This window comes from Symphalangus syndactylus, chromosome 4 (assembly GCF_028878055.3).
Source record: "Symphalangus syndactylus isolate Jambi chromosome 4, NHGRI_mSymSyn1-v2.1_pri, whole genome shotgun sequence".
Lineage (NCBI taxonomy): Eukaryota > Metazoa > Chordata > Mammalia > Primates > Hylobatidae > Symphalangus > Symphalangus syndactylus.
Window position 1 is genome coordinate 93,962,049 of NC_072426.2, and position 135,504 is coordinate 94,097,552.

General features: G+C 47.2%; 2 protein-coding genes and 2 pseudogenes across 4 annotated transcripts; 2 read left to right on the forward strand and 2 right to left on the reverse strand.

Moving 5' to 3' along the window:
* The first annotated feature begins 31,148 nt into the window (after window positions 1-31,148).
* Window positions 31,149-31,624, forward strand: LOC129480302 (large ribosomal subunit protein eL22-like; annotated as a pseudogene).
* A 6,269-nt stretch (window positions 31,625-37,893) lies between these two features.
* On the forward strand, window positions 37,894-48,591 carry PLAC9 (placenta associated 9). Of its 2 annotated transcripts, XM_055274035.2 has the most exons (4): window positions 37,894-38,172; window positions 45,866-45,963; window positions 47,779-47,902; window positions 48,458-48,591. In XM_055274035.2, the coding sequence occupies exons 1-4, from the start codon at window positions 38,109-38,111 to the stop codon at window positions 48,466-48,468; spliced, it is 297 nt and encodes a 98-aa protein (XP_055130010.1). In that variant the 5' UTR covers window positions 37,894-38,108; the 3' UTR covers window positions 48,469-48,591. The 2 variants fall into 2 exon arrangements, with proteins under 2 accessions (XP_055130010.1, XP_055130011.1); XM_055274036.2 differs by lacking the exon at window positions 47,779-47,902.
* A 10,120-nt stretch (window positions 48,592-58,711) lies between these two features.
* ANXA11 (annexin A11) lies at window positions 58,712-108,024 on the reverse strand. Of its 2 annotated transcripts, XM_055275568.2 has the most exons (15): window positions 107,774-108,024; window positions 76,664-76,726; window positions 74,656-74,771; window positions 72,817-73,209; window positions 71,085-71,172; window positions 70,750-70,844; window positions 69,961-70,074; window positions 67,608-67,698; window positions 67,097-67,176; window positions 66,912-66,968; window positions 65,511-65,604; window positions 62,689-62,784; window positions 61,538-61,596; window positions 61,215-61,337; window positions 58,712-59,497 (listed from the first exon to the last, which is right to left on the reverse strand). In XM_055275568.2, exons 2-15 carry the CDS (start codon window positions 76,716-76,718, stop codon window positions 59,438-59,440), a joined length of 1,521 nt encoding a protein of 506 aa, XP_055131543.1. In that variant the 5' UTR covers window positions 76,719-76,726; window positions 107,774-108,024; the 3' UTR covers window positions 58,712-59,437. The 2 variants fall into 2 exon arrangements, with proteins under 2 accessions (XP_055131543.1, XP_063494241.1); XM_063638171.1 differs by lacking the exon at window positions 107,774-108,024 and having other exon boundaries at window positions 76,664-76,727.
* Window positions 108,025-119,140: 11,116 nt separating this feature from the next.
* On the reverse strand, window positions 119,141-119,588 carry LOC129480304 (small ribosomal subunit protein eS12-like; annotated as a pseudogene).
* Window positions 119,589-135,504: the final 15,916 nt, after the last annotated feature.

The window sequence follows — 135,504 nt, forward strand, 5'->3', positions numbered from 1 at the left end:
TTTTGTCATTGCTTCTGTTTATGTGATGGATTACATTTATTGATTTGTGTATGTTGAACCAGCCTTGCATCCCAGGTATGAAGCCGACTTGATCATGGTGGATAAGCTTTTTGATGTGCTGCTGGATTCGGTTTGCCAGTATTTTACTGAGGATTTTCACATTGATGTTCATCAGGAATATTGGCCTGAAATTTTCTTTTTTTGTTGTGTCTCTGCCAGGTTTTGGTATCAGGATGATGCTGTCCTCATAAAATGAGTTAGGGAGGATTCCTTCTTTTTCTATTGTTTGGAATAATTTCAGAAGGAATGGTATCAGCTCCTCTTTGTACCTCTGGTAGAATTCAGCTGTAAATCCGTCTGGTCCTGGACTTTTTTTGGTTGGTAGGCTATTAATTACCGCCTCCATTTCAGAACTTGCTATTGGTTTATTCAGGGATTTGACTTCCTGGTTTAGACTTGGGAGGGTGTATGTGTCCAGGAATTTATCCGTTTCTTCTAGATTTTCTAGTTTATTTGTGTAGAGGTGTTTATAGTATTCTCTGATGGTAGTTCGTATTTCTGTGGGATCAGAGGTGATATCCCCTATATCATTTTTTATTGCATCTATTTGATTTTTCTCTGTTTTCTTCTTTATTGGTCTGGCTAGCGGTCTATCAACAAAAGCCAAAATTGACAAATGGGATCTAATTAAACTAAAGAGCTTCTGCACAGCAAAAGAAACTATCATCAGAGTGAACAGGCAACCTACAGAATGTGAAAAAATTTTTGCAATCTATCCATCGGACAAAGGGCTAATATCTAGAATCTACAAAGAAATTAAACAAATTTGCAAGAAAAAAAACAACTCCATCAAAAAGTGGGCAAAGAATATGAACAGACACTTCTCAAAAGAAGACATTTATGCAGCCAACAGACATATGAAAAAATGCTCATCATCACTGGTCATTAGAGAAATGCAAATCAAAACCACAATGAGATACCATCTCACACCAGTTAGAATGGAGATCATTAAAAAGTCAGGAAACAGATGCTGGAGAGGATGTGGAGAAATAGGAACACTTTTACACTGTTGGTGGGAGTGTAAATTAGTTCAACCATTGTGGAAGACAGTGTGGCGATTCCTGAAGGATCTAGAACTAGAAGTACCATTTGACCCAGCAATCCCATTACTAGGCACATACCCAAAGGATTATAAATCATTCTGCTATAAAGACACATACACATGTATGTTTACTGCAGCACTATTCACAATAGCAAAGACCTGGAACCAAACCAAATGTCCATCAATAATAGACTGGATAAAGAAAATATGGTACATATACACCATGGAATACTATGCAGCCATAAAAACGATGAGTTCATATCTTTGCAGGGACATGGATGAAACTGGAAACCATCATTCTCAGCAAACTATCACAAGAACAGAAAACCAAACACCACGTGTTCTCACTCATAAGTGGGAGCTGAGCAATAAGAACACATGGACATAGGGAGGGGAACATCACACACCAGGGCCTTTCGGGGGGTGGGGGGCTAAGGGAGGGATAACATTAGGAGAAATACCTAATGTAGGTGACGGGTTGATGGGTGCAGCAAACCGCCATGGCACATGTATACCTATGTAACAAAACTGCACATTCTGCACATGTATCCCAGAACTTAAAGTATAATAATAATAATAATAAAAGAATTGAAATGCCACCCAAAACCTGTTAGAACTTATAGACAAATTCAATAAGGTTGCAAGATACAAAGTCAAAATACAAAAATCAGTAGCATTTTCATACACCAACAACAAGCTATCCGCAAAAAGAAAGAAAGAAAGCAATCCCATTTACAGTAGTTAAAAAGAAGTTAAATACCTAAGAGTACATTTAACCAAGGAAGTGAAAGGTCTCTACACTGAAAACTACAAAACATTGACAAAAGGAACTGAAGACACAAATAAATGGAAAGACATGCCATGTTCATGTATTGAAAGATTTAATATTGTTTAAATATCCATACCACCCAAAGCAATCTACAGATTCAATGCCATCCCCATCATAATTCCAACAATATTTTTTCTCAGAAATTAAAAAAAAAAATCCTAAAATTTGTATGGCACTTTGGGAGGCCGAGGCAGGTGGATCACTTGAGGTCAGAAGTTCGAGACCAACCTGGCCAACATGGTGAAACCCCATCTCTACTAAAAATACAAAAATCAGCCAGGTATGGTAGCGCCCGCTTGTAATCCCAGCTACTTGGGAGGCTGAGGCAGGAGAATCGCTTGAACCCAAGAGGTGGAGGAGGAGAAAGAGAGAAGAAAGGAAAGATAGAAGAAAGAAAAAGAGAGAGAAAGAAAGAAAGGAAGGAAGGAAGGGAGGGAGGGAGGGAGGGAAAAAGAAAGAGAAAGAAAGAGTGAAAGAAGGGAGGGAAGGAAAGAAGGAGAAAGAAAAGGAAGGAAGGAAGAAGGGGGGAAGGGGGGAGGGGGGAGGGAGGAAGGGAGAGAGGAAGGAAGGGAGGGACGGAGGGAGGGAGAAAGGGAAACTTTGTAAACTGTAACTTGTAAAGCACCAGTAGTTTTCCTGGAAAGTGTGGGATTGTGCACGATGCAGCCTGTGCTCCTCAAACTTCACCACACGGATGAATCACACGGGATCTTGTGAAAAGGGGAGTTCTGATTAAGTGTGGAGCCAGTAGGAGATTCTGCATGCTAGCAGGCTCCCTGGTGATGTTAATGCTGCTGACCCGTAGACCACTTTGAGTAGCAAAATAGAGGAAATTTAAAACTAGAAATCACATGGTTCAGCCTTGATTTCTAAGTCTTAGTGTTGATTTCTATATGTACCAACACTGTCAATAAGAAAAACTGCTAGGCACTGTTCCTGTGAGCTTAGTAGTTAATGCAAACAGTGTTGGAGTCATAACACAATCTGGCAAAGAGCGTTGTTCCAGGGCTGAAAATGCTGATGGAATTGGCCAACTGACCTATCTGCATATTCCTCCCTCTTGGAGAATAAAAATTAGGGATTGGGTCTTTTGAAAGTAAAAAGAACTCAGTACGTTTCAAATATTTATTTTGTTCTAGACACAGATATAAAATATCCAAAATCCACGACTGCTTTGAGGTAACCATTATCCCCACTTCATAGTTGAAGATACTACAAAATACTATAGATGAAGATACTGGCCAGGCGCCGTGACCCACACCTGTAATCTCAGCACTTCAGGAAGGTGAGGCAGGAGGATCGCTTGAGCCCAGGAGTTCAAGAAAAGCCTGAGGCAACATGGCCAGACCCAGTCTCCACAAAAAATTAGCCAGGTGTGGCGGCGCATGCCTGTGGTGCCCGCTACTGGGGAGGCTGCAGTCGGGAGATCACCTAAGCCCAGGGAGGTCGAGGCTTCAGTGAGCCGTGATCATGCCACTACTCTCCAGCCTGGGCCACAGAGTGAGATCCTGTCTCAAAAATGCGAAAAAGAAAAAGTAACACCCCACCTCATTCATTCATTCTAAATAAATACATAAATAAGATACTATATGGCAGCCGGGCGCTGTGGCTCACGCCTGTAATCCCAGCACTTTGGGAGGCCGAGGTGGGCGGATCACAAGATCAGGAGATCGAGACCATCCTGGCTAACACGGTGAAACCCTGTCTCTACTAAAAATACAAAAAAAATTAGCCGGGCGTGGTAGCAGGCGCCTATAGTCCCAGCTACTCGGGAGGCTGAGGCAGAATGGCTTGAACCTGGGAGGCGGAACTTGCAGTGAGCAGAGATTGTGCCACTGCACTCCAGCCTGGGCAACAGAGCAAGACTCGGTCTCAAAAAAAAAAAAATTACTATACGGCAGAGAATCCCTGCCAAGATCCTCAAAATCAACCCTAAACAAATAGTGGAAGGACAAGAGAGAGACACATGAATTCCTAACACTAAGTGGAGAAATTAGGGAATAACTCACTACCCGCCTCCGGGACTGAAGACTACTGACATTGGTGTGGGGGTGGGGATGGCTAATGGCTGTAGCCTGGGTATCGTGAAGAACTGGTTGGGCAGCCTTTACATTCTGCTCTTGTTCCCTCAATCTGCCTTGAGAGAGACAGTCATCAGCCTGACTCCTTCAGCATGACAGTTAACATAGTGCCCGGAGCAGTGTCCACCCATATCAGCAACACAAACTCCGCAAGGGCATGGGAGAGAGTTCACAAAATAGACGCAGACAGCCCTCAGGTAGTTCCTCCACGGTGCTTCCAACCAAATGGCCAGGATTGTGGATTATCTTACTTTCTCCTAAGGGTTTAAAAGTGAAAACTCCAGCCAAAGGAGCGACTAGTGGATTGGTGGTCCCTGGATTCTCAATCCTTACATCGTTGGGACCAACATAGGTGAAGCTGTCCTTGGCCCCTCCCAGTACGTATGATCAGACGTTTCCCAAGGGAAAACGAGCCCACAGCCAAATAACTGGACAGCTGGGGAGGACAAGTCTCCACAAGCAACATGTATCATCTGATCACACATGTTGAAGCAGAAGGACCCAAAATCTAAAAATGCTCCTTAAATAGGAGGTAAGAGAAAATGTTAGTAATATGCAGCAAGAACAAGTCATGCCCCCCAAAAAAACGAAGTGAAAATATTAAGTAGGAAAAATAAAATAGTTAAAGAATTTGATAAATGGAAATAGCACAAATGAAATAGCATGGATATAGTTGAAGAAATAATATGTGAACACACGATTGTGGCAGTCTCACAATAAGACTAAAACATGAAATAGAAAAGAAAAGCTTGGAAATGTGGATGATAAACATAAAAGTACAAACACCTGAGCAATAGTTCCAGCTGGAGTAAGAAATAAAAATAATGTGGAGGAAATACTTGAACAAATAATGGAGATACATTTCCAAAAAATGACCTTATTTGAAAGGACTTATAAAGAGCCAACAAGAGATAAGGAAAAATCAATTCCTAGGTACAACTATAAAATTTTAAAATAGTAAGTAAAAAATAATAATAAGTAAAAATAATGAGGAGACCGGGCACAGTGGCTTATGCCTCTAATACCAACACTCTGGGAGGCCAAGGCAGGAGGATCACTTGAGGCCAGGAGTTCAAGACAAGCCTGAACAACATTTTGAGACACTATCTCTACAAAAAAAAGTAAGGCCAGAAGCGATGCCTCATGCCTGTAATCTCAGCACTTTGGGAGGCAGGTGGATCACGAGGTCAGAAGATCGAGACCATCCTGGCCAAATGGTGAAACTTCATCTCTACTAAAAATACAAAAAATTAGCCAGGCATGGTGGCATACATCTGTGGTCCCAGCTACTCGGGAGGCTGAGGCAGGAGAATCGCTTGATCCTGGGAGGCGGAGGTTGCAGTGAGCCAAGATCGCGCCACTGCACTCCAGCCTGGGCGACAGAGCAAGACTCCATCTAAAAAAAAAAAAAAAAAAAAAAATTAGCTAGTCATGGTGGCATTTGCCTGTAGTCCTACCTACTTGGGAGGCTGAGAGGCTGAGGCAAGAGGATCACTTTAGCCCAGGAGATCAAGGCTGCAGTGAGCTGTGATCAACGCACCACTGCACTCCAGCCTGGGCCACAGAGTGAGACCCTCTCTCAATAATAATAGTAATAAAGACAAGGAGTAAGTTCTAAAAGCTTCCAGAGAGAGGGCAGATTACCTCCAAAGGAATGACAATGAGATAGACATCAAATAGCTACATGAGATGCTGGGAGACAGTGTGGTATAATGGTTAACTGTAACTACATAGTAGTTATAAAGTATTAGGAGACAGTAATTTTGAGGGTAGAATTTTATTTTATTTTTTATTTTTTTGAGACAGAGTCTCACTCTGTCGCCCAGGCTGGAGTGCAGTGGCAAAATCCTGGCTCACTGCAACCTTCACCTCCCGGGTTCAAGTGATTCTCCTTCCTCAGCCTCCTGAATAGCTGGGATTATAGGCACCTGCCACCATTCCCAGCTAATTTTTGTATTTTTAGTAGAGACAGGGTTTTACCATATTGGCCAGGCTGGTCTAAAACTCCCAACCTCAGGTGAGCCACCCACCTTGGCCTCCCAAAGTGCTGGGATTACAGGCGTGGTCTTGAAGGTAGAATTTTATATTCAGCCAAATTATCATACAAATGGGAGAGTGATGGGAAGAATCACCTGCATTCAAGGGCTCATGAGCACTTGCCACACACAGATCCACATTAAAAACACTTTCAGAAGAAGATCTCAAAAAATGAAAGGAAAAAAAACTCAGGTAATGCTGCAGGAGGCAAAGGGGAAGAAGAGAGAGTCATCAAAGAAAAATAAAAAGAGAGATAATAATGTTTTCAAAACAACCCTGGTTTAAAACTATATTTGTTCCATATAACCTCCATAGTGGCACATGTATGTGTGTATGTGTGTGTGTGGTGGGATCGGTGGGGGGGGTATAAATTAACTGGGCAGGAGAGCAACGCTGAACTAGTTGCATTTTTTGTTTGTTTGTTTTTTGTTTTTTGTTTTTCTTTGAGACAGAGTCTTGTTCTATCACCCAGGCTGGGGTGCGGTGGCATGATCTCAGCTCACCACAGCCTCCGCCTCCCGGGTTCCAGCAATTCTCCTACCTCAGCCTCCTGGGTAACTGGGATTACAGGCACATATTACCACTCCCGGCTAATTTTTGTATTTTTAGTAGAGATGGGGTTTCACCACGTTGGCCAGGCTTGTCTTGAACTCCTGACCTCAAGCAATCTGCCTGCCTCGGCCTCCCAAACTGCTGGGATTATAGGTGTGAGCGACCACGCCTGGCCTGTACTGGCTGCATTATTAAGGGCAATATAGATGCTAATAAATGTAAGAAAGCAACTGGAATAAATAAGCATGAAATGAGGAATTCAATGCAACTACCATAAGAATAAAAATAGAATCTATGTATAATTGTTTCTATTTGGAAAAAATTATTTTTCCTTTACTTCTTGACAATTTTCCAACAAGAGCTAAGTTGCCCACATTCCATGCTGCTCTCTTGGAGCGGGGAGAAATCTGTCTTCAAGAGAGCATGAGAGCCAACTGGATCTGCATGGTGTGTGAACAAGACGGGTTACAATAGAAAAAGAAAGTCCAGGCTGGCCACTTAGCGGAGCTCATCTTGGATGCCTCCAAAAATCTCTAAATGTTGCTCAACTTAGCTAGAATTGCATTAAACAACACAGGATAAGAGATGAAATCATGTTTGAGCTCCACTCGTAATCAGAATGCTGGAAGGGATGGCAGAAATCTCCTCTCCCAACTCCTGCCATGGAGGGAACTAGGGCATAGGAAGGAAGGCAACCACCAATGACACCCAGCTAGCTAATTTGGTGACAGACCTAGGTCCCTGACACCTCGATATTTCACCAAGCTGCCTGTCAGCAGTGTTGGGTGAAACATCCAAAGTAATGTTCTCAACAGCATGCCTCACCTCCCAAATATTTTACAAATATTATCCAAGAATGATGTATTAAGAGTGAGAGTAGTTTCTATGATTGTTAACTGCCTTAAACCTCCACATCCTGTTCATGTTACTGGCATCTGCCTTTGATACTGTATCCATAGCAATGTGCAAATATTGTAAACACTGCTGACCCAGGGATTTTCTTGCCATTGGCTGAAGGTGCAGCACTAATATGTTGCACATGTACACAGAATGGCAGTAGTTACAGCATTTATGAAGCTTTAACATCTGCACAGCCAGAGAGATTGCTGGCTTATGTTCTGCGTATCAGAGTATTTCCTAGGAAACTGAAAATAAATACATTATGAAATTTCAATTTTCAATGTGTCACTAGTGTTGTTCTGGCGTCCTGTCATGCCTGCTGCAAAACACACTTTGACCAGGAAGGGATGCCTTATGAAATCTCATTTTATCCTTTCAATCTGCAGGAGTCCCACAGAATTCCTTCTGTGTTAATAACAGGAAGATCAAAGATGAATTAAAAACTCACTTTGTGCTGGGTGTTATGCTAAGAGCCTTGCTTGCATTCTTTCATTTAATTATCACTTTAAACCCTAGGAAGTAGGTGCTGCTAACCCATTTTTCCCAGTTAGAAAACAGGGGCCGGCCAGGTGCGGTGGCTCACACCTGTAATCCCAACACTTAGGGAGGCCGAGGCAGATGGATCACCTGAGGTCAGGAGTTCAAGACTGTCTCTACTAAAAATACAAAAATTAGCCGGGCATCATGGCACACGCCTGCAGCCCCAGCTACTCCAGAGGCTGAGGCAGAAAAATCGCTTGAACCTGGGAGGTGGAGGTTGTAGTGAGCCAAGATCACTCCGCTGCACTCCAGCCTGGGTGACAGAGTAAGACTCCGTCTCAAAAAAAAAAAAAAAAAAAGAAAAGAAAAGAAAACTGGGGCCAAATGAATTAAGTACCTTGTTTACTGTCAGAACTAGTGAGTGTAAAAACAAAAACAAAACCTAGTGAGTGGTAGGAACCAGGCATCAAACCTAGATTTCAAGGCCTGCATTTGTATCATGTGTTCACAGCCTAACTATTGTAAATTGCAGAGGTGACTGTAGCATAAAATCGCTCCCCAGTATTAATACATTCACAGTGAAATAGGTTTTCCTGTTGCTATGGTTTGAATGTGTTCCCGAAAATTCATGTGTTGGGAACTTTGTTCCCAATGCATCAGTGTTGAGAAGTGGGCCATCGGGCGGTGATAGGGTCCTTCATGAATGGATTCATTCATTCATGGATTCATGGATTAATGGACTAATGGACTAATAAGGGAATGTGTTAGTTACCACAAAAGCGAGTCTGTTATAAAAGCCAATTTTTTTGCCCCCATTGAAGTACAGACAAAAATTTAAAAAAAGAAAGAAAGAAAAAAGAAAAGCCTGTTTGGCCATCTCTCCTGAGCCTCCTTGCCATGTGATGCCCTGTATTGCCTTGGGACTCTACAGAGGCCCCACCGTCAAGAAGGCCCTCACTAGATGTGACCCTTCAACCTTGGACTTCCCAGACTCCAGAACTGTAAAATATATATATATATATATTTTTATTTATAAAGTACCCAGTCTCAGGTATTCAGTCATAGCAACAGAAAACAGACACCTGTGAAAGACACATTAAAAATGGACTCTACCATTTCATTCCTTATGTGGAAATTATTACATTTCTACCTCATGATTCTCCTCCTTTCTCATCATAAGGAGTTAATTTAAGAGGAAGAGAAGGCTGGGTGTGGTGGCTCATGCCTGTAATCTCAGCACTTTGGAAGCCCAAAGAGAGTGGATTACCTGAGGTCAGGAATTCGAAACCAGCCTGGCCAACATGGTGAAACCCCATCTCTATTAAAAATACAAAAATTAGCTGGGCATGGTGGCAAGTGCCTGTAATCCCAGCTACTCAGGAGGTGGCAAGTGCCTGTAATCCCAGCTACTTGAACCCGGGAGGTGGACGTTGCAGTGAGCCAAGATTGCACCACTACACTCCAGCCTGGGTGACTGAGCAAGACTATGTCTCAAAAATAAAACAAAATAAAATAAAAGGAGGAGAAGGGGGCAGCTCAAGGGTATAGGGCTGAGTGGGGAGGGTTGATGTGGCCACCAGGCATCAATCCAAGTTCATGTTAGTGGCCCTGAGGGCTTCTGGGGGAGGTGTGGCCAGGCCCCTCCCCCGAGCAGGTATGCATGCCATTCTCCCATGGTCACTATGGGAGAAATGGCCCCAAAAAGATCAGCTAAAACTGCCCACAGGGTACCACTTCTAGTATCAAGTTATGTACAAACTAAATGGCACAGATCGGTAAATGGGTACTGGCCTTCTGGGGCTGTGAACCAGAGACCAGGCATCTTCAAGCAGGTGAGATTAGAGGGGGCTGGGTAACCCAAGAAGTGTGCCCAGGTATAGGGCAGAGCTGAATCACCCCTATAATATTGCAGGGGTAGGGGCAGGATTGTATTGCAGAATGTAGCTGGATGAACTTGGCCTTCATTATTTAGAAGTTCTGAATAGAGGGTCTTTTCCTGGGGTCCACAGGTGAGTCAGTACACTTTTTTTTTTTTAATTTGAGATGGAGTCTCACTCTCTCACCCAGGCTGGAGTGCAGAGGCATGATCTTGGCTCACTGCAACCTCCGCCTCCTGGGTTCAAGCTATTTTCCTGCTCAGCCTCCCAAGTAGCTGGGATTGCAGGCACCCACCTGTTGGGAGAAAAGCTGAGTGTTGGGAGAGAAGCTGAGGCAGGGCTTGGAACATGTTCAGGGTCCAGGGTAAAACCCCTCGTCACCTTTGGAATGTGTCCAGAGTTGCTGGCTCCTTGCTTCTAGCACTCTCATTATCTCAAGTAGCCATATGTTTCAAAGAAAATGCTAAACCGTCACAGCTGTGGCTCATTTGCTTGATACACTGCTTCCTTTGAACCCCTACATCCTCACCACCTGTTTCTTTGTTTAATCACCAATAAATAGTGTGGGCTCCCAGAGCTCAGGGCCTTCACAGCCTCCATACTAGCATTGGCCCCCTAGTCCCACTTTCTCTCTTGTCTTTTCTCATTCCTTTGACTCCACTGGACTTCATAGCCCCCACAGCGTGGTGTTGGGTCTGATCGCCCCAACATTCCTGGTGCCCAACATGGGGCGACGAAGACCCTGGTGAAGGAATGATAGAGTGTGTAAAAGTGGAGGACCCATCATCAGAGGACACCCGAGGATGACTGAAAGAAGCTTGGCGGGAAAGCTGAGCACTTGGAAGAACCAGGGTAACAATGGGTCAAAGTGAAAGCAAACATCCTGCTTCTTTGAATTTCTTAAGGCATTTTTTATGAAAAGGGGGAATGAAAGTTAGTACTCAGAATTTGTTACCACTCTTTAGCACAGAAAAGCAGTTTTGCCCATGGTTTCTGGAACAAGGGACTATGGAGGTGGATGTAGGAGAGAACTGGAAGAGATTTTAAAAAGGCATATAAAGATGGAGCAGAAATTCCAATTTCCGTTTGGTCAATGTGGGCGCTAATAAAGGCAGCTCTTGAGCCATTTCAAACAGATGATGAGGCAGATTCAGATGAAGAGGAGGAGGACGAGTGTAAAAAACTAACTTCAGATTCTGAGTGTGAGGAACAGCTACCGGAGGAGATTAAAGAAAAGAAAGGAAAACTTAGAAACGTATGTTTTACTAGCCTGTCGGCTCCACCTGCTGAATTAAGTGAATGGGCCACCTCCTCTCTCTCTCCCCTTAATGGGAGAGAAAATGAATTAGCTGAAAAACTTACTGCTCCTGTAGTTGCAACATTAAAACCTGGAGCAACTGGTGGTGCTATACAAAATTCTATTCAAAAAGCTAGAGCTGAGGGAGACCTTGAAGCATGGCAATTTCCAGTTACCATAACCAGCAAGGAGGACAGAATATAGCTAATTGGGCCACTTTTCCTTTTAAGTTATTAAAGGAATTTAAGCAAGCCATCAGTCAATACGGACCAAACTCTCCTTTTGTGCAGACTTTGTTGAAAAATGTGGCTCTTGATAATAGGTTATTACCATATGATTGGGATACTTTAACAAAATCTGTTCTCATTCTGTCTCAATATTTACAGTTTAAAACCTGGTGGCTGATGAAGCTCAAACTCAGGCAAGGGAAAAACAAACAAGCGCAGCCACCTGTGCCTGTTTCCTTTGAACAGTTAATGGGAGTTGGCCCTAATTGGGGTCGATTAGAGAATAAAACAGTAATGGAGGATGTTGCCATTGTTCAGCTGCGCTCTGTGTGCTAACGGGCATGGGAAAGGATAAATGTTACAGGGGAAAAATATTCTTCTCCCAGTTCTGTCTGACAAGGACCTAAAGAACCATATATTGATTTTATTGCTCGGCTCCAAGAGGCCGCGTATAAAGCCATAACTGATAAAACAGCTGAGGATGTTGTAATACAGCTTCTTGCCTACAATAATGCTAATGCTGAGTGTGAAACTGCTATTAGACCCCTGAGAGGGAAGCCTCATTTAGCTGAATATATTAAGGCTGGCAATGGCATTGGAGGTAACTTACATAAGGCTACTCTTTTAGCTCAGGCTATATCTGGATTAAAAGTAGGAAAGAGTATGCCCCATTTCTCAGGCTCTTGCTTTAATTGTGGGCAATTTGGACACACAAAAAAGGAATGTAGAAAAGGAAATGCTATCTAATAATGGAAAAGCCTCAAAAGGTTCAAATTCGAAGAGATAATTTTAAAACCTTAAGTGATTTCCAGAAATTCAGCTCAACAACACCTGACAGGACAAAAGGAAAATAAAAAGGCTAGACAAGATATATGGTGGAGGGATACACATATAAAGAGCTGGGAAAAAGGAAAGATAATTATATGGGGAAGAGGATTTGCTTATGTCTCTCCAGGTGACAATCAGGTGCCTGTGTGGCTGCTCACCAAAAATCTGAAGATGTATCATGAACCACAGCATCTAGTGGATCCACTTGTACAGTGCAAATTGAAGTTTTAAGGATTGCTTTTTTGCTATATTGTTGCACAAGAAGGATAAGCCTCAATTGGCTTTCTCTGTGCCTTCTGTTAATCAGAAAAAGCCTGTTTCTCCTTATCAGTGGTAAGTTTTAGCCCACAGAAATTAACCAAAGAGGCAGAAGCTGGGTTACAAATGCTTCAGCAATAAAAAAACAGAAAAGACCTTTGCTTCTGTTTCAATAGATTTACTAACGTGGGGGTGAGGATATGCTTGTGTTTTTGCAGGAGATGAACAAACTTTGTGGGTGCCCTCAAGATGTGTACGAGCATGGAACAGGAGACTGGAGGGACCCATGGATCCCAACCATGGACCGGGTTCCCCCAGTACGAGCCATGAGACAGTTGAATCTGAATGCAAAGATGGAATGAGGACCGACCAGAGTCACGCTGACATCAACCCCTATAACATGGGGACAGATCAAGAAAACCACACAGGAAGCTGAGAAACTGCTGGAGTGCCAGGGTTTTACCTTTTGCTGGGATTCAGAGGTACAATAGATGCTTAACGGACCAATGCTTTCTGACTGAACTCCTCTCTACCCTGAATACGAGACCCTAATAGGTAGGCAGGAATATCATTGCCCCTATTCAGCATGAAGAAGTTACAGAAGACGGGCCTTCATCCTTCTGCGGGCCTTCATCCTTCTGCAACCTTTAGAATTAAGGGTCCTCTTGTAAAAGAGAAAGGGGAAATATGTAAGAAGCATTCAAACCAGAGCAACTCCATTTTGAATAAGGACTAAGAAAAATGAAGCTGGATCACCAACTGGCAATTAAGGGCTGCACAGCCTGCAATTGCCTTGATCAATTAATTTAAAAACAAAAAGAGGACCTTTTGGATTCAAAGCTGTGTTATGTTACTCTTAAACGCCATCTGGAGGGCAGAGATGAAAATCTCACATTCAATATGGTAAAACTAAAAGAGCAGGTTTTTGAAGCCTCTCAAGCTCACTTGAACCTGCTTCCTGGAACTGATATTTTGAACAAGACAGCCGACGAGTTGTCTGCAATTGATCTCTTAAATGGACTAAGGCCATTGGAAGCTCTACACTTGCAGATTATATTCTAATAATTATGTGCTTGTGCTGTCTCCTTTTAGTCTGTAGATGCGGAAGCTGCCACTGGAGAGAAAGCTGCCATCGAGAACAAGCAATGATAGCTATGGTGGTTTTACAAAATAGAAAAGTGGGGCATGTTGGGAGAAAAGCTGAGTGTTGGGAGAGAAGCTGAGGCAGGGCTTGGAACATGTCCAGGGTCCAGGGTAAAACCCCTCATGGCCTTTGGAATGTACCCAGACTTGCTGGCTCCTTGCTTCTAGCACTTCTATTATCTCAAGTAGCCATATGTTTCAAAGAAAATGCTAAACCATTACAGCTGTAGTTCATTCGTTTGATACACCACTTCCTTTTAACCCCCACATCCTCACCACCTGTTTCTTTGTTTGATCACCGATGAATAGCATGGGCTCCCAGAGCTCAGGGCCTTCACAGCCTCCATACTAGCATTGGCCCCCTGGACCCACTTTCTCTCTCAACTTGTTTTTTCTCATTCCTTTGAGTCCACCAGACTTCATAGCCCCCACGGGCTGGTGTTGGGTCCAATCACCCCAACATCCACCACCATGCCTGGCTAATTTTTGTATTTTTAATGCAGATGGGATCTCACCATGTTGGCCAGGCTGGTCTCGAACTCCTCCCAAAGTGCTGGGATTACATGCGTGAGCCACCATGCCCAACCATCAGTAAACCTTTAATATTGTCTGGGATCCAAACAGGCCCAGCAAACAAACAGCCTTGCCAGGAATTGTTCTTCATGGGTAGGGATTTGTGGATGAAGTGCCAAGGCTCTCAAATGGAAAGGAGTAATGACTTACAGAGCAAGATTAGAAGGCAGAAGATGTGGCACTTCACTAGCCATGCAACCTTGGACAAATTATTTCACCTCTTTTTTATTTTGCGACAAAGTCTCTCTCTATCACCCAGGCTGGAGTGCAGTGGCACTATCTCAGCTCACTGCAACCTCTGCCTCCCAAGTCCAAGTGATTCTCATGCTTCAGCCTTTAAGTAGGTGAGATTACAGGCATGCACCACCATGCCCAGCTAACTTTTGTATTTCTAGTAGACATGGCGTTTCACCATGTTGCCCAGGCTGGTCTTGAACTCATGACCACAGGTGACCCACCTGCTTTGGCCTCCCAACGTGCTGGTACTACAGGCATGAGCCACCATGCCTGGCCTCATTTCACCTCTTAAACTTGGGTTTTCTTTTGAGGCAGTTACACTTGATTTATAAGAATCCTCTCAGTTTAAAAATTCCATAAAATTCCAGAAGCACTATCCGGGAGAAGTAGTGAGTCCCCTGGGAGAAGTAGTGAGTTCTCTGTCTCTGGAAGCATTCAAGCAGAGTGAGAATAGTCAGTTGTCTGATACACTGTAGACAAAATTCGTACATTAGGCAGGAGGTTAATATTTGATTTGAATAATTAAGTCAATAATAAAAAATAGTATTGAGTATGTAATATGTGCCCAGCACTGTTCTAAGCATTTACACATGTCTCATTTATTTGATCCTTTCAGTAATTGCAAGGCGGGGTGGATACTATCCCCATTGTACAGAGGATAGTCTGATCAGAGGCAGCACTAACCAGAGATCTCACAACTAGGGAGAGATGGAGATTGGAAATCAGTTTGCTGCGGCCCCTACCAAGTCCTAATCACCACCCAATTCTGTCAGCAGCCTCCGGGCTCTGGGGTGGGCGTGTCTTCCCGCTGGCCTGGGATCTGGGTGCAAGGTGACCTGCCTGCCTCCTACCCGTCTCCCTCTGAGGCGGGGAATTGAGCGTGGAATGCAGACAGCAGGCTTGCCAACAAAGCTGCTTTCCCACAGCCTGCAGCAGAAAGCTGACTTCTGCTTCTTGGGGCTGCAAATGCTCTGAGCCCTTCACCAGCAGCCTTATTTTACAGAAGACGAAACTAACACCCAGAAAATGCAAGCTACCTACCCAAGGTCACAGAACAAACAAGTGGCACAGTTGCCTGGAGTCCTCACTTCCAGGCCAGTGCCTTGATGTTCTGTTTTGTTTTTATCTAAATCACATGACTGCAGTCGCTTGCATATGACAGTCTCTCGGTTTTCTGTTCTGAATATACATATTTCCTTTGTTTTGTTTTGTTTTGTTTTTTCCTTTGAGACAGAGTTTCACTCTTGTTGCCCAGGCTGGAGTGCAATGGTGAGATCTCAGCTCACTGCAACCTCCACCTCCCAAGTTCAAGCAATTCTCCTGCCTCAGCCTCCCGCGTAGCTGGGATTACAGGCGCCTGCCACAATGCCAGGCTAATTTTGTATTACTAGTAGAGACAGGGTTTCTCCATGTTGGTCAGGCTGGTCTCAAACTCCCGACTTCAGGTGATCTGCCTGCCTCAGCCTCCCAAAGTGCTGGGATTACAGGCGTGAGCCACCACGCCTGGCATGAATATACACATTTTCTAATCAAGGCCTGTGTATCAACTACAGCAAACTGGAGATTCACAACAGCGGCAATTATTCAAAACGAAACTCTTTGCCTATTACATTCTAAAAATTCTATTTTTTTCCTTTTTTATTATTATTATACTTTAAGTTTTGGGTTACATGTGCACAACGTGCAGGTTTGTTACATATGTATACATGTGGCCGGGCGCGGTGGCTCACGCTTGTAATCCCAGCACTTTGGGAGGCCGAGGCGGGCGGATCACGAGGTCAGGAGATCGAGACCATCCTGGCTAACATGGTGAAACCCCGTCTCTACTAAAAATACAAAAAAAATTAGCCGGGCGTGGTGGCGGGCGCCTGTAATCCCAGCTACTCGGAGAGGCTGAGGCAGGAGAATGGCGTGAACCCGGGAGGCGGAGCTTGCAGTGAGCCGAGATCGCGCCACTGCACTCCAGCCTGGGCGACAGAGCGAGACTCCGTCTCGAAAAAAAAAAAAAAAAAAAAAAAAAAAAAAAACATATGTATACATGTGCCATGTTGGTGTGCTGCACCCATTCACTCGTCACTTAGCATTAGGTATATCTCCTAATGCTATCCCTAATCTAACCTCACTCCTGCACAACAAGACATTTATTTCTTGTTGGTTCTGAATCCACACTTGTGCTCCTTTGAGGCAAGTTTCCTCACTAACATTGAGCCCCCTAATTACATATTAACCTTTGCCCCAGCTGTCACCCAGCCAGAATTCCCTCCACAGTCCTCTGCTTATCTGGCCTGCTGAGAACTCAGGATCAAACAGCACTGAGAATTCAACAATTATTTCTTTCTGCTTTTTTTTTGTTTTTCTCAAGATCTGCTTTTAGGAGAAGCAATCATTTCAACACTGCATTACAAATGAATTTATACCTCAGTCAGAAACAAGCAACCCCACACCCCACTCCCCACTAAGCTTTTCTTTTTTTTTTGGAGACGGAGTCTCATGCTGTTGCCAAGGCTGGAGTGCAGTGGTGCCATCTTGACTCACTGCAACCTCCGCCTCCCGGGTTCAAGCAATTCTCCCGCCTCAGGCTCCAGAGTAGCTGGGACTATAGGTGCAAGCCACCACGCCAGGCTCTTTTTTTTTTTTTTTTTTTTTTTTGAGACGGAGTCTCGCTCTGTCGCCCAGGCTGGAGTGCAGTGGCGTGATCTCGGCTCACTGCAAGCTCCGCCTCCCAGGTTCACGCCATTCTCCTGCCTCAGCCTCCTGAGTAGCTGGGACAACAGGCGCCCGCCACCACGCCTGGCTAATTTTATGTATTTTTAGTAGAGACGGGGTTTCACTGTGTTAGCCAGGACCGTCTCGATCTCCTGAACTGATGATCCGCCTGCCTCGGCCTCTCAAAGTGCTGAGATTACAGGCGTGAGCCACCGCGCCTGGCCAATTATTGTATTTTTAGTAGAGACAGAGTTTCACCATGTTGGCCAGGCTGGTCTCCAACTCCTGACCTCAAGTGATCCACCCACCTCTGCCTCTCAAAGTGTCAGGATTACATGCGTGAGCCACTGCACCCGGCCTCTTTTTTGTTTTTTATGGGCAATATGTACTTTCAGATCACATGTTGGTTTGGGGATCAACCTCAGAGTAAGATGCACATTCACATTCTGGAGGATGACACAGTTAGGGACAGGCTTTAGAATCCAGTGTGACCTTGGGCAGATCTTTCACCTGTTCTCAATCACATTTGTAAAACATAGGCAAAGACTGTGGCAACCTCACAAACAATGTTTGCTGAAAGGAGAAATAAGGGGTTTTCTGGGCCACTCCGTTCTCATCCTGTCACTCTCATGTCTCACTTCATCCTCAAGTGTAGTGGGAGATTATCATCAACTACTTCCCACCCGCCCACCCCTCATTGGCATCAAGGTCACCTCCACACTGAGGAACTGTGCCCTTTGCCACTCAGCTGGGGCCCAAAGCTCTGTTCTCCACAAAAGTCATAAAGGGACACTAATGGAAATACTGGCAAATCTTACTACATAGAAATATGAAAAGTTCTGTGTTAAAACTATTGTAAGCAAACTGAGAAAGCAATCATGAAACTGGGAGAAATATGTGCAACTCATAGCATGGGCAGAGGTGAACTTCCCCAATACATAAAGAGCTTTGACTATTCAATACAATGAAGCCTACTAACATGAAAAGAATAAAAAGAAGTAAAGGATATAAACATCTAGGTCACAGAAAAGGAAATACAAACGGTTCTGGACATTTTATTTATTTATTTTTTATTTCCTTTTTTTTTTTTTTTTTGAGATGGAGTTTCACTCTTGTTGCCCAAGCTGGAGTGCAATGGTGTGATCTCGGCTCACCACAACCTCCACCTCGCAGGTTCAAGCGATTCTCTTGCCTCAGCCTCCTGAGTAGCTGGGATTACAGGCATGCACCACCACGCTGGGCTAATTTTGTATTTTTAGTAGATACAAGGTTTCTCCATGTTGGTCAGGCTGGTCTCGAACTCCTGAACTCAGGTGATCTGCCCGCCTCGGCCTCCCAAAGTGCTGGGATTACAGGCATGAGCCACTGTGCCTGGCCAGCCACCGAACCTGGCCTTATTTTTTTAATTAAAACAAAAATTGCCAGGCACGATGGCTCACACCTGTAATCCCAGCACTTTGGGAGACCAAGGTGGGCAGATCATGAGGTCAAGAGATCGAGACCATCCTGGCCAACATGGTGAAACCCCGACTCTACTAAAAATACAAAAATTAGCTGGGTGTGGTGGTGTGCACCTGTAGTCCCGGCTACTTGGGAGGCTAAGGCAGGAGGATTGCTTGAACCCAGGAGGTGGAGGTTGCAGTGAGCCGAGATCACAGCCACTGCACTCCAGCTTGGTGACAGTGAGACTCCGTCTTAAAACAACAACAACAACAAAACCTAACGAACAAACAAAAAGCAAAAACAATTTTCCATCATGTTGAGGAACATATTTAAGAGTTTTGTGGCCAGGCCTGTAATCCCAGTACTTTGGGAGGCTGAGGGGGGCGGATCATCTGAGGTCGGGAGTTCGAGACCAGCCTGACCAACATGGAGACACCCCGACTCTACTAAAAATATCAAATTACCCGGGTTGGGTGGCCCATGCCTGTAACCTCAGCTACTTGTACGGCTGAGGCAGGAGGATCGCTTGAACCCAGAAGGCAGAGGTTGCAGTGACCCGAGATCAGGCCATTGCACTCCAGCCTGGGCAACAAGAGCGAAACTCCGACTCAAAAAAAAAAAGAGTTTTATGGGCCGGTCTCGGTGGCTCACTCCTGTAATCCCATCACTTTGGGAGGCTGAGGCTGGTGGATCACCTGAGGTCAGAAGTTTAAGACCAGCCTGGCTAACATGGTGAAACCTCGTCTCTACTAAAAATACAAAAATTAGCTGGGCATGGTGGCAGGCCCCTGTAATCCCAGCTACTCAGGAGGCTGAGGCAGGAGAATCACTTGAACCTGGGAGGTGGAGGTTGCAATGAGCCAAGATCTCGCCATTGCACTCCAGCCTGGGTGACAAGAGCGAAATTCAGTCTCAAAAAAAAAAGAGTTTTATGACATTCTTGTTGGAGCTGTGTGAGGAAAAAGGCATTTTATACACTGAGGATGACAGTGTATATTAAAGTCACTTCTGTAAGGCAATTTGGCATTATCAGTCAAAATCACAAATGCACAAACCCTTTGACTCAGGAATACAGATATATTCTGATTCATGCAAAAAATGTATGGACAAGATTTTTCATTGCAAAATTTCATATCATATAATAGGATTTTCTGCACCTGTAAAAAAAAATGAGAAAGTTCTCTCATATACTGATAGGAAAGATCTCTAAGATGTAAATGGAGACAAATGTGTTTAAGTATGCTAACATACACATATGTATCTTTTTATGTAGTGCATGAATAAAATAACTGGAAATGTACACCATATTATTGTATAATGCAAACATACATTTTTATTCTGCTTGTATATGATTTCCTAAACTTATGCATATTTACTGATAAAATAAGATAGCATTGCTTTTACATAATGTTTAAATATGTAAATTTCAATCTGTGTTTCACAAAATTGAATTATTGCACTAATGAATTTTATTCCAAAAATTATCTTTTGGCTGGGCAAGGTGACTCACACCTGTAATCCCAGCACCGTGGGAGGTTGAGGCTGGTGGATCACCTGAGGACAGGAATTTGAGACCAGCATGACCAATATGGTGAGACCCTGTCTTTACTAAAAACACAAAAATTAGCTGGGCGTGGTGGTGTAGGCCTGTAGTCCCAGCTACTCAGGAGGCTGAGACAGGAGAATCGCTTGAACCCAGGAGGCGGGGATTGCAGTGAGCCGACGATGCACCTCTGCACTCCAGCCTGGGCGACTGAGCGAAACTGCATCTCAAAAAAAAAGAAAAAAGTTATCTTTCATGGTATATCTACTTTAGAATAATTTCAAAGATCTTTAGGTAACTCAAAACCTTGTACTCATTTAATTGATGGATATTTGCTGGGTACATAAATAATTTCTAGGAAAAATGAAAGACTAAAACATGCATTATGAAGCATAATTTAAGTGTATATACTTTTGCTTCATTTTTATTTACTTATTTATTATTGTTGGGTTTTTTTTTTAACACTTGTGGGTTTTGTTTTTTTTTTGTCTTTTTTTTTTCCTTTTTGTGGAGATCAGGGTTTCACTATATTGCCCAGCCAGGTCTCAAACTCCTGGGCTCAAGCTATCCTCCTGCCTCTGCCTCCCTAAGAGTTGGGATTACAGGCGTGAGCCACCACACCTGGCCTTATTTATTTATATATATTTTTTGATACGGAGTTTCACTCTTGGTTGCCCAGGCTGGAGTGCAATGGCATGATATCGGCTCACTGCAACCTCCACCTCCCAGGTTCAAGTGATCCTCCTGCCCCAGCCTCCCAAGTAGCTGGGATTACAAGTGCCCGCCACCACACCTGGCTAATTTTTGTATTTTTAGTAGGGATGGGGTTTCACCATTTTGACCAGGCTGGTCTTGAACTCCTGACCTCAGGTAATCCACTCACCTCAGCCTCCCAAAGTGTTGGGATTACAGGCGTGAGCCACCACACCCGGCCTTCTGTTTTTTAAGGAAAATAAAGAACTGTAGTTTTGTCTTAAAGCAGCAGTTTCGTCTTAAAGTACCCAGATTTGGTTTGGGGCAGAGGGTTTGGGAGTTTTTTGTGGTCGGTTTGTTTGGTGAAACCTCTTTACACACCTCCAACATATTGAGGACACCAAAGAGCTTTCTTTGTGGATTATAGCTATTAGTATTTACTGTTAAACATTTAAACATAACTTTCTAAGAAATATTTTTTCATTCCTCTCAGCACATACCTATAAAACATACTTTTTTTTTTTTTTTTTTTTTGAGATGGAATCTCTCTCTGTCGCGCAGGCTAGAATGCAGTGGCATGATCTTGGCTCACTGAACCCGAGATATCCCAGGTTCAAGTGATTCTTGTGCCTCAGCCTCCTGAGTAGCTGGAACTACAGGCACCTGCCACCACATCCACCTAATTTTTGTATTTTTAGTAGAGACAGGGTTTCACCATGTTGGCCAGGCTGATCCTGAACTCCTGACCTCAGGTAATCCACTCACTTCAGCCTCCCAAAGTGCTGGGATTACAGGTGTGAGCCACCATGCCCAGCTGCTATAAAACATAACTTTTAAGAAAGCTTATTTAATGATTAATTTAAAAATAGCAACAATGAATGAAGTATAAAAATACACCTCAGCAGTATTATGAAATTAGTTCTGACCTCATGGGCCCCTTGAGATTGGTCCTAAAATAAAGGGTGAGTTTACTGCAGAATGCAAAAGAGCATGCTGACATGATTTTTTTTTTTGAGATGGTGTCTAGCTCTCTTGCCCCGGCTGGAGTACAGTGGCAATATCTCGGCTCACTGCAACCTCTGCCTCTTGTGTTCAAGCAATTCTCCTTCCTCAGACCCCTGAGTAGCTGGAAATACAGGCATGCACCACCATGCCTGGCTAATTTTTGTATTTTTAGTAGAGACAGGGTTTTCGTCATGTTGGCCAGGCTGGTCTTGAACTCCTGATCTCAGGTGATCTACCCGCCTTGGCCTCCCAAAGTGCTGGGATTACAGGCATGAGTCACGCGCCTGGCCTGAAGTGAATTTTATTTGCTTTGATTTATAATACCTGAGTCTGGGGGCTGGACGCAGTGGCTCACACCTGTAATCCCAGCACTTTGGGAGGCCAAGTCTGGCGGATCACTTGAGCCCAGGAGTTCCGTGTCCAGCCTAGCCAACATGGGAAAACCTACTGAAAAATACAGAAAGTAGCCAGGTGTGGTGGTGCGTGCCTGTAAGTCCCAAACTATTTGGGAAGCTTAGGTGGGAGGATCACCTAAGCCCAAGAGGCGGAGGTTGCAGTGAACAGAGATCGCACCAGTGCACTCCAGCTTGTGTGACAGAGTGAGGCTCTGTCTCAATTAAGTCTATATTTTTATATATATATATATATATATATATGTAAAATACTTGAGTCTGAAATATGTTAGACACTATGAAATGTGATTAAGATCTTACAGGGCCGGGCGCGGTGACTCATGCCTGTAATCCCAACACTTTAGGAGGCAGAGGCGGGCGGATCACGAGGTCGGGAGATCGAGATCATCCTGGCTAACACGGTGAAACCCCGTCTCTACTAAAAAATACAAAAAATTAGCCAGGCGTGGTGGCAGACGCCTGTAGTCCCAGCTACTCGGGAGGCTGAGACAGGAGAATGGCGTGAACCTGAGAGGCGGAGCTTGCAGTGAGCCGGGATCATGTCACTGCACTCCAACCTGGGCGACAGAACAAGACTCCATCTCAAAAAAACAAAGATCTTATAAAAGTTTGCTTTTGTAACACCATACAGTTTATCATATAATATATAATATTTTATAATATGTAATGCATATAAAACATATCATATGCATTTTAACACATGAAATTTACTAACAATCTTAAAAAATTTTGTTTAATATTCATGGCCTTGTTTCCCTAGTTTACTGTTTGTTGTCTTCACCTATACTATGAAGGGTTATTCTTTTTTTCTATGTAAATGTACCTAGATAGCAAAGATTCAGTGTTTTACCAGAATTATTTTTTGATTTTCATGTTGATTTTATTATGCCCTTGGTTATTTAAAGAAACAAGATTCGTTATTTAGGAGAGAGCTAAAGTTCTTTACAATCATGTTATTTTCTATCTTTATTTTAATTAATTAATTTATTTATTTATTTTATTTTTTCTTTTTTTTTTTTTGGAGACAGAGTTTCACTCTTGTTGCTCAGGCTGGAGTGCAGTGATGTGATCTCTGCTCACTGTAATCTCAGCCTCCTGGATTCAAGCGATTCTCCTGCCTCAGCCTCCCGAGTAACTGGGATTATAGGTGCCTGCCACCATGCCCAGCTAATTATTTGTATTTTCAGTACAGATGGACTTTCACCATGTTGGTCTCAAACTCCTGACCTCAGCTGATCTGTCTGCCTCGGCCTCCCAAAGTGCTGGGATTACAGGAGTGAGCCACTGCACCTGGCCTATTTTTAAATGTTGTATTGTCTCTTACAAATGGTTAGGCAAGTATTACTTCTCAGACACCTATGATCCTACATTAAGTATTCAAATCTCCTGACAATTTTGGATTTTGCATTCCCAAAATTAGTCCTAAATGTGAAATAAAATAAAATAAAAGGAATGATAGCTGAGCTTTCCCAGACATACTATTGAAAATCACAAAAGATTTGTTCCTTCCCCTTATGAAAAGAGAGGCACCAGAAATAAATAGGTGTATTTGATATATTACTATTGGTGAATTACACACGAATAGATGAGATTTTTTTTTATCAAAAGAGAGGGAAAGTGTAGGAAAATTTTCTTTCAATGGGAAATTAAGTATTGTCTATAGCATACCCTTTCACTTTATCTGCTTTTGATTCCATGGGAGCCATTTTGCAGCTTGTAAAATGTAGATAACTGATAGAAATGAAAGCTAATTCTTGGCTCTAGACCTGTACATTTAGTCCTACCAGTAGAGGTTCAATCGATTTCCCTTTCCCACCCTGGAAGAAGCTGGCTGGAGCTCTGTTGGTGAATGTGTTTCAACATTCCTTTGCTCCATATAAATTTAGCTTTTTTGACTTCTCCTTTGAGTCAGTTATAATCTGCCATTGGAGAGTCGTGATTTTATCTTTTTTTTTTTTTTTTTTTGAGACAGGGTCTTGTTCTGTCGCCCAGGCTTGAGTGAAGGGATGCAAGCTTGGCTCACTGAAGCCTTGACCTCCTGGGCTCAAGTGATTCTCCAAACTCAGCCTCCTGAGTAGCTAGAACTACATACATGAGCCACCATGCCTGGCTAATTATTATTATTCTTATTATTATCATTATTATTATTATGATGTAGTGGGGGGTTGCACTATATTGCCCAAGCTGGTCTTGAACTCCTGGCCTTAAGTGATCTTCCCACCTCAGTCTCCCAAAATGCTGCTATTATAGGCATGAGCTGCCACTCCAGGCTGATGATTTTATCTTTTTAATAAATGAATCTTTTAACAATGAGGACAATATAAGTTAGTTCATTACAAATGATGGAAGCCTATTGCATTAGAGTTTTATTCTCCTCCTTAATCCTTGTTGCAAATACCTGGAAGGCAGTAACGGAAAGACCATTAGCTGATATTAACCGTCAACAACTCTGGAATATGGCCCCATCTGCTACCTAGGGCAGCCCCTGGCAAGTTACTTTCCTCCCCTACACTTATGCAGCCTCCTAGCTGGTTGGGGCTATAATCTCTTCCCTCCCTACACCAGCAGGTGGGACTGGATCAAGAGTCCTAGGCCAAAAAGAGAGAGAGAGAGAGAGAGAAATCAAACTTGTGAAAAGAAGGGGGAAGCTGGGTGCGGTGGCTCATGCGTGTAATCCCAGCACTTTGGGAGGCCAAGGCAGGTGGATCGTTTGAGGTTAGGAGTTCGAGACCAGACTGGCCAACATGGTGAAACCCCATCTCTACTAAAAATACAGAAATTAGCCAGGTGTGGTGGCACACGCTTGTGATCCCAACTACTCGGGAGGCTGAAGCAGGAAAATTGCTTGAACCCAGGAGATAGAGCTGCAGTGAGCTGAGACTGTGCCATTGCATTCCAGCCTGGGCAACAGAGTGAGACTCTGTCTCAAAAAAAAAAAAAAAAGAAGGGGGAATAAAAGAAAATTAAACAAGAATCCCAGTCCTGGAAGGAAAATATCAATCCTAGTCTGGAAGGGAAGAGAAGCAGAGCAGGTTTAGAGGTTAATCGTATTCTATTCATTTTATGGTGTCACTGCAGCAGCTGAGTTGAAATAAAGATATAAACTAGGCATACAGCAAGGAGATGAATATTTTAAAAAACTTCTTATTGATGGATCACGTATATACATTTTAAGAATTAAACACACCCATGAAACCAGCACCCAGACCAAATGACAGAACATTACCAGCAGCTCAGAAGCCCCCTCATTTCTCTTGTAGGAAATTGATACTGAGTTCACGGATTAATTTTGCCTGGTTTGTGCTTTATATAAGTTGTATTATACAGCATTTTTTGAGAAAATTTCTTTCATCAATTGTATTTTCATCCATAATCTTGCATGTAGTGGTACGTCATTCATTCTTTAGTCTGATGTCAATGGGAATTTGAGTAGTTTCCAGCTCAGGACTATTATAATAGTGCAGCTATGATCATTCTTGTTTTTTTTTTTCTTTTCCTTCCTTCCTTCCTTGCTTCCTTCCTTCCTTCCTTCCTTCCTTCCTTCCTTCCTTCCTTCCCTCCTCTCTCTCTTTCTCTCTTTCTTTCTTTCTTAATAGGGTCTCACTCTGTTCCCCAGGTTGGAGTGCAGTGATACAATCTCGGCTCACTGCAGTCTCTGACTCCCAGGCTCAAGCCATCTCCTACCTCAGCCTCCTGAGTAGCTGAGACTACAGGCACGCACCACTACACCCAGCTAATTTTGTATTTTTAGTGGAGATGGGGTTTCGCCATATTGCCCAGGCTGGACTCAAGCAATCTGCCTGCCTCAGCCTCCCAAAATGTTGGGATTACAGGCGTGAGCCACCACACCCAGCTTGATCATTTTTTGTCCATATTTTTTGTGAACATTTCTGCTAGGTCTATGCCTAGGAATGGAATTGCCAGGTCATATTTATTTCTATATCTGTCAATCTGTATATTTATTAAATACCAGGAGCTCTAATTTAACACAACAGGGGTTCACTCTGCCCTTCCCTTTTTATTTGTAGTTCTTTCTTTGACAGTGAGAAGCCTACCTTCCACTAAATACAATATATTTACTTAATTGCTTAATACCAGAATACCCATAAAATAGTTTCAGAGTTGGTAACCTATATTCCCTAGCTCTGTCTGCTGAGAGGGCCTAGACGCAGTGACACCCCGGTAACAATGAGGACATCCAACAACCAGATCTTAGTTTCTTAGTTTCTAAATATCATTCCCTCAAAAAAGGAAGCAGAGTTTTTTGGAGAAATGATGAAGTACAGGGCGGGGTCAGTGAAATTATAAAATAATCCTAGAACTTCTTATGTCAGAAAGAAAGTGCTCAAAATACAATAAGGGCATTTCAAATAAACACAGTGGGTGACTTGAAGACTCTCACAGTGGCTGTACCTGGGACAACTGGAGCAATGAAACGAAAGATGTTGGTCGTGAATTATCACTGGTAAATATCCATGAGTCTATACTGAAATAATTGCACAAGTAATTGGGAGACAAGGGACAGCTCTTCCTTACCACTGAATTACAATTACACAGTGGTAATGATTATTGCAGACAAGAATCACCAATGAATGCCAAAATTGCTGGGTGAAAGTATAATAATAAACAAGATATTTGCATAGTCTCCAAGATATCTCCTCATAAGATACTCATTAAGTTCAAAAGGAAAAATAGGATTTTGCAATGGAGAAATCTTTGCCACATCATCTCTCACTTTGAGAAATGGGATGCTGCAATATTTCATGTGCCTCCTGATATAATGCATGCGGAAGGGTATAACCTCACTTCAGTGGTGTTCTCACCAAAAACACATAAACTCATTCTCATTTTGAGAAAGCATTATACAAACTCAAGTTGGAGGACATTCTACAAAATAATTGGCCAGTACTCTTCAAGAGTGTCAAGTTTATGAAAAACAAAAATAACTAGCCTGGACGCTTCAAAGCTGTCAAAATTATGAGAGGAGGAGAAAGACTGAGGAGCTGTTCTGAATGGAAGGATCCTACTGAGACACGGCAACGGAATGCCACTTGCAGTCCTGGATTGCATTCTGGAGCAGAAAAAGGACATCAGTGGGGCTACTGGCAACACCGAATAAGGCCTGTAGATTCACAGACAGTATTGCATTAATGTTCATTTCCTGACTTTGATAATTCTTTAGCTATGTAAGATGTTAATATTTGGGGAGGGTGGTGAAGGTTGTACAATAATTTGCTGTACTCCTTTTGTAAGCTCAAAATTATTTCCAAGGAAAAAGACTTAAAAAGAAAGAGGGAATTGCATGGGACTGTGTCATTCTTCAGCCAAAAACCCTGTTGGCACCTCTGCCTACAGCATGAAGGGTTACTCTTTTGAGAGTGGCATTTGAGGCCCTCTATAATCTGACTGAAACTTCCCCCAGATTTACTGCCCACTCTCCTGTCACTCACCCACCTTTGTTAATCTCCATGGCATGCAGGATGCACTGCTTAGAAAACTCCTACTCATGTTCAAAGACCCCTTCTGAGGCCTTTACTTTACACCTCCTTCAGGAAGCAGAGTTAGCTGCTAGCTCCTCCTTGGTCACCAGTCATCTCTCCTGGAAACCTTGATCCTCCTCCAGGGCCACTGCAGGCCTAGCTGGCATTACTCACAACCCTTTCTGCCCTCAGGAGACTTATAACCTAGAAGTACATACAGTAAAGAAAACACAGTGACAGGCCCAGGAAAGCAGGTTAGAGGCAGGTGAGCAAGAGAATTTGCATTCTGCTGTGACCATAGATGTTATTATTACTCCCTCTTTGTTGATGAGGCTCAGGGAGAGGAGGTGAACCGCCTGAGGCTACACCACCAATAAGGACAAAGGCACGATTTGAACTCAATTCCTCTGCCTCCTTTACCAAGAGATACTAACTCAGAAATGCTCTGAACAGTCAGCCAAGCAATGTCTTCAGACAGTTTATATTTTACTTCAACTCTCACCTCAAGGAGCCAAAATAAGATCATCTCCCTAGAGAGCATTGCAGAGAAAATTCTCAAAGAGCTTGAGGGAAATGCCAACCCATTACCCACCAAGCCTACAGGGAATTCAGGAATCATAGCTTGATGGATTCTCAGGAAATAGTCACGGATTTCACAATGAACTGAATTGACACTTAGCAATGTGAATCTGCTGCAAAAACATCTCAAAACCGAGTAAGTGGATACCAGGCACTATGGGTGGCTGAGTTCTTTTGCTGGACCCTCCATTTAGGCCAGTTTCCTCATCTTCTAAATGTGGATTTATCACTTCAAAAGACACTGGTTGGAAAACTGCTATTGCTAAGCTCTGGGATAATCACAGAACCCATCACATAGGGTAGCAGCCAAGATTAACTGAAAAATAGACTATCTAGCCATGGAATACTACTCAGCCATAAAAAGGAATAAAATAATGGCATTCGCAGCAGCCTGGATGGAGGTGGAGACCATTATTCTAAGTGAAGTAACCCAGGAATGAAACACGAAAAATCATATGTTCTCACTTGTAAGTGGGAGCTAAGCTATGAGGACACAATGCATAAGAATGATCTAATGGACTTGGGGACTGGGGGAAGAGAGTGTGGGAGGGGGTGAGGGATAGAAGACTGCACATTGAATACAGTGTACACTGCTTAGGTGACAGGTGCACCAAAATCTCAGAAATTGCCACTAAATAACTTATCCGTGTTGGCCAGGCGCAGTGGCTCATGCCTGTAATCCCAGCACTTTGGTGGCACGCGGTCTCTGCTCACTGCAAGCTCTGACTCCTGGGTTCATGCCATTCTCCTGCCTCAGCCTCCAGAGTAGCTGGGACTACAGGCGCCTGTCACCACGCCCGGCTAATTTTTTGTATTTTTTCTTTTTAGTAGAGACGGGGTTTCACCGTGTTAGCCAGGATGGTCTCGATCTCCTGACCTCATGATCCACCCGCCTTGGCCTCACAAAGTGCTGGGATTACAGATGTGAGCCACCGCACTCAGCCTACTGTACCTTTTCTATATACATTTAAAAGTAACTGAAAGAGTACATACAATTGGAATGTTTGTAACACAAAGAAATGATAAATGCTTGAGGTGATAGATACCCCATTTACCTTGATGTAATTATTACACATTGTATGCCTGCATCAAAACATCTCATGTGCCCCATAAATATTTATCTACTATGTACCCATAAAAATTAAAAATATTTTAATCAGAAGAAAATAATTCTATAACAAAATTTAAAAAACCAGACTATGTAGTACTTCACACCGGATTGGACATGAATTCAAAATGATGAATGTTGGCTGTTAGGACTATAACTATTGGTATTATAACTGCTAATATTATTATTATTATTATTGAAATGGAGTCTGGCTCTGTACCCAGACTGGAGTGCAGTGGCATGAACTCGGCTCACTGCAACTTCTGCCTCCCACGTTCAAGCGATTCTCCTGCCTCAGTCTTCCTGTAGCTGGGATTACAGGTGCACACCACCACATCCAGCTAATTTTTTTAGAATATTTTTGGTAGAGATGGGGTTTCACCATGTTGACCAGGCTGGTCTCGAACTCCTGACCTGGAGTGATCCACCCACCTCAGCCTCCCAAAGTGCGAGGATTACAAGATGAGCCACCGTGCCCGGCCAATATCATTATTATTATTATTATTATTTTGAGACAGTCTTGCTCTGTCATACAGGCTGGAGTGCAGTGGTGCAATCTCAGCTCACCGCAACCTCCGCTTCCCGGGTTTAAGCAATTCTCGTGCCTCAGCCTCCCAAGTAGCTGGGATTACAGGCATGTGCCACCACACCTGGCTAATTTTTGTACTTTTTTTCTTTCTTTCTTTCTTTCCTTTTTTTTTTTTTTAGTAGAGACAGGGTTTCACCGTGTTGGCCAGGCGAGTCTCAAACTCCTGATTTCAGGTGATCCGCCCACCTTGCCTCCTGAAGTGCTGGAATTATAGGCGTGAGCCACCACGCCGGCCATAACTGTTACTATTAAACCTCTACCCTCATTCGACACTTGGCTTCTCCCTGTACCAAGCAGACCTTCCTGTCTTCCTACATCTTCACCTACCTGGGAGGATTCAGGGCCACATGTAAGAAAGGGGGTATGCTTATTGCAGCACAATTCATAATTCTCAAGGTACAAAACCACCTTAAGTGTCCATTGACCAATGAGTGGATAAAGAAAATGTGGTATATATACACCATGGACTACTACTCAGCCATAAAAAGGAACAAAATAATGTCTTTTTTTTTTTTTTTTTAGATGAAATCTCGCTCTGTCGCCCAGGCTGGAATGCAGTGGCGCGATCTCGGCTCACTGCAAACTCCGCCTCCTCGGTTCACGCCATTCTCCTGCCTCAGCCTCCCGAGTAGCGGGGACTACAGACGCCTGCAACCATGCCCGGCTAATTTTTTTTTGTATTTTTAGTAGAGATGGGGTTTCACCGTGTTAGCCAGGACCGTCTCGATCTCCTGACCTCATGATCCGCCTGCCTCGGCCTCCCAAAGTGCTGGGATTACAGGCATGAGCCACCGCATCCGGCCGAAATAATGTCTTTTGAAGCAACTTGGATGGAGTTGGAGACCATTATTTTAAGTGAAGTAACTCAGGAATGGAAAACCAAATACCATATGTTCTCACTTATTAAGTGAGAGATAAGCTATGAGGACAAAGAGACATACAGAGTGATATAATGGACTCTGGAAACTCAGAAGGGGGAGGAAGGGTGGGGAGTGTGGGATAAAATACTACATATTGGGTGCAATGAACACTACTTGGGTGGTGCATGCACTAAAATCTCAGAATTCACCATTATACAATTCATTCATGTAACCAAATATAACTTGTAACCCCAAAGCTACTGAAATTTTATAAAATTAATAGCAATTTTAAAAGAAGCAGTTCTCTTTCTGCCTCCACTGCTGCCATGGTGCCTGTGAAAAAGCTTGTGGTGAAGAGGGGCATAAAAGAGAAGCAGGTTCTGAAGTTCAGTCTTGAGTGCACCCACCCCGTAGAATATGGAATCACGGATGCTGCCAATTTTGAGCAGTTTCTGCAAGAGAGGATCAAAGTGAACTGAAAAGCTGGGAAACTGGGCGGAGGGGTGGTGACCATCGAAAGGAGCCAGAGAAAGATCACCGTGACATCTGAGGTGACTTTTTCCAAAAGGTATTTGAAATATCACACCCAAAAAATATTTGAAGAAGAATAATCTACGTGATTGGTTTGCATAGCTGCTAACAGCAAAGAGTTATGAATTATGTTACTGCCAAATTAACCAGGACGAGGAAGAGGAGGAAGACGAGGATTAAATTTCATTTAACTGGAATATTTTGTATGAGTTCTTGAATAAAACTTGGGAACAAAAAAAAAAAAAGAAAGAAAGAAAAAGAAACAAAAAAACTTCTTATTTTTTTCTTTTTTTGAGATGGGTCTCACTCTGTCACCCAGGCTGGCATGCAGTGATGTAATCATAGTTTACTGCAGCCTTGACTTCCCGAGCTCCTGCCATCCTTCCACGTCAGCCTCCTGAGTAGCTGGGACTACAAGTGTGTGCCACCACACCCGGCTAATTTTTAAATTTTTTTGCAGAGACAGGGTATGGCTATGTTGTCCAGGCTGGTCTTGAACTCCTGAATTCAAGCCATCCTCCCGCCTCAGTCTCCTAAAGTGCTAGGATTACAGGAGTGAGCCACTACATCCAACTTCAAAAACACAAATCTCAACCCATCGAGTCGCCCCCTCCTTTTCCTTTCCCTTTCCCCAAGAGAGACATCCACATTCACACTTCACTGGCTCACTTTCTCTGGCTATAACTTCTGTGCCTTGGGTGAGTAGCCCCTCTTCATCTGTGCAGAGTGGGCTAGGCTTGCCCAGCGCTCACTGAGCGCTCTCGCGGCGTGGGTCTTCCTGGTACCTCTGGAAATCCTCTCTTGTGCCAAAGGAAGAAGACAAGGAGGCTTTGTACAGCTCAGGCCCTCCCAGCCACTGAGGCTCTTTTAATTGGGCTGTCCTCTCACCCCATCTCTCTCCCCAGAGAGATGACCAGCCCCCTATTTCCTGTTTCCTTTGGCCCTTTGCCTTTGGGTATGGATTGGGAGAGCAAGCCCCTGCCAGATTTCCCACCACTTGTGCCCCGGCCCAGCCAGGCTGGGAAGACCTGAGCACATCCTCTAGCATTGCCTGGGGAGGCAGTACAGGTGCCTGGGAGGCAAATCCCCAAATCCCTAACCAGTCTCTGTGTGCCCTGGGCCACCTTCTAACTTCTCCAAGCCTTACATTCTGTATGCTCCCATGACCCTGGCAGGTACCGTTACAATCCGCGTGGACTGTGAGGCTACCTGCCAGGGTCATGGGAGCATTAAGTGAAAGGGAAACGTCTGCACATTAGGGCACTTCATTCATGCAGGTGGTTATGAGCGTTCTCCCCTAACTGCACAGGGCTTGCCACTCTGCGCCCCCCCATATCCCATTCATCCCTTTCTCACCTCCACTCTTCTCCAGATTCTCTATTTAGTGCCTTTCCTGGGACTTGAGAGTCAAGAGGCCTGATCATGCAGAGGACCATGAATTTTGGAATCAGATCTACCTAGCTTCCAAACTGGGATCTGCCACCCTCTAGCCTTGAATCAGATATATTTAATAGATCTTATTTTTTTAATGGGGATAAAGATGTCTACTTGATAGGTTTACTGATGCAAGGATTAAATAGGATAATGCATATACAGCCTTAGCACAATACCAGGTTCAGAAAATTTAGCAAATAATAGAATAATAATAAATAATAAGAGGTATTATTAGATCCAGCTGGCTACCCACCTTGCTTTGAGGCCTGGCATATGGTTGGCATATTTCTCTAGTTCCTGCCACTAATGCCAGTCTCCCCTATCTTAATTTCACTGGTCACTTTCGAGAACAATAGAAGGAGGAGGTTTGTTAACTGGGTCCACTGGCTCCATACTGTCATTTTGCCCAGGAGTTTCCCTTTACCTGTTTGGGCTGTTTTCTGTTGGTATGCAGAAATAAATTGATTTCCAAACACTTATCTTAATTTTTTTTTTTTTTTTTTGAGGCAAAGTCTCACTCTGTCGCCCAGGCTGGAGTGCCGTGGCGCAATCTCGGCTCACTGAAACCTCCGCCCCCTGGGTTCAAGCAATTCTCCTGCCTGAGCCTCCCTAGTAGCTGGGATTATAGGCATGTGCTACCACGCCTGGCTAATTTTTTTTTTTTTTTTTGAGACGGGGTCTTGCTGTGTTGCCCAGGCTGGAGTGCAGTGGCGCAATCTCAGCTCACTGCAAGCTCCGCCTCCCGGGTTCATGCCATTCTCCTGCCTCAGCCTCTCCGAGTAGCTGGGACTACAGGCGCCCGCCACCACGCCCGGCTAATTTTTTTTTTTTGTATTTTTAGTAGAGACAGGGTTTCACCATGGTCTCGATCTCCTGACCTTGTGATCTGCCCGCCTCGGCCTCCCAAAGTGCTGGGATTACAAGTGTGAGCCACCGCGCTCGGCCACGCCTGGCTAATTTTTGTATTTTTTTTTTTTTTTTTTTTTTTTGAGACAGAGTCTCGCTCTGTTGCCCAGGCTGGAGTGCAGTGGCATGATCTCGGCTCACTAATTTTTAGTGGAGACAAGGTTTCTCCATGTTGGCCAGGCTGGTCTTGAACTCCTGACCTCAAGTGATCCACCTGCCTCTGCCTCCCAAAGTGCTGGGATTACAGGCATGAGCCACCGCGCCCAGCCAAACACTTGTTGATAGTGGCATCTTTTTTTATTTCTTTAATTTTTAATTTAATTTTAAATTTTAAAATTATTTATTTATTTTTTAGAACAGTGTCTCACTCTGTCACCCAGGATGGGGTGCAGTGGTGTGATTATAGCTCACTGCAGCCTCAAACTACTAGGCTTAAGCAATCTTCCTGCTTCAGCCTCCCCAGTAATAGTTGCGTGCCACAACACCCGGCTAATGTGTGGTTTTTCTTTTTAAATTTTTAGTAGTGATGGGATCACGCTGTGTTCCCAAGGTTGGTTTCAAACTCCTGGGCTCAAGTGATCCTCCCACCTTGGCCTCCCAAAGTGCTGGGATTATAGGCATGAGCCACCATGCCTGGCCAATAATGGCATCTTTACCTCATTCCTGATTTAATAAAGAATACATTTCTCCTTTCTCTGGTATGTACATATGAACTATTTAAGATAAAAGTAGTTGGCCGGGCATGGTGGCTCATTCCCATAATCCCAGCACTTTGGGAAGTTGAGGCGGGAGGATCACTTGAGCCCAGGTGTTCGAGACCAGCCTGGGCAACACAGCAAGACCCCTCATCTCTATTTTTATTATTTTTTATTAGAAAAATTATAAATATAAAAATTTAAAAGTAGTTATCTTGTTAAGGAAATGTCCCATTATTTCCTTTATTTTTATCCTAAGTTTGTTGTTATTACTGTTTTTAAGTTAGGGAGGCCTGTTTAATTTCATCAAATACGGTTTCAGTATTTATTGAAATTATATGTCTATTTTGCATTTTTGTTTCCTTGACCGCGACAGACATGATGTAGAGAGATTTTCCCAGAACTCTCCTCAGAAATGAGTAGCTAGCAAACTACTTCATGTTCAAAGTAGTGGTAAAAGGACGGACTAGGCAATAAAGAACATTAAGACATTTAGATACCCATTTAAGGAAAAATTTAAGTTTGATTCCTTCCTTGCAACCACATAAAAATTTTAGATGGATTAGACATTAGACCTTGAGAAAACCTTAAAACTATTTGAAGGAAACATAGAAAAATATCTTTACAGCCTTGATTCGAGGAATCATAAGCAAGTTGTAAACTCTATAAGCCATAAAAGAAAATATTGAGAGATTTGGCTACCTAATATTTAAAACTTCTGAATGATGAAAGACACCACCAAGAAACTTAAATATAATGGAAGGCTGGAAGAAGACATTGCCAACATATATAACAGGCATTGCATTAACAATCAGAGTATATAAAGGAAAGGGAGGAAAATAGAAAAAAGTAATCGAAGAGGCAAATAAAGCTTAACCTCACTCATAATAAGTAGCATGTAAATAACAATAACAACAAGGTAACATTTTCCATCATCAAGCTGTCAAAATTTTAAATAATAAATATCCAGTGTTGGAGAATGTAGGTGACTGCTAGGTTTACACTTCAGGTATCTCCAATCCAGAAGGTTTTTTTGTTTGTTTTTTTGTTTTGTTTTGTTTTGTTTTGTTTTGTTTTGTTTTTGAGACAGAATCTCACTCTGTCACCCAGGCTGGAGTGCAGTGGCGCTATCTCGGCTCACTGCAAGCTCCGCCTCCCGGGTTCACGCCATTCTCCTGCCTCAGCCTCTCCGAGTAGCTGGGACTACAGGCGCCCGCCACCACGCCCGGCTAATTTTTTATTTTTAGTAGAGACGGAGTTTCACCGTGTTAGCCAGGATGGTCTCAATTTCCTGACCTCATGATCCACCCGCCTCGGCCTCCCAAAGTGCTAGGATTACAGGCGTGAGCCACCGTGCTCAGCCCAGAAGTATTTTATGTAAATGGCGCCCCCTGCAGCCCAATTCCTACCTAGACTAACATATACTGGGGTGCACCTTGGAACAGCTGGAAGACCCCTGTCCCTCTTGTGGGCTTAGTGACAATTTGGGGAACAGTTTTTGGCCTATCAGGCAAAATGTGAAAGGCCCTTTGATGCAATGATTCCTCTTCCAGCCTTTCAGAAATACAGGAATATGTACTATGTACATAAAGATATATGCAAAGGAATGTTTATTAAAGCTTATTTTATATTGGAAAGAAAAAGGAAGCAATCTACATGTCTATCAATAGGGCACTGTTTGGATAAATAATGCTGCTTGTATCTGTTCATGGGATATTTTAACTCTTAAAAGGAATGAAGTGGATTTATCTGTACTCACACAGATTGATCTGCAAGATTATTTTATTTTATTTTATTTTATTTTATTTTATTTTAAGATGGAGTCTTGCTCTGTTGTCCAGGCTGGAGTGCAGTGGTGCAATCTTGGCTCACTGCTTCTTCCGCCTCCTGGGTTCTGATTCTCCTGCCTCAGCCTCTTGAGTAGCTGGAACTACAGGCGCCCAACACCACGCCCTGCTATTTTTTTGTATTTTTAGCAGAGACGGAGTTTCACCATGTTGGCCAGGTTGGTCTCAAACTCCTGACCTCAGGTGATCCACCCACCTGGGCCTACCAAAGTGCTGGGATTACAGGCGTGAGCCACTGCACCCAGCCAAGATTTAATGTTATGACTGAGATAAACATGAATGAAAGCAAATCTTCAAAATATCTATGACTTGATCTCATGTATATACGTTTGTGTCTGAATATACATTAGATAGATGGGGAATGCATAGACGTGGAACAGGCAGAGCCTACCAAGTTGAGGGGACTGGACCTGAATCGTTGGACAGAGGGAATTCGTAACAGAAAAGACTTACATGTTTTACTCTGTATACTTAATTACTTTACGCTCTACCACAACAATAATGTATTGTGTGTGTTTTTTTCTTAATCTTAAATTCAAAATATAAGGTAGCCCACTGGCTCTAAGCTACAAGAATCCTTATGGGTTTGGCAGTTCTTTGACAACTTTTTTTCCCACCTGGCTAAACTATCAAGGAATGTCTTACCACCAAGCGTGAGAAATTTTTGGCATTCCTGAAATAAATTCTTCTTCTGAGCCAGCTCATGTGGGCATCATAATCTCCTTGAAGGCTTTTAAAAGATTTAGATCTGAGTCTGTCTCATTCTCGGGCTCAGAACCAGAATTTCTCGGTCTGAGGCTATTATCTTGCTCTGGAGGAGAGAGTGAGAACTGGATCACTGGTTAGCTTGGTGACTGTTTTGGACAATTGCATAGCCACAGCCAGGAACACAGAAGGCAGAGAGGCAGCCTTGATCTGCAAGGGCTCCAGGTAACCCCAACGGGGACCCTTGATGGACAAAGGCATTCTCCCAGGCTTGGTGATGAAAGTGTTCCACTTACAGCCAGACAAGGCACTTAGGGCTCTGCAGCAGAGAAGTTAGAGCCGCAGCTTTTTTGCTTTGTGTTTTCACTAAAACTTAATTTGTTGTTGCACTTGTTGGATGGGCATGTGCCATAGGGGAAGTTTCCACTACTGTGCTCTAAACTTTGGGCTGCTTGTACCATCTTACTTGTCCCCTCATTAATAATGAATTAAATAAAATCTTTAGTATATGCTGATTTCATATCTTTGCGAGAGTTACGATTTTACCTTTATTTTTTTTTTTGAAAAGTACCTTTTTCACATTGCTATCATTCCCTTACCAGAGCAGTGAGTTTCTGGGTCTCCCTCTTAGGGGCAGACACTGTTCCATGTAATTAGAATTAATTTCTTGTTCGTAGGTAGACAGAGAAAAGCTTCCACACTCCCAGGAGACAGGGGTTCAGATCCTGTGCCATGGCTGAGAGTGATGCCGAGGAAGGCACTTCTCTCCGAGTCTTAGTCTGCCCGCCTGTGAAACCGGCTCATAACAAACCCCTGACCCCACGCTCGGTCGCCTTGAACCCAAGACCTCACCTAATCTCCCCCTCGCCCCGCCTTCCCCCAGGAGGTGCGGGGACTCGGGGGCGGCCCCTTCCTCGGGAGGCGCCCAGGTGGCACGTCGGTGCCTCAGCTCCCGGGGTCTCTGGGCTCCGCGCTGCCCACGGGGTGCCGAGGGGCCTCTGGAGGGGGCGGGTTCTCTCGAGCCAGAAAGTCCGGAGCCGCCCAGGAATTTTGGCTCGAACTGAGTGCATTTCCTCTTGGGCTGGCCGGGTGCGATCCGGGAAGGGAGGCTGCGGGCAGACGCGGCGCTGCGCTCGGCCGGGCCGGCACCATGCGGCCCCTGCTCTGCGCGCTGACCGGACTGGCCCTGCTCCGCGCCGCGGGCTCTTTGGCCGGTGAGTGGGGCGCAGGGCGCGGCAGGGTACCTGGATCCGGGGAGACCCGCAGATGGCGAGGAAGGAATGAGCAAGAGAGAGACGGAGAGAGAGCTGGACACAGCAGCGAGATGGAGAGAAAGGCAGATGCAGGGAGGGAGGGATGGAGAGAAAGATTGAGAGGAAACAGACTCAGAAAAAGGCAGAGAAGTAGAGCAACGGAGAGATAAAGGAGATAGGGAAGAATATACAGTGAAAAGGAAAAAAGGAGAGGCTGAGACAGAAAGAGGCTTCCCCTGAACAGATATGAACTAAGATAGAAAGAAAAAGGAGTTTGAGAGACAAAAGAGAAGAAGGAAAGAGAAAGAGTGATTAAAATGGCAACGGGTGGAGGGAGAGAGGATATTGAAGAAAAGAGAAAGATTTGAGAGAGACCAAAAAGGAGAGAGAGGGAAGCTCGATGCCCAGAGTAGAGCTGGCAAGAGAGAAGGAGCCAGGATCTGGAGTGGGAGGTCACAGCTGCTGGATGGGGCAGCCCCGGAGGCCAGCTCCATCTCAGAGGGCCTGTGGAGGCTCAGGCCTGGCTTTATAGGACATTGCATAAGAAGCCACACTGCAAAGGGTGAGTGACCCAGGCTAGCCCAGCACAGCCTTAAGGAACCAGGCAGGCGAGCCCAGGAGAAAGGCCACCGATTCACCTGCCAGGTGGCCTCAGGTAGATCCGCAGTCGGTGAAGAAGTCAGCCTCCCGGTTTCCAGGGAGCTTCTCTGGGGAACTGAGCTGTGTTGGGTGGAGATGGGGGACTGGGTGGAGGTGGAGAGCTGTGCGGAAGGGAGAGGCTATCTGTGTACTCCATTAGCTGGGTTCCTTGCCTTTCACTGTCCCCTTTCTTCCCCTCACCTACCCCTCAGGCGGGCGGATCACGAGGTCAGGAGATCAAGACCAGCCTGGCTAACACGGTGAAACCCTGTCTCTATTAAAAATACAAAAAATTAGCCGGGCGTGGTGGCACATGCCTGTAGTCCCACCTACTCAAGAGGCTGAGGCAGGAGAATCAATTGAACCTGGGAGGCGGAGGTTGCAGTGAGCCGAGATCAAGCCACCGCAATCCAGCCTGGGTGACAGAGCAAGACTCCGTCTCAAAAAAAAAAAAAGAAGAAGAAAAGGAGGAAAGTATCCATGTATTAGTGTAATTTCACACTGATTTCATATATTTTTGTGCATAATCTTTCAGATTTTAGATGATATATCTTAACTTTTGATTATGAAAACTTTTGGATACAAAAAAATACAAAATAATAGTATGTGAAAGAATCATATAATGTACTTATCAACCCTGCTTCAACAAGTATCAGTTCATGGGCAGTTTTATCTCATCTGTAGTCTCCACCCTCTCTCCCCTCCCTGGATTATTTTAAAGGAAATCCAGGCATTGTATATTTTCTTTTTCTTTTTTTTTTTTTTTTGAGACAGGATTTCATTCTGTCACCCATGCTAGAATGCAGTGGCACAATCTCAGCTAACTGCAACCTCCGTCTCCCGGGTTCAACTGATTCTCCTGCCTCAGCCTCCTGAGTAGCTGCGACTACAGGCACACACCACCACAACTGACTAATTTTGGTATTTTTAGTAGAGATAGGGTTTCACCATGTTGGCCAGGCTGGTCTCGAACTCCTGGGCTCAAGTGATCCACTTGTCTTGGCCTCCCAAAGTGCTGGGATTACAGGTGTGAGCCACAACGCCTGGCCTGGCCTCATGTATTTTCATCTATAAATATTTCTTTGTGTACCTCTAAGAGATAAGCACTCTTTTAATAAACATAACTGCAATGCTATGATCATACTCCAAAAACCGTGTGTGATTGAATATCATTAAATATTCAATCACTGTTCAAATGTCCTTGATTGATTCTGTCATATCTTTTTGCAATTCATTTGTTTGATCCAAGTAAGGTTACATACACTGCATTTGGTCAAATGTCTGTTAGATCTCTTTAAATATGTAAGTCTTCTCTCCCCTTTTTTTAACTTAATTTTTTGTTGTTGTTGAAGAAACTTTGTCCTGTAAAGTTTTCCACATTTAGATTTTGCTAATTGCATCCCTTTTATGTCATTTAAATACCTCCACTTCTTATATTTTCTATAAACCAAGAGCTAACCTTTCTTTCTTTCTTTCTTTCTTTCTTTCTTTCTTTCTTTCTTTCTTTCTTTCTTCTTTCTTCTTTCTTCTTTCTTTCTTTATTATTTTTTTTTGAGATGGAGTCTCACTCTGTCTCCCAGGCTGGAGTGCAGTGGCGTAATCTCGGCTCACTGCAAGCTCCGCCTCCCAGGTTCATGCCATTCTCCTGCCTCAGCCTCCCGAGTAGCTGGGACTACAGACGCCTGCAACCATGCCCGGCTAATTTTTTTTTGTATTTTTAGTAGAAATGGGGTTTCACTGTGTTAGCCAGGATGGTCTCGATCTCCTGACCTTGTGATCCACCCGCCTCAGCCTCCCAAAGTGCTGGGTTTACAGGTGTGAGCCACCACGCCCGGCTTTTTTTTTTTTTTTTTTTGAGACAAGAGTCTTGTTTTGTCATCCAGGCTGGAGTGCAGTGGTGCAATCTCGGCTCATCAAAACCTCTGCCTCCCAGGTTCAAGCAATTCTCGTGCCTCAGCCTCCCAAGTAGCTGAGATTACAGGTGTGCACCACCACGCCCAGCTAATTTTTGCATTTTTTAGTAGAGACGGGGGCTGCGGGGGGGTTTCACCATGTTGGCCAGGCTGGTCTCAAACTCCTGACATCAAGTGATCAGCCTGCCTCGGCCTCCCAAAGTGCTGGGATTACAGGCATGAGCCACTGCGCTGGGCTCGAGTCTTGGTTTCTTTTAGCAGCTCTCGGAGAAACCTTTATCCCTGATGGCTTTTTAGACCATGAGCCACCACGCCTGGCCCATACTTTGGAGTTTTTTTATAAAATCACTTGAAGAATAGTTTTCTTCTGCTTTCATAAATAATCAAAACCCATGGATGGTTTTGAATGAATCATACATTTTAATACAAATATTGGATGTGGTAAATTTATTATTCTATTCTATTGAATGTGGTCAAATATAATTAACCCCCAAGTGGCCAGGGTTGCTTTTCAAAGCAGAGTGTGACTTTGACAATTCAGAAGATACAGCAGCACCTTTCAGAGACGCCACTGAGAAAACATTTCTCATCACCCAGCATGCAGAAATCATCTGCATTGTGGCACTTCTTACTGTTTGGGTCCAGATACAAAAGATCTCCCCGTAAGGCCTGTAAGTAGAAGCAGCGGTACTTCCGCCTCAGAGGATGGGACCCAGGGGCCACGTCTCTTTAAATGGGGCAGCCAGCCCAGCCCAGCCCTCCCCTGGGGCTTCCGGGCTCCACAGCAGCGTGTTCTCACCAGCACAGAATGATGCCTCGCCCATGGCCACCATCCAGGGTGCACATCAGGCCCCTAGCAGGAGCCGGGCCAGAGAAAACAACGCAGCATCCAAGGAGGTCCATTTCCCAACTGGCAGGGCCTGGGAGAGCGGGAGGAAAGGAAGGAAGGGAGCCCTGCGGAGCCACAGCCTTGGCTGCTCAGGGTTAATCATCATAATCCCTCAGACTTTTCCACTCCCCTTGTCTGAGCCACCGACAGCCCTGTGGTGCATGTGCGTGTCTACTATTTTCTATTTATTTGTTTATTTATTACAAGACACAGTCTTTCACTGTCACCCTGGCTGCAGTGCAGTGGTGCAATCGTAGCTGACTGTAGTCTCAAACTCCTGGGCTCAAGCGATTCTCCCGCCTCAGCTTCCAAATACCTGAGACTACAAGTATATGCTACCAATCCTGGCTAATTTTTTTTTAAATTTTTATTTATTTATTTATTTACTTATTTTTGTAGAGACAGAGTCTCACTATGTTGCCCAGAGTGACCTCAAACTTCTGGCTTCAAGAGATCCTCCTGCCTCAGCCTCCTAAAGCTCTGGGATTACAGGTGTGAACCACTGAGCCCAGCTCTTCTAGCTAATTCTTGAGGCCTCTCTGCAGCCTCCAAAAGACAGAAGAATTAAGGATGCGCTACGCGGGGGAGTCAGGGCCTCAGGCCTACCCTACTCCATTTTATGGAGGAGGCAGCAGAGGCTCAGGGAGGAGAAGAAACTTTCTCACAATCCCACAATCATTAGTGGCTGAACCAGGCTGAGAACAGGGGTCCCAGCATATTTTCTACCATGATGCGTTCGAGTCAGCACTGTGGTGAGGACGCTGGTGCGGAGGGAGCAGGCAGTACAATGTCAGGCCCTGCTCCAAGCTTGCTCTCTCAGATGCACTCCGTGGAGGCCCCAATGAGCTCATGGACAGTTGCTCCAGGGTGCACAGAAGACAGTTTTGTCCAGATGTGAAGGATTAGTGCTGAGCCATGTTGGGGGCGACCTCAGCCCAGCCTTTTCCCTGGAGGGGTTTTGGAGCCAAGTTAGACCTCATCACAGACACATAGAGAACAGGGTGTTTTAGGCCAGTGGAGAGGAGCAGGCTCTGGTTGTTCCTGCCTTCCAAAGCAGCCAGACTTCCATTTGGCTGGCAGGGTCACGCTGCATCCCCCTGGCCTGAGCCTGGGGGAAGTGTGTGAAGGGAGAATGGCTAGAGTCTGGGAGAGGGCAGGTGAGCCTTGGAAAAGGCTTGGCCAAAGTCCTCTGGACAGAGCCAGCAGGGGGGTATGTGTATCCACAGACTCATGACAACAGGCCCTCCCCTAGGACGGCCACTCTGTGGGTGAGAACAGAGGCCCCCTCAGAGCTTTTCCTCTCCAAGCTGAGCAGCCCAGTTTCAGCTGAGACAATTGAGTTAAAATTTGGAGTCCCAAACTGAGTGCGGTGGTTCACGCCTATAATCCCAGCACTTTGGGAGGCCGAGACAGGCGGATCACTTAAGTCCAGGGGTTTGAGCTTAGCCTGGGCAACATAGTGAAACCCCATCTCTATAAAAAATACAAAACGTAGCCAGGCGTGGTAGTCTATGCCTGTAGTCCCAGCTACTCTGGAGGCTGAGGTGGCAGAATTGCTTGAACCCGGGAAGAAGAGGTTGCAGTGAGCCATGATCGTGCCACTGTACTTCAGCCTGGGTGACAGAGTGAGACTCTGTCTAAAAAAAAAAAAAAAGAGAAGTCCCTTCCCATAGCCTCATCTAGGCCTGCTCCTGCCTCTGAAGAGCCTTCTCAGGATGTGGGGCCAGGATGGAGCACAACCCCCAGGGGCCTCTCTCTCTCTCTGAATATTTTACATGGATGCCTGCAGCCCACGATGGCTGCTGCTTTCTGCTGACAACCTCATCAGACAGCCAGCTTTTGTTATGGAACATTTCAAACCGTGCACATAACAGTAGACAGAATCGCTGAATGCACCCCCATGTGCTCATCACCCAGCTTCAACAATCAGCAACTCTCAGCCCATCCTGTTTGCTCTAAACATCTACGCATGCCTCTTCACCATCCCCACCGAGGCCTGGATTATTTACTTTGGAAGTAAATCCAAGACAGCACAGCCTTTCATCTGTAAATATTTCAGTATAGGTCTTTAAAAGACTCGCCTTAAAAAAATAACCAAAGGGCCATTATAATGTCCTCCTCCCTCCCCAGATTCAGCAATGACACCATTATCTTTTGAAGAGTCTTTTCTAAGTTCAGAGGAGGGAAATAATGAAAAGGATAATTTGGAAAACAGATTGTTCTCCACAAAAGATGCTCAGAGTGGAAGGACATTGTGTCTCTGGTCTTGTTCTCATCCCTAAGCGGAGGAGCTGAGAGCTAGATAGAGTTGGAATCAGAAAATCACAGGGCAGGGGGGCCCCACCTTGCTGAGATGAGGCCAGGGGGTCAGGGTGCCTGAGGTCCAGGCATTTTGCAGATGGTGTGACCTTGGGGAAATCACTCAGCCTCTCAGAGTTACACATCCGTCATCAGCTCTGTCCTACCTCAAGACCTGCCCCACTTCTAGACAACTGCAGATGGCCCCTTGGCCAATCCATCCAATACCAAGGCTTTACAGCTACAAGCATTGCACGTAGAGAGATCAAGTTCCATAACTCCCCCTATTGAGCTTTGGATGCCCACATCCATGGCCACCGCCTTAATATTGTCACTATCTGAAGCTGCTCTACCTCTAAAAGCTAAAATTGCAATATTCTTTTTTTTTTTTTTGAGATGGAGTCTGGCTCTGTCGCCCAGGCTGGAGTGCAGTGGCGTGATCTCCACTCACTGCAAGCTCCACCTCCCGGGTTCACGCCATTCTTCTGCCTCAGCCTCCTGAGTAGCTGGGACTACAGGCACCTGCCACCATGCCCGGCTAATTTTTTTGTATTTTTAGTAGAGACGGGGTTTCACCCTGTTAGCCAGGATGGTCTCAATCTCCTGACCTCATGATCTGCCCGCCTCGGCCTCCCAAAGTGCTGGGATTACAGGTGTGAGCCACCATGCCTGGCTAAAATTGCAATATTCTTTACCTCTTGTTCCTCCTGTGATTCCTAAGACTTCCAGTCTCTTCAGCCCCCATTTCTCTCAATTTATTGGCCTTCTTCTTGGCCTCATGAGTCCTCTGCCTATGAGTAGTGACTTTGGACACATCCTTTCACCCTTCTGTGCATCAGTGTTCCTACATGCAGATTAGGCATAAAAACAGGTTGTTGGAGAGGTTAAGTTAGCACCCTACTGGTGCATGGTAAGCACTCATCACATGCCAGCTGTTACTAACGGGTTCCCAGTGTCAACGCTGCTACTGAAATATCTCCTCTCATTTTCTTCCTCACTATTCCTACAGCTCCTGCCTCTGCTCATCACTTCTCCTTCACCCCTCTTACCGTGATTGCTGCAGTAACCTCCTGCCTTCAAAGGCATCTCCCTCCAATCTATTCCCTATATTTTAAAAATTCATGTTTGATTCTGTGACTTTTCTGTTAAAATAACCCCCCTTGGCCTGGCTTGGTGGCTTACACCAAGTAATCGCAGCACTTTGGGAGGCTGAGGCGGGCAGATCACCTGAGGTCAGGAGTTTGAGACCAGCCTGACCAACATGGTGAAACCCTGTCTCTACTAAAAATACAAAAATTAGCAGGGTGTGATGGCAGATACTTGTAATCCCAGCTACTCAGGAGGCTGAGGCAGGAGAATCGCTTGAACCCAGGAGGCGGAGGCTGGAGTGAGCTGAGATCGTGCCATTGCCTGGGTGACAGAGCGAGACTCCATCTCAAAACAAACAAACACACACACACAAAACAAGCATCAGAACTGGTTTATTAAAGCCCCTGGGTTAAAGCTCTGCCCCCTTGGCTTCATTCCCAGGACTTCCCTCTCCAGTCTCTCTCTCCTGCCCACCCTGTATCTCCAGCCACCGCAGGCTCCTTGCGGGGTTTGCACAGTGAGCCCTGCTCTTTCAGACCTCTCCATCCTTGCAGGCGCCATTCTCCCTGGCTGAAGCCCATCCTCCCCTCCTCCCTGGGCTTCACCTCCTTGAGGAAGTTCATCCGGGTCTGTAGGTGACTGTGGCTGTAGAGACTGGTGGGATTGAGATAACTGACACTCGCACACTGACCCCCACCTGGGCCTTCCTCTGCTTGCTCCTGAGTTTGCTTTGAGGACTGACCTCATTTGAACTCAGTGTTTACAGGAGTCTCTGGCATTATGGAAAACTAAGGGTCCCACAGTGACAAGACTTGTTTTCCCACAGCTGCAGAACCCTTCAGCCCTCCACGAGGAGACTCAGCTCAGAGCACAGTGTGTGACAGACACATGGCTGTGCAACGCCGTCTAGATGTCATGGAGGAGGTAACGTGGTTTGGAAGGACATGCGAGTTCAGGACCACCTTCTAGGATGGTGTTTTTATGGGCGGATGCAAGCTTGCTTTGGAATGTGAGGACATCCAGGCTGATCCTGCCCTGTGGCCACCTCTCCAACATCACCCTCCCATCTAGGCTGCCGGGCTGCCCAGCCCCCAGTGGACCCTGCCTCCCCTAAGGCCTTGCTTACCCCCACCCGGATATTTCAACATCATCACTGGATGGGAAGGTGGAAATTCAGTCACTGTTTTGTTATATAGCCACAATTCCTAACTTGTGTGGGGGAAAAGTTTACATCTTTATTGTCACAAGCCTTTAACTGAAATTGAGCATTCTCATTCATCATAAAACAGCAAGCCGTGGTATTAACAGTACTATAACTTTGTCATCGATAGAAATCCAGATAATTTCATCTTCTTCTAGTTATGAATATCTCAACATATAATTTTTATCCTTCCTTATGTCAAAATTTCAGTTGTTATTTTTTTTTTTTTTTTGAGATGGAGTCTCGCTCTGTCGCCCAGGCTGGAGTGCAGTGACGCAATCTCGGCTCACTGCAAGCTCCGCCTCCTGGGTTCACGCCATTCTCCTGCCTCAGCCTCTCCAAGTAGCTGGGACTACAGGCGCCCACCACCACGCCCGGCTAATTTTTTTGTATTTTTTTTAGTAGAGACGGGGTTTCTCTGTGGTCTCGATCTCCTGACCTTGTGATCCACCCGCCTCGGCCTCCCACAGTGCTGGGATTACAAGCGTGAGCCACCGCGCCCGGCCAATTTCAGTTGTTATTAGGCCTGATGTTAAATCATGTGATTTAGTGAGTTAATAAATACATTTTTTTTTGAGGCAGGTTCTCTCTCTGTCTACCAGGCTGGAGTGCCGTGGTGCAGAGGCGAGGTTTTGCTATGCTGCCCAGGCTGGTCTCGAACTCCTGAGCTCAAGCCATCCACCCACCTCGGCCTCCCAAGGTGCTGGGATTACAGGCATGAGCCACTGTGCCCTGCCAATACATATATTACATCAAAAAATTAAATTTTTTTTGACAGAGTCTTGCTCTGTCACCCAGGCTGGAGTGCAATGGTATGATCTCGGCTCACTGCAACCTCCACCTCCTGGTTCAAGTGATTCTCTTGCCTCAGCCTCCCGAGTAGGTGAGACTACAGACACACACCACCACGCCCGGCTTCTTTTTGTATTTTTAGTAGAGACAGGGTTTCGCCATCCTGGCTAACACGGTGAAACCCCGTCTCTACTAAAAATACAAAAAAATTAGCCGGGCGTGTTGGCGGGCGCCTGTAGTCCCAGCTACTCGAGAGGCTGAGGCAGGAGAATGGCGTGAACCCGGGAGGCGGGGCTTGCAGTGAGCCGAGATCGCGCCACTGCACTCTAGCCTGGGGGACAGAGCAAGACTCCGTTTCAAAAAAAAAAAAAAAAAAAAGAACTCAGTAAATTTCAGAATCCCAAACCTGTCATTTGGCAGAGACATCACCAGGGGGCGGAACAACAAAAGGAATGTGAGCTCCAGGCTGCAAAGTCCAAAAGGGAGAAGGTATTCTACAGGCGCTTCATCCAAATGTGACTAAGTGCCAAAAAAGGAGCCTTAGAGAGCGAGCCCCCTAGGATATTGTCATCTGGGGAAACAGGCAGGTAGGGGCAGAGCCTGAGTGAGGAAAACCCAGGTCCCGCAGCGCCCAGTCCTTTCCCACTGCACCGCACTGGACCGCCAGCTGCTCTCTTAGGACCTGGCTGATGAAGCAGAACGTGGAGCCACTTCTGTCCTCGACTTTACCCCACTACCCACTCTAGATGGTAGAGAAGACCGTGGATCACCTGGGGACAGAGGTGAAAGGCCTGCTGGGCCTGCTGGAGGAGCTGGCCTGGAACCTGCCCCAGGGACCCTTCAGCCCCGCTCCCGACCTTCTCGGAGAAGGTGAGCAGTGCAGGTGGCAGAGGACAGCCTTTGGGCTGCTGTCATCTGGGGCTGGGCAGGCGAGACAGGGACGGCTGCTCCACCGCACAGGTGTAGCCTGGCTGGCAGCGAGGGCCCCAGCGCTCCCTGGGGACGGAAGCGGGAGGGCAACATCCGTGCTCCCCGCACCCCGCCCCCCGCCTGCCACACCCCAGTCGCTGCCGCCCAGTGTCGAATGAGGTTCTGGAAGAGCCGGCCCTAGATGCCATCTCAGCACAACTCCTGCGCGAAGAAACTGCCTCCTTCATTGGCCTTCTCACGACTGGAGCTCCTCAGCTCCTTTAATTTCCCCCTGAGGAGCCACTGTGTTCCACCCCAAAACCCTCGCAGGGAAGACGGGCACCCCCACTGATCAGGCAGGGATGGGGTTGCACTCTGCTCTCTCCTTCATCCTTGTGTCCCGCGCAGTAGTTCCCTGGGGGCCGGGGAGGGAAGGGAAGGAACTGCTGGGCACCATGGGGGCAGGTACTCTGCAGCACCCCAGCTTGCTCACTGGAGGCCTCTGCTTTCTTTCAGATGGCTTCTGAGCCCTGGAGCTGGAGCCCAGCAGCTGGAGGTAGCGCACCTGCCAGGCAGCACCCACAGAACCAGCCCTGTCCTCTCGCCTTCCTTCCTTAGCTTCATGTGAAATAAAAGCTATTCTTTTGGTCTCCTCTGTGTCTGCTGACAGAGTAACCCCTTTACTACAGCCTCCTCTCACTCCACTTCCATGCCTGAAGGAGGCCTGCAACCCCCTCCAGGCTCAGACCTGGGGACACCCCACTCCTGTCATTTATAGGGGCAGATGGAGCAGGGGTTGATTCACACAGATGGGGGCCCTTTGAGTGGCCTTCCTTCTCAAAATGTGGCCATAGGTGAGAAGCAAGGGGATCAGGGTCTCAGGACCCACCCAGACTGTTTAATCCAAATCTGCATTGCAATGAGACCCCCAGGGAATTTATGTGTCCATTAAAGTGGTTTGTTGTTGTTTTTAAAAAAATTTCCTATGAAGTGAAATTCAATGTAAAATTCATCATTTTAACCATTTTAAATTGTACAAGGCTGGGGGCAGTGGCTTACACCTATAATCCTAGCCCTTTGGGAGGCCAAGGTAGGAGGATCACTTGAGCCCAGAAGTTTGAGACCAGCCTGGGCAACATGGTGAAACCCCATCCCTACAAAAAAAAATACGAAAATTAGCCGGGCATAGTGGCACGTGCCTGTAGTCCCAGCTACTCAGGAGGCTGGGGTGGGAGGATCACCTGAGCCCTGGAGGTCAAGGCTGTGGTGAGCCATGATCATGCCACTGCACTCCAGCCTGGGTGACAGAGTGAGACCTTGTCTCAAAAAAAAAAAAAAAGAAAAAGAAAAAAAATATTGTACAAATGCAGTGGCTTCCAGTACATTCAGAAGTTGCGCAGTCATCACCACCAGTTCCAGAACATTGTTCTCCCTCTAGAAAGAAACTGTATATCCATTAAGCAGTCACATCCCATTCCCACTCCCCCCACCCCACTGGAAACCACTGATCTCTGTCTTCATGAACTTGCTTATTCTGGACATTTTAAATACAGTAGTCCCGCTTTATCTGTGGTTTCACCTTCCATGGTTTCAGTTACCTGCAGTCAACCAGAGTCCTAAAATATTAAACTCCAGAAATAAACAATATATGAGTTTTCAATCGTACATCATTCTAAGTAGCGTGATGAAATCTCTCGCCATCCCACTTCATCCTGCCCCTGACGTGAATGCTCCCTTTGTCTAGCATGGTCCATGCTGTCTACACTTCTGCCTGTTAGTCACTTAGCAGCCTTCTCAGTTACCAGATCAACGGCCACAGTATCACAGTGCTTGTGTTCCAGCAACACTTCTTTCCCTTAATCAAGACCCAAAGTGCAAGAGCAGTGCTGCTGGCATACGGTTGTTGTTTTTCACACAACTCTCCCTTCACAGAAGCTGGCATATTGTTCTAATTGTTCTATTTTATTCTTAGCTATTGTTGCTAATCTCTTATGGTGCCTAATTTATAAATTAAACTTTGTAAGTATGTATGCATAGGAAAAAACATAGTATAATAGGATTAGATACTATTGTGGTTTCAGGCATCCGCTAGAGGTATTGAAATTTATCCCCTGAAGGTAAGGGGGTAGTACTGTAAGTAGAATCATACAATACGTAGTCTAGCTGTATCTGGCTTCTTTCTCTGAGCATAACGTTTTCAAGGGCCATCTGTACTGTAGCATGTATCAGTACTTAATTCCTTCTTATGGATGAATAACGTTTCATTGTATGAATATACCACATTTTATTCTTTTTTTAATTTTTTTAGACAGAGTCTCACTCTGTCACCCATGCTGTAGTGCAGTGGCATGATCTCAGCTCACTGCAACTTCCGCCTCCGGGGTTCAGGCGATTCTCCTGCCTCAGCCTCCTGGGTAGCTGGAATTACAGGTGCACACCACCACGCCCGGCTAATTTTTATATTTTTAGTAGAGACGGGGTTTCACCATGTTGGTCAGGCTGGTCTTGAACTCCTGACTTCTTGATCCACCCGCCTCAGCCTCCCAAAGTGCTGGGATTACAGGTGTGAGCCACCACACCCGGCCCACATTTTATTCATTTATTTGTCAATTGAGGGACATCTGGGTTGTTTGCATTTCTTGGCTATCATGAATAATGTTGCTATGAACATCTGTATATGAGTTTTTGTGTGAATATTTGTTTTTTAATTAGTTTTGGGTCTATATGTAGGAATGAAATTGCTGAGTCACATGGTAACTCTTATGTTTAACTTTTTGAAGAACCACCAAACTCTTTTGTATTGCAGCTGTACTATTTTACATTCCCACCTGCAATATTAGCTGTGGCTTATTCATAGATGCCCTCTAGCAGGTTGAGACATTTTCCTTCTAGTCTTAGTTTGTTGAGTGTTTTTTTAATCATGAAAGGATGTTGGGTTTTTTCAAATGCTTTTTCTGCATCGAGATGATCATGTGATTTTCCCCTTTCATTTTATTAATTACATGCATGACATTGATTTTTTTTTTTTTTTAAGACAGAGTCTCACTCTGTTGCTCAGGCTGGAGTGCAGTGGCATGATCTCAGCTCACTGCAACCTCTGCCTCCCAGGTTCAAGCAATTCTCCTGCCTTAGCCTCCCGAGTAGCTGGGATTACAGGCACCCGCCACCACACCCGGCTAATTTTTGTATTTTTAGTAGAGACAGGGTTTCACCATGTTGGCCAGGCTGGTCTTGAACTTCTGACCTCAGGTGATCCACCCGCCTCGGCCTCCCAAAGTGCTGGGATTACAGGCATGAGTGAGCCACTGTGCTCAGCCTGATTTTCATATATTAAATGACCCTTGCAGTCCTGGGATAAATTTCACTTGGTCATGGTGTATAATGCTTTTAATATGCTGCTGGATTTAGTCTGCTAGCATGTTGTTCAGGATTTTCGTTCCTGGGCAACATTTCTAGACACACCCTGGGCTGGAAGGGAACCCACTGCCTTGAAGGAAAGGACCCCGTCTTGGCTGCATTCATTGCCTGTTAACTGAAGAGCCCTTGGTCCCTGAATAACCAGCAGAGATACCTGGGTACTATGCTGAGGGCCTTGGGTGAGACTCTGAGTCTTGTCGGTTTCAGGTTCAGATTCAGCCAGCACATTCCCAGCTGTAGTGGTTACAAGGCAAGATTCCTGCTAGAGAAAAGTGGAGGGAAAAGTAAAGTGGGCTTTGTCTTACACCTTAGGTACCAGCTCAACCACAGGAGAGTAAAGCACCAAATGGTTCTTGGGACTGCCAATTCCAGGACTTGTCTCTTGGATGGCATTTATGGACCTACCCTGGGCCAGAGGGGAGCCCACTGCCCTGGAGGGTGAGTCCCATGCCAGGCAGCATTCACCACAAGCTGGTTGAAGACTCCCTGGGCCTTAAGGGAACATCAGCAGTAGTCTGGCAGTACTCCCTGTGGGCCTGTGGTGGCGGTGGCCATGGAGTGAGGCACCTCTGCCTTGGGAAAGGGGAAGCAAGAGAGGGAAGGACTGCATCTTGTGGATTCAGTGCCATCTCACTGGTATAATAGAACACCAGGTAGACTTCTAAGATTTTTTACTCTAGTTGCTGGCTCCCAGATGGCACCTCTGGGCCCAGCTGGGGCCTGGAGGATCCTGCTGTTCTGAAGGGAAGGACACAAGCATGGCTGGCTCTGCCACCAGCCGATTGTAGAGCCCCAGGGCCTTGAGCAGACATAGGCAGTAGCCAGGGAGTGGTAACTGCAGGCCTTGGGTGAGAGCCAGTGCTGTGGCTGGCTTTCAGGTCTGACCCAGTGCAGTCCTAGTGGTGGTGGCCACAGGGGTGCTTGTGTCCTTTCACCCCCAGCTTCAGGAGGCTTAGAACAGACAGAGGGACTCCCTTTGTCTGGGAGACAGTACGGGAATGAACAAGAGTCTCTGTATGGTAATCCAAAGAATCCTGAATCTTGTCCAAGACCATCAAGGCAGTACCTCTATGAGGCTAAAAAAAAAAAAAACCAAAGTGTGATTGGGCTTGGGGTGAATCCTTAAGCAGATACAGCTTACAGCACAACACCTAAGCCATTCAAATATCTGGAAAGCCTTCCCAAGAAGGACAGGTACAAACAAGCACAGACTGTGAAGACTATGATAAATACCTAACTCTTCAATGCTCAGACACAGATGATCAGACACAGATGAACATCTACAAGTATCAAGACCACCCAAGATTTTCCTTTCAGCACACTGAATATGTCTTCTCATTGCCTTCTCACTTCCATGATGTTGGATGAGAAACTGGCTATTAATCTTATTGAAGATTTCTTGTATGTGTCCAGTGGCTCTTTCTGCTTTCAGGATTTGCTTTGTCTTTGGACAGTATGATTATGTGTCTCAATGTCACACTGAGTGTCTCTTTGAGTTGACCCTACTTACAATTCATTGAGCTTTTTGTATGTGTAGATTAATGTCTTTCATTGTTTTCAGCCATTGTTTCTTTAAAAATTTCTTCTACATTCACCCTTCTCCTGATTCTTATTAGGTGTATGTTGGTAAACTTGATGGTGTCCTGCAGGTGTCTTAGGCTCAGTTAGCTTTTGTTGTTGTTGTTGTTTGTTTTCTTTCTGCACCTCAGAATGGGTAATCTCAATTGACCTATTTTGAAGTTTGTTGATTTTTTTCTTCTGCCTTTTTAAGTCTGCTCTGGAACCCTTCCAATGAATTTTTTATTTGCATACTTCTCAATTCCAGAACTTCTATTTGGTTCCTTTTTATAATTCCAGTCTCTTTATCAATATCGGTGAGACATCATTCTCCTGGTTTCCTTTAGTTCTTTGACCTTTTTGAAAATAATTGACTTAAAGTCTTGTCTGTTAAGTCCAATGTCTGAGCTTTCCTGTTTCTATTGAGATTTTTTTTCTATGTATGAGCCATACTTTGTTTCTTTGCATACCTCATAGTTTTTGTTGAAAACTGAACATTCTGAATATTATTTATAATGTGGCAAGTTTGGAAATAAAATTATTCCTCCACTGTGTCACCTAGGCTGGAATGCAATGGCAGGATTATGGCTCACTACAGCCTGGACCTCCCAGGGTCAGGTGATCCTCCCACCTCAGCCTCCTGGGCAGCTGGGACTATAAGTGTGTGCCACCAGGCCCTGCAAATTTTTAGTGTTTTTTGCAGAGATGGGGTTTTGCCATGTTGCCCAGGCTGGTCTCGAAGTTCTGGGTTCAAGTGATCTACCTGCCTCAGCCTCTCAAAGTGCTGGGATTACCAATGTGAGCCACTGTGCCCAGCCTGTTATTTTCTTGAACTATGTTTTTAGTTTTTTAGTTTGTATTCTTTGTCAGGTGTGGCCACTAAGTCTCTGGTTAGCTTAGTGGTCAGCTAGTGATTCAAAAGATTTCTTTGAACACTTGGAACAACAAAAAGCCTCCTAGCATTTGCAGATGTGTTCTGTGCTGGGACACACCTTTCAACCTTCATCCATGCAGTTTATAACTATGCCTTAGCCTTCACTTCTTGCTTGCACAGAGCCTGAAGGTCAGGCAGAGGTGAGAGCATAGGGCCCTCTCAAGTCTTTTTAAGCACATGCCCAGCCTTAGGCATGTGTATGGCCTTCCAGATTTCCAGGAATATGTGGAAGCTCTTTAAAGTCCTTGTTCCTGCCCAAAGAATCTTATTTCCTAGCCTTTCCTCCTGAAGCTTTTCAATTTGTCTCCTGTTTGCTCCAAATGTTATTCCTTCCCCTAGGCATGAGCCACTAATACACTGACCTTGAAATGTCTTTCCAGGCTGCCATCTTCACTTTGGGAGAGCTCCAAATTAGGCAAAATAAAAGCAAGGCATTTGAACCAGTCCTTCAGGGAGCAACCTGACAAATCAAAATAAACATACTTCTTGAGAATAAGGTCTAATCTGCTACCTCCAGTGACAGGAACCTATACAGGGAATGAGGGATATTGGTTTTGATGCTGCTGCCATGCTGGATAGTGGGGGATGGGGCCAGGGTAAGCTAAAACACAACAATGCTTACTAAATCCAGCTTTTATTCTTAGGTATTCACTTGATTGCTATAAACTTTCATTTAGTTTCCAGAGTTCCCATAAATTTGTTCGAGTTTTTGCCACCTTATTTGCTGCTTTTGTGGAAGGACAGACTTGTGGAATTTCCTATTCTATTTTGTTGACCACATTAAAGTTTTAGAAGCTCTCCTCTAGTCTACCCTTCATTTTACAAAGTCAAAAAGATGGGAAGTGACTTACTCAGGGTCACACAACAAATCAGGGGCTGAGCTGAGATCAGAATAAGGATGTTTGACTCTCAGGTCAGAGTTCTTTCTCCTTCAGGACTTCATCAGCTCTTAGTGTTGAGAAGGAGTCAGGCTCAAGCTAAACACCAATATTAGGCCAAGGGGCAGCTTTCCAAGGAGTAGGGGCTGAGGTAAGAGTCCTTGGTATACCTGGTGGGCTTGACTGACTCCTTTACTGACAGGGGACCCTATATGAGGCCAGGTTGTGGACTGAGTAATGATGTCCCTGTCCCTTAGAAAAACACAGGCAGAGAGCTTTCAGATTTGATGGGGGTGAAAATGTAAACCTTTATCTTTCTGAGGACACATATTTAGCTTGATCTGTTTCTAGGTCTCATTCCACTCCATCTTGGCCAGGGCAGGAAAGAGCCTACAGCAGAAATAAGGGGCCAGGTCCTAAGCTAGGACTGTAACTCCCTGCCAAGGCCAACACAAGATGGGCATGGCATGGCATTAAAGCACCACTTTGACCGTGGGCACCTGCAAAGGTTCATCTTTCAGCTCCCTCTTCCCAAAGCTAGGAGTGCCTCATCTTATCTCTCGTCACCTGACTGAATTCCAAGCAGACTGTGCCATCTGCTCATCTGCCCTCCGGAGGAACACCTCTACTTTTGGGGAGTTCTCTGTGTGAGTACAGTAGTATTTAGATAAGCATTAGATTACAGCAGGTTACAGATGCAGTTTCCCAGCCCCCACACCTGCTCAAAATGTGTGAGGGTCTGACCCCAGGAACTGTTCTTTAGCAAGCTCCCCTGATGATCCTGATACACACTCAGGCTTGAAAACCACCACTTCAGGGACCATCTACCCAGCCACAGGGTGAGCACTGCAAGGTTTCTTTCTTAAATTTTGCACCTGAGACAAATACCACCAGGACTAGGGTGAGGCGAGTAAGGCCATTTGTCTCAGGTGCAAAACTATTTATATTAAATAAATAGTGTTTCCTCCAGTGCCCTCACAGCTACTGAAAATTCTCTCAGGGCTGAATTCATCTGGTGCTTCGTCCTCTACTTGCTATTTTAGAAGTCAGATTAGATGTGTAGCATGGACTGGCCTTGACTAATATATCCCGGAAGCAGGAAAAGACCCATTGTGTTCTATCCCAGAAAGATGACCTGTAAGGATGCATGTCTTTCTCCCTACCTTTTTTGTCCTAAGCATAATAACAGTGTTGATCTCAAACTCCTACTGACCTTGGAAGGCAGTAGGTGCCTTTGCCTCTGGGAAGATCATGAGGCATTTATGCAGTCCTCCAGCCCATACTTAACATGGGTTGGATCCCTTGGGAGTGACCATGAGGGCAGTGAGAGGAACAGGAAGGCAGGGATGACCAGGACTAGGACAAACACAGGTGTCAGGTCCACGACTATGTCAAATGTCATGCCCAGGGTCAGGTTCCAGCCCATGCTGAGGTTCGAGGGGACTGGGTGGATGGGCGATAGCTGAAAGAAAACTTGGCGGGCCACAGGCAGGTAAAATGTAGTTTTATATAGCAGCTATCTCATCAGCAGCTCTCACACTGTCCACCTTTACCTTGGCTGTCTTCTCCAGATCTGCGGCTCCTGCCACCCCCATGCTTGCAGGTGCACTCCCGGGCTGCAAGGCCAGCTACAGGGTCAGCGGCTTAACTCTCCTTCTGGGCACAAGCCGAGCCGTGTCCTGGCTCCCCTCTATCTGCCAGATGGTCACTCTCCCTTACAGGGCTCAGTAGCTTCACTCTCTCTCTGGGTGCCAGTGCACGCCACGTGGAGCCATGCCCATCCAAGCCCAAGAATGTCTGTACAGCATCAGCAGGGCAGTTATACCTTTTCCAAACAATAGTGGCTTTGAGCCAAGTATGAACTTACACAAACAGGTTATATAACAAGTGGAGTATACGCCTGTGACCTAAACTCGCTGAGTCACTCTGGCCTGGATATCCACTTTGGTCTATTCCTTGACCAAAGCACATTGATGAACTTTACAACAGGTGGTCCCCGAGTGTGTAGACCAGGGTCTCAAACCCAAAGGCCTGCAGGAGCCAAATGGGTGACACGGGCGCAGTGTAATATAAGAGGGAGCCTACGGCAAATAAGGAGTACAGGCCTGAAGGGGCAGCTGCAACTCAGCTCCAGCCATGCAGGAATGCAAGCCCCATGGTGCCAGAATTTCTGAGTTTTCAAGCCAGAATTCCATATTTTTAAAAATATGAAATCTCTCAATGTTTAAATGTTGGCAACAGATTCAAATGTCTAAAAACACTTTGGAAACCAAAGTAAATGTGTCTGTAGGTGCAATATTGCCTGTTGGGCACCAGGCTGGGAACTTTGGAGTAAACAGGGCAAGGCAATGTTACAGAATATGGTCACATCAGAGCACACTGGTCCTAGGCCCCATCACAACTCAGGAGGCCCCCAGGGTCACCTTGGGTTCATGGCAAGTTGTATATGCCAAGCACCCCATCCCATCAGGCAGGTCCCACCTGGCACCCAAGGGCAAGGGGCCTGCCCTAGCAGAGGAGTTCTTGGGAGAGCAGCAGGGATGGGGCTTCAGCTTGGGCTTGAGGCATGGACTCTGACGCAGAGCTGACGTGTTGACCAGGACCTGCCATCAATCTCAGGTAGACCAGGCTAGTTCTCAGATCATGGCTGCTCCACACCCTTTGGATGTCATTCTTCCTCTATGTTTAAGGGGCAGTCCTCAAGCAAATGTCTGCAGATGAGCTATTCCCTGGGGCTCCTGCCAGGACCCAGCAGGCTTGATCTAGCCTAGTCTCTCTGGATTCTCCCATTTCTTTTTTTTTTTTTTCGTTTGAGACAAGGTCTCGCTCTGTTGTCCAGGCTGGAGTGCGGTGGTGTAATCACAGCTTACTACAGCCTCAATTTCTTGGGCTCTAAGGATCTTCCTGCCTCAGCCTCCAGAGTAGCTGACTACAGGGAATGCACTACAATGCCAGGTAAATTTTTTTTTTTTTTTTTTGAGATGGAGTCTCACTCTGTCCACCCAGGTTGAAGTGCAGTGGTGTGATCTCAGCTCACTACAACCTCTGCCTCCTGGGTTCAAGTGATTCTCCTGCCTCAGCCTCTTGAGTAGCTGAGATTATAGGCATGTGCCACCGTGACTGGATAATTTTTGTATTTTTAGTAGAGATGGGGTTTCACCACGTTGGCCAGGCTGGGTCTCGAACTCCTGACCTCAGGTGATCTGCCCACCTCACCTCCCAAAGTGCTGGGATTACAGCCATGAGCCACTACGCCTGACCAAATTTTTTAGTAGAGATGGGGGTCTCACTATGTTGGCCAGGCTAGTCTTGAACTCCTGAGCTCAAGTGATCCTCTCACCTCAGCTTCCCAAAGTCCTTGGATTACAGGCATGCGCCATAGTGCCTAGTCGATTCTCTCCTTTCTAAACCTCAACCCAGGAGGTTGGAAAAGGAGTGAGTGGAGACCCCTGATGCAAGGTAAGCTCTAGCTTCTGGACATGACACCATAATTCTCAGAAACTCTCTTATGGATTCTCTCCCCTCACACCACCAACCAAGGGGCACAGGGTCCCCAAAGACCAGAGCCAGGAGCCCCTTTCAGCCTGGAGGCACCCTGAGGGGAGGCGCCGGTCTTGTGACTCTCTGGGTTGTCCCCATCCTTCTCTCTGGCCCCCACCGAGGGGCATCAGGAATTAGCACACACCTTCTTCCCGCCTGGGACCTGGGTGAAGGACTACATTCTTCCCACCACACCTTCAGTGGACTTCACTGCACCTGCAATCAACCAAGATCCCTTTGCCTTTCAGGTGTCTGGGCCTCCTGCCTGGATTTTGGGAACCTCCCTTCCCATGTCCTTACGAGTCCCTGCAAACTAGTGTATGCTCAGGGTTTCCTGCACACAAATCTCTACGTAAGGTTACATGAATTTTCACTGGCTGATAAGGCCAGAACTCCGAGCCACAGGGCAGAATCAAGCAGAAGAAAACAAGTTGGTACCAGGAAGACATTTCTAAAACATTCCAGAGCTGGCTGACTTTTAATGTGAAAACAAGTTTTGGCTACAGATATTCAGGTTTAAGGCACATTCCACAAATTACAAGAAGCCCTGTCACTGACAGGGAACTGGCTTTGTTCTCGTGGTTTCTGCAAGGAAGATGGAAGGAATGACTTTCTGGCCCTTTTTTTGTTTTTTTCTAAAAAGGAGTGAGTTTGGCAGTAACAAAGCTCGTGACACTCACCAGATGCACAGGCTACCCTCCCAGGCACACCTCCCTTTCTCTCCTCAGCGAGGACACGGCACTTCACCCACCCAGTTGCCCTCACCAGAAATGTGTACGCAGCAAACAGACTTGTATGCATCTGTCTGGCAATGACTGTAAGAAAAGAAAATATGCCTCCAAATAAAAATATACAATTACATGACAAAATGAAGCCAAGTCTTAGCCACAGGCAAAGGGGAATGATTGCATGAGTCAGAAAAATGAAACATCTACTTTAGCAGCAAGAGGCTGTGAGGGATGGGGTAGAAAAGGCATCCTGAGAGAGTTCTAGACCGACCCAGGTCCTGTGGCACACTATACGGGTCAGGAGGGGTGGAGGACAGACCTAGGCTCTAGGACGGTGCATCTCAGGGCTATTTGTGGATTTGTTAGAAACAGACATTCTTTTGGCCTTTTCCTGGCACCGGTGTTGCCGGCAGGTGGGCAGAAGTGAGCCACCAGTCACTGTTCAGTCATTGCCACCACAGATCTTCAGCAGAATCTTCCGGTAATCCCCTGAAGTATCTCCCTGGCCACAGAAACAAGGAAGACATCCGTTAAGGGAGGCACGGTCACTTTCAGCCTTCTGGCTCCTGATTTTCAGCCCTGAGCACCTTATAGGGAGGAAGCCCCATCCTGAGGAATTTTCCTCCGCTGCAGGTCCTGCAGCAGGCGGCACAGACCTTAAAAAATGCAATTTAGCCTTCCCCAGGCCCCCATTAGAAGACGGAAAGCAGCACTCACCTCAACTATCCACGTCAAATGAATAACCCCCCCCCCCAAAATTATAATCATCCTAAAAACCATTTCCCAGGGCTAACCAATACCGCTCTTTTCCCAGTGCATTTATGCTTCCTTAAACTGGGGTTACCAATGTAACGCAACACAGTGTCCTGCTCAGGAAATGCAATCTCCTCACACATGACTGTCCAGTGGCAGGCCCGGACCTCCCAGGTCCCAGGGATCTCTCCTCTGTCTGAGGCCACTACACTTACTCTAAGAGTGCAGGCTCGGCTTGGCTCATTTCTAATCATTTCCTTCCACCCTAAGCAACTTGAGGGTAAGGCAAGTGGCTTCTTCCACAGCCCGCTGCCACGCAGGAGATACTCTAAAGAATTAACTCTTTTTTTTTTCTTTTGAGACGAAGTCTCACTCTATTGCCAAGACTGGAGTGGAATGGCATGATCCCAGCTCACTGCAACCTCCGCCTCCCGGGTTCAAGCAATTCTCCTGCTGCAGCCTACCGAGTAGCTGGGATTACAGGCACACCTAGCTAATTTTGTATTTTTAGTAGAGACAGGGTTTTACCATGTTGGCCAGGCTGGTCTCGAACTCCTGACCTCAAGTGATCCTCCTGCCTCAGCCTCCCGAAGTGCTGGGATTACAGGCGTGAGCCACTGTGCCCAGCCTAGAATTACTAATTCTCTAGCAACAGCTTCATTCATACAGCCAAGGAAACAAAGTGAGTTTCCTGTGATGACATGTCCACCATCATTAAATGCTACTGAGTCTAAGGTAGGAGGACGTGGTCCCCATGGTGCAATTTCAAGGCTCATGTGAGTTCAGAATTTGAGTGTTAGACCACGCAGCTGAGAATGTATTTTGTCAGACTGGCTCTGCCACACAGCGATACAACTGTGGCTAGTGTTTAATAGACACTTGACCTGCACTGCCTCACTCAATACTCACAACATTCCCGGGAAAGAACGATTATTTTCTTATCTTAAAGACAATGGAGCCGAGGTTCAGGGAGGTTTAAGGAAGCCGTTCAAGGTCACACAGTTAGCAAGTAGAAAAGCTGGACTCCAAGTGGTGTGACCCCCAGGGCCCTCGCTCTGAACGGCCTTACTATGTGGCCTATGCCATAAAGCTGAGTGCAGGAAGTGCTTTGTCAGGGAGTGACAGCAGAGCTCCACAGAGCCTTTGGGACATGAGTTCTCACTGACAGATCAAAGAATCACAGGGTGGTCGGGATGCTGAAGGTCACGGTCAAGGTTGGGGAGGTCCCAAGTGTTCTCTGATGCTGCCGGGGGATGCAAGGTGGGGGCGACAGCAAGGTCATGACCCACCTGCCCTCAGAAGTTTATAATCTGTTTAAGGGCAACGGGATGAGCAAGTCCGAGGTCCATAAACAAGATGCCCACACACAGCACAGAGGCCAAGCATATGGCCACTCCAAGGAGGGAGGTTCCACAGGTGACTGGGATGCCAAAAGGGAGCCCAGTCGGCCTGCAGCAGGCCCGTACCGAGATGTCGTGGTACAGCGACTTGCCGTACATCCGCTTATACTCCGATCTGATGTCCAGGAGGTCAGTCTCGCTGCGAGACACCATGATGCGAATCAGGGTCCGGTCCTTTGTTCCTGCCCCCTGAAGAGAGTCCACCCAAGAGCATGAGCACCAGGTCTCCTCACCTTCCCACCCGCCCTGGGCCCTCCAGTCCCCTCCCTACCCAGGTCCTCGGAACTCTCGGTTGAGATTTAGCTCTCCCCAGGCCTTCTACCCTCAGCCCTTGGTCCCAGGCACAGGCAAGGCTAAGGCATCGCAACCAGCACATGGAAGTTACATACCCTCATGGCCTTGTTGAGCCTCTCCGCAAAGAAGGCTGGGGTATTCTTGAGACATTTCACTAGAAGAGAGAAACTCGGCATAACCAGATCTGCAGAAAATTCTCAGCCCAAGTGGGGCATGGAGTCTACAAGTGTCCTCTTAGAGGCCCAGATGGCAAACCCATCACTGCATCCATCTTTTCTCCTCCTCCTTCTGTTCCAGGCTCAACTATCCCATGATCTTGGCTCTAGCTCTTTGGAACAGAAACACGTAGAGCCTGGACACCAACCCACCCTCTTTCCTGGCAACCACTGTGGTGAAAGGACCAAGAGTCAGAGGGGCGGGGGTCTTAGTGGGGCTAGGAGCTGCACGGGGAAGCAATGTGGATGGTGACGAGGAACTGTGCTGCTGCTCAGGCAGGAGGGGCAGACTGGAGAGGCCATGACCCTCATGCAGAAACCGTGGCCGAGTGGAATGTGCATCTCCCTAGGCTTCCCAGGCCACGAGACCTACCGTGGTGGGCAGGCAGGGAAATGAGGATTTTCTATCTCTCCCATCCAGAAAGCTCCAAAAAAAGCATAAGGAAAAAAGAGGCAGACTGATTTTCCCAAGTGAGTAGAAAGAGGGGTTGTGAGGGGCTCAGGGCAGGGACCCAACTCTGCACAGTGAGAGGGATCTGGAGCCCACCGGGCCCTGCTAGAGGACATGGGCAATGTAAGTGGCACACTACCATCCTGGAGCCAAGCCAGCTTTCCTCAGCATGGGCCTGTTTCGCTGTTGCAAGTAAAAATCTTTCCACGTGTTTCCATCACAAACATCTGACAACTGCCTGCAGGGATGTATTTTTAGAGGAAACTTGGCAGGATGTGAGTCATACTCCTCCGGGAGCGCAGTTGGATGCCCTCCCACTAATACCCACACTGCAGTTCCCTGCTCCAGAGCTGCACCGCAAACACACACAAGACACCTCCAGGACAGCTAGGGGTTCAACTGCACAGGGAACCGGGAAGCGGCATGACTTCCCAGCATCTGGACACTCTGGGCTGAGCGATCTTGGATCCTGTGGTCCTTTCACGGTGTCACCCATCAGCTGGCGGACAGGCAAGCAGCCTGAACACTCACAATACACGTTAGCCCCTGGCAGGTGGGCAGGCAAACCTGAGACACTTACCCACGGCCAGCATGCCCTGCTCCAGGTCCCCAGACATCTCCCGGCAGATGCTCTTCTCAATGTCCCGGCCTGTCATTCTCTGGTACTCATTGAAAACTATGGGGACGACAGAGGCTTATATTATGAACTGAAATGTGTCTCCGCAAAGTTCATATGTGGAACTCCCAACTCCTAGGACTTCAGAATATAACCGTGTTTGGAGATAAGATCTTTAAAGAGGTAATTAAGTTAAAACATGCTGCTAGGGTGTACCCTAATCCAATCCACCTGGTCTCCTTAGAAGAAGAGATTAGGACACACACAGAGACCCCAGGGATGCGCACATGCAGAGAAAAGACCATGTGAGCACAGTGATTGCCATGAAGAGGCCACGGGAGAAACCGGCACCCCACTCTTGGACATCCGGCCTTCAAAACTGTAACAAAATGAGTATCTGTTGCTTAAGCCACCCAGTCTGTGGTATTTTGTCATAGCAGCATGAGCAGACTAACAGAGGACTCACATGAGGTGGCCTCTGCCCCAAAACCCCCCGCCTCCCACTCTGCTCCCACACCCTGCACGTCCCCAGGCCTGCTAGCTCTCAAGGAAGCCAGAGTCTTCGTCACAAGTCACATGCACTTCCTGATGTCCCTCCCTGTGTGGTCCCTTTCTCAGGACTGCCAATCTGCTTAACCAAATTGCACCTAAATACCCCTCCAGGGCCCACTCCCACGTATCCCAAGACAGTGTTCCCTCTTTTCAAATCCCCCGCACCTCCAGTCTCTGCCATTCCTTGGCTTTATTCATGCATCCATCTGTCTTCCTCAGCCTGCCTGTGAGCTGAGGCCCAGCCTGACCCAGCCAGCCTGGCTTTTTGCTGCCCACCTCGACCTAGGACATGCTAAGCACCCACAGGAGTGGATGGCTGGTTCCTAGAGAGACAGGGCGGCACGATGGAGACCTCGGCCCTGACTCCAGCTCTGACCCAGGACATAAAACTCTCCTTCCCCAGCCTGAGTCTCAGCAACCATTTGCATATTAAAGTTCTGATTTCTGCTCTGTATCTGTCTCAATTAGTATCTTCTTCAAATTTGCTACTCTTTTCTCCTAAGTAATGTTTGTGAAGCCATGGGCTTGATGCACTACTTACATGTTCTGTACTCATTAAAAGAAACAATGATTAAGATGAAAATGCATTCACTCCGGCTCCATTACAGGATAGTGCAGAGGTTAAAAAGTGTGCTCTGGGGTTGGGTGGCCTGGGTTCAAATCCCAGCTCAGCTGTTACTAGCTGTGCACCCCTACTTCCTCTACCACCCTGTGCCTGCTTTCACAGCTGCGAATGGGGAGAGCCAAAGCGCCTGTCTCTGTGTGCAGCACAGAGCGGTCGCTGGGTTTTCACCCTCACTGCCCACTGGAGCAGCCCTGGCCATAGCCCACCAGTTGCTCAGTGTGGTCACCATCCTCAGTCCTTGCCTGCCACCTCACATTGGCCTCCAGGACCCCCTTCCTCTGGGTCCTCCTACCTCCCTAGCTGCTCCTTCTTAGTCTCCTCACACTGGTGGGCTCCCCACAGTCTCTCTCCTGAGGGGACCTCCTGCAGTCCCAGGGCCTCAGGTATCTTCGACTACCCATAGCTCCCTTATCTTCCACGTCCAGGCCAGACCTCTCCTGACTTCCACACTCAGCAACCCAGCAGCCTCCCTGCAGCTCCACTCTATAGGCACCTAAAGCCAGCTCCACCTACGGTTCCCGTCTCAGTTGAGGGCCATTCTCCCACTGCGTGGCCTAAAGAAACCCTGAGTAATCCTCGACCCCTCTTCTCTCCCACACGCCACGTGTCCAATTCATCAGCAAACATGGCCGGAACCTGACACCTCCTCACCACAAGCGCCTACTACCACCATTCTTCCCCAGGTCCCTGCAGCAGCCTCCCGAAAGGCTTCGCTGCTTGGCCTTGCACCCTTCACTCCATTCTCGGCACCACGGCCAGGGATTCTGCACAGCCTCCTCTGCTCAGGGCCCTCCATTGGCTTCCTCTTTTGCTCAGGATAAATACCCAACTCCGCAAAGTCATCAGCAGGGCCCTCTCCCCTCTCTGCCCTCGCCTCCCACTCCTCTCGCTCACTCCACCTGCTCCACATGGTCCCCCTTCACCGTTCTCAGTCATGCTGGGAGCCCCAGGCAGGCCTCTGCCCCTGCATCTCCTTTAGGTTTTTAAATCAAATGTCATGACCTCAGTGGGGACTGGCCCAAGCACCTCCCGGTGGACCCTACCATCACTCCCTATCTGTTTCCAGCTTGATTTTCCTCTACAGGATTTACCATCTGATACAGATTTTATTTCATTGTTGTTTACTGTCTGTCTCCTCAAATGAGAAGGTGCAGCCCATGGAACACAGACTCTGCAGTGCCCTGCCCCCACCATGACCCCACACCTGCTCCACCACCTGACAGACTGACCCATGGGGAAGAGCGATTTACATCTGTTGAATGAATGAGCAAATGAATGGCACCCAGTATTATTGCTATGACTGTTTCTTATGCCAGGCTTTGGAAAACACTGGATTGGGTGCTCCCGAAGGACTCTCCCAACTCTGACATTCCACATTCCCACGTACGAAGACACTAGGTTTCTACACCGGTGGAACCTCCAGAACTGGATGTTGGCCAGAACTCAGGAAACCCTCTGACGGTGTCTTTTAAATCCCCACCAGGGGGCTCTTTTGAGGAGGCGAAAGCCCCACGCAGGGAGGAACCAAGTGCTTCCATAGCTTTGTTTCCCCACAATCCCCTGACTGCCCTCATCTAACTGGCCTCAGAGGGACCCCAGCCTGCCTTACCTGCTACCAGGTGGGCCCGGCTCCGGGAGCACAGAACCACATTGAACTTGGACTCATCTGTTCCCAGGCGGTTCTCCCCGGCTGCATACAGCTCCTGGAGAGAGAGGAAGATGCACATGCGGCACAGGCCACACCCAGACCCCAGGCCCAGGTCACCCAGGAGAGCCTGGTAAACTTCTGAAGGTTTGAGCCTAAAGTATTTGCCAATTTGCAACCTCTGTACATGGCCTCTAAAGTGCCTGCTAGGCCTCAGGTAGCAGCCCTGAAAAACAGCAGAAAGCAGCAATCAGGGGCTGAGATCCCACAGGTCAAGATGAGGCCAAAGCAGGTCTGGACTGAGAAGGCAGAGCATGAGACAATTTCTGCCCCGCTAAAAGTGGCATGCAAAACTCTCGCTGGAGCAAAAGCCAGAGCCCTGAGCCCCAGGGGTGTCCAGCCCTGACTCCCAGAATGGGAATGGATGTTACCAGCCAGAGAGACACTGAATAAGGCAGACCCTGCAGGAGCAGCAGGTCTGAGACCAGGGCAGAGGCAGGTGCTAACTGGGCACAGAGGACCGAGCCAGGGGTATAGGCCCTTGTCCAGGCTCTGCCTCTAGCTTTCAGTTGGGAACAGTGCTCAAACTTTTTGAGCCTCAGTTTCCTCATCCGGAAAGCAAAAGGACCAGACCAGAGGAGTAGCTCTCCTCTAACACTAACAAGGGGGCATTCCTTGAGGTCTCACTCCAATCCCGCAGATGGTAGAGATAATTTAGACCCCTGGCAGCTTCTGGTGAATGCCCTGCCGTGGATGACAAGAGCAGTGAAGGGAGACAGAGAGGTATGGCCAACTCCACCCCACCAGGAAGTCATGGCTCTGCCCTGCCATAATACTACGGTTGAAATTCATTAGTGGGAAACCCAAACTTTTCAAGAGAGTAGCTCAGATGCCTGGACTTTGCTTGGACTTTTTGCCTTTTGTCTGCAACTCACAAGGGGGACAATGACAGAATTCTAACGGTGCTCAACTAATGTGGCAGCTGGTTTCTAGGCTCAAACCCTCAAAAACTTAATAGGCAAGTGCAAATTCTGCCCCTTTGCAAACATAATGGTATGTGCAACTAAACATGGGGAAAGTACGCTGTCACATGAAATCCCATATCCAAAACCGTGATCTATCAACTATTGAAATACTAATTATCTCACATGTTCCCTCATATAGGTGGGGAAGCTGAAGCCCAGGAGGTCAGATGACCTGCTCTAGGTCATACAGTTGAGCAGTACAGCGCCTCTGAAACTCACAGCATCTGCAACCCATTGCTTATCTATTGTTCTTTCCACCCTAGGGCACCTCTCTCAAGAAGCAAGAAAGCAGGGTACATCCCTGCTTTAGGAAGTCCAGGGGCCTGGCCATCACACTCACCTGGGCATCTCTCTGGGCGAGAGACATGTCCACGTTTGTGCTTTCATCACGGTTTCCCTGAAAGGAAGCAGGTGTATGGTTAAGCCCACTCCTTCCCCATTTCTGTTCCCTTTCCTCATTGCTGGGATCCCATCTCTTTGACTTGCACGGCTTGGGGGCCCTGAGCCCTGTCGTGGGAAAAGTACCTGAGAGAGAGAGATGAGGAGCCTCTGGAAGTGCCCTGATGTGTCGCTTCGAATGGCCTCTTCCAGGGTCTTTTTGAATTCTGAAAGGGAGAAGCAAGGAAGGTCCACCCTGTAGCTCTCTTTATGGAGCTGCTCATTGCAAAACACTATCAACAGTGGGTACTGGGGAGAAAAAGGCTGGAGGTCTTGGCTTGGGCTTGAGAGAACAAATAGCCCATATGGCCCTTCAGGGATATACAAGCCTGTGACCTCCAGGCTGACCTGGCCTCTAGTCAGCCTTACCCAAACCACATCCAGGTTTTCCCTGGCTCTCTCTTACTTTAGTCATTTGCACTATGTATAAACAGAAGGAAGGGCTGGGTCTTGGGTCAAAGCCTAAAGTATTGGGGATGGCAGAAGATGGGTTGATAAGAAGGCCAGGAAGGAGTAAGAGGCCCTAGGAGAGAGTGAGGCCACAGCCCCAAGAGCACAGGGATCTGCAGAGGGCAGAGGGCAGAGGGAGCAGCCTCACCTGCTTTGTAGGCTCTGTTTAATTCTCGGATGTGCTCATTGCTGCGGGAAGCGAGGATCTCAATTAGGCAGGCTTCATCAGTGCCAACCCCCTGCAGGGGCAGAGAATACAACCAACCATGAGCTTGTTCCAGCAGCCTCACCAGCACCCGGGAAAAAGAGTAGGAGCCATGCTGCTGCCCTGACCCCAGCAACAGAGGCCCCTGACACAGAGACACACCCTCCGGCCACTCCCAGGCTCGAGGGAGTCAGCTCCTCTCCATAGCCCGAGCAAGCACAATGACAGTGGCAGTGGTGATGAGTAGGGCTCGCACAAAGGGACATCCCCATGGATCAGAAAACTGAGCATCAGAGAGGGGTACTGGCCGGTCCAAGGCCACACAGTAAATGGTTGGGTTAAAATGTGGACCGAGTCCTGCTTTATTTAGAGTTCAGCCGGAAGTGAGATGATAACAACTGAAAAAAATGGGTAAAAAGCAAGAGAGATCCAAGTGGACATACGAAACCCTGGTCCTAGAGGGGATGGTGGAATGTCTGAAAACAACTAGGAAAAGGCAGGAACAACAAGGACGAATGGAACAACCATGCCAGGGACAGTTGACACGGTAGAGGACAGGCTGGGCAGCCTGGCTTGTATGTTGGTTTGAATCCTGGCTCTGCAGCTTACCAGCTGTGTGACCTTGGGCACATTACTTAACCTCTCTGTGCTTCCAGTTCCTTGTCTGTAAGGCGGGAGTGATACTAGGACCTACCTCACAGAAAAGTCATGAGGATTAAGTGAGTTAATGTATGTAGAGCACTTAGGGCCTGTCAGGCAGGACGTGTGACATTGTGTCAGCTGTTTCCTGCCACAGCTACTATTGGGTTACTACACGTTAGCCCCTCACCCAGTAGTCCCAGCATGTCCTGAGACAGCATTCACTGTCCCCATTTCACAGGTGCTCAAGGACACACAGCTGGTGAGTGACAGCTGCCCCAAACCTGTGTGGTTTCTAACACTCCACAACCACCAGCTCATGACTCCGGCTGAAGACGGGGGCCAGGGAAATGTCTGGGTCCACTCCCTGGGGCCCCGGGCCATCGCCTTGCCTGATGGCCTCCTGACCCCCTCCCTAGAATAACACATGTAGATGTGTTTCAGCGGAGGCCCCTCTCCTTTCCAGGCCACCACACTGAAGTCTCTGCTTCTCCTGAAGGAGGGAACATTTACTGTGCTTATCAGGCCTCTGAGTGACAGGCTCCTTCTGGGCTCCAGCCTGACTCATGGGATTCCCCTTCCAAGCGAGCTGCCTGCCCCTGCCTGCAGGTTGCACACAGAGCTGCAGGACTGCACAGAATGGACAGGACCCACCCCTCGGTCAAAACCCACAGGACTGAAGGAAACAGTGAGCCCAAGCCGGGCCCGTCAGAACCCGCCCCAGTTTGGAGACCCTGCTGGTCTCTTCTGGAGCTGGGTCTCATAGGTATGCAGAGAGTGGTCGACAGGCCCCCCCTCCCACCCCGCATGAAGCAGCCATGGCAGGAGAAGCACAGAAACTGACAGAAGAGCGGGCGCTCCGGAGAGACAGAGAACAGAGAGACGTCTGGCCTGGCCCTCTCCACGCCAGGCAGCTTGGCTTTACCCACACAACTGATTCTCCACTTTTGTTCTTAAACCGAAGTGTGTTTCTGTCATTTGCTAGTAACAGAGTCCTAAAGAATGAGAACGATACCAACCACAGCCTCCTACCCCTCTTCTTTTTTTTTTTTTGAGACAGAATCTCGCTCTTTTGCCCAGGCTGGAGTGCAGTGGTGCTATCTCGGCTCACCGCAAGCTCCGCCTCCCGGGTTCACGCCATTTTCCTGCCTCAGCCTCCCGAGTAGCTGGGACTACAGGCGCCTGCCACTGCGCCCGGCTAATTTTTTTTTTTTTTTTTTGTATTGTTTTTAGTAGAGACGGGGTTTCACTGTGTTAGCCAGGATGGTCTCGATCTCCTGACCTTGTGATCCACCCGCCTCGGCCTCCCAAAGTGCTGGGATTACAGGCGTGAGCCACCGCGCCCGGCCTCCTACCCCTCTTCTTACCACAGAATCGCAACCTTCAAACCCTAGCTCCACCATTTCTTTAAGATGGAGAGAGACTTAAACCTCCCTGATGATGATGGGTCTGTCATTTGCCTCTTGGGGAAATCACAGGGAGTACCCTTTTCTACAGCATGTGGAATCCAACCCAGGAAGGCCTGGGAGCCATACTGACAACAGCAGCTAATGAGTGGGCTAGAACACAGCACGCCGTCCAGGCCTCCTTTTGGGCTGTATGTCCACACGCATGAACACACACACACACACACACACACACGTACACACATACACACCTTGATGGCTTCCTTTATCTCATAAGCGTCAAAGAGGACTGGGGTCTTCATCAGAGCCAAGATTGTCTTCTCAAAGTTTCCTGACAGTTCAGATTTCAGATCTTTGATCAAATCCTGATTGGATATTCAAACAAACAAACAAACAAAAACAAGTCTATTTTAAAAATCCACAGGAGGTGATTAATAAGAGCCATATCCCAGATTTGAGGAGCAGCAGCATGAACAACCCCCAGGGGCCCGAGAGAAAAGCCTGCTCTCAGCCCTGCCCCAAACCTCCCGCATTTTACCAAGATGCCCAGGGGATCGGTGACACATTGAAGTGTGAGAAGCACTGGGCTAGAACACAAATCTAATAAATATTTACCCAATTTTTACCTTTCTAAGATTCAAAACCCCAGAAGTTCAAAATGCACTCATACACACCCCTCATACTTGGGCAGCACTCAACAGCCTTTCCCTGCAAAGTTCTTACATCAGCTAAACCCCCCAGGGTGGCCATGAAGAGGGCAGGGGTAGGAAAATGATGTGGCCACAACCTCAGTGAGATGTGGCAGAGCAAGGGCTAGAATCCAGGCTAGATGTCTGGAGCCTCTCAGCAAACCTTGGCACCCTGTGGCATCCTTCACCTCCCAACGATGCCACCAGCCGGATGGGCAGAAGGAAATGCCCTCCTGCTCCTTACTGTCCATCTGGGAGATCCGGGCCCACCCAAGGAAAAACAGGGGTGAGCAGGGCTGTGCTGAGCCCAGGACACGCCTCACTGTCCCGCGCCCCCACCCCACAGCTCGCCTTGCCGTAAGCCGTCTTGAAGGAAAGGAGGATCTGCTGCCGCTGCTTGTTGGAGCGACTCCCCAGGCAGTCGATGATGGCCTGCTCATCCGTCCCTGGAGGAAAGGCAGCAGGGGTGGGTCGGGTAGGGGTCATGAGACGCTCTGCAGCTGAGACTTCCCTGGCCTGGGCCCCTCAACTGTCCTGGGCATGCCAGCCACACCCCCACATCCACCTTCTATCACCTCTGCGGCCAGGTCCGCGTCCCCCAGCTACCCCAGCCTACAGAACCACAGTGAAACTGCCTGGGGAATAGGGGGCAGGGGGTAGGATTTGAGCCGCCCAGGGTCTCTTACCGAAGCCTTTCATGGCCTTCCGCAGGACCTCAGCATCTCGCAGGGGGTCAAAGCCGGGAGCATCAGCTATGGTGCCTCGGCTTCCAAACTACTCGAACAAACAGTCTCAGGTAAGATGATGTGCATGCCGCCTTCCCCACATTCGAGGCTGCTCCACCTCTAAACTCTGGGAACAGCCCTTTCTCTAAGAGTTGGAGTATCTAAAGGAGTCCACAGTCAACAACGCAGAGGACTCTACGCTGAGTCTGCCTAACTTGACTGTTATCTGGCCTTGTGTTCTAGTACTGAAGCTTTTACTGGCTCCAGTGGCTGGGAGCTGACCTATAGGTGAGTCCTGACACTGAAAATCTGCCCAGTGCCCAGGTCCTCCAAGGCTGGGGCTCAGGCTCCTGATGAAGGGCAGGTCTCGGGAGCAGGGGCTGTGGCCTATCTCATCGATGCCTGGCCTCCACAGCACATGTGAGCACACATGGGTACTCCTAATGGGGCTGGCTAGCCCACGTGTCCCCTCCAGTGGGTACAGGTATTCAGCCTCCACAACTGTGCATGGCAGCCTGACGACCTCTTGATCTAGCACTGGTTCCCTCGCACTGTTCTCTAGACTAGCATCTGCCGGACTTCCTCCAGACCCTGACAGCTGCACAACCCCACAAACTGGAACTTTCCAGGCTAAACTATCTCCCAGTGGATTGTCTTTCTAGGGGCCGGAACAAACTGGTTATAACACAATTATGGGGGCATCTCAGGGAAAAGATAAGGGAGGGAGGCTGGAGGACGGCACAGGGTGGGGGAACGTGTGGGTATGGAAGGGAAGGAGGAAAGGAGACCCTCTGTCTAAAAATAGTCATCAAGCACATACCACTACCCCTGTGCTGGCTGGTTGGGCCACAGAACCATGACAACGAATTCTAGGCTCTGCAAACACTAACTGTTCTCCAAAATGAGCCAAGATCAACCCTGGAGGAACTGCCAACATTCTCCCTACCCAAAGGGAATTTTAAGAATCCTCCAAAACCTGTCTGTGGGGGGGGGGGGGGGCGCATATCAAGGGGACCGAAGACAGCTGTTGGGCACAAAGCCTTGGGCCAGGTGGCCTGTGCAGTTCTTACAAAACACGCAGCCCAGGCAGTAAATGACACAGAGGAATAAGGAGTACTCTCCACGGGCGTTCTGACCCAACTCGCATGTGGAGTGTCTCATCACACTAGGAGAAACAGGACAGCTCCCTTGGGCCTTAAGCAATACAACCTAGAGGTGGGGAGTCTGCAAGAAGGTGACGCTCTTTGTTTTTCTGTTTTTTGTTTTTTTTAAAGACAGGGTCTTACTCTGTCGCCTAGGCTGGAGTGAGTGCAGTGGCATGATCCCGGCTCACTGCAACCTCTGTCTCCTGGGCTCAGGTGATCCTCCCACCTCAGCTTCCTGAGTAGCTGGGCCTATAGGTATGCACCACCATGCCCAGCTAATTTTTTTTCTATTTTTAGTAGAGACAAGGTTTCACCATTTTGCCCAGGTTGGTCTTGAACTCCTGGGCTCAAGCGATCTGCCCACCTCAGCTTCCCAAAGTGCTGGGATTACAGGCATCAGCCACTGCACCCGGCCGACACTGTTTGTTAAAACAAGAAGTTGCAGCTGTAGGCCTGCGCCTTTCCCTGTCTCCCCAGCTACTGGGCCATGTGTCTCCAGCCTTTGGGGCCCAGGCCTGGACCGAGGGAGGCAGTGGGATGGCACTCACCTGGGTTGGGGGCACAGCGGGGGTGACAGTCCCAGACCCCGGGTATCCTGGGTAACTCGGCACTGGCTGCTGCTGCTGCCCAGGGAGTGGCACTGGAGGCTGACCAGGGTAGGTCACTGGTGGCTGCCCAGGGTAGGCTCCTGGGGGCTGCTGTCCGGGGGGTGGCATGGGCTGGCCCGGCACAGGGGCCCCTGGGTATGGCGGATATGAGGGCATCCCGGAGGGTGGGTTTCCTCCTGGGGGTGGATACATCCCATAGGGAGGAACAGGCTGCTGGGCAGAGGGGGGCTGCCCAAAGCCACCAGGGGGCAGTGGTGGGTAGCCAGCCCCAGGGGCCCCAGGGTACAGGTTGGGCACGTTGGCTCCTCCAAATGTCCCAGACATGTTGGCCGCCTGCAAGGACACAAAGCAGAGCCTGAGGCCAATGGGCTCCGCTGCACTCTGTCCTCCACCCTCCACCCTTTTTCATACCTAAGCCAAGTCAGTCCTCACAGCATCTCCGCTTGTGGAATATGAAGTATCGTTATACCCATTTCACAGACCACAGAATAAGTTTACTTGCTCAAAGCTACACAGCCAGTAAACAGTGCGACTGGATCCAAACCAGAGATCCTCATCCCCTTCTGCAGGGGAGATGCCTTGCCTCTCCACATGGTTGCTCCTCCCATCCCAGACCACCTGGGTGAAGGTTAAGAGCTCACTGCCCAAGAAGGCGCGTGGGTCCCATATGCAGGGTTGGGGGCCCCCCCATCACATCAGCCTGCTACCCACAGACACCTCTGGCAGGCATGCTCAGGTGAATCTGCACTCACCAGGAATAAAAGCCTAAATCCTTAGGATGGATAGCCTCCTACACCCTGCAAGAGCTGGACCCCCAGACTTCATTTCCCATCTCACCCCCTCGGCCTTTCCACTTTAGCCACACTGGCCTCTCCTCCCTGTCCCTGAGCACCTCACACCCCTTGGCACCTCAGGGCACTGGCATTCCCTAGACATCCATACAGCACTTCCTTCCCCTGCTGCAGGTCTTTGCTCACACATCCTCTTTTCAGCCAGACCCACCTTACCGCTAACTTAAAATCATCCTTACATCACCCCACCCCCACTCCTGACCCCTTTACCCTGGTCATCTTGTTCCCATGGCACCTACACTTTCAATAACATCACATCGTTGACTTAAGTTACTGCCTGTCTTTTCCCCATAGATGATAAATGCAGCACGGCTGAGATTTTTGTTTGTTTTATTCACGTATCTCCAGTGCCTAGAACTGGGCCTGGCACAAATTAGGGTGTGTATTGGTTGCATCATTTCCTCTAAGCATACGTTTGTTTTCAAATCATAAACTAAGCATACGTTTTGTTTTCAAATCATAAAATGTATTATTTTAAAAGCAAAACAACAAATTTAAAAAGTAGCATGTCTGCCCAAGATACCTGCCACACACCCACCCAGGCCTAACCAGAAGAGCCCTCCATATGTACACACATGCACACGCAGGTATATGAATGTGGATACTCATACATAGCACGTGCATGCACACTCATGCACATACCCTCGCCACCTTCCCAACCCTAACCCCGCAGGGCTGAAAGGGACCTGTGAGATCATCTGATCCCCTTCCCTTCATTTTACAGATGGGAAAAGTGAGACCCTTAGAGGGGCAGAGAGCATGTGGCAGAAGCCTGATGAAAACCCTGTTCTAAGGTACAGCTCAACACACTACACACCACAGCAACACACACATAGACAACTCTGGAGCCCCAGAGGCCAGCAGCTTTGATTCCTCTGGCCACGCAGGTGTGGCCCCAGGGCTGCCTCAGCAGGAGGGCTGGACTTACCATTCCCGAGAGGTAGTCCTGGTTGAACTGCCCCGCATAGTTGGCCACGTTATCCAGCCCGATGGGGGGCATGCTGGGTGGAGGAGGGTAGGCAGCGCCTCCCCAGGGACCACCACCTGAAAGCAACACCAAGCCCTTTAGCCCCCCTGCCAGTCCCCCACCACACGGGGAAAGGCAGAGATGCGAGCTCCCAGGTGGTCAGGAAGGGAGGCCCAGTAGAGCCTCGAGCCTCGGGACACCACAGACCACATGAAAACACCAGGAGGGAAGTCTCCCCCTATCCCACTGGCAGAGGAGGGAAAACCTTCCCCTCTTCCCAGGGAGGAAGGTGGAGTTCCCCAAACACTCCCAAGACCCTCTGTGGGGTATTAAGGAGGTTGGGAGAGCCCAGGCAGGCTCTGCCCTCCCAAGTTCACCATCATGGAGCAGGAGGACAGACAATGACAGACTGTTGTGGGATACCATGCTGAGCCCATGACAGAGGTGACCACAGGGAGCTCTGAGATTTCAGTAATGCAAAGGCATTGGCAGGAGGGGGTTTGGCTGTTTGGTATTACACGTCTGTAAAAGGCAGGGAGAAGCAGGGTAAGAGGCTGGAGGGAGATGGGGCTGGGTCATGGTAAACACAGATACCAGTCCACGAGAGGATAGGAAGAAACAGAGGTGAAAAGCCCGCTCTGAAACCTGCAGGACCCGGTATGTGCCCTGGGGCAAGGCTTTCACCCTCCTTAGGCTTGTTTCCTCAGCTGACAAATGGGCTAATGGTGAGTGTATGCCTAGACTGCTGTGACGAAGACTGAGTTAACACCTGCAGGGCTCAGCTGGGTGCCCCATGGGCATTCGACATCATCATGCAGCCTCTGGCCTATTAGATGCTTTCCTGTACATGGCAGCTTCGGATAGGCTCTTCATCTCCAGGGCTCCAGACCCTCCAGGACGAACCTTCCCTAAATCTCCTGTCTCCTCCTCTCTTGCTGCTCAGAGGCTGCTCAGCTGTGCTAGCAAAGGTGGCAGTGGCAGGATCTGGATGGCAGGATTTCTACTATAGAGAGGGAACCGAGGCCAGTGCCAGCCAACCTGGGGTGGGCTCATTCAGAGGGCAGTGGCCCAGCTCAGCCCCTAACGTGCCCTGGGACAGCAGCTGAGCCACCTCTCAGTCTAAGTCTGTTCTTCACCTGCTGAATGGGAGGGAAGGTAAATGGCCTGCAGGTCAGGGGGTGCTCAAACCACAGGACCTCAGCTCCAAAGAAATGAATGATGCCTAGGAGTCCCCTGGGACGAGGGACAGCGACTCAGGCACCCGCAGGATGACCAGCCTTGGAATGGCCCTTTTCTCCCCTTGGTCTCATGAGCCCTCATATTTCCTTTCCCACAGTGGGGACCAAATCTCATTTGAGGACCTAAAGGGGCCAGGGCCAGAGAAGACGACTTCTCCATGTGACTACCCACAGCTCCTGCAGAAAACAGGGAGTGAGTGACCTTTGACCCTTAGCATCTGCCTCCACTTCCTCTCTTGGCAAGGGGGATCTTGTTGCTGCAAACTCACACACCTTGAGCAGAGGGTAGGAGAGGTGGCAAGGGGCAAACATCACCTAGCAATGCTTTGGAAGACATCGCGTCGCTCTGCCTGCCTATCTCATCACTATCCAGGACCACCTAATGCGGGAGAAATCCTTGAAGCAATTTTGCAGAGAAGAAAACTGAGTCTCAAAGTGACAGCATTTGCCCACTGTTACTAGAGAGTAAGGCAAGAGACCCAGCCCTGGGCCTGGTCCAGGGCTTTCTGGAGCCAGTATCAAACCCAGGCCTCCGATGGCCTCAGCATCATGCTCTTCCTCCAGCCCCTGCCTCGGCTGGCTGTCCCTCTACCCCTGTTGTCCTCTCCTCCCCTGCTGGGCCGTGCTGTGAGGGGACGAGGGGAGTGAGGAAACTACTGTTCTCCCCTCTCCACTCCCAGCCACTGTACAGAGGCAGCATTCACTCTCCTCCCCACCGCAGACCCTCTTACCTGGTGCAGCTGGTGGGTAGCCACCTGGGGGCGGGGGATAGCCAGGGTAGCTCATGGTTAGATCTGGAAGAGAAGAGGAAAGTACACTCAGGCTCTGCCTGGGAGCCTCTGCTGGCCTGTGGGACCCAGCTTCTCAAGAGGGCAGCCACCACCACAACCGGGACCCTGCAGAAGAGCTGCTGCATCTGCCCTGCTTGTTGCAGACCAGTTCACTGTCTCCTGCTGGTGCCTCCAGCTAGAAACAGTACCCACCAGCATGCTGCCTGACTTCTGGGCCAGTGCTACACCCCCGGCCCCACCCACAGTGACAGGATTCACTGCCCACGAGCCTGTTTCCCTGAAAGGCCCTCTCACTGAAGCTTTGCTCCTGCCTCTGCTGGCAAGGATGCAGTGCGCCTCTGAGCCTGTTCTCCCACCTCAGAGGTAGAGACGCACTGCCTCATTCTCAGGACTCTAGGTCTGTCTATTTATCTTCCGGTGTCCTTATTGCCATCCCTCCAGCAACAGGGGAAGTCAGAGACCCCTGTCTCTCCTCATTCTCCAACCTCTGGTTCATCAGGCAAGGGGACCTGGTAAGGTATGGAATCATCGTTCCTAGAAGCAAAAAGGGCCCTCAGGAGGTTCATCTGATGCAGGGTGAAGAACCAGGGCAAATGAGGCAGCACCACCCTGTTTCTGCAGCAGAGGCTGCTGATTAAGGGAAGTAAGTGATTTGCAGATCTGTCAGTAAGGGAAGAAGAGTGGCCTGGACAGGTGCCAGGTGAGACACCTGCTCTCACGAAGTCCCTCTGAACATAGATCCCTTGGCAATGTCCCCTGCCAGTTAAATTGTGAGGAGGGACACAGATCTGCTGTGACACCGGCCACACTGTGCAACCTGCCTGCTCTTGCTAATAGCAGCTGCTGCTGCAGTTTGCAGAGACACCCAGTGGTAGGCGGGCATGTGAGGAAACCTGCAGGCTTCCTCAACAATCACACCTGCTCGTCTCGGATATGCGGCTTATTTTTACACACTGGGTCTCACGCTGCAATGCATATCAGAATCACCTGATGGGATTGTTAAAACACATTGCTGGGCTCCACCACCAAGAGTTTCTGAGACAGTGGAACCAGTTTTTGCATTTTGAACAAGTTCCCAGATGATGTTACTGGTCCAGGGAACCCACTTTGAAGACCACTGTTCTGGCCATGCTGTCCAACTATAAGAGTCTAGCTGCCCTTCATATCTATCTTGAAGAACTGGGCACATTGGGTTTTGTTTGTTTGAGACAGGGTCTTGCTCTGTCACCCAGGCTGGAGTGCACTGGCACAATCATGGCTCACTGCAGCCTTGACCTCCTGGGATCAGGTAATCCTCCCGCCTCAGCCTCCTAAAGACATGTGCCACCACACCCAGCTAATTTTTTTTTGAGAGTCTATGTTGCCCAGGCTGGTATATGCTGTTCTTTTTAAGTTTTTATTATTTATTTTTATTTTTTTGAGACAGGGTCTCACTCTGTAATCCAGGCTGGAGTGCAATGGTGTGATCTCGGCTCACTGCAACCTCTGCCTCCTGGGTTCAAGTGATTCTCCTGCCTCAGCCTCCCAAGTAGCTAGGATTACAGGTGCCCGCCACCACGCCTGGCTAATTTTTGTACTTTTAGTAGAGACGGGGTTTCACCATGTTGGCCAGGCTGGTCTCGAACTCCTGACCTCAGGTGATCTGCCTGCCTCAGCTTCCCAAAGTGTTAAGATTACAGGCATGAGCCACCATGCCTGGCCTACTTTTATTTTTTAAACAGGGTCTCACTCTATCACCCAGGCTGGAGTGCAGTGGTGCGATCTCAGCTCACTGTAACCTCCACCTCCTGGGATCAAGGGATTCTTGTGCCTCAGCCTCCAACAGGAGGGTGCAACCATCCCTGGCTAATTTTTGTATTTTTAGTAGAGATGGAGTTTCGCCATGTTGGCCAGGCTGGTCTGAACTCCTGGCCTCAAGTGATCTGCCCGCCACGGCCTCCCACAGTGCTGGGATTACAGGCATGAGCCACTGTGCCCGGCCTACATGCTGTTTTTAAGGAAGCTAAAGAACTTCCTTAAGGTACCACCGGTCCCCATAGGTTGGGCCTGGTTTACAACCCTATGGGTGTAGTCATTTGTTTGGGTCAGTGGGTCCAGAGGTGACTGTAGGCAAAGCCCTATGGCTTTGGAGAAAGCTGGAATTGGCTCCCTGTAGTGTGGACCAAGGACCTACTCCTTGCACAGTTTTCGGTCTCTCTGAGCCCCTAAGCACGTGGTGGATGAGGTCCCCGGTGGTATCACCTTCAGAGAGGGTGTCCCTGAGGCTGGGAGGGCTGTCAGTACAAAGCCCTCCCTGTCCTGGCCCCAGCCTGACCCTTCTGCCCAGACTCTGCCAAACCCTCAGACTTCACTGGTGAGGAGGTAACCTGGGAGATGTAAATGACCAGTGGGCCAGGAACCTTCTAATAGGAGGAACTGCCCCACAGGTGAGCAGGAAGAGCCGGGATGGTGTCTCTGTCACCTTCCTCTCTGGAGACACCACTAGGCAAGACCTTTGAGCACCAAAGACACTCTCCACTCCTGGCCTCCTCTCAGAGAAATGAAGCCAAAAGCTCCATTCACAGCCAGGCCAGGGAAAAAACCCAAGAAACAAAAGCTGGATACCACCCTGTTCCTTACACCAAGTAAATTCCAGCCAGGCCAAATAATGCAATGAAAGAAGTAGCCCCAAGAACCAACGGCATAAAATAAAATTTCAGCGTAAGAGACAAATTTAAAAAAATAAAGATGAGAAAAAAACTTAGGAAAAAAGTTTTATTAATATAATAAGAAAAAGATCAATAACCACTAGAGAAACTGTCAAATGATGTGAACAGATCTGGCAGTTACAGAAAAGGAGCTGAAGATGTTCACCTTCACCAATGTGCTGAGGAAATCACCAATTAAAAATACACAGATATCGGCTGGGTGCAGTGGCTCACGCCTGTAACCCTAGCACTTTGGGAGGCCAAGGGGGGCGGATTACCCGAGGTCAGGAGTTCGAGACCAGCCTGGCCATGGTGAAACCCTGTCTCTACTAAAAATACAAAAATTAGCCAGGCGTGGTGGCGGGTGCCTGTAATCCCTGCTACTCAGGAGGCTGAGGCAGGAGAACGGCTGGAACCTGGGAGGCGGAGGTTGCAGTGAGCCAAGATTGTGCCACTCCACTCCAGCCTGGGTGACAGAGCGAGACTCCGTCTCCAAAATAAATAAATAAATAAAATACAGAGATATCAAAATTTAAAATGACACACCTTTGACTCAGCAACTCTACTTCCGTAAGTGTCTTCCCCAGACACACACCTGTGTGAAATGTCATACAGACATGAATTTTGCTACAGCCTTATCTGCAACAACTCCTAAACCTCCACCAATGAGGCTGGTTAAATAAACCACAACAGATCCAACAATGGATACTCTGTAGCTATTTCTGGAATTAGCCAGCTCTGTATATGGAAAGATGACACAACCACCATTATTAATCAAGGTGCAGTACTGTGTATGTACTAAGCTAATAAAAAACCCAGAAACATACAAACTAAGTGGTTCCTGTGTGTATACGTGCACGGACATCCTTGGAATGACACACAAGAAACTAGCTAACACTAGCTGCCTCTCGAGAGAAAAGCTGGGGCCAGAAAATGAGGCTTCCGGTTTAGATCTGTTCCCTGTGCATTTCTGCCACATGTACGTATTGGCCATTAAACAACTTTTAAAAAGGCCCAATTCAGGTGCAGATTTCTGAGCTCACTTGAGGCTAGCCCTCTGGCCTCCAAAGTCCTGGCTGGTCTTCCAAGACTAAAAGAACACACACAGGGTCCATTCAGTTCCAGGCAGCCTTGGTAACCCTGGAGGGCCTGCAGGCCGGCCTTGATGGCGCTCGTGGAGCTCATTCCTGGGGTGGCTTTTAAGGGAGTTCCTAGCAGGAGTCAAAATCTGCCTCCTGGCTAGGAGTTCTGCCCTGCATGGCCCCATAGGGCAGGTCGACCCCACTGTGAGCTGTGGTCCTGCAACCCTGGGTCTTCCCCTCTCCCCAAGATACACCTCTAGTCCTCCCTTCTTAGAAAGAATAGCCTCATTTTTCCCTCTATCATTCTCTGCCTGAAATAGTTTTAAGCCTGCCCCCCACTTTTTTTTTTTTTTTTTTTTTTGAGACGGAGTCTCACTGTGTCGCCCAGGCTGCAGTGCAGTGGCGTGATCTCGGCTCACTGCAACCTCCACCTCTTCGGTTCAAGCAATTCTCCTGCCACAGCCTCCCAAGTAGCTGGGACTACAGGCACCTGAGGCACCTGCCACCACGCCAGGCTGATTTTTGTATTTTTAGTAGAGACAGTTTCACTATGTTGGCCAGACTGGTCTCGAACTCCCAACCTCAGATGATCCGCCCGCCTCGGCCTCCCAAGTTCTGGGATTACATGCCTGGCCTGACCCCACTCTTATCTTCCTCTTTTGATTCTTTTCAGGACCAAAGGCCCCAGGTATGGTCTGAAGAGTGCAGGGCGGGACCTTCATCTCCCTCCAGTGGATGCTACTCCCCACCTTCCTGGACTGGTACACGTGGGTTTTCCAGGCCACGGAGACCTTATGTGGGCTCCTGTGAAATTTCTCCCCTGGGTTCTGCCCATTGCTCCAGTCTGCTGAGACCTTCTGGGATTCTGCTCAACATCAAACATCTTCCCCCTCTCTCTCAGCTTTGTTTTACATCCACGGATGCGATAAGCATGGCATTTGTGTTCTGCCAAGTAACCATGACGAAAGGGCCAACGAGGGAAACTACAGAACTGTCATACTCAGAACTCCCCAGTTCAACATCAAACACTAGGCACCATGTGGGTGCAGGCATTTAACCAGCTCTCCCCCAACTCACTCTGCCACCACCCAGTACACATTTCTCCACGTGCCCAAGTGAGGGTGCTAGCACATCTACTCTGAAGAGAGCCTGTTTATCTGCCTAATTACCCCCAGGAGAAAAGTAAACGCAGCCCAATAGCCAGGGGTGACCTTCAGGTGGACACAGGCTCCCAGCGCTGACCAGTCTCCCCCGCAGCTATCCATGTTCTAGGAGGCTAGAAGCTGCAGGATTAGCACACAGCTCTGACTCACAGAAGCAGCATTCTTCTCCTCCTTTTCTTTGAAAATTAAGAAATCTGCTCATGGTCCAGTCTTCTGGTAACTGTGACCTCTGCATTTTTTCAAAAGAGGCCACTGCAAGGGGCTGTCCTTGGAGAAGTCGTTCCTGGCACCCCAGGGCTGCCATATCTGGGCTCGGCAGGACTTCTAAGGCCCTCATGTCCCCCTCCCTAGCCTGTCTAGCCCCCACTCTCCAGGAGAGAGGCAACATAGCTATAATCCAGCAGACCTGCTCTCTCTCTCTCTCTCTGGCATCCATGAGAATCATACCTCCCACCCTGACCAATGCCTCTCCCGTCCTTCTTTCCTTGCATGGGGCAAGGGACATGCTTCACACTGCTGGTGCAATTCTGATGGCCGGGGCATGTCCCCCGCTCTACGCCTGCTTCTGATCACGGCCCTCTGACACGGGGACTCACTGGAGAGGCCTCCTGCACACAGCAGGCAGCTGGCCTCCTTAGGGATTGGTCCAATTCTTAGGAACCTGTCTCTGGGGACCTTTTGGCCTCTGGTCCTGCCTTTCAAGGCAGGCTGCAGCACAAATACCACCCTTCCTTCCTCACTGCAACCACCCACCTGCAGCTGTGCACCTAATTTCATCCAGCTGGGGCCCTCTCCAGTTATATCGGTGCTTCTGTAAAATAGTCACCTATAGGGCTTGTTAAAACCCAGATTGCTGGGCCCCACCTCCAGAGTCTCTGAATCAGTGTCTCTGGGGCAGGGCCCAAGAAGTTGCATTTCCAATGGCTCCCAGGTGATGCTGATGCTGCCTGCCTGCAGGCCACACCGCTTCATCACGCATGATAATCACCTGGAGAGCTCGCTAAACATGCTAGTGCCCTAGCCCCCATATTCTGGGCCTTTTAATCTGGGATAGGCCCAGGAATCTGAAATGTAAACAAGCATACATACCCCCCAATCCCCAGTAATTCTGATGTAACTGGTTCAGTGGTCCACACTCTAGGAAACACCCTTTCCCTTAAGGTATTGGACACTCTCTCTAGCTTATCTGATCTCACTCTTTGGTATGGTTTGGATTTACGTCTCTGCTCAAATTGTAATTTGTAATTACAACACAATCGAATTGTAATTCCCAGCATTGGAGGTGGGGGGCCAGGTGGGAGTTGACTGGATCATGGGGGCAGATTTCCCCCTTTGGTGCTATTCTCATGATAGAGTTCTAGTGAGATCTGGTTGTTTAAAAGTGTGTAGCGCCTCCTCCCCACACCTCTCTTCCTCCTGCTCCAGCCAGGTTAAGATCTGCCTGCCACATGATTGTAAGTTTCCTGAGGCCTCCCCAAGCAGATGTCAGCATCATGCTTTCCCTCACTTGGAGAGCTCACTAAAAATGCTGGTCCTTGGTTCCCATATTCTGGGCCCTTCAACCTGGGATAGGCCCAGCCTGCAGAACTGCAAGCCAATTAAACCTCTTTTCTTTATAAATTACCCAGTTTCAGATATTTCTTTATAGTTGTGTGAGAATGGACGAATACACTCTTCTTCACAATAGTAAGCTCTAGGGACACGGACTAGACCTAGGCACCCCCACTGTTGTATGGCGGATGCATCTGACAGCAATCACTTAACTTAAGCATACCCAGAACGACCCTACAGTCTAAGAAGAATGTGTGTTCAGAGTTCTGAGCTAAGGAACTGTGGCCAACCTGGAGATCTATTCCTTATCAGAACCCCTAAGCCATTCCATGGGATGCAGGCCATACAGGAGATCAAGGCCCTTTGTTCTGCGTTAAATGAAGGTTGCCAGGTGGAGGAGGTTAGGAAGGAGAATGCTAAATTAAAATGCTACACAAACTGCATGCTTTTCACAAACAGTAGTGGTCCTCCCATCCAGCCTGCCGCCACTGGGCCGCCCCATATGTAAGTCCCCTCAATAAGCCCTATGTCTTGTTCACTGGCTCTGGGTCTCTTCTTCGGCCTCTCAAACATGGTGCCATCCCTACTAAAGTCGACAGGAGTCTGGCATGACAGCACTGCATCAGAAGCCAGCCTCAAGGTGTTCGGTGAATGCCAAAAGCATAGAGCAGCTATCTGGGCGTGCTTCTCAGGGGCTGCAAAACGGCCTGTTCCCTAAAGCTGTGTTATGTGTATTTAAGTGTACCATTCAATTCCACAGGCTCTAAAAGGGTACTAGCTGGAGTCTGCTAACACAGGAAACTAGAAATGCTACACTGGGACAGGAGGCAACTGCCAGAGCAAGAAGAGCCTCACTGCCCCCACTCAGTCATCCCCCTACCAAAAGGGAAGCCTTGCTGTGTCTCTACCCAACAATGGGAGATAGAGATATGGGCTCCAGCCACCAGCAAGGCTAGGTCATGCACATTTGCTGGTGTCCTGCCTGACTTCAGGGACACAGAAGGGAAAGGAGGGGTGGATGGTGTCAGTGCCATGCCTGGGACTCTGCACTGTCCTCCCCAGAGGGACAGCACAGGGCTCATTTGGGAACAGAGCCTACACCAGGCTAATGCTAAGAGGCAAGTGCCTAGAAACATCATCTCGGGCCAGAAGCCACACAGCAGTGACACCCCCTGCCCCTCAGGGCCTAGTAGCAAACCAAGCAGACCTGGACCAGAGTGGATGCTTTCGTGGAGTGATTTTCCACGGGCCTTCCCCAGCCTGGTGGCTGGAATATTCATTTATATATTAGTTGTTTTTTTGTTGTTGTTTTTTTAACATTAGATCCTTAACCTGTTTTTACACACACACACACAATTTATTTTTTAAAATACTTTCCCCATAAGGTTGCATCCATAAAATTTAAATATATCATTGCTATTGTTTAAATGTATCCCCCAAAGTTCATGTGCTGCGAACTTAATGGTCAATACAACAGTTCTGAGAGGCGGGACCTTTAAGAGGCTCTACCCTCATGAATGGATTAATGTGTTATGGAGGAAGTGGGCTCCTTACCACCAGTGTGTTTGTTACAAAAGTATAACATGCTCTCTCTTACCCACATGATGTCTTCTGCTATGCTATGAAGCAGCAAGAAGGTCCTTGCCAGATGCAGCCTCACGATCTTCTCAGCCTCCAGAACTGTGAGCCAAATAAGCTACTGTTGCTTATAAATTACTCAGTCTGTGATATTTTGTTAGAGCAGCACAAAATTAACTAAGACAATAGTTTAAATCATGCAGGTCCAATAATCCCTGCTGATATATTCTTTAAAATGAAAAGACAAGCCCAGGCACAGTGGTCCATGCCTATAATCCCAGCACTCTGGGAGGCTGATGCAGCCAGATCATTTGAGCTCAGAAGTTTGAGACCAGCCTGGGTAACATAATGAGACCCTCTCTTTAAAAAAAATACAAAAAAATTAGCCGAGCACCATGGCATGTGACTGTGGTCGCAGCTACTCTACTCAGGAGGCTGAGGCAGGAGAATCATTTGAGCCTGGGAGGAGGAGGTTGCAGTGAGCCCAGATCACGCCATTGCACTACAGCCTGGGCGAAGGAAGTGAAACCCTGTCTCAAAAAAATAAAAAATAAATAAATAAAATAAAATGAAAGAAAGAAAACACAAGTCATAGAATGGGAGAAAATAAATGCAAAAGACATATCTGATAAAGGGACTATTACCCAAAATATACAAGGAACTCTTAAATCTCAACAAGAAAACCTTATGATTTAAAAAATAGGCAAAAGACCTGAACAGACACTTCACTGAAGAGGATATATAGGTGGCAAATAAGCATATGAAAAGATGCTCAACATGTCATTAATAAATTGCAAATGAAAACAATAAGATACTACTATACACCTATTAGAATGGCCAAAATCCAAAACACTGATAACACCAAATGCTGGTGAGGATACAGAGCAATGGGAACTTTCATTCATCGCTGGTGGGGATGTAAAGCAGTACAGCCACTTTGGAGGACAGTTTGGTGGCTTCTTACAAAACTAAACATAGTTTTACCAATGATCCAGCAATCATGCTCTTGGTATTTACCCAAATGAGTTGAAAACTTTTGCCGCACACAAAACCTGCTCATGGACATTCACAGTAGTGTTATTCATAATGGCCAACAATTTGGAAGCACCCAAGGTTACACACTGTATGACTGTAACTCTATGATATTCTGGAGAAAGCAACTATGGTGACAGCAAAAAGATGAGTAGTTGCCAGAGGTCGGGGGAGGAAAGAATGAATAGGTGGAGCACAGGAACAGTAGGGCAATAAAACTATTCTGTGTGGTGCTGTAATGATGGATACACGTCATTACACATCAGCCAAAACCCGGAGATATTCAACACCAAGAGTGAACCCTAACGTAAACTATGGACTTGGGGTGGTAATGACGTGTCAATGTTGCTTCCCTGACTGTAACAATATACCACTGTGGTGGGAGTGCTGATGGCGGGGGGTGCATGTGTGGGGGCAGAGGGACAGGGAAACTCTGTGGTTTCCACTTCCCTCTATCCTTGTACACAAAGGTCACCACCAAGCAGTTTTCAACGTATAGTTTAAAACACATAGAAATGTATAATACATGTATATATATTTACATAAATATAAAAATGTGTATGCATATGTGTTTATACATGCTCAGATATATGTACATTTTGTTTTGGCTTTAAGTTCTGGGATACATGTGCAGAACATGCAGGTTTGTTACATAGTTATACATGTGCCACAGTGGTTTGCTGCACCTATCAACCTGTTACCTAGGTTTTGAACCCCGCATGCATTAGGTATTTGTCCTAAAGCTCTCCCTCCCTTGGCCCCCCATTCCCCATATATGTACATAATTTTTTTAAAAGAGGAAAGAAACTGATGCATCTGCAAACTCTCTTCACTCCAGCAGAAGGCTTGGCTCTGGTTAAGTAATGGCTCAGGTGATAATGTGATATAAGAAATATATATCTGGCGGTCTTGTGGGACTGAGCCCTTTAACCTATCGGGTCTGCAGTGACTCCAGTTAGGGTCAGAATTGAGCTGCATTATAGGACACCCAGTTAGTGTCAGAGAATTGGTCAGTGTGGGGAAAAAAACCACACATCTGGTGGTCGCAGGGTGAAGTGTTGAGAGTTTTGCTTGGAGTTTTCCTTCTTAGTTCACATTCCAACCTGGTGCTCCTCCCAGCATGGGCTGGGGAAATGAAGACTTAGCCCTGAGCTGATGTGAGTGGCTCACGACCTCCACACAGTGCCCTGTGAGTGGCTGGGCACTCGTCCCAGGTCACTGGGCAGGAGAGAGGGAGGCACCAGGTTAGAGCAAGGTGCAGAGAAGGGCCTGGAGCCCAGAACTCAAGATGGAAGGTCCAAGACAAGGCAGAAACGTACTACTACTACTACTAACTACTACTACTACTACTACTGCTACTAACTACTACTACTACTACTACTAACTACTACTACTAACTACGACTACTACTACTACTACTAACTACTACTACTACTACTGCTGCTACTAATACTAACTACTACTATTACTACTACTAACTACTACTACTAACTACTATTACTACTAACTACTACTACTATTGCTACTACTACTAACTACTACTAACTACTACTACTACTACTACTAACTACTACTACTACTACTACTACTACTACTTGGAACGGTAGCCCTGTTCCAAGGATCTCACCCAGAATAGGATCTCAGCCAGCAACCTGAGGCCAGGCCTCCTCTCCCAGACCTGGCTTGACCCATGGGCAAAACCAGGGGCATCCGTTTTTGAGGTCCTTCCTTCCTCTGGGATCTTAGGATTTCTGAAGGGGGCCTCTTTCAGCTTTCACCCCAAATCCTAGACTTACAGATTCACAAAATGTCCACATCGGAAGGGATCATGTTCTAACTTCCTCGGTTTTGCAGCTAAAATACACCAGGGACATGGCTTGCTCATATCACACGGGTGTGGCAGAGAGGGTCCGTGGTAGAGCATGGCCTGCTGGCAGCTGACGACAAAACCTGACATCCCCTCACAGTGCTGCATTGCAAAATGGGTGCCACTTCTGTCCAAGCTGGGCTGGCTTCACTGGTGGTCCCAGTGGGTCCTGCCCTTGGCAACCTACTTGAAGACCCCTCCTCAAGGGCAAAAGGAGACACTGCAATAAGCGTGCTTTAAACAAGGGTCTGCCAAGGCCATTCCTCATAGCCAGAAGGTTCCAGAAACCCTCAGTGCATCAGCTCACACTTCCCCCATAACTATGAAGACGAGGGAAGGCAGATAGAGCCCAAGCTCTGCCCCACACACCCCTTCAGTGGCAGGAGCTGGCCCCAGCGGACCACATACCTAACTGTGGCTGTGGAATTCCATGGAGTGAGCCACAATCCTAATTAATCCATTAATCACAGAGGCGCTGATTAATAATGGCTGACTTTTTTCACAAGGTTTTGTTATGGAGCACTTATATAAAACAGAACAGTTTAATAAACCATCATCCCTCAGCTTCAACAATTATCACCTCAAGGCCCATCTTGATTCATCCCAAACCCCACCCACACCCCTGTATTGTTTTGAAGCAAATCCCAGACACCATATATTATTTCATCTGTAACTGTTCATATCTCTAAATGTTAGGAACTTTAAATATAAATACATACAGATGCTCCTCGACTTATGATGGGGTTACATCCAAATAAACCCATCATGAGTTGAAAATGCATTTAATGCTGGCAACACAGCATTCCCCAACTTATGATGGTTCAACTTAAGATTTTTCAACTTTATGATGGTGCAAGAGTGACATGCACTCAATAAAAACCGTAGCCTCATTGTAACCCCATCACAAGTGGAGGAGCTGGTTACATCCCTTCTTAAAGTGATGTAACCCCATCATAAAGTTGAAAAACTGTAAGTTCAACCATCCTGAGTCAGGGACCATGTGTGTGTGTGTGTGTGTGTGTGTGTGTGAGAGAGAGAGAGAGACAGAGGGAGAAAGAGACAGAGAGACAGAGAGTGTGTTTATATAACTAATACGAGAGAGAGAGAGAGGGAGAGAGAGAGACAGACAGACAGACAGACAGTGTGTTTATATAACTATAATACAGCTGGGACTCTAAGTTGAGAATAGGCTTCTACACCAGCAAAAGACTCAGGTGCTGATTCACCTTAGGAAGAGTATGAGCTTGGAATGCTTGAGGGGGCACCTGTCAATACAAGAGGGCCAGAAAATCAACTTCCCCAGGACTCTTTCAGGACTACTGAGTTCTTAGAAGCAGATATGATATGATGAAATAGCATGGAATTCGAAATCAGGATACCTGGCTTCTAAGTCTGGTTTCACTGTATGATCCCAGGTACTTCATTAAAAGCAATGGAGGATGGTGAGAAGAACATGGACTCTGAAGCCAGACTACCTAGGTTCACATCCTAGTCCTGCTCCCCACCAGCAATGCGATCTTGACAGTTTACGTGACCTTTCTGCACCTCAGTTTTCCCCATCTGTAAAATGGGGATAGTAACAGTTTAATACCAAGTTTGTTCCCATTATATCATGTAACATATCATGACATCCTGTTTCTCCAAAACAAAATAAGAAAGAGCGGACCCTGGGCCATTTGATAATGCCCAGGATGAGAACTGTGGGGACTGAAGGGGGAAGGGAGGGGATGGGAGAGAAACACGGAATTGGGGAGGGTCAGGGCAGTGTGACAGGTGGAGGATGGGAGTGGGGAGCATACTGGCATGGCTGTATTGGATTTTCCAGCCTCCCAGTAGAGAAAGCACCAACAGGAAATTGGCGCTGTTTTCTTTCCATCCCCTCCACGTGCCTGGGTGTCTGGGGGCCTGCTCCACTCCAGGAGTAGCGGAGGCAAGACTGATGGTGGAGGGAGGCCATGGGGCAGGGAGATCTGAAAGACCCTCGGAGAGGAAACCTGCCTGGGAGAGGGACCCACAGAGGCAGGGCCTCGGCCTGCACGAAGCTCCAACCCTGGGGGCACTGAGCCTGTCCTCATAACTTTCACTGAGGTGTGGCACTGACGGGGCCATCTTCTCTCCTCCTGCCTGCCTTTCCAGACCAGGTGCTGAGAAGGGGGGTGGGGGCAAGTGAGGAGGAACTCACTTTCCATACAAGGCAGGCCGAGAGCACACAGCGTCACACGCAGGTCTCTCCGTCACGCTCCTCCACAGCAGGCTTCCCTGTAAACCAGGCCACTCCTCTTTGTGGGAAGAGTCACCTCTGAGGCCTGCCCACACCAAACAGGCTCACATAAGAGCCAATGCTCAGTCAAATGCTGAGTCCAATTCAGAATTTCTGAGGAGTGGAAAGTGGGCAGCAGAGGAAGAAGGTGACAGAGACACAGTGTTAATATCTGGCTGCCTCGCAGGCCAGCATGTGATGGGCACTCAGGTCCTGGAGGATGCTGAGGTTCTTGTAACAGACACAGTGGCAGTGACAGAAAAAGCCCCCCACCCAAGTCCTGACTCCAAAGTGTGGCCAGGACCTGCTATAGTTTGAATACTTCTGTCTCCCCAAAATTCATTTATTGAAATCCCAACTCCCAACGTGATGACATTTGGAGGTGGGGCCTCTGGAAGGTTATGAGGTTGGAGTCCTCATGAATGGGATTCACAGCCTTATAAAAGAGAGCCCAGAGGGCCCAACCCTTTCCACCATGTGGGGACACAGGGAGAAGGTGCTATCCTATTTGTGAACCAGAAAGTGGGCCCTCACCAGACACTGAGTCTGCTGGTACCTTCATCTTCAACTTCCAGCCTCCAGAACTGTGAGCAATGTACTTTTGTTGTTTATAAGCCACCCGGTCTATGATATTTTATTACAGCAGCTTGAACGGATTTAGACAGAACCTAAGGATGTACACACACACACACACACACACACACTCCCAAAATGGGAAACAGTGGGTTGTGTAAGTGCAGGTGGCAGGGGCAGGGAGGGGACACAGGTCTCTGTCTTTGTTTACCCACTTCCGCATGGGGAAGCCACCACCAGTTACACCACCTGAGCAGAGGGAGCTTCTGCGAGGGCCCACCTAGGAGGGACCAGCAAAACAATGGTAGTGAGCTGATGTCAATCGGGCACAAGTCCCAGGGTGGCTGAGGCTTCCCTGTCGATCCCACCCCTCTTAGCTGTCAGGTCACTCCAGTCACTGCAAAGTCCAACCCAGGTTCTCCCAGAGCTCCTGGGCCCACAGGGATGTGCCACATCCCAAGTCCTGCAGCAGTTACTGTCTACAAGACAACCCTTCCAGCAGCTCTGCCGGAAGGAAGCAGAAACTTCTCTAAACTCCTCCCTCATCTTGCAGTGGGAGGTAAAGGGAAGCTCAGCAGCTCCAAGACACCAGGCCTGAGCCTCACTGACATTGGCTTTCACAATGTCTACCCCTAGATTCTTGGCAGGCCCTTCTACCACCCCAATTACTCTCTCTCACACACCCTAAACCAGCTCCCCCATCTTTTCACGGCCCACACTCCCCTGTCAAGAGCCCCAAACATCACGGGACAGTCACAAGGGACTTCTTGATTCTGCTGCATGAGTTTTATCACAGCCCACACAGCTCTGATATCATCTTCTAACACTGCTGCTGGGCCACCGGGATGGTACACAGGGTTTGCAGTCCAATGACAATGATTCCATTCTAGCTCTACCTCTTGTTAGCTGTGTGACCCTGGATATATAGATTGACCACTCTGAGCCTTTCTCCTCACCTGTGAAAAGAGGAAAAATGCATCCATCTCATTACATAGCTGTGAGAATGTAGTATTCATATATATATATATATATATATATATATATATATATATATATATATATACCCTAAGGCCAACCCTTAGGGTCCTGGGGCCTCAGGAAAATGCTGGTAAGGGAAGGGGTAGAGGGAGGGCTTTTCAGAGCCTGAAACTCAGCTACCATCAGCTTCCCTGAGTAGGTCCCTCAAAGACATCCCCGGTACCTGTGAATGTGTTACTTTACATGGCAAAAAGGACTGTCCTGACATGATTAGGGTTACCCGCCATGAAATGGGGAGACTAGCCTAGATTATCTGGGTGGGCCCAATCCAATGAGAAGGGTCCTTCAAAGCAGAGAGCCTCTGTTGCTGGGTTAAGGATGAAAAGGAAGAATAAGCAGGACAGAGTCCAAGCATGAGAGGGATTCCACCCACGGAGGAAAGGGGCCAAGTGCCACGGAACTCAGATGGCCTCTAAAGCTAGAAAGGACAAGGAAGCTTTCACCTCTAGGGCCACCAGACAAACACACAACCCTGCCAACACCTTGATTTTAGCACCATGAGATCCAAAAGACCATGAGATAAAACTGTAAAGATAAAAAAGCCATGTGGTAAAATAGTGCGGCCACTATGGAAAACAGTATGGAGATTCCTCAAAAAATTAAACATAGAACTACCATATGATCCAGCAATCTCACTCCTGGGCATACAGGCCGAGTACCTCTCATTCAAAATGTGTGGGATCAGCAATGTTTCAGACATTCTGGTCTTCAGACCAGATGATTTCAGATTTTGGAATACTGGCATCATACTTACCATTGTGCATCCAAAATCCAAAAATCCAAAATCCAAAATGCTTCAATGAGCACTTCCTTTGAGCGTCATGTTGGAGCTCAAAAAGTTTCGGACTTTGGAACATTTCAGATTTGGGATACTCAACCTATATACCTAAAGGAAATGAAAGCAGGGACTCCAACAGACATTTGTATACCCATGTTCATAGCAGCCTCATTCACAGTAGTCAAAAGGTGGAAACAACTCAAGTGCCCATTGATGGATGAATGGATAAACAAAATGAGATTTCCACATAAAAAGAGAATATCATTCAGCCTCAAAACAGAAGAAAACTGACATATGCTACAATGTGGATAAATCTTCAACACATTATGCTAAATGAAACAAGCCAGGCACAAAAGAACAAATACTTCTGATTCCACCTATATGAAGTCTCTCCAAAGGAGTCAAATTCCTAAGGACAGAAAGTAGACTGCTGTTGGCCAGGGCTCAGGTAAGAGGGAATGGGGAGTTTACATTTCATGTGTACAGAGTCAGTTTGGGAAGATGAGAACCTTCTGGAGATGCATCGTAATGACTGTTGCACAACAAAGTGAATGTATTTAACACCACTGAACTGCACACCTAACAGTGGGTAAAATGGTAAATTTTATGTTGTGTATATTTTTACCACAAAAAGAGTTGCATGGTTTTAAGCCACAAGTTTATGGTAATTTGTTACAGCAGTAATTGAAAACTAATTATTGAAAACTATTTGAGGTGATGGATATATTAACTAGTTTGCTTTAATTATTTCACATTGTATTCATAGATTATAACATCACTTTGTACACCATACATAATTATAAATGTTAATTTACAATAAAAAAAATTTTTTTTTTTTTTTGAGACGGAGCTCGCTTTTTCGCCCAGGCCGGACTGCAGTAGCCCTATCTTGGCTCACTGCAAGTTCCGCCTCCCAAGTTCACGCCATTCTCCTGCCTCAGCCTCCTGAGTGGCTGGGATCACAGGCGCCCGCCACTGCGCCCGGCTAATTTTTTGTATTTTTAGTAGAGACGGGGTTTCATCGTGTTAGCCAAGATGGTCTCGATCTCCTGACCTCGTGATCCACCCGCCTCGGCCTCCCAAAGTGCTGGGGTTACAGGCGTGAGCCACCGCGCCCAGCCAAAAAATTTTTAAAGAAAACTATTGGCCAGGAACGGTGGCTCACGCCTGTAACCCCAGCACTTTGGGAGGCCGAGGTGGGCGGACTGCATGAGGCCAGGAGTTTGAGACCAGCCTGGGCAACATAATGAGACCCTGTCTCTACTAAAAATAGAAAAATTGGCCAGGCACGGTGACTTGTGCCTGTAATCCTAGCAGTTTGGGAGGCTGAGGCAGGCGGATCACCTAAGGTCAGGAGCTCGGGACCAGCCTGGCCAACACAGCAAAACCCCATCTCTACTAAAAATACAAAATTAGCTGGGTGTGGTGGCATGCACCTGCAATCCCAGCTACTCGGGAGGCTTAGGCAGGAGAATTACTTGAACCCGGGAGGTGGAGGCTACAGTGAGCCGAGATCATGCCATTGCACTCCAGCCTGGGCAAAAAGAGCAAACCTGTGTCTCAAAATAAAATAAATTAAAATTAAAATACAAAAATTAGCCAGGAATGGTGGCACGTGCCTGTAGTCCCAGCTACTTAGGAATTGCTTAAACCCAGGAGGCACAGGTTGCAGTGAGCCGAGATTGTGCCACTGCACTCCAGCCTGGGTGACAGAGTGAGACTCTGTCTCAAAAAACAAAAACAAACAACAACAAAAAAAACTTTAAAGAAAACTAATATATATACAGTGACCATTCCTTCTCTTTCCTTCCAGATCCTTCTATGGCATTCTCTCTCCAAAGGCCTCTGTTCTCTTTGCGTAAGAGCTCTGCGAACATGTCTACCTAACTCAGCCAGCTTTCTTCAACAAGGAAAATATTAAACCACCAAGACTACAACAAAATCCTTTCCAACAGCGGAAGCAGGAACCAGGTGCTTGCCTCTCCCATGTGTCGGGAACAGGCTCCGCACAGGTGTGCTAACTTGAATTACCAGTCAACGTGAGTCACCAGGGGACTTGGGCCCTCAGTGGCTTCCGTGTGGCCAGGCTACGCATGCCCAGTCAGCATCTGCCCCGTCGGATTTGCACAGGCAGGGCCATCACACCCCATCGGCCAGGACCTCACAACCGGGATGCCAGAGGCCAGCTCAGCACCGCAGAGACGACTCAGTTCACTCCCACCGACCCCACCTCACCCCATTTCACAAACAATTACACTGACAACCAGAGAGAGGGTTGTGGCATGCCAAGGTGATACAGCAAGACCCTAAGAGGGCTGGTGCCGAATCCCCAACTCCCAGGCTAGAGCTCATCGTCCCCAGGGCAGGGTGGGTAGAGAGGCTTTCTGTCCTCCGAGCCGCTGGCAGACTCAGGCCCAGTTCTCTAGGATGATTCTTTTTATTCCATTACGGGGGCAGCCCGTGGGAGTTCAAGCCTAGGTTGCTGCTTCCTGCCCGAGGCAACAGCAGGTACAGTGGGAAGACCAGAGCTGAGGAGAGATTAATTTTGCAATATTGGGGAATGACTGCCTTCCAGGAAACACACCGAAGGGGGAAGAGATGTGATAATATCCTGCCCCTCCTGTACATTCCACCTATGCACTTTAATCAGATTTTTATGGTCTCCCTCTTCATATAGACAGCAAAGGGTCACAGGACATCTGAGAAAGTCTATACCAAGAAAGGGCGAGGCCAAAACAGAAGAAAAGGAACCAAAGAAACAGACAACGATGAGAAATAGAGGACAAAAATATAATCAATAATATCCTCAGAGGCGGAAGAGAAAATATTATATCCACAAAGCAAAAAGATCAGCAAAGCAACCATTGTGAAATTTGAGAACAGAAGAGGCAAAATAAAGATACTAAAACTTTAGAAAAGAAAGAACAAGGGTCCTTTTCAGGGGAACTGGAAGGACATTGGACTTCAACAGCCACACTGGAAACTAGAAGATAACAGAATAATGTGTTCAGTGTTCAAAAAGGAAATTATTTTCAGCTTATAATTCTATAGGCAGCTAAATTATCCACTACTAGATAGAGATATTTGGAATGGATATTTCTATCCATTAGGGAGGAATAGAGATATCTGCAGTCACACAAGCTTCAAAAACAAAAAAACAAAACAAAACAAAATCTACCTCCCATGCACTTTTCTTAGTAACTTCTGGATGATTTCAGCAAAATAAGACATAAATAAGGAAAATAAATAAAGTAAAATAAATAGGATCTAGGAATAGGAGAATCTAACACAGAAGACTGTAAAAAGAAGTCCCGGGACAACAACTGAGCAGCAGGCCTGGGGAGCAACTAGACCAGTTTGGAACAACAGATACACAGAAAATCAGGCCCCCAAAGGGGGAAAGCATCCACTTGAGGAATATTGGGACAGGAAGGATTGTACTGCTAATGTGTGACCACAGCACATTACTGGCACAGCATCGAACGATACAATTTATGGTCACAATAATGCAGACATTGAATGTTGATCTATGTATTGGTTCCTAACCTATCAAGCAGGAAGTCAACATATTTCAAAACTGATAAATTAAGAAACAGTCATATAAGCCTATTAATTAAAAAGTTAGTTAAAAATGGTTAACTGGAGAAAGAGGGAAAGAGGAAGGATGTGTCAGGGGACTGCTGGCTTCATTATAAGCCTTTTGGATCAACATATTTGGCTTTTTTCACTTATTATTATAAAATATTTTTACAATATAGCAATAAATACAACATATATATGAATTATAAAGCATAATAAAATAAGCATCCTTTATCATCTAACTTTAGAAAGAGAACATTACTTGTGCCAGGCGCAGTGGCTCACATCTGTAATCCCAGCACTTTGGGAGGCTGAGGCGGGCAGATCACTTGAGGCCAGGAGTTCGAGACCAGCCTGGCAAACATGGCAAAACCCCATCCCTACTAAAAATACAGAAATTAGTCTGGCGTGGTGGCGCATGCCTATACTCCCAGCTACTCGGGAGGCTGGGGCTGCAGTGAGCCAAGATCGTGCCACTGCACTCCAGCTTGGGCAACAGAGGGAGACTCTGTCTCAAAAAAAAAAAAAAAAGAGAGAGAATATTACTACATTCTTCTTCTTTTTTATTTTTTTGAAGAAGTCTCTTGCTCTGTCACCCGGGCTGGAATGCAGTGGCACAATCGCGGCTCACTGCAGCCTCAGCCTCCCAAGTAGCTGGGATTATAGGCATGCGCCACCACGCCCGGCTAATTTCTGTATTTTTAGTAGACATGGGGTTTCGCCATGTTGACCAGCCTGGTGAACTACATTCTTCAACTGCTTTCTAAAAAAACAGGCATATATTTTTTAGGGGAAAGTTAAAATAAAACACTAGCAGCCAGTCTGTGAGACTGGTACCAGATCTGCAGTAGGTCCAGGTTTTGTGGGGCCTGAAGCTTATACAATTTTAGGAGCCCTCTTCAGGACAAAGAATACAAAACATCTTAGTTTTTCGCAAATGTTGTAAACCATATGACTCTGTGAACTCACTGCTAGTGCACCTCCCACGGCCCCTCACTAGGGTGCTACAAGTCTGGGGGCCTGAAGCTTCCATTTCATTAGCTTCATAGCCATCCCACCTGGGTTTATGGAGGCACCAGGGGCTGGGCTACACACCCCAGGGTAGGGAAGAAGAAAAAAATAAAGTCCTGGCCTGCATCATGCTTTCCCTCTAGCTAGGGAGATAAACACAATAGCGCACTTCCAGGGAAACACACACTACAATATTTAAGAGCCACTCCCAGGAAGAGTCGGGGCGGGGGAAAGTGGGGAAACAAAGAATTCAGAAAATGTGTTCCCTGGCAGTGGAGCATAGGGGCGTCTGAGAAACTGGCTTCTCTCTGAGGGGCCTTGGCAAACCTAAGCCCTCCTGGCCTCGTCTACCTCACCTGTTTTCAATGAGTGTGCCTGCAGGGCCTCAGTGGTCTGCATGCTGCCTCCCAGAACCTGGGGCTCCTGAAGGTTTTGGAGCTCAATAGCATTATTTCATTGGAGGGAGGAAAGGGCTGCAAAAGGGAGACTCTGGCTTAAATCTTTCAAAAATATTAAAACAGGAGCTCTAGCAACAAGGGCCCCACATTTCTGCATGGTGACACTCGGTTAGGGCTGGCAACAGCTGCACACCTCCCTCCCTCTCTCCTTCAGCTGCTGGGGCTGTCCTTGCAGGAATCTGCATTTGTGATCACAGGAGTAGAGGTTTACCAGGGCCCTTCCAGTTGGTGTGTGATGAGCCATCTCATCACTTTATGAATGGCCGGCACAGACCCTTCTCTCACCACAGGCTGAGGAACAGAGGCAAAGAAGACTGAAGAGTGTGATGGCAGCAGGGTGTCCCCTGGCCTCTCCCGGAGAGGCCCTGATGCCCATCAGCCAGTCCTCGGGGCCTGTTCAAACCACTCTGGGAGCCCAGCCCCTTCAAGCCTGGGAGACTTAACAGAGTGTATATTCCAGCTCCAAATGGCTGAGCACCCCCGCTCTGCCTAGAATCCTCAGGAAACCTTTCCAAATATCCCTTATCAAGGGCTGCTCTTCAGATGGTGACAATGTCCCCAGTCAGCCGCATGCAACTGGAAGTTCAAGGACCTGCAGCTCACTCTGGAGGAGAAAACACCTTCACTTGGGAATGGGCTGACCCTTCTGCAGTTGGCATCCTAAGCTGTGTCAAGCAGTCTGGAGCCAAGAATCACACTGGGCCACTGAGGAACAGCAAGAAAACAGAAGGTACCTCAGGGACTTGCATGATGGAGAGAAGCACAAAAAATGCATGTCCTTAGCCCAGCCCAGCTCAGCACTTTCCCTTTTCAGGACACCTCTGCTTAGGTGGTCCCTCTAGCTGGTCTGACCTCCTGTCTCCTGGCCTTCCGAGTCCAGATGAAGTTCCACCTTGTATTAGTCCATTTTCACACTGCTGATAAAGACATAACCGAGATTGGGCAATTTACAAAAGAAAGAGGTTTAATGGACTCACAGTTCCACGTGGCTGGGGAGGCCTCACAATCATGGCGTTAGGTGAAAGGCACATCTCACATGGCAGCAGACAAGAGAAGAGAGTTTGTGCAGAGAAATTTCCCTTTATAAAACCATCAGATCTTGTGAGACTTATTCACTATCACGAGAATAGCACGGGAAAGACCTGCCCCCATGATTCAGTTACCTCCCACCAAGTCCCTTCTACAACACGAGGGAATTCGAGATTTGGGTGGGGACACAGCCAAACCATATCATATCTCCTTCAGGAAGCCCACCCTGATCTCCTACCCACAATGCTTGCTCTTCCTGGGACTCTCACAGCACTTGTCCTAAAATGTTTTCCACGTTCTCTAATGTTCTAATAAGCTCCCCTTTTTCTAACTCCTAGGATAGATACATATATTACCTCCCTATATATTACCTCATTAACCTCCACAATGCTCCTATTGGATAGGTATTATCATCCTCATTTTATAAGCAAGGGAACGAAGGCTGAGCTGACTCTTGACATGCAAAGGTCACACACCCAAGTGCCAGAGCCAGACACTTTTTTTCTAGGCCTCCCCATGAGAGCATCAGTTCTACAGGCTGCAGGACAGGCCTCTCTTCCTGTCTCCCACCACCACCTGCCACAGGGCTGGCACTGTGAGGCCCTTGACACATACTGAATACTGGCAGGAACCCCGGTGGACCCTGACTCATTTCTTCCACTCTCTGGGTGGCACCTGTTTTGGTAGCCTCTATTACGTAGGCCCCAGGAATTCTGGGGGCAGGGAGGACACATCTAGGACATTCCCCTCTCTCTCCCACTCCAAGGCAGGACCTTAAGTGATGTGAGTGGGCATATGAACATCTCCAGCTCTACTGAGAAGGCGGTGGGGGCCCTGGGCGGGTACTCCAGAGCCCCATTGTCTGCCCTTGCTGGTCACAGGTGCCATTAAGTCACCGAAGCCAGCCAGCCAGCCAGCCTCAGGGCAGCACTCCACCAACCCGGACCATATTTTCCCCGGCACTAAACAAAAAGCCTATACAGGTGCTGTTAAGCATTCAACTCCCCACCCACATGCCAGGAACTAAAATAGCTGTAGCCTACGTTAATCATTAGCTAGGCTGCGCCTCAGACCTCCCGGCTGAGGGCTGGCACCTGGGGTAGCTCAGCCTGGAGAAACTCCAGGCAAGGCAGGCTAGGAGAGTGGCAGCGTCCGGAGCCTCACCAAGGGGCTGAACTTGAGCAAGCAGGTTCTGAAAGACACTTCTTCAAGATAAAGTCAATTCCCAGTGCACTAGCATTTGGATTACATAAGAATCCTAAAATACTGGAGCTGGAAGGGGCCTTCATGAAATCATTTCATTCAACCTGTTTATTTTATTTGAGGTGGGAGCTGAGACCCAGAGAGCAGAAGGACTCTGCCTGAGGTCTCAGAGCTGGCTGGGGGAGGACAATGACTAGAACCACATCTCTGGATTTCCAGGCCAGTGCATTATGAACCAGGCTGGTCCCCGACCACTCAACGTATTTCTGGGCTCCATCACACCTTCTCAGGCTGGAGAATGGACTTGAGAAATACAAAGGTTAAACCCCAGAAAGAGAAGAAAGTTACTACTGCCTCCCAAATAATGTCTCATATAATCAAGCCACTCAGAAAAGTACCAGCCGCTCCATAGGAGCCTTATGACCCTGTTTCTCTCCAGATCCCCTCCCTATGTGTTGATGACAACAGAGAAGGGGGGTTGGCAACCACTGCTCTGATCTCTCAAGGGTATTACCAGCCATGGAGACCGAACATCACCCCCACCTCAGTTCAGGGTTCAAAAAGCCTCTGCCCTCAAACTCTCCTAGAAACAGTCACCTAGGTGTCATATTCGGGGTTGAAGAAGGGAAGTTGGGAGGAGGTAGCACAAAAAAATAACCCCTGGCCGGGCGCAGTGGCTCACATCTGTAATCCCAGCATTTTGGGAGGCCGAGGCGGGAGGATCACGAGGTCAGGAGATTGAGACCATCCTGGCTAACATGGTGAAATCCCGTCTCTACTAAAAATACAAAAAACATTAGCCAAGCACAGTGGCAGGTGCCTGTAGTCCCAGCTACTCGGGAGGCTGAGGCAGGAGAATGGTGTGAACCCGGGAGGCAGAGCTTGCAGTGAGCCGAGATCACGCCACTGCACTCCAGCCTGGGCGACAGAGCGAGACTCCATCTCAAAAAAAATAACCCCTATCCCACTGGGTCTTGGAGGGGGCCCCTCGATCCCATGGGGTCTGGAAGATCTGGTGGTGGCTGCAGCAATGGAGTATGTGGATGCCAGACCTGATGGTGGGGAGCACCAGATGACTCTCGGGGCATCGGCAAAACCACAGCAGCTTGCCAGCCTGTGCACCAGCCCACAGGAACAGAGGCTGCCTTGCTTGCACTGCCTGCGGGCTTGCCACTGTCATGAGAAACCATTCCCACTTCCTAACCTGAGGAACACAGGCTTAGCCAACAGCAAGACTGATAAGCATAGTAGTAGTTTCAAATTCAGGAGAGCAGTGGGTGGTGTTCCAGAAACTTCTGGTTGTCCTCCTCAACCATCTGTTCTCTCTTGCTTTAGTAATAGAACACTCACCATAGCCTGGCACACAGCAGCCCCAACTAAGGACAGCTTCCCAGACCCCTAGCAGCTAAGAGGGCCTGCCATGGGGATGTGAAAGTGAGCTGTCTTGGGCCATGCAGGTAAGGGCGGCACCTAGACGGTGCTACCCAACATGTGGCCCGGCGGCATTATACAATATGGGAGCCTGTAAGCAATTAAAATGCTCAGGTCCCATCACAGACCTCCTAAATCAGAATGATTCAGGGTGCAGTCCAAGAATCTATGCTTTAACAAGCCTTCCAGATTGTTCTTATACATGCTCAAGTTTGAAAACCACAGCCCTCGAGAATGCTAGGGACAACAGTCCATAAGGAGCCTGGTGCCAAGACAATCTCATGGAACAGACACTTAACCTCGACCCTGATTTTTCAAGAAAGAGTGAGAGTGTGTGTGTGTGACAGAGAGAGAGAGAGAGAGAGAGAGACGGGGCTCCTCTCTTCATTCACAACCAAACCTGAAACATAATACAGGTGGCGTGGGGAAGATGACGATGAGAAACTTAACCCAAACAGCAAAAATCAGGAAAGGAATACATGCAAGTATAATAAGTAATAAGCAAGATGCAAAGAATAAAATCAAGTATATCTGGTATGTCAACAGTCAGAGTTCCTCTACCAAAGACAGAAACCATGCAATTAGGTTTGTTGCTGTTATCATTGCCTTCTGTCAACCTCCATCCACTCTCAACCACATGCTGATTATAAAAGAAACAAATTTTATTTACAAAGATTCCATCTTCAAGATAAACTTTATTTTTTTTTTTCCTGAGACCAAGTCTTGCTCTGTCGTCCAGGCTGGAGCGCAGTGGCATGATCTCGGCTCTGCTGCAAGCTCTGCCTCCCGGGTTCATGCCATTCTCCTGCCTCAGCCTCCTGAGTAGCTGGGACTATAGGTGCCCGCCACCACGCCTGGCTGATTTTTTATATTTTTAGTAGAGGCGGGGTTTCACCGTGTTAGCCAGGATGATCTCTATCTCCTGACCTTGTGATCTGCCAGCCTCGGCCTCCTAAAGTGCTGGGATTACAGGCGTGAGCCACCACGCCCAGCCAATATAAACTTTTTTAAGTGAGAAAGAAATACAAAAATTAGTCTGGTCTCAAAATAAATAAAAATGAAAAAATATGTAAAATTTAAAAACATATACGTTGAAGACTTTCCGATAATCCTGCCTTAGCAGGCCAAGGGGTTTTTCCAGCCATTTCTCTCTGGCATTTGCCTTTATCTGTAAACACAGTACTTGGAGAACTACTCACTAGGATCTCAGGGTACAACAAGGCATAGGCTAGTCCAGCCTGCTGAGACAGTTTATGTGGCTTAAAACACAAGCACAGAGACGAGCTTATGACTTGGGGCCCGCGTCTTTTTGACCTCTGGTCCTGGGAAGTGTTTGTACTGGCTACTCTGTCAAAAGCTCATCTTGCTGTCTGGAATGAGGAAGGAAATGCGTAAATGAGAGGCAGAGCAGTCCGCTCCTTGGATCTACAGGAAGGGGGCAGGAATTGCAAAGTGAGAGAAGAGGTTCCCAGGCAACATTCCAGGAGTTTGCACGCAAATCTCATTTTATCCACCCCTCCTAAAAATCTGGCTATCATGGGGACCATCAGGACAGCCAAGGACAGGGAGCTCATGGTCATCAGTGAGACCTGATTACTAACCGCTCCATGTGAGCCTGAACAGAAACTAAAGGGGCATGGCTTGAATGTCCTCTGATGCCTGCATTTAAATTTCTGAGCCTTTCACTTACTATCTTATAAAATGCACTTATTTATTAATTTTAAGACTGTAAAGAAAAGAGATTCTCCCAGATCCTTGGCCATGTATTCTCCTAAAACACAGACAATATGGAATTTAAGGCCAAAGACTAAAGGCATTAAATAACCAGCAAATGACACAAGGTAGGAAGATCAGCTTGATAAGCCTATATACATGAAACATGAAAGCCAAATTCAAAAGGCTAGAACTCCCACAAATATAAGTAGAGCTGGACTTTAAAAAACTACAGTGAGAGTTTTTGTTATACCTCTCAGAATCTGACAGCCAGGCAGGCAGGGATATAAGGGCAACTGAAGTTAAGAGATCTATCTAAAGTCAGCGTCCCGCAGAGTACCTATTTTCTCCTTTCACGCCCATGAAACATGTTAGTATTTATCATGCAGTTGGCCACAAAGAAAATTTAATACCAGCCAGGTGCAGTGGTTCACTCCTGTAATCCCAGTACTTTGGGAGGCTGAGGCGGGGCGGGGGGATTGCTTGAGGCCAGGGCTTTGAGACCAACCTGGGCAACATGCTTCATTCACTCATTCATTCATTCATGAGAATGAATCCAATTTGTGAAAGGAGCAAACCCTTGCAGGTACCTAGGTCTGCCTGAGCACGGAGCGCTGTGGGGAGGGATGTCAGTGGCAGGCCATCCACATGTTCCCTTCTGGGATTGGAAAGGGAGCAGGAGGATAAATCGAGGCAACAGAATCAAACACTCCCTCAATGACGTCCTGCTCACCTTCAAAGCCAACATTTCAGAGCCTGTCTAAACTTACTATCACCAGATCCTCACGTCCTGCTACTCCTCACCCATTCATTCCAACCTCGCTTCTGCTCACATCATCCCACCAAAGCAGGGAAGGCAGCCACATCTCCTCCATACCACTCACCACAGCCGCGATGCCAAGCTGACCACTCCATCCCATGAAGCAGACTCACCCTGGCTCCTGGGATACAACTCTGTCCTGGCTTTCTGGGCCCCTCTCAGGCCGCTCTTTTTCTGGGTCCTTTATAGGCTCATCTTCCTTTACTCAGCTGTTCGAGGCAAGTTCTTCAATCTCACTGTGCCCATGACTTCAAATACAAACACAACCTAGAAAAATGTCTGTCCAGCCAAGACGCCTCCTGAGCCCCAGATCCAACAGCTTATTTGGTATCTCAAAGACACCTCAAACGCAACATGTCCAAAACCAAATACATGATCTTGTTCATCCTCCAAACCTGGTCCTCATCCAGTGTCCCATGTCTCAGGGACACCAGGTGGATGACTCTAGGGTGAGTGGGGGCAGTCTCTCCTTTTAACCACACCACGCAGGGCGAGGCCAACAGTGGGTTCTCAGTAATAAGCAATTCTACAGGAACATGCCTTGTCACCTACTTCCTAAAAATAGCTGTGACCTTTTTAGTGGACACAGCAAGCTCACATCTGCTATCACCACTCCTTCCCCACCGACACACGCACCCTTTCCCCCAGCAGTGCCACTCCCCAGGCTGGATATGCCATATGCTCCCTAGCCTCCCTGTAAGCAGCCTCCACATTTCTCCTCTCTGCCCTCACTCGGATTTTCCCCATCTCATGTCCTCCAAGTCAGCCACCCCCAGGTGTGAGGGGCAGGGGACACCTGACTTCCTTCTCAATTTCCTTTCCTTCTTTTCTGCTAAGGCAGAGCCTAAGCCCCTGGAAAACTAGAGATCCCAGAACCAGGCTTTGACCACAGCACACTCCACCCCCTGCTTCACAGCTCCTGGCAGTCACACACCCACGATATCAACATTGTCATCACCACCCCCTAACTGATCTCAAACCCCTTTGCAAACATCTTCTCATCTGATTCTCCATTCCAGGCAGGCATTTCATCATCCAGAACTGTTGTGTGTGTGGGGGCTCTGTGTGGCTGGGTGGCTTGTCCTAGGATACCCAGCACAGAGAACTCTGTCCCCCAATTTCTTGGTTGCCCCCACCCATTCCTTCCTCACATCAGCATGGGCAAGGCCAGCTGTAATTTGGGTCACTGTTCAGGCTGTACTTTTAGGATCCTCCCAAATAACAAACAACTATGTGACTATCAGGTCTTTATTTCATGGGTTATAGGAGATAGGGTCAGTAAGCCTAATGTGTAACAGTTTCAGTGGTTATTACAGAGTTCCATTGAATTGCAACAACTCCCTTTAAAAGCACAAACTCCCACCAAGGAAACCTCAGTTTCTTCATTAATCCTAAGAGCTTTCCTATCTAGGTATCACTCAAAATTCCTACTATTCTGGGGGCAATGGGATCAGAGGGTGTTGCAGAGAAAAATCCAGAGAAAGTGAAAAGTCTGCTTCCTTGGCAGTGCTGGTGAAGCATACCCTTACACAGACGCTTCTCCATGGGAACAAGTGCCAGGAACTGCTTCAGGCTTACGGGGGAAGACGGTGGCTAAGAAGAGAGAGGAGGCCGGGCACGGTGACTCACGCCTGTAATCCCAGCACTTTGGGAGGCTGAGGCGGGCAGATCACCTGAGGTCAGGAGTTCAAGACCAGCCTGGCCAACATGGTGAAGCCCTGTCTCTACTAAAAATACAAAAATTAGCTGGGCATGGTGGCGCATGCCTGTAATCCCAGCTACTTGGGAGGCCGAGGGAGGAGAATCATTTAAACCCAGGGAGCGGAGGTTGCAGTGAGCCAAGATTGCATCACTGCACTCCAGCCTGGGCAACAAAGCAAGATCTGTCTCAAAAAAAAAAAAAAAAAAAAAAAGAGGAAGAAGAGGGGTGAATCTAACAGGAAGGAGGGGGTGCACCAGAATGGTCCTGGGACCTCTGATGTTCCAGCATTCAGCATGCATTTTGGTTCCACATTCACCTCCTGCATACACCAGTTTCTTTTCTCTATTCTACAATTTCCAAGAAGAACCCACACTAACCTATTCTGTCTCAACTCCCACTCCTGTCATCCCAAGCCACACATCACCTCCCCAGTCACGTGAACTAGGCATCACTAATCGATCCTGGCCTTCTGGACACATCCACCCAGGGTGGGCCCTTTCTATAATATCATGCATAAAGGCGTCAGATGGGGCTTCCACTCCCACCTCTTAGTCCCAATTCATCTCCATCTCACCCTCCCCACGTTTCTCTGCCTATCCAAACCCAGCCTTCAAGGTCCTATATTTTAACCACAGGGAAACCACTTCCCTATGCTGTCTCTGTTGTTCAACTAACGACAACTAATTTTCTGAGCACCCACATTAGGCAAGGCCCATCCTGAGTGCTGCCACCAAGAGGTAAGTCAGAAACAGCCCTCACCCTCCAGAGTCAGAGGACAGGGCAGAGATAAGCCACACGGCCACACAAATACGATGCAAGGCGAGAGATGAGAACCGAGTCAGTGCCAGAGGGGCTGAGTGAGCTCAGAGCATATCCCATCCCTTCTGCTGGGGAGCAGGCACCCGGATGGCTCCCAGGAGGGTGGAGAATCCTAGGCCAGACGGGAGAGGGAGGGCATGCCAGGAAGACAGAGAGCATGAGTTTAGCATGAGCTAAGCCAGAAAGATGGTTCAGGAGAAGCGCATTTCAACTTTAGCTGAACCTTCCACTGCTACTATTTATTGACCCTTACACCTGATTATTTATGACCCAGGCCTGCCTCACACACTTTATGGCTAATGTGGGTGACACCCATCTGGGAGACACAAGTGTGGTGCAGCAGTCACCACCGGTTCTGACTGGTCCGTACCTGAGCTCTGTGTTGTTATTAAATAAATGAATCCACTGAATCTCACGACAAGCCTGTGAGGCAGGGATTACTATTACCCCCATTTTACAGATGAGGAAACCAAAGCACAGACAATAGTCAGAGACAAGATAGCACGGTATGCAGGAGCCTGAAGTAGTGGGCACCCAATGCCAGGGCAACAAACTGCCCTGGCACCTCACCTGGCCTCTCTTGTCAGGGAACACCTTGCAGCACAAAGAATGCCTTGAGGAAAGGGGCCCTGTTAATCCTCCTCGAATCCCCAACAATTGACTGCCGCATAAAAGGAATGAGGAAAGCAATGAGAGCCAGTGAAGGGTGAGCATACCAGGCCCTGCCCTGCAAACCTTTAGTCCCTGTTGCGTGGGCAGGGCAGGGCAGGGCAGGGGCTCGGCCTCACAGCTCCACTCCATGCCCAGCGCAGAGAACAGAGGGGAGAGCTACCACAAACGCCGAATCTCTACAGAGAGGTCACGGATTGGAGGGCGGAGACAGAAATGCCCCGGGCCAACTGTTTCCAGCTTGGGCTAGCACTGGCTGGCTTAACTTTTCCCCTCCAAAGTCCCCAAGTAACAAACTTCGCGTGTCTCCTTTAAACCAACAGACCGTTTTACCTTTCTAAGTCTTAAGGGCCTGGCCTGCACCCATGGGAGATACAAGTCCAGGAATCCCTTCCTGAAACTGAGGATCAAGGTTGGGGAAGGGGCGAAGGCAGGCACAGCACCTGGGATGGCTCCCGCATTCTCTCAAACATTGGGGAGAGCTCCTTACAAATAAACTGCAATGGTAGCAGCTCCCAGGAATGTGCGTGCTCCCAGTTTCGGAGGAAAGTTCCTGAAGATAGCCCTCTCTGCTTAATCTCCCCAAGCCTCGCCTAGAAGGGCGCGCGCACCCTAGAGGGCTCCGCAGGGCTGCGGGGACCGGCCTCCGGCATCCCTCCCGCCAGCCGTTGCCTCCTGCGCCCAGGGTCACGGCCCCTGGCCCTACCCAGGCCCAGACTGAGACCCTGACACCTGAGCCCGGGGGGTCCGGCGGGTGCACCCCGACCACACAGGAGGGAGCAGCCCCAGACGCCGAAGCTGATCGAGGGGCTGCCAGGCCGACATGGCCCGCCCGCGACCCACCGACGCTCTCCTCTGTCCCCCACCCCCACGCCTGTAGTGCAACCAGGAAGCCGCAGGGCCGCGCTGGGTTGGGCGCGAGGCAGCCCCGGGCCTCACCCGCAGCGCCGCGGTGCACTGCCGCCGCCTGGTCCCAGGCCCCCAGCCGGCCCGGGACCCTCACTCACCTGGCCACGGGGACTCGGGACGCTAGGGGCGAAATGGGACGTGGGCGGGAGTGGCTCTCTCCGTGGGCGTCCCGGGCGCAACGCCTGGGTTCTGCTTGGGGCTGGGTCCCACTCCTGCTCGCGGAGCACTCGGGGAACTGGGGAGTCGCGGGCGCAGCAGCCGTCAGGGCGGGGCGGGAGGAGGAGCCCGCCGGGCGGAAAACTCCGCGGGCGCAGCTGCCCCAGGCGCCGGAGGCAGGGCAGGGAGGGGCGGGGCCTGAGGGCGGCCCCGCCCCCGAGATGAGGACTGGGCAGGGCGGGCCCGCAAGGAGCAGTGGCCTTCCGGCTGCGGAGCTGCTCCAGGACGTCTCGGGCTCCGGAGGTCCCTCTGTCGCCCCTAACTCCTGCGGCGCCCAGTGCCGCGCAGAGCCGCATTCGCCTTCCTGCAGGGGTGGGCACTTCCTAAGTCCTCTCTAGCCTCGTGTGCGTCGGTTAGTGACTCTCTTTAAGGTAGAGAAAACTTTTTACACTGGAAAGGTCAAACGCATTTCCTTTATAGCAACACTCGGTGGTGGTGGAGGGGGGAAGGTCACGCACAGTGTGTGAGGAAGGGAGCGGTCAGTGACTGGTGGAGAAACCTAACAAACCACCCAGCCGTCAAGGTGACCTCGACAGGGGTAAATCATACTGATTGCGTGCACCCCTTGTGGTCTTCCTCCCAAGAACACCTAACCCCACTGTAATCATGAGAAAAATCACAAATCAATTGAGGCCCTTGCCATATACATGACCAGTACTTCTGAAAACTAGCAAGGTCATCAAAAACAAGGAAAGTCTAGGACACTTTCACAGCCGAGAGGAACCCACGGAGATATAAAAATGACTGAAGATGTTAATAATAGGAAAAACCCGGGTTTATGAGAATTCCCTGTATTCACACGTTTTCTGTAAATCTAAAGATGTTCTAAAAATAAAGCATATTTATAAAAGGTAATATATGCATATATGGTAGGTATGCAATTTTTTTTTTAATGAGTGGTGGCTGACGCCTGTAATCTCAGCACTTTGGAAGGCCAAGACAGGAGGATGGCTTGAAGACAGGGCTTCCAGACTAGCCTGGGCAACATAGTGAGACCCGGTCTCTAAAAAACTAAAAATAAAAAATTCAAAAAACGAATAAAAATTGAGATTCACTCTTCCCTCCACTCCCCCAGCCCACTCTTAGGTGTGTCCTTCCAAATATCTCTCTTCAACACTGTGTGTGTGTGTTTACATAAACGTATTGTTTACAAAACGATATTGCAGTACTTTCGGCAGCATGTTTTTTTACTCACTATATCTTGGAGGGTCTTTCAATACAAGCGCTCCTGAACAGACCTGGTTCTTCCTATCCACTGCACACTGCGCCCCATCGTGCGCTTCACCATTCTTCATTACCTAGCTCCTTACTGAAGGACATTTAGGTTGTTGGCTGTGTTTGGCTGTTACAAACAAGCTGCTGGTTCGATTTGCCTTTTTTTTTTTTTCCTGAGACGGAGTCTCGCTCTGTCGCCCAGGCGCGATCTCGGCTCACTGCAACTTCCGTTTCCCGGGTTCAAGCGATTCTCCTGCCTCGGCCTCCTGATCTACAGATGCCCACCACCACGCCCGGCTAATTTTCATATTTTTAGTAGAGACGGGGTTTCACTATGTTGGCCAAGCTGTTCTCGAACTCCTGGGCTCAAATGATCCGCCCACCTCGGCCTCCTAAAGTGCTGGGATTACAGGCGTGAGCCACCGCGCCCGGCCCGATTTGCGTTTTAAAGTCGCTCCGAACAATAAAAGCGGGAAGGACTGGAGGGGAGGCTCCTACCTTCTCCCTATCTGGGCAGGTGTGCTGGTGCCTGGCAGGAACCGCGCCTTGGGACAGCCTGGCCCCGGCCTCACAACGGGCCCTGGGCGCTCAGTCATATTCCGTGGCTGCTCCAACACCCCCGACCCCCACCAGCAGGCGCGGCTCTCTTTCGGGGCTGGACCGCATTTTTTGGACATGAGTCGGCGAGTGAGGGTTAAACTCAGGCCAAAGTCTCCGGAGCGGCTCGGAGAAAACGCCGCCTGGAACAGAAGAGCAGAGGGTCAGAGGCACCACCAGAGACTCTCAGAGTGGGTTATTACCCTGGTGGGGGCGCCCTCTGCGGCGTAGGAGATGGCGGGACTGGGGGCGCAGGTGTGAAGCCCCCAAGAAATCGGTGTTAATTTGCTGGGGAGGTAAGGTCTCCAGGCGCTCTCTCTGGGCCCGGGGATTGGTCCCGGAAGGTCTCCTGGCGCCGACCCAGCCCCACTTGCCTGGACGCCTGCGCCCGCTCTGCCGCCCCACAGCGACCGCGAAGGCCAGCTTCTTCGAATGGCCCATTTTTCTCCGTGGCTGAGCGAATGCTCCTAGAATACCACGTTTATAATAAATCATGTAGGGTGGAATTCCTGCTGGATGTATACACCTTTCTGCATCAGAGCTCTTCAAACCCAGAATGGTGAATAGCTACCCCTGGGCTTATCCTTTTACAATTTTCAACAAACCTGCGTTTAGCCCCGGCTAGGTGCCAGCAAGTTGCTAGGGACTGAGGAGGCTCTGCAGAGGACCCGAGCTGAGGTCCTAATCATCAAGGCCAATGGCAGGGGTCACCGCCCAGGCACCCCCAGAGAACGCGGTGTGAAGGAAAAGACACCAAACTCGGTGTTCAAGTGTGTGGGATCTATTCTAGTTCTGATTCTGACACTTGCAAGTCATGCATCCTCCAAGCTTCGGCTTTCTCACCTATAAATCTTCAACGTGACCTATAAAAATCCATAAAATCACCCCTGCTTCATTGTTTCCCAGGGCTCATAGAAATATCATACGAGGTAAGGGAAGGTGAGTGCCTTGTAGAAAATGGTGACGTGCTATATAGCTCTGAGTAGTATGGTATATAAGCTTCCTTTTTAAAAATTTTAATATTTAGGGCCAGTGTTGGGATTACGGGTGTGAGTTACTGCACCCGGCCTCTTTTGTTGTTTTCTAATAAATATATATGACTATCATTTCCCTCAAAAGTCTGCTTTAGCTGAATATCACAAGTTTTAATATGCTATGCTTTTGTTATCACTTAGTTATAAATATTTGGATTTTGTTGTTGTTGTTGTTGTTGTTGTTATAGAGTCTCGCTCTGTCCTCCAGGCTGGACTGCAGTGGCAGGATCTCAGCTCACTGCAATCTCCACCTCCCGGGTTCAAGAGATTTTCCTGCCTCAGCCTCCTGAGTAGCTGGGATTACAGGTGCATGCCACCACACCCGGCTAATTTTTGTATTTTTAGTAGAGATGGGGTTTTACCATTTTGGCCAGGCTGGTCTCCAACTCCTGACCTCAAGTGATCCACCTGCCTCAGCCTCCCAAAGTGTTGGGATTACAGGCATCAGCCACTGTGCCTGGCCAATATTTTGTTTTTTATGTAGGATTGTATGCTTAATTCATGGATTATTTAGAAGTATATTTTCCATTCTTTTTTTGTTTTCAAACTTCAGTTTTTTAAAAAATAATAATAATCATTTGGGGAGGGGCCCAGTGGCTCAGGCATGTAATCTCAGCACTCTGGGAGGCCAAGGTGGGAAGATTGCTTGAGATCAGGAGTTTAAGACCAGCTTGGGCAACACAGTGAGAGCCCCTCTACAACAATTAAAAAAAAAATTAAATAAAAATAAACCAATCATTTTGTCATTGATCTCTAACTTTAATGCTTGGAGATGAGGAAATGTGTTCTTTTAGAACTTGTTAATGCCTCCTTTGTGGCCTCATATACAGACTTTTTTTGGCTGTCCCAATTTTTGTGAACATCTCTTCACTTTTTATGTGTTTTTTTCTCTGTATCTTTCCATCTAGCTTGCTAATCAGGTTATTTAGATCTTTTATCTCCTGCGTTTTTTTTTTCTCTCCTGTTCAATCCATTGATTTCTGAAAGAGTGGGTTTAACATTTCCCACTTTTATTGTAGTTTGTCAATTTCTCCCCCTGATTTAGTCTGATTTTGCTTTATACTTTTTTTTTTTTTTTGGTTTTTTGATTTTTGTTTATGAGGCAGTGTCTCACCATGTTTCCCAGGCTGCAGTGCAGTGGCTATTCATAGGTGTGATTATAGCTGCAGCCTCAAACTCCTGACCTCAAGCCATCCTCCTGCCTCAGCCTCCTAGGTGGCTGGGATTACAGGCATGTACCACCTCACCCAGCCAGCCTTTTAATTTTGAGAGCAAATTATTAGGCTCATACAAATTAATATTGTTTTATCCTTTTATGACTTATTCAGTTTTATTACTTTTTGTATAAATATTGTTATCCTGAGATAGCATTTGTCTAGTATATATTTTATTTCTCCTTTTTTACTCTTTCTGTATTGTTACTTAGGTTTATCTCTTGGAAATGACATATTGTTTTTTACAAGATTTAAAAAGTTCATCTGAGTTTCTATTTCTAATTTGTGAGTTTAACCAGTTCACATTGATAAGAATAACAGAAATATTTGGGCTTATTTCTGCCATCGTTTGTGTTATGCATATGCCCTTGAAGTGGATATTCGTCTAGAACACATCGATAAAATCCTATAAATTATTACAAACTGGAATTCTTCCATGCTGCTTGGTAAATAGCTGCTCGCCTGAGACCCCACAGTGCCCCCACCCCTGACCTTCTTCTGATCTGGCAAAAAAGGGTCAATGCTTGTTACAGGGAGACCCTCTAGGACCTTTTCTGAGATTCTAATTGGTCAGCAAACAGGCTACACCAGTGGCTTAATATTTAAAATATCATGTACAATATGCTTTCTTGTTGTTTCTTTTTTCTCTTTCCCTGCATTCCTTTGGATTGTTTGAATTTTCTTTAATAGAAAGGAGGTACAAGAATTACAGATGTATCAATAAATATCAGCCTTCTAGTACCTTTACCGGAATGTCCCTCAAAAGCTCAAATTTATCATGTCAAGAAATGAACTTTTTCTCTCTAAACCTGCTTTTTCTCCTGGGTTCCGTCTCCCACTGGGGTACCACATTCTGACAAGCCATTCCAGCTAGAGATCTGATAGCAACTGGATTTCTGTCTGCCAGAATCATTTTTCACATGCTGTCAATAGAGAAGGATTCACCAGGAAACTGCAGGACCCTCGCTTGCATGGGCTCCTTACAAGGCCATGGTGGGAGAGGCTTTAACAACGTTTGACATGGTAATATGTTTTTACAGACTTTGCAAAAGTCAGCTATTTTAAGTGCAAACGCAGTCATGTGTTGCTTAACGACAGTTCTGAGAAATGCATCCTTATGTGACTTTGTTGTTGTGCAAATATCATCAGGTGTACTTACACAAAACTAGATGGTAGAGCCTACTATATGCCTAGGCTGCCTGGTATAGCCTGTTGCTTCTAGGCTACAAGCCACTGCAGCGCGTTACAGTACAGAATATGCTAGGCAATTGTAACACAATGGCAAGTACTTGTCTATCTAAACATACCTAACCACACAAAAGGTACAGGAAAAATACGGTATGATAATCTGAAGGGACCATCATGGTCCAGCTCATCTGGCTTCCGTCCTGGGAAGGCAGGTGGAGGCAGAACCCCAGCTGCTAGTCAGGGAAGAGCTGCTAGTCCTTCCCGCCCCTGCTGCCTGCCTGTCCTGTGCCCCTGCCTGACCGTCATGGTCCCATATGGTCTGTCGTTGTCTGAAATGTCCTCATGCAGCACTTGACTGTAGTTAAGATGGCTGGCTCTTTCCACTCTGATTTACCCTCCATCTCATTGCTCCTCATGCCCCTCATGTTGGGGTGGTCATAGGGATTTTTAGGATCTGGCTAGGGATGAGAAAGCTTTATGTAGTTTACGGTCACTTCTATGTGTGGTTGCATTACTGCTAGTCTTCCAGCATAGGAATGGCTTCCAGGAATACTGTTCTGATTCAGCCAGCAGGGTCAGAGATGATATCTAAATAATAAACATTTCCCCAGCACCTGTTTTCAGAAATATGTCAGAAGTGGAGGAGAAACAAGTGTGGAGCCAGAAACTAGTCTATGGAAAACTCTCTCCCCCATCATATGTATAGAGTTTTAAGCATGTAAGGCTGTTCACATCCATGCCTATTTAAAATGGAAGTTCTCTCCTGTAGAGAGTATACTCAATAGTGCAATATATACACTTATAACACACACATATAAATACGTCTTTTTTGAGCAATTTCAGTAAATGTATTTTGTTAGAGCTCCTGTGTAGCAAGGCAGAACTAGAGGAGTATTGCAAAGAGAAGTATGCTTTTGTGTGAAATGAAATGTCTTATGCATCTCACTGTATCTGATTGCATCTTAGCTTGTCTGATATATTTTATCCTGATGAAGTCCACAAGTTCTAGATGTGCACACTAAGAAAGATTAAATTTTATAACTTGATATGAAATACTAACATCTACAAAGACAACATAAAACTCAATCCACTATTACAACAAGACCGACCATGATGAACTGGATAATGATTCTATCAATTCGAGAAGTATTACGATTAGACACTGCACAGAAAACTTAAAATGCCCAGTAATCTTATAGCTCATATATGAAACTTGATAGAAGTATTTTCAACTTTGACTATAATCATAAAAGTTTACATGCTAGTACCAATGGGATTAACTATCTGCAGTTAAAATAGCTTGCTTCTGCAAATATTTAAAAAGCATATGGCCGACTTAAGCAGACAATGCAATTGAAAAGAAAAAAAGCATATGGTCACAGTGGAAGAAGGTTGAAGTATCTTTCTATGCTACCTAAAGAAAACAGTATTAGAAAATCCTCCTTGTCTACAGATTTTGCTTCCTGAATATTTGTTGAATCTGACTCCTTGTCTCCATCTCTTACATACTGCTGTGGTAATTTTCAGGCCCTTGTAGTTTCCAGCCTGGACTTCTGGAGGAGCTTTCTAACTGGTCTTCTTGGCTCTAGTCTCACGCCCTCAAATCTAACTTCCGCAGTGGACAAGGTGCACATCTGACTTTGTCACTTTCTTTCTTTTTTCTTTTTTTAAGAGATAGAGTCTCAGTATGTTGCCCAGGCTGGTCTTGAACTCCTGGGCTCAAGCGATTCTCCCACCTCAGCCTCCCAAAGTGCTGAGATTATAGGCATGAGCCGCTGCACCCAGCCTATGTCACTTTCTTAAACCACCAGAGGCTCTCCAGAATAAAATTAAGCCCCTTAACCTGATACATAAGACTATCATGCCCTGCTTCTCCCTTATAAGTCTTGCCTCTCTTGAAACATCGCATTGCTTGTGTCCCCTCACCCTATCCTGTGGTCTCCTGTCTGCACACCTTCACTCAAGCTGTCTCCCCAGCCTACAATGGCATTTTCTCCTCTTTTCACTTTGGCTGCTCCTACTCATTCTCCAAGATTCTGCTTACTTCTTATCTTTTCTATACATTCTCTGACTTCCCTTTTCACGATAGTGGACTGAGCACATTCTGCCATCTCTCCACCCAGGCCCATCCTCCAGAAATGACAGGGAAGGAAAAAAATTAGTGTTCTCAAAAAGATAACAGAAAATGTTCAGAGAATCAGAAGCACTGACATGTTTCTGGAAGCCAAAAGCAGACAGGATCTGATTTGATACTGCAGCCCAACTCATGAGCAGCGGCCAAGAACATACTATAGGTATCCTTGTGTGTATATACTACAGTATATACTTCAATACTGGGAGCAGCAACAAGGCATTCCACGCCCAGAGGTGGTGAATGCTTGGAACAAGACGGGACCAAAGGGCTACTGACAGAAGGTTAGACAAGCACGCCCATGGAAGGAGCTAGATGAATTGACCCTGAATATCTCCCTCAACCCCACCCCGGCAGACAAGATGACCAGGACAACAGTGTCTGTCTCCTGGTATGAGCTGTGTTAGGGAATGAAAGACAGGACAGGGCCCCATATGGCTGGCAAAGCCAAGGAAGAGCTAAGTATCAGCCACATCCCAAAGACCAGCTGTGAGAGCACAGCTGGTCCACCTGATGGTGCCTCTACCTGTTCTGCACTCTCCTTGAAAGCAGCATGGAGCACAAGCTCATCCAGTGATTTCCAGCCCTCCCTCACAGCAAGCTAGGCCAGCAGATTTCTTGCAGAAAATCTCATGGGTAAAGATGAGTTCACTGTCAAAAAATACCTTTTGAGAAGCACCACCATGAAAGGGAGACCTGAGGAAACATAATAACCACAGCTAATATTTACTGAGCATTTATGTGTCAGGCACTATTGTAAACATAAAGTGGGACTATTTTATGTTTGCAATAGACACATGAATACCTTATAAGAGTCCTACCTTATAAGAGTTTAAGGTAGGACTTTTTTTATTGCCATTTTACAAATGAAGAAACTAAAGTGTCAAGTGATTAAGTAACTTTGTCCAAAGTCACATAGCTTAACATGAGAAGCCACAGATTAACCTCAGCTGTCTGGCTCCAGATCTGAAGATTAAACAGAACAAACAGACAACCAGTAATGTGCTCTGAAGTAAGTATAATGAATATTCTCAAATAAGAAAGGATGGAAAAGAATCAATTAGGGATGTTATAGGTGAACAATGTGTTCATTTTGTATTACTGATCATGGGAATAAGAAACAAAAAATATATTCATAGTTTAAACAAATAAAACCACCTGAGTGGATGAGCTATGGAGTGCAATGTATGCAGCTGAAGAGCCAATTAGTGAACTGAAAGATTGGAATCCTCCCTGAAAACAGCAGACTGGGATAAATAAATAGAAAGTAGAAAAGAAAAGAAAAGATAATAGACATGGAAGACAGTTCCAGAAGTGCCAACATCCACCCACTGGGTGTTACCAAAAGAGAGACTGCTAGAGAAATGGATGTCCAATGAGTCCAATGAAACATGGTTGATTTGCAACCAAATTTATTTCCTCTCCCTCCCCAAATCCTAACAAAATGGCAGTAGAGGAAGAGCACAGGTAAAATCCTTCAAGGACAGTAGGGACAAGAGAGGAGAAAACAGCGAGCAAGAATTTCGACCCGTATTTTGGAGATGGCATACAAAGGAGTGGTAATTTGGCAGAATGGTGCATGTTCTCACTTGGATGCCCCAGAGGGAGAAAAGAAGAAGAAGCCAACGGATTCTCCCTACTTCACCCGCAGAGTCTCAGAAAGGATCCACACTTAAAGAGGTGAGGTACAGTGTGAGGCTGTAAACAGGAAAACAGGGGCATAAGTGGAAACCCTAGGCCACTTTCTCTACCCTCTTCAGCCAGGGGTTGCCTCCACCCAGGGGAGAAAGGAGAGTTATTTGTCATAGAAATTGAACTGAAGAAACTGTAGAATGGGAGGTCTGAGCCACACAGGTTTGGGAGGAGGAGGTAAGGTCAAGTTTAAACACAAGGATTAAGCCACAATCTACATATTGAATGATGGGACCCCAGTTCCCAGAGAGTGAGCAACCTAATTTACAATCTACAGGCCAGTCCGGAGGATTCATTTGTGGAGAAAAGGAACGTCCCAGACAAAGAGACTCCAGTGGCGGATGTGTGCTGGTTTCCTCAATGAGGAGCTGACCTGATGCTCAGACACTCTGTGGCGAGCTCCATCAGTCAACAAGCCCCACTCCCCCGCAGAGATTGCAGTCAGTGTTTTGTGCCTCACCCCCAAATGTGAATACACAGCTAGGGGTCACCACCTGGGAGGAAGGCCTCCAGCAAGCATGACCAACCTTCCTGGCTTGCCAGGGACCGAGGGGTTTTACAGGGCATGGGACAGTCAGTACTACTATGGTTTGAGTTTGTCCCCACCAAAACTCATGTTGAACTTTGATCCCCAATGTGGTAGTGTTGGGAGGTGTGCCTGGTGGGAGGTGTTTGGGTCACAGAGACAGATCCCTCATGAAGGACTTGGTGCACTCCAGCTCTCTCATGAGACTGGATTTAGTTCTCATGGGAATGTTCCTGCAGGAATGGGTTGTTGTAAAGCCAGGATGCCCCTCGGGTTTTGTCTCTTCCCACATGTCCACTCACCATTGAGATTTTCCACCATATTATGACATAGCACAAAAAGCCTTCCCCAGAATCTGAGCAGATGCTTACACCATACTTTTTGAACTTCCCAGCCTGCAGAACTGTGAGCCAAATAAACCTCTTTTCTTTATAAATTCCCCAGCCTCAGGTATTCTTCTATAGCAACACTTAATGGACTAAGACAAGTACTAAAATACGAAAAATCTCTGCCAAACCAGAACAAGTTAGTCATCCTATTCTATCATGTGCAAGCAACATCCATTTGCATGGCTTTGCTTAATAATTTGCAAGCCTGACCTATATTCACAGCTCACAGGCTGGGAACACAGTCATCTGCTGTAATTTATATAATCTTATGACAACAATTGCCAAAAATCATATTAAATGGTTTGTTACTTTTCTTGATCCTCTTCCAGCCTTTGACACAATATATAAGGAAAAATATGAATTATCCTGCTTGTAATTTCCATTGGGTAAAACAAAGATGTGTCCTGGATCGTTTTATTTTTAACTTGAAACCATATTGAGATAGCCCATTAGTTTGCTTTCCTACTGACCTGCATAACTGTTAGGCACAGTGCAGGCCACTGACCAGCATCAGCTCCAAAGGATCAGTATCTGTGCCCTGCAGGTTGTTGCATATGGTAGGGCCCTGCCACCCTGCTCTGCACTGGAGCACAGAAGGTCAAGCATTCTCTCAGATGCAAATAACCTGATGTGGGTATCATGGACTAGGAGTAGTTTTAGTAGACAATGAATACTGCCATCTAATGACCTCCAGAAACAAGGACTACTAAATCTGGATCTGAAATAATCATTTTAATGGAAATCCCCCAAATTTAGGGAGATTTATAGGAAATAATAATAAAAAATAAATCATCTTATTTAGTTACTTTGGGTGGACATTTCACAACCAGTTTTAGCAGGGCTTATTGCTCAAAATTAGATGTGCTGCAGGCACACACATATATGTATGTGCAGCCAAACAAGATATATAGTTACATGCCTGCTTTACATTTTTTCTGGGCTATTTTTATTGCCATTGCATTTTATGATGTGGAATTGTAGGGAATCAGTTACCCATTCATTGCCTTGTTAGGGAACTCTCAAATTTCCTCCTGAAGAGAATCTTGGCTCTGCCTGCAGGGACTCCCTTGATGTGCTTTGGAGGGGATGTGGGTTGACCTTCTCTTCAGAAACACATTCACTTTATTTTTATTTTTCTTTCTTTCTTTCTTCCTTTCTTTCTTCCTTCCTTCCTTCCTTCCTTCCTTCCTTCCTTTCTTTCTTTCTTTCTTTCTTTCTTTCTTTCTTTCTTCCTCTCTTTTTCTTTTTTCTCTTCTTTCCACGTGGGAGGCAAAGATTTATTTCTTCATTTCTTGCATTTGAAGTACTCTTTGATGACATCCTTGGCCTGAGACTCCTTCCATAGTCCTTAACTACTACACAACTGCAACCAACCGCTTTACAGGGTTTCCCCTCTCTGTCAGTTGTACAGGGGCCTTCCCATTCCCCTAGTTTCTTGTTGTCATCACCCTTGATTAGGTTGATTTGGTGTTCAGCACAAAGGGCCTCCACCAACTTGACATACATAGGCTTATCACAGTTGGATGCAAGCACACAAAGGTGGGCTTGGTGCTTGTCTAAGGCTTTGGAAGCTTCGCAAATTCCACATGCTAGGCCATCGTGGATGAGGGCGGTCTTCAGCACTTCTTGTAAAGCAGTATTAACATCCATTACACCTCCAGCAGCAATGCCTTCCTCGACCATGACAGTGGGTTACAGGTGAAGCCCAGTCTCAAACCTCCACCTCCACACAACTTGGCGGCAGCAGGGAAAGAGAGGAATGTTCTTTCTGGTGCATGAGTTTTCATAAGAGGATCTATTTCAAACCACAGCTCAGTTTGCTATTAAGGTATATGGCTCATCTCTTAACTGGCAATGGAAAGTTCCAGCATTCCAAGTAGAATCTCAACCTCAGAGCCACACTATACTTTTCAAAAGCTTAGCTAAGAGAAATGCTACTCGTGGATAAGTGCCTGCAGAGTACATGCTGTATTCAATCCTCTGGACAAATATTCTTAAATCTATTACCAATTTAGCCAGAGCCACAAACCTATGAGCTTGACTGCTCCCCACTGACTCCTTGAAGAATGACTTTTAATGCTTTGTGCTTTGGTTGAGGGACATGATACACATTATACAAAGCATGGTTTTGAACATTGATCCCTATCTGTTGCAGGGATATTGCAACAGATAGGATGTGGCTTCTCTGTGAAGCCTCCCTGTGAACACCTAGAGGAGAATATGCTCTTTGGTCCTCAGTATCTGGAATAGTTGTGCTTTTTCTTAGCAACCTGCAAATATTCTGGATCTCATAATGTGTCATATATCCCTCTCCCCATCAGCAGCTAGGGTCTTAGAGCCAAATCAGTGAACAGCCATGAGCCCACACAAAGAGGACTAATCACTCGGTTGGCACAGTCAGTGAGATGGAATCAGAGCCTGGGGTATAGGCAAGATGCCGTAGTGGCTTGATCTGCCATGGGCAGATCCAGACGTTGAGTGTTAGGGAACCCCCTCCCTAGGGGAGGGTTGGCGATGAACATGGATCCTTCAAACCACCCTAATGCAGGTGCCTGTAGGCCATCACTGCCCCTGAGGGTTAGGGTTGGGGTTAGGGTTAGGTACGTTAGGGTGATGACATGGCACACCTGGTCCTATACCTACACCCTTCTCACCAGCTCTGTATCCTTTACTAACACACATGGATGGCATTGTTGGGAGCAGCAGGAACTGCATGTGAGTCAAATGCCATGTGCTTTCCATTGTTTCAGCCATCACAGTCCCCAGGGGTAGGTACATTCACACCCCAAAGTTCACTTCTATTATGTGAGCCAGGGAAGCAGTATACTAGACATTAGCAGTGTGGGCTCTGGAGTCAGGGGGCCAGTTTCAAATCCTGCCTCCACCTCTCACTAACTGAGAGGCCTTGGGTGAGACATTTAGTCTCTTTATAAAACAGGAATAAAACACTGCTTACAAACAGAGCTGTGACAGGAAACACGTTATATAACCACTGTGAACCATTTAGAACAGAGCTTAACCCAGCAATAAATGCTACAAAGAAATATATTGTGGTGGTGAAGACTTTGGTTTTTGGAATTGGATACACCTGGGTTCGAATTCCAGCTCTTCCAGGATCAACTGTGGAAAACTTGGGCAAGTTTCCAAGTTCATTAATCCTCACCTTTTCCAACTGCAAAATGGGGCAAATAGTGCATACAAAACTCATGGCCCACTGCTTGAGATGAAGGGTGTGCTCCATAAGTGACAGCTTTAGCTACTTGTTATTTTACTGCTATACCAGAGAGAATGCAGCTAGAGCTAAACAGGCAAGAGGGAATGTCTAAGGCAATTCTGCAGAGCTGCCGACCCTATGCGGCAACTGACCTCCATCTCCAACACATGGTAGTAATAGCTACTTAGATGGATTGTGTTCTGTGTGCTAGGCAATGAGCTGAGAGTTTTTATATTTTTGTTTTACCTGGGACTAGGTATGGTGGATCTCAATATTTTGGGGGCCACAAGTACTGTATCAGCCTGGTTCCAATCAAGAGATAGAAACCACAAGTGGTTTATGCAATGGAAGTTTAATATAAAGAGTTATTCAGCTATGATAAAAGAGCAACTATACGATGTAAAGAGAACCTTATAGGGCTACTCTCCCTACAGGTGGAGAAGAGTACCCAAGAAGGACAATCTTGGAATGGGGCCCCCTCCCCAGGCTGGAGATCAGACATTGTTGGAGAAGGTATCATTGCAGCCCCCTACATGGCAGAGAGATTTGCTGGGTTGCATGGTCTAGAGCTGGTTGCAATTATTGGACAAGCAGAAACAAACCTCCACAGCCCATGCAAGACACACTGCTGGGTTACTGCTGGGTTGAGTGTATGAGCACGTAGAATGATTGGGTCTCCAGTATGGACAGAAGGCATGGATCACATGGTGCCTGTGTTGGGAGGATACTAAGAGGGTGATCACCACGCCAGGCCAAGACTAGTTCCCTGGGACTTTCTGGGCACATGACTCCAGCAGAGTACCACTGGCTCTCCTCACACCAGCCAGACCCAGGAAGAGAAGCTCCTTTCACCTGCACTGTTCTCTCAGCACCCTCCACTGAGAAAGCTTCACGTTATGCTTAGTGTAGAGGAGAAATGCTCATGGGAATCAGCATGATTCCATTATCACAGAGCAGGTATTAGTGGTAAATATGGAGTTGAGAAGTAATAAGTTGTAACTGGCATTGATATCATGGGGGCATTTGAAGAACGCTGTGAACACATATGCATGAGTCCATATATTCATGCATGTGCACATATGTGTAATTATTCACACAACTCACGGTAGATGCTACTTCTAGGGTGTTCACAGACCCCAGGTAGAGAGCGCCTGGAGGGAAAATTATCCAAAGCAGGCCCATTCGTAGTTCCAGGGCAGCCATAAGAAAGCCTCCATTAAGTCTTTAATCCATCTTGAATTAATTTTTGTATAAGGTGTAAGGAAGGGATCCAGTTTCAGCTTTCTACATATGGCTAGCCAGTTTTCCCAGCACCATTGATTAAATAGGGAATCCTTTCCCCATTTCTTGTTTTTGTCAGGTTTGTCAAAGATCAGATAGTTGTAGATATGCGGGATCATTTCCGAGGGCTCTGTTCTGTTCCCTTGATCTATGTCTCTGTTGTGGTACCAGTACCATGCTGTTTTGGTTACTGTAGCCTTGTAGTATAGTTTGAAGTCAGGTAGCGTGATGCCTCCAGCTTTGTTGTTGGTGGGACTATAAACTAGTTCAACCATTGTGGAAATCAGTGTGGCGATTCCTCAGGGATCTAGACCTAGAAATACCATTTGACCCAGCCATCCCATTACTGGGTATATACCCAAAGGACTATAAATCATGCTGCTATAAAGACACATGCACACGTATGTTTATCGCAGCACTATTCACAATAGCAAAGAGTTGGAACCAACCCAAATGTCCAACAACGATAGACTGGATTAAGAAAATGTGGCACATATACACCATGGAATACTATGCAGCCATAAAAAATGATGAGTTCATGTCCTTTGTAGGAACATGGATGAAACTGGAAACCATCATTCTCAGTAAACTATCGCAAGGACAAAAAACCAAACACCGCATGTTCTCACTCATAGGTGGGAATTGAACAATGAGAACTCATGGACACAGGAAAGGGAACATCACACTCTGGGGACTGTTGTGGGGTGGGGGGAGGGGGGAGGGACAGCATTAGGAGATATACCTAATGCTAAATGGCGAGTTAATGGGTGCAGCAAAGCAACATGGCGCATGGATACATATGTAACAAACCTGCACATTGTGCACATGTACCCTAAAACCTAAAGTATAATAATAATTAAAAAAAAAAAAAGAAAGCCTCCATTAAGCACCAGAAGTCTCCGGGGTAGGTGGGCCCAGGCAGCATGAAAGAATTGGCCGCAAGAATTCTGAACCCTGTCCCAATTATGGAGAGTGACTTTTCTTTCACCTCCTTCTCCATTCCCTTCCATATTGCTCATGCATCCAAAGGGAGACCTGAAGACTCTCTAGCAGGCCAAGGCCATTTTCTTTTGGCATTTTTCTCTCCCCAAAGTCTAGCTGATTATCAGCTTAGACACACAGTAGGCTATGTGCTATGAACAACAGGCATCCTGGGTTATTTTACAAACTCATGGATAGTCATTTTGCAACCGCCTTTGCAAAATTATGACTGAGACAGTGAAAGAGAGCTAACTTAACCAACTCTGTCTTGTTTCTAACCTCCAAGCTGTCTTTGTTCATTCCTGGGCGTAGGCTGACCTAACTTTGGGAGAAACTTAGTTTGTAGTTATAGTTTAAACAGAGATGGTAACAGCCCTTTCCCAACGCAGACCTCCTTCTTGTCTGGGGACTAGACTAACATTAGCCACAGGATTAGAAATTATGGTTTAGGAGTCATGCAGCTGGAGGCTACAAGATTCTGACCCTCCCTAAACTGCTCCTAAGATCAGTGCTTGAGACATTTTGCAGACCCTGCACTTGATGGATCAGCTGGCACCACACAGATGGATAAACTGGCTCATCTGATCTTGTGGCCCCACCCAGGAACTGACTCAGCACAAGAAGACAGCTTCGACTCCCTATGATTTCATCCCTGATCAATCAGCACCCCTGGCTCACTGGCTTCCCCCCACCAAGTTATCCTTAAAAATTCTGCTCCCCGAATTCTTGAGGAGACTGATTTGAGTGATAATAAAACTCCAGTCTCCCGTGTAGCCAGCTCTGCATGAATTACTCTTTTTCTATTGCAGTTCCCCTGTCTTGATCAATCGGCTCTGTCAAGGCAGCAGGCAAGGTGAACCCCTTGGGCGGTTACAATTTTGCTCCTTCAGCAAAACTCCAAGTTCCTCGTTGATAGTGGCAAACACCAGTTGCCATATTTTCTACTGTTCCTGGCACAAAAGTCCCTGTTCATGGCCCTACTAGACATAAGGGCCCAGGTGCTGAAAAGTTACCCCCTACCTCATCCAAGCCTCATCAGCAGGGCTGGATACTGGCAGCGGGCAGAGGAATGAAATTTATTTATTATTTATTCATTTATTTTCTTTTTGAGATGGAGTTTCGCTCTTGTCACCCATGCTGAAGTACAATGGCACCATCTCAGCTCACTGCAACCTCCGCCTCCTGGGTTTAAGCAGTTCTCTTGCCTCAGCCTCCTGAGTAGCTGGGATTACAGGCGCCTGCCACCACATGCAGCTAATTTTTGTATTTTTAGTAGAGATGAGGTTTCACCATGTAGGTCAGGCTGGTCTCGAACTCCTGACCTCAGGTGATCCACCCGCCTCGGCCTCCCAAAGTGCTGGGATTACAGGCATGAGCCACCATGCCCGGTCTTTTTATTTATTTTATTTTATTTTTATTTTATTTTGAAACAGAGTCTCACTCTATTGCCCAGGCTGGAGTGCAGTGGAGTGATCTTGGCTCACTGAAACCCCCGCCTCCCAGAGTCAAGCAATTCTCCTGCCTCAGGCTCCTTAGTAGCTAGGACTACAGGCTCATGCCACCATGCCCAGCTAATTTTTGTATTTTTAGTAGAGATGGGGTTTCACCATGTTGGCCAGGCTGGTCTCAAATTCCTGACCTCAGGTGACCCACCTGCCTTGGCCTCCCAAAGTGCTGGGTTTACCGGCTTGAGTCACTGCACCTGGGAAAATTTATTTCATTAGATGCTCAAAAAATGTATGACGCGTGAGTGGGACTTTCTGCCTCCATCCCACATCTGCCAGAGTAAGGAGAGAGCCCAGGATCTGGGGGTATTCTGGGGAAGACTGCCCCCTCCCTTGGCCACGTTGTTGTTGTCAGAGTGAAGAAGTCTCCTGGAACTCCATGTGTTCCTGGCAATCCCTCTTTCCTCCCCCACCACAGACACCCCCCCCCCATCATTATTTTCCCTGAGAGCATCAGGACCCATCTCCTTAGGGCCTTTACCTCAATATGCATCAGTCACTCCAAGAAGCTCAGGCCCCTGAGTCATCCCTTCCCTTATCTCCTAGGCCTGAGTCCGCATATAGCTCTATGTGACTCTCTCCACCACTCCCCAGCCTTCATTTTTCCCCTTAGCACATACATCACCTGTCATATAATGCATTTGACTGGCTTATTTGTTAGTCTCCCCTGATTGAGGGTGGGGTGTTCTGTCTCTCTTGTTTGACCACTATACCCCCCCAGGATCTACAAGGTGTCTGGCATGTAGCAGGGACTTAATAAACATGGGTTGAGGAATGAATGAACAAACAAAAGTATCTTTAGTGTCCTCTGTTCTCTGGACCTCAGGCTCCATTGCAGCTTAGTTAGTCTTGATCTTCAGGCCTAAACAAGGCCCAAACCACAGGCCTTCTTCCATACTGGCTTATCCCACCTATCTAGCAGTTTCCCAGGCTGGGCTTTGGAGACAGGTGGGCTTGGATTTGAATCCTGGCTCTGCGTTATGAGGCTTTTAACACCTCTGTGCCCCATTTTCCTTATGTGTAAAACCAGAAGGATGCCTAACTCCCGAGAATGTGGTGAATGAATTAAATGGAAGGTGTGTGTAAAGAGCTCAGCACAACTCCTGGCACACAGGAAGTGCACAATAAATTGTGGCCTCCAGGGAGGCAATAGGGCAGGGTGAGGAAGAGCAACAAGCTTCCTCTGGTGACATCTCCTATGAGTTGGTAGAGGAAGCCTGGCACACTGTGCACAATGGATTCTGGTCAGGCCCTGAGCTCAAGGGGAAAGAATCCCACGATTGATTACTTGTGTCTGTTATGGACATGGGGGCCAGGTGACAGGGGAGGGTGAAAGAGAGTAGCAGCCCCAAGCCATATGTTTGCCATCCTGATCTAGAATTTCCACCATTGCTCCTTTTCTTGTGCATATCTTGACTGTTTTTAAGGGTGAGAGCTCCCCTGTTTTCAACAACTCTTTTCTGACTCCGTAATTTCTCACCCACCCCAGCCCTGAAAATGGTGCGGTCTGCTCCTCTGAGCCCCAACACTCTTTTCTCTGCTGTTCCTTTATTATTTACCATATAGCATTTGTTTTTTTTTTAAAACTTTCTGGACTCCTTTCTGCACATATAGGCACAACACGCCTTCAGGATAGATTTCACCTTAGAGAACTAACACAGGAAAGTGCACGGAGTTGCAAATCAGAAAATCTGAACTTGTTGTGAATTTGAGCTCATCACTTTTCCTTTTGGAGTCTGTTTCCCCAGCTGAAAAGCAGAGCCCTAAGGTGCCTTTGCATCCCATGGCATCCCAGGGCTGTGGTGAGAATCAGCATTTCATTAGGCTCTGTGGAGAGGAAAAGCTTTCATGTTTGGCCGGTCACGGTGGCTCACATCTGTAATCCCAGCACTTTGGGAGTCCAAGGTGGGTGGATCACCTGAGGGTCAGGAGTTCAAGACCAGCTTGGTCAACATGATGAAACCTCATCTCTACTAAAAATACAAAAAATTAGCCAGGTATGGTGTCGGGTGCCTGTAATCTCAGCTACGCAGGAGGCTGAGGCAGGAGAATTGCTTGAACTCACAAGGCGGAGGTTGCAGTGAGCTGAGATTGTGCCACTCTACTAAAGCCTGGGTGACAGAGTGAGACTCCATCTCAAAAAAAAAAAAAGCGTTCATGTTCTCATTGCATGTCCAAGTACCCCCTTCTGCCACCAGGTCTCAAACCGGAGCTTCTGCAGATGCTCAAGATACTTTTCCAGCAAGGGGATAGTAGGATGAGGCTTCCAGTGGGGGCAGTGGGCATTTGGCAGGCACTGACAACAAGCAGAGTTTGGAGAATGGAAAAGAAAAACCAACTTTTCTCGCCTTAAACCGGCCATTGCAAAGTTGAGAGCTGGGAAAGCTAAATGCTGCCATCTGCCGGTCATTTTCTATGTTAGCAGCATCAAAGTAGCCATAGTTTTACAAAGCTCTTGTTAAAACTCAGTAAAGTCCCGGAAGGAGGAGGTGGCATTTACTGAGCACCTCCTGTTTATAAGGAACTGTCTTCAAGTGTGCCATGGGTACAGACATAAATTAGCCCTGGATGTTGCAGATTCCAGAGAGCCAAGGCTGCCTCTCAATGACTGCATGCCTTAAGCTCATCCTCCAACCTCTCTGAACTTCAGGTTTCTCAAAAGGTAAATGGACCAGGGTGATCTCTAAGGATCCAGAGGAAGGGACTTAAAAGATGAAGAGGATGTTGACAGACGGGTACTGAGAAGGAAAAGAGGAGGGCATCCTATGCAGACAAAGAGGAGGGTTTCAAAGGAAGCCCTGACATGTGTCTCCTTACCTCATCCCTTTGTTTGTGAAGCCGAGGGGTGAGTTCCTGATCTTTAAGCGACTGTCCACCTCTGACTTCTGGTCAAGGGAAGGGACAGAGGAGTTGGAAAGACTTCTTGAAGGAAGAGTGAAACAAATATGTGTGTTGTAGGATCCACCAACTTTAAGAAACAGAACCATGTAATTACCTTTAAAGTATTCTATAATTTATTTACACATTATTATATAATTTATTTACAACATTCTATTGTTAATGAACATTTAAATTATTTCCCATTGTCTCCAGGTTTGTTTTTCTGGCTTGGACATCCATGTGCATGCATTTCTTCTTCGTCTTCCTCTTCTTCTTCTCTCTTTTTTTTTTTTTTTTTTGAGACAGGGTCTTACTCTGTCACTCAGGCAGGGGTGCAGTGGCACGATCACAGCTCCTTGCAGTCTTGACTTTCTGGGTTCAATTGCTCCTCCCTGCTCAGCCTCTTGAGTAACTGAGACTACAGGCGCATACCACCATGCCTGACTAATTTTCATATCTTTTTGTAGAAGCGAAATTGTGCCACGTTGCCCAGGCTGGTTTCGAACTCCTGGGATCAAGCAATCCTCCCGCCTCAGCCTCCTAAAGTTCTGAGATTACAGGCGTGAGCCACTATAACCAGCCATGCATGCATTTCTGTCAATTACATACCCAGGGATGAAACTCTGGGATTGTAGAGGGTGTATGTTTCCAAGTTTATAGATCATCATGATTTGTTATCCAAAGAGGTTGCACTAACTTAAACTCGTGTCAAAAGTATGTGAGTTCCTATTGTTACAGGTAGCTAGTCAGGCATGAGCAGGGCAGGAGAGGGCTCGACCCCCACCCCCCCACCAGTAATGTCACCAACCATCAGGCGATTGTTAAACTGTCTCTAATAATGGGTCGCAGCCTGCACCAGGGAAAGGCCGTCTCCTAATAGATAGAACAAACTTAAAACTGGTAATCAGCAGCTTCCCAATAAGATCTCAGGAGTTGGAGAGTGGGCTCAAGCATGCACACTAAGAGGCAAAATGGTGGAGTTTAACTTCCAGGGACATTCACCTGGTAAGGGAAGAATGCCTCAAGTGAACATGCACACAACTCAGTAAACACACTGCATGCTCACCGCCCAACTGCTAGCAGACCACTGCACATGTGGACAGCCCACTCCCAGGGAAGAATCAGGGGAGAAGGGATGTAAAACCCTGGAACTATGTCAACAGATAAAACCCCAAGTCAAAGGTCAAATAGTGCACTTGATGTCTCAAGTTGCCCCCTGGCCCTCTTCCAAGTATACTTTACTTCCTCTTGGTTCCTCGCTAAAGTTTGTTGTTGTTGTTGTTTTAAGAGGGAATCTTGTTCTGCTGCCCAGTCTGGAGTGCAGCGGTGCAATCTCAGCTCACTGCAAACTCTGCCTCCCGTGTTCAAGTGATTCTCCTGCCTCAGCCTCATGAGTAGCTGGGATTACCAGCACCCACCACCACACCCAGCTAATTTTTGCTGTTGCTGTTGTTGTATTTTTAGTTTGACGGGGTTTCACCATGTTGGCCAGACTTGTCTCCAACTCCTGACCTAAAGAGATCCGCCCGCCTGGGCCTCCCAAAGTGCTAGGATTACAGGCATGTGCCACCGAGCCTGGCCCGGTTTTTTTAATAAACTTTCACTCTTGCTCTAAAACTTGCCTCAGTCTCTCATTCTGCCTTATTATGCCCTTGGTCAAATTCTTTCTGCTGAGGAGGCAAGAATTGAGGTTGCTGGCCAGGTGCAGTGGCTCACACTTGTAATCCCAGCACTTTGGGAGGCTGAGGCGGGCGGATCACCTGAGGTCAGGAGTTCGAGAGCAGTCTCAACATGGAGAAACCCAGTCTCTACTAAAAACAATACAAAATTAGCCGGATGTGGTGATGCATGCCTGTAATCCCAGCTACTCGGGAGGCTGAGGCAGGAGAATTGCTTGAACCTAGGAGGCGGAGGTTGCGGTGAGCCGAGATCACGCCATTGCATTCCAGCCTGGGCAACAAGAGCGAAACTCTGTCTCAAAACAAACAAAAAAAAGAATTGAAGTTGCTGCAGCCCCCTGTGGATTCACCACCAGTAACACTATGATTCACTGGAAAGGCTTGAAATTGTCAGATTTTTAAAGGTTTGCTAATACAGTGAGGTAAAATGGTGTCTTACTGAGTTTTCACTTTTTGTTTTTCTTTTTTTTTTTGAGACGGAGTCTTGCTCTGTCACCCAGGCTGGAGTGCAGTGGCGCAATCTCTGCTCACTGCAAGCTCCGCCTCCCGGGTTCACGCCATTCTCCTGCCTACGCCTCCCAAGTAGCTGGGACTACAGGTGCCCACCACTATGCCCGGCTAATTTTTTGTATTTTTAGTAGAGACGGGGTTTCACCATGTTAGCCAGGATGGTCTCGATCTCCTGACCTCGTGATCCACCCGCCTTGGCCTCCCAAAGTGCTGGGATTCACTTATTTTTAATAGAAGAAAAGGCATACAAATGTATTAATGTATGGGGCAGGGGAGAGTCAGTGATTGCCCAACCTCCCAATGGGGTATACAAGCTGACATACCCTTTTTCATAGGGTAAGGAGGAGATAGGGAATGTAGACAATTCTTTTAAGTGGCAGCAGGTGATGGTTAGGGAGAATGATCAACCCAGGAGACAGAAATTAACTTGTAAACGATTCTCTTTGGAATTGGAGCCTGAGAGGCAGGCATTGTTATGGAAAAGACCATCCATCCATGTGTGGTTGCATTCTTCACTCTTCTTTTCATTTCCCAGCTTCTAGGATGTCCCAGTGTCTTCCCTGTGGATCTCCCAGTACCTGCAGGTCACAGAGTAACACAGGCTGTGGCGGAGTCACCTGGGCCTCCCAGAGCAGGGAAGAACAAGCACTGAACACCAAATTTTTCCACAATTAAAAATACATATGGCCGGGTGCAGAGGCTCACACCTGTAATCCCAACACTTTGGGAGGCCAAGGTGGGCGTTATCACCTGAGGTCAGGAGTTCAAGACCAGCCTGCACAACATAGTGAAACCCTGTCTGTACTAAAAATATAAAAATTAGCTCGGTGGTGCCACACACCTGTAATCTCAGCTATTCGGGAGGCTGAGGCAAGAGAATCACTTGAGCCCAGGAGGTGGAGGTTGCAGTGAGTCAAGATCACGCCACTGCACTCTCCAGCCTGGGCCGCACAGCAAGACTCCATCTCAGAAAAATAAAGAAAGAAAATAAAGAAAAAAAATACACATGTGTTCATACATGTGTTGATATGTTGAGTTTTTTCTGTGAAAATATTTATTTCATTTGTCTCTTTTTCTATTGTTGTCTTTTTTCTTATTAATATGTAAGATTTAAAATATATATTCTTTGCCTGACGCAGCAGCTTATACCTATAATCCCGGCACTTTGGGAGGCTGAGGCGAGAGGATTGTTTGAACCCAGGAGTCCAAGACTAGCCTGGGAAACATAGTGTGACCCCCGTCTCTACAAAAAATATAAAAATTAGCTGAGTATGTGTCATGTGCCTATAGTCCCAGCTACTTGGGAGGCTGAAGTTGGAGGATCACTTGAGCCTAGGAGGTCAAAACCACAGTGAGCTACAATTGCACTACTACAGTCCAGCATGGGTGACAGAGTGAGACATCATCTCTCAATAAATTAATTAAATATATATTCTAGAAACAACTCCCTTATCAATTATGTGTATTGTAAATCTTACATCCCATTCTGTAGCTTGCCCTTTTACTTTCTTATAGTGTCATTTGAATAATAGAAGTTTTTAATTATAATGTAACTGTGATAGGCAGAATTCTCACGACCCTCACCCTTTTAAGATGTCCCCCTGAAGAGTGGACAGGACCTGTGAATATAGCAGGATGTCACTTCTGTGATCATGCTGCATATATGGCAAAAGAAATTTTGCAGGTGTAACTAGGACTACTGATTGGTTGCATATGAGTTAATCAAGAGGGAGATTATCTAGGTGGGCCCAACCTCATCACATGATCCCTTCAATCTGGGGTCTAGGGACCAGAGACAGAAAACTTCAGAGAGTTTCAAATTGCAGGAAAAACTTGGCAAGCAAATCTGGCTGGTGTTTTTAGTTTTTTGTTTGTTTGTTTTTGAGACAGGGTCTCAGTCTGCGGCCCAGGCTGGAGTGCACTGGTACAATCTCCACTCACTGCAACCTCTGCCTCCCAAGTTCAAGTGATTCTCATGCCTCAGCCTCCTGCGTAGCTGGGACTGTAGGCACGTACCACCACTCCTAGCTAATTTTTGTATTTTTTTGTAGAGACAGAGTTTTGCCATGTTGGCTAGGCTGGTCTCAAACTCCTGACCTCAAGTGATCCACATGTCTTGGCCTCCCAGAGTGCTGGGATTACAGGCGGTGAGTGAGTCACTGTGCCTGGCCAAGGCTGACTTTGAAGATGGAGGAGGCTACGTGCAGATGCCCTCCAGGAACTAAGAGCAGGTCCTGCCTGATAGCCAACAAAGACCCAAAGACCCCGAGACTTCCATCCTACAACTTCAGGGAGGTGAACCTGCCACAAGCACGTGAGCGTGAAAAAGGACTCAGGGCCCCAGGTGAGAACACAGCCCTGCCAGCACCTTGATTGAAGCTGGCAAGACCCCAAGCGGAAAGCCCAGCCACACCATGCCTGGGCCTCTGGCCTACAGATCCACAAGCTAACAGATGGCTTTAAGCTGCTAAATTTGAGGATTGGTCATGCAGCAATAGCAAACAAATACAGTAGTTATATTCATCAGCATTTTTCTGTATTTATTTCACCTTCTGAGCTTAAAAAATAATTATGGGGAGGCCGGGCACGGTGGCTCACACCTGTAATCCCACCACTTTGGGAGGCTGAGATGGGTGGATCACTTGAGGTCAGGAGTTCAAGACCAGCCTGGCCAACATGGTGAAACCCCGTCTCCACTAAAAATACAAAAATTGGCCAGGTGTGGTGGTGTGTGCCTGTAATCCCAGTTACTTGGGAGGCCTAGGCAGGAGAATCACTTAAACCCAGGAGGCAGAGGTTGCAGTGAGCCAAGATTGCACCACTGCATCCCAGCCTGGATGACAGAGGGAAACTCCATCTCAAAAAAAAAAAAAAAAAAAAAAAAAAATTTCTCGTGATTGATGTGATTGATACTTTCTTCTAAAATTTTTACAGTTTTAATTTTTCACATTTAAGTATTCAAAATCAATTTTTTTTCTATGGTATGAGGTAGAGTTCTGACTTCCTTTTTCCTCCACAAGGATAACAATTTTTCCTGTACTACTTATTGAAAAGCCCATCATTTCTTCACAGATCTGCAGTTACAATTCATTCGTGAATCCAACTTCTTTTTTTTTTTTTTGAGACGGAGTCTCGCTCGGTCGCCCAGGCTGGAGTGCAGTGGCGCAATCTCCGCTCACAGCAAGCTCCACCTCCTGGGTTCATGCCATTCTCCTGCCTCAGCCTCCTGAGTAGCTGGGACTACAGGCACCCGCCACTACGCCCGGCTAATTTTTTGTATTTTTTGTAGAAACGGGGTTTCACCTTGTTAGCTAGGATGGTCTCGATCTTCTGACCCCATGATCTGCCCACCTCGGCCTCCCAAAGTGCTGGGATTACAGGCGTGAGCCACTGCGCCCCGCCCATGAATCCAATTTCTATGTAAAGGAGAGTTGGTTTCTGGCCTCTTTATTTTGTGTCATTATTTAATTTATCTATCATGGTTTAATTGTGTAAACCAGTCTGTCTTAATTACTATAGCTTTCTAGTTATCTGCTAGATGTTTGCTAAAGTAACTTACCCATCTTGTTCTTCAAGAGTATCTTGGCTTTTGGCTCTTTCAAATAAGATTTAAAATAGATTATCAAATTTCATTACAGGCTCACTCCTGTAATCCTAGCACTTTGGGAGGCCGAGGCGGGTGGGTCACCTGAGGTCAGGAGTTCGAGACCAGCCTGCCCAACATAGGGAAACCCCGTCTCTACTAAAAATACAAAAAATTGGCCGGGCATGGTGGCGTGAGCCTGTAATCCCAGCTACTAGGGAGACTGAGGCAGGAGACAGGAGAATCACTTGAACCTCAGAGGCAGAGGTTGTAGTGAGCTGAGATCGTGCCTTTGCACTACAGCCTGGGCAACAGAGCCAGACTCCATCTCAAAAGAAAAAAAAAAACCTGTTAGGATTTGTTTGAATTATAGTACATGTTAAATCAGTTGGGGCCGGGCAAGGTGGCTCATGCCTGTAATCCCAGCACTTTGGGAGGCTGAGGCGGGCAGATCATGAGGTCAGGAGATTGAGATCATCCTGGCTAACACGGTGAAACCCTGTCTCTACTAAAAATACAAAAAAAAATTAGCTAGGCGTGGTGGCGGGCGCCTGTAGTCCCAGCTACTCGGGAGGCTGAGGCAGGAGAATGGCTTGAACCTGGGAGGTGGAGCTTGCAGTGAGCGGAGATCTTGCCACTACACTCCAGCCTGGGTGACAGAGCAAGACTGTCTCAAAAAAAAAAAAAAAATCAGTTGGGAGACTGACATCTTCAAAGGACTGAATATCCCAATCTATGAATATGGCCCTATCCTTTTCAAACTAACGCAGGAACAGAAAACCAAATGCTGCATGTTCTCATGTATAAGTGGAAGATAAATAATGAGCACACATGGATGCATAGAGGGGAACAACAGACTCTGGGGCCTATGAGAAGATGGAGGGTGGGAGGAGGGAGAGGAGAAGAAAAAATAACTAGTGGGTACTGGGCTTAATACCTGGGTGATGAAATAATCTGTACAGCAAACTCCCATGACAAGAGTTTATCTATATAACAAACCTGCACATGTACTCCTGAACTTCAAATAAAAGCTAGAATATGACCTGTGTCTCTTTTGCCTAGGACTTCTTTGATATTTTTCTCTTTTTCTTGTTGTTTTTGTTTTGTTTTTGAGACAGAGTCTCTCTCTGTCACCCAGGCTGGAGTGCAATGGCATGACCTTGGCTCACTGCAACCTCCAAAAATTAGCCGAGTGTGGTGGCCAGCGCCTGTGGTCCCAGCTAGTCGGGAGGCTGAGGCACCAGCATCGCCGAGCCGGGAAGGTTGAGGCTATAGTGAGCCGAGATCGCACCACTGCACTCCAGCCTGGGCAAGAGGAGACCCTGTCTCAAAAACAAAAAAAACAGCAGACAAAAAAAACAACTGGTAGGAAAACGCACCCTCAAAACACATGATGAGATGGTCGAGACCAGACCCTAGGAGGGTGGGGACTGGCTGGGTGGGTATCCAGAGACCATGGGCGTTTCATAATGCATTGTTTCCAGTCTCCTCCACTCAGCGATTCTTCTTCCCCTGAAGTCTTGCATTAAGTAAGAGAATGAATCAATCATCAAGAGTTAATGAAGCTCTGACTTTGTGCTTATTGTCTTGCTTGGTACAGTTGGGCAGTGCCTTAGAAACAATCTCCAGGTAACTTTCCCAACTGCTTTTGTGAGGCCCAGTTTTCCATTTTAAAATCTAAGATTACCTCAGTAATCTTGCTTTTACAGCAAATGGGCATGAAGCCTGACAGATATATTTAAACTAAGTTATGGACAGGCTACCTGGTGCATTAGGTAGCATAGGAGCTAACCTTGTGGGACATCTCCCCACATTCATAATATTCACCCCTACATCTATAATCAATAAATGCTTGTTTGGAGGTCATAGAAACTCTCCCTGAGATCTGACCTGTGTCTTCTGCTATCTGCCTGATTTCTCCCCATAGAATAGGAAAACACTGCGTAGGAGATATTGTGAATAGAAATATGAATATAGGCCGGGCACAGTGGCTC

Bases quoted from the DNA above. Each gene is read 5' to 3' on its own strand.
- PLAC9 (XM_055274035.2), top strand. From the start codon at position 38,109: ATGCGGCCCCTGCTCTGCGCGCTGACCGGACTGGCCCTGCTCCGCGCC. The intron at 38,173-45,865 runs GTGAGTGGGGCG...GTTTTCCCACAG, and splicing joins CGCCGCGGGCTCTTTGGCCG to CTGCAGAACCCTTCAGCCCT. The intron at 45,964-47,778 runs GTAACGTGGTTT...TACCCACTCTAG, and splicing joins GTCTAGATGTCATGGAGGAG to ATGGTAGAGAAGACCGTGGA.
- ANXA11 (XM_055275568.2), bottom strand. From the start codon at position 76,718: ATGAGCTACCCTGGCTATCCCCCGCCCCCAGGTGGCTACCCACCAGCT. The intron at 70,075-70,749 runs GCGAGCTGTGGG...ATATCCAATCAG, and splicing joins TCAAGACGGCTTACGGCAAG to GATTTGATCAAAGATCTGAA. The intron at 59,498-61,214 runs GTACGGGCCTGC...TTCTGTGGCCAG, and splicing joins CGCTGTACCACGACATCTCG to GGAGATACTTCAGGGGATTA.